Consider the following 133,052-nt stretch of genomic DNA (forward strand, 5'->3'; position numbering starts at 1 on the left):
TCTCTCTCTCTCTCTCCCTCTCTCTCTCTCCTTCTCTCTCCCTCTCTCTCTCTCTCTCTCTTTCCCTCTCTCTCTCTCCCTCTCTCTCTCTCTCTCTCTCTCTCTCTCCTTCCCTCCTTCCCATCTCCCTTTCTCCCTTGAATCAATAAAAGCATATTTAAAAAAAACTATTTTGAGGCCCCGTTGGCGTGGCTCAGGGGTTGAGCATCGACTTATGAACCAGGAGGTCAAGGTTTGATTCCCGGTCAGGGCACCTGTCCAGGTTGCAGCTTAATCCCCAATTGGGGGGGGGGGGGGTGTGCAGGCAAGAGCCGATCCATGATTCTCTCTCCTCATTGGTGTTTCTAGCTCTCCCTCCCTCTCCCAAATCAATTAAAAATATATATTAAAAACAATTTATTCTGAGGACTCTGCCGGTGTTATCAGATACTGAAGGGATCCGTCACAAGGTAAGAACCAGCAGGTGACCAAAACCGGTTTGGCTCAGTGGATAGAGTGTCCGCCTGCGGACTGAAAGGTCCCGGGTTCGATTCCGGTCAAGGGCATGTACCTTGGTTGTGGGCATGTTCCCAGTAGGGGGTGTGCAGGAGGCAGCTGATCGGTGTTTCTAATTCTCTATCCCTCTCTCTTTCTCTCTGTAGAAGATCAATAAAACATATTTTAAAAAAGAAAAGAAAAGAAAAGAAAAGACCAGCAGGTGCAGGAGGCAGGCTGAGGGCCGGGCGTGGGCACGGCCTGGGCACACCGGTGTCACCTGCCTCGATCCCGATGGGAGGGGAAGGAAGGATGTTGCAAAGGGCCCGGCCTGGGCCCAGGCGGAGGCCAGGAGGCAGGTCCCGGGATGGGACGGGTGTGCCAGCCAGGGGCCTGGAATGCAGGGAGTGGCGGGGGCAGAAGAGGCAGGAGGCAGGCTGAAACCAGATGGGGACTCTCGGTGTCCGCGGTCTCTCCCTGGTCACCAGGCTGTTATCGCCTCGGGCCGGCCATATATTCATTAATCATATACCTGCCTTATCTGCCCTCCAGGCCCGTGCTCTCTTCAGGGGAGCAGACGGCTCTGGAGGCCCGAGGGACACCAACCCCCATGCTGGGCTCTAAGGAACCGGAGGAGGACCGGCCCTGGTCCCTGCCCTTGAGGAGGTCTCCGGCCAGCAGGGGAGACACACAGGTGAGCAGGCAGTGCCCCGCCTGGGAGAGAGGCTACGGTGGAGGCCCCGGAGGCCAGCAGAGCTCCCTCCTGGAAATCCCGGAAGGCTTCCTGTGGGAGGAGGCACTGGAGAAGGCCTTTCCCAATGTCCCGAGGCCAATCTAAAAAAAATACAGGAACTCTGGCCGGTGTGGCTGAGTGGACAGAGCGTCAGCCTGTGGACTGAAGGGTCCCAGGTTCGATTCTGGTCGAGGGCACCTGCTTGGGTTGCCAGCTCAATCCCCGGTAGGGGGTGTGCAGGAGGCAGGTAATCGATGATTCTCTCTCATCACTGATGTTTCTATTTCTCTCTCCCTCTCCCTTCCTCTCTGAAATATATAAAAATCTATTTAAAACCCTACCCGGTGTGGCTCAGTGGACAGAGCCTCGGCCTGCAGACTGAAAGGTCCCGGGTTCGATTCCGGTCAAGGGCATGTACCTTGGTTGCAGGCACATCCCCAGTAGGAGGTGTGCAGGAGGCAGCTGGTCGATGTTTCTCTCTCATCGATGTTTCTAACTCTCTATCCCTCTCTCTTCCTCTCTGTAAAAAGTCAATAAAAAATATATATATATTTTTAAAAAGCCACAATAATTTTGTCCCATCCTCTAAGGCAGATGTTGGGGTCCCAGCGGAGAAGGGCAGAGAGGGGTGGGGAGGGGGGGGAAGGGCATGGCCAGCCCAGAGGTGAGACAGTCCAGGGTGCGTCCTGTGAGGGCACACCTCCTCCAGGTGTGGCGCCTCCACTCGACAGCCGTGTCATAAATACTTGCTGGGTTGCTCTCTCTTTCTTTCTTCCTAAAAAGGAAGCTGGTATTGCTGTGGGTGGCGTCTGGCGAAATCTATTTAGATTCTTACCTGTATTACAGTCCTTGGCCAGCCCTCACGCTGTGTGTGCTCATGAGGAAGCGGGAGGAAGGTCACGGGGCTGTCACGGGAGGTGACAAATGGAAAGCTTCGTCACCTGGAGAGGGGTCCGTTAACTGCAGGCTGGGGCTGCGGAATACTACGCAGGCGTGAAAAAGGTTAGGGCGTGCTTAAAGGTAGGGGCACAGAGAGTTCCCCAGGATACATTGCTTAGTAAGAAAAGCCACTGCTCGCCGAAACTGGTTTGGCTCAGTGGATAGAGCGTTGGCCTTCGGACTGAAGGGTCCCGGGTTCGATTCCGGTCAAGGGCATGTACATTCGTTGTGGGCACATCCCTTTAACGGGTTGTGCAGGAGGCAGCTGGTTGATGATTCTCTCTCATCGATGTTTCTAGCTCTCTATCCCTTTCCATTCCTTTCTGTGAAAAATCAATAAAAATATATTTAACAAAATTTAACAAGATAATTAATAAAATTTTTAAAAAGTCACAGTTCAATAGCTTAGTATATTGAGTATTAGCCAATTCGCTAAGCACATAAAGCCATCAGGAACACTTTTCAGTTTTTTACTTCAGCAGCTCCTTGAATAGCTTTGTTTTGTTCCATGTTGGTTGTGACGTTGATGTGATGCCATAAAGTAAACTCTTGTTTCTACCCATGAGCCTCTGGTTTTTCTCATATGGTGTTTCCCTTATTGACTACATTAAGTGAGGACGTAGTGTCTATAAATCTGAGGCTGGTAAATTTTTTCCGTGAAGTCTCAAATAGTAAATATTGTTGGCTTTGAACTGAAAACCGTGTGGCCTCTATCATAACTCCTCAACGTGCTGGGCCCAGAGCCGTGTCCCCATCCTCTCTGGGGCTGACAGTCTGTGGCCCAAGAGAGAGAGACAATAAATAGCAAACACAGTAAATGAGTAGATGACATAGTAGGATGGCAGGTTCGATGTGCTATAGAAAACAGAAACAGGAGAGTCGGTGAAGGGCGTTGGGGGCGTGTCCTGGGGGCTGGTTGATATTCACCGGACCGGTGAGAGAACACCTCATTGCTAAGACCTGAATGAGTGGCGGGAGCGGGCCACAGGGATGTCTGGGAGGAAGAGCTTTGCAGAGGGAATAGCCTGTGCAAAGGTCCTGAGGTGGGAGCACGCCAGGGGTGTTCAAGGAACAAGGAGGAGCTGAAACCGGTTTGGCTCAGTGGATAGAGCATCGGCCTGTGGACTGAAGGGTCCCAGGTTCGATTCTGGTCAGGGGCATGTACCTTAGTTGCGGGCACATCCCCAGTAGGGGGTGTGCAAGAGGCAGCTGATGGATGATTCTCTCTCATCGATGTTTCTAACTCTCTATCCCTCTCCTTTCCTCTCTGTAAAAAATCAATAAGAATATATTTAAAAAGAAAGAAGAAGAAAAGGAAGAAAGAAAGAAAGAAAGAAAGGAAGGAAGGAAGAAAGAAAGAAAGAAAGAAAGGAAGGAAGAGGGAGTTGAATGGTGAGGATGGAGCAGAGTGAGTGAGCGGGGAGGGTGGGCAGTGAGGTCTGGGGGAGACTCAGGGGCCACATCCTGCTGGGTCTCATGGTGAGAACTTGGCTCTCACTCAGAAGGCGCTGGGAACCAGGGGAGAGTCTGAGCGGAGGGGGGACGTGAGTGATCTTGGGGGTGAGGCCGAGGAGGGGGGGAGTAGAAGCAGGGAGACCAGCGAGGAGGAGACGGCATGGCCGAGGCAGGAGACGAGGGAGGGCTGAGTCGAGCAGAGAGGCAACAAGGGGTCAACTTGGATCCTTTTTGAAGGTCAACTTGACCTTCCATCGGTTCCTTCCTGCATTAACTGAGTCTTCCGTCCCTCTGCCCACTGACTTATCCACTGTGTGCAGCCTCCATTTATTCAGTTATTCACCCACTCAGATGCCCCTGCTGGTCCTGAGGGTGCAGAAACAGCTCAGGAACTCGGAAATGGAGGTGGATGGAATATCAGGATGTGTATGTATGTGTGTGTGTGGGCGGGGGGGAGGTGCGGGGGAGGAACTGGGGATGTGGGGGAATTCAGAGCTCCCGGAGAAAGAGAGGGATTCCCACCAGCTGGCACAGCCCTCGTTATCCTAAAGTCATAAGATCCTCGTTATGTCAATCTGAGTAATGGGCAGCACAGGTGTGTGTGTGTGAGGGGGAAGCCAGTGGGGGGCCAAGTTCATGTATCAGAATAAAACTTTGGCCCTGGCTGGTTTGGCTCAGAGGCTAGAACGCCGGCCTGCAGACGGAAGGGTGCTGGGTTCTATTCTGGTCAACTGCACATGCCCAGGTTGTGGGCCTGATCCCCAGGAGGGGGCAGCCAGTCAATGATTCTCTCTCGCTGAAATTGGTTTGGCTCAGTGGATAGAGAATCAGTCTGTGGACTCAAGGGTCCCAGGTTCAATTCCGGTCAGGGGCATGTACATTGGTTGCGGGCACATCCCCCGTGGGAGGTGTGTAGGAGGCCGCTGGTTGATGTTTTTCTCTCATCGATGTTTCTAACTCTCTGTCCCTCTCCCTTCTTCTCTGTGGAAAATCAATTTTTAAAAATGATTCTCTTATCATTGATATTTCTCTCTCTCTCTCCCTCTCCCTTCCTCTCTGACATCAATAATATATATAAAACTTTGGAGCGTAGAGGGGAGGATGAGGGAGAGCCAGGAAGGGGCTGCACTGTGGAAGAGCTTTTGAGTGAGAAAACAATTGGAGGGAGCAGCTGAGGGGATGCTATGGGGACTCAGTCCTAACAGACGCAGACAGAGGGACCAAGACCGTGTCAGAGCTGCGTGGGTCCTGCCCCTGATCCCGCTCCGGCATTTCCTCTGTGGCAGCGGTCTGAATGGTCCCAGCGTCTTATTTCTGGTCCCTGGGCTTCTGTTCTCCTGAATGTGCCTCAGAGCCGAGCTGGCGGCAAGACAAGAGCCAGCTGGCACCTCGTGCGGGGCACACATGAGTGAGGGGCTCTGTCCCGCAACGACAAATATTTATGGAGTGCCTACTGTGCGCCAGGCCTTGTTCTAGACCGGGGGTCGGCAAAGATTTCCTGTAAAAGGCCAGACGGTAAATACTTCAGGGTCAAGAACCAGATGGTGGCTGAAACTGATTTGGCTCAGTGGATAGAGCATCGGCCTGCAGACTGAAAAGACCCAGGTTCGATTCCGGTCAGGGGCTTGTACCTTGGTTACGGGCACATCCCCAGTAAGGGGTGTGCAAGAGGCAGCTGATCAACGATTCTCTCTCATCGATATTTCTAACTCTCTATTCTTTTCTCTTCCTTTCTGTAAAAAAAAAATCAAAATATATTTTAAAAAATAATAATAAAGTGCTTGCATTTTACTAAAAAAAAAAAAAAAGAACCAGATGGTCTCTGTTGTAAATACTCGATCCCCCCCTAGTAGCAGGAACCAGCCATAGATAATATGTAAGTGAGTGGGTGTGGTTGTGTTTCAATAAAACTTTATTTGCACAAACAGGAGCTGGACCTTGCCTGGGTGAGGGTGGGGGTGATGTATGGTGAAGATGCCTTGACTATCAGGAGAATGAGGTGGGGGCTTTGTCCTTAAGGCCTTCTCCGGGGGACTTGGATGGAGGACAGAGAGGGCTCTGAGCGCAGAGCGCCCGCCTCCTTCCAACTTTGTTTCCCGGGTCTCAGCCGCGCTGGTGGTTTCCTAGAGCGACCCATGACCCGAGCTCTGATGGCCAACACCAGACTCTGATGCTTTCCAGCTGCACAACCGTGGGCAGCTTCCCTCGAGGTTCTTATCTGCACATTGGCCTCTAGAATAAGGTGATCAGACGTCCCGCTTTTGGCGGGACAGTCCCAATTTTTAACAAGTTGTCCCGCAGCCCACGGCGTTTTGAATTGGGACTTTCTTAAAATGCTGCGGGACACGGGGACAAATTGTTAAAAATCGGGATTGTCCCGCCAAAATCGGGACGTCTGGTCACCTTACTCTAGTACCTCCCAAGCTATTGGGCGGATTACGGAATTTAATACCTAGGATGGGCTTAGAACTGTGCCTGGCGCACACTAAGCACTCCAGCCCTGGCTGGTTTGGCTCAGTGAACAGAGCGTCGGCCTGCAGACTGAAGGGTCCCGGGTTCCATTCGGGTCAAGGTCACATGCTCGATCCCCAGTAGGGGGCGTGCAGGAGGCAGCCGATCAATGATTCTCATCATTTGTGTTTCTATCTCTCTCTCCTTTCCTCTCTGAAATCAATAATATATATATATATATATATATATATATATATATATATATATTATTGATTTATATATATAATGAGCATGAAAAACGTAGAAAAAAGGGAAAATAAATAAGTATCAGACATCAGTGAGTGATGACAGTAAGCTTCCGTTTGCTGAGGGTGTTCTATGAGCTGGACGCCTGTACAAAGCACTTTAATGGTTTCTGATATTTATTTACGTTCATCGAACACCCTCGGCGAACGGGAGCTTAATGCCATCATTCACTGATGTCATCAATGACCCAGAGACTGAGCAGAATTCCTGACATCTCCAGTTTAGGTCCCTGATGGAACGATGACATCCCTAGTTGCCAGGCAGAGTTAGCCCTAAATAGGGCTGATGACATCACCAGTTGCCAGGCAGATTATGGTTGGTAGACTGCAGGTGCCAGAGCTTGCTTTCCTGTCGAAATGCCCGTTGTGTCCCAGTCCACACTCTCCCCCGGTGCCCTCGGGCACAGGGGATTTTTATTGGCCTGAGCCTCAGTTTTCCATCAGTCGTATGGGGAGAATAAAAGCATCGCTCTCATAAGATTGTCCCAAGATTCCGTAGAGGGAGTTAATGCATACATAGGACACAGTGGCCAGCACACAGTCGGCACTCGCTAAACAGCAGCTCCTGTCACCCTCGGTGCGGGAGACTTCTAAGGAGGACACGCTGCCAGAGGAACAGGGGCCCTCAGCTCGGTCTTGGGTAAGAGCACACACTCTAGCCAAAACCGGTTTGGCTCAGTGGCTGCTTGCATGGAACCGGTTGGGGGCATGTACCTTGGTTGCGGGCACATCCCCAGTAGGGGGTGTGCAAGAGGCAGCTGATCGATGATTCTCTCTCATTGATGTTTCTATCTCTCTGTCTCTCTCTCTTCCTCTCTGTAAAAAATCAATAAAATATTAAAAAAAGAAAAAGAAAAAAAGAGGGCACACACTCTTGCCAAAACCAGTTTAGCTCAGTGGATAGAGCGTCAGCCTATGGACTGGAAGGTTCCAGGTTCGATTCCGGGCAAGGGCATGTACCTTGGATGTGGGCAGTAGGGGGTGTGCAGGAGGCAACTGATTGATGTTTCTCTCTCATTGATGTTTCTAACTCTATCCTTCTCTCTTCCTCTCTGTGAAAAATCAATAACATGTGTATATATATATATATATATATATATATATATATTTTTTTTTTTTTTTTTTTTTAAAAGAGTACACACTCTGGGGTCTGACCTAATGCCATCTGAGCCCAGATCCGCCACCGGTGGAGCCAGGAGACCCTGGGCACATGGCTGGCCTATAAGGTGTGGAGATGACAGCGCCACCCTCCTGGGCTGGCACGAGGGCCCGTTGAGATCATGACAGTCAGGCTCCCAGCACGTAATCAAGCTGCAAGACGCCCTCAGCAAGGTCCTCCCCTCCCTGGAGCTCAGTGTCCCCAAGTGCATAGACGTGGGCAGTGCCCTGGCTGTGTCCACGCTTCTTACCCCCAAGGACTTGCCAAGCCAGTGTGTTGGGGGCTGGATGCTCGCACCAGTATCTGCCCATCCTCCCCCCCAACGCCAGCCTCTCCTCCTGTCTCTTCGTTCCCCACCTCTTACCTCTCAACCTTTCCCCTTCGCTGGCTCTGTCCCTGGTTCTAGACTTTCTCCCTCTCATTCCTCTCCTGCCTGCCATCAGAAGCCTGTTTGTAGGGAAATAAATATCAATGGGATGGTAATACTCATCATTATCTGTTTATTTATTTATTTTTAAAAATATGTTTTATTGTGCCGAGACCGGTTTGGCTCAATGGATAGAGCGTCGGCTTGGGGACTGAGGGGTCCTGGGTTCGATTCCGGTCAAGGGCATGTACCTTGGTTGCGGGCATATCCCCAGTGGGGGGTGTGCAAGAGGCAGCTGATCGATGACTCTCTCTCATTGATGTTTCTGGCTCTATGTCTCTCTCCCTTCCTCTCTGTACAAAATCAATAAAATATATTAAAAAAAATATATGTTTTATTGTGTTTTTTTACAGAGAGGAAGGGAGAGGGATAGAGAGAGAAACATCGACCAGCTGCCTCCTGCACACCCCCTACTGGGGATGTGCCCGCAACCAAGGTACATGCCCTTGATCGGAATCGAACCCGGGACCCTTCAGTTTGCAGGCCGATGCTGTATCCACTGAGCCAAACCGGTTAAGTCTATTTTCTGTTTATTTAGTCTTTTCCCAATGCTCCAGCTCTTCGCACACATCGACTCTTCTCTCTGCATGCACTGACTCATTGAATTCACACAATGCAAAGACTTACTGGTGACTGCTCGACCCTTACTGAGTGCCTACTGTGTGCCAGGCCCTGAAGAGCCGTCACTGAACAAAACAAAGATACTTGCCCTCGTGGGACTTGCATTCTAGTGGGGAGACAGAGGATAACGAAATAAACTCTGGCCGAAACCGGTTTGGCTCAGTGGATGGAGCGTCGGTCTGCGGACTGAAAGGTCCCAGGTCCAATTCCAGTCAAGAGCATGTACCTTGGTTGTGGGCACATCCCCAGTGGTGGTGGGGGGGTGGTGGTGCAGGAGGCAGCTGATCAATGTTTCTCTCTTATCGATGTTTCTAACTCTCTATTCCTCTCTGTAAAAAATCAAGAAAAATATATTTAAAAAAAGAGAAATAAACTCTGCCAGAGCTAGGAGCTAAAATAAAGCAGGTCATGGGGAGGGAGTGAGGAAGGGCACGGCTCTATATAGAATGGTCTGGAAAGGGCTCCGGAGGGAGGTGGCAGTGGAGCAGACGTGAGGCCGGGAGAGGAGGCAGCAGGAGGAGCATTCCTGCGGAAGGAAAAGTAGATGTGAAGGCCCTGGGGCAGGACCGGGCCTGGGAAGCACTTGAGGAATTGAGGAAGGGCCAGAGGCCAGTGTGGCTGGAATCCGAGGAAAGGACATGAGCCCTGGCCCATGTGACTCAGTGGTTAGACCTTGGGCCTGGGCACCGAAGGGTCTCAGCTGAGATTCCTGATCAGGGCAAGGGCGTGTGGGAAGCAACCAATTGATGTGTCCCTCTCACTTCTCTCTCTCTTTCTCTCCCTCCTTCCTTCCGCTCTCTCTAAAAATCCATAGAAAAAATAACCTCAGGTGAGGATTAACAAACAAAGAAAAGGAGGTGAGATCAGACAGGGAAGGGCAGGGGGTGAGGGGTAGGTGCCGTGCAGGATGTTGTGGGCCATGGTGTGAACACTGGCTTTTCCTCTGAGATGGAGCCATGGAAGGTTCTAAACAGAGGAGGGGAGCTGGCAGGAAAAACATTTCACAGGACCCCACTGGCAGACAGCCTCTGTGTTTGGGGGGGGTGTGTTTGTGTGTCAGAGTGGAGGCAGAGAGCCATCATCCCCATTCTACCGGTGCAGGAATAAATGGAACCTCGAAAGAGGCAAGCAGCCCTGACGGGTTTGGCTCAGTGGATAGAGCATCAGCCTGCGGACTGAAGGGTCCCGGGTTCGATTCCGGTCGGGGGCATGCACCTTGGTTGTGGGCACATCCCCCGTGGGGAGTGTGCAAGAGGCAGCTGATCGATGTTTCTCTCTCATCGACGATTCTAACTCTCTATCCCTCTCCCTTCCTCTCTGTAAAAAAATCAATAAAATATATATTATATATATATATATATATATATATATATATATATATATATATATATATATATATATATATAAAGGCGGCCAGCAGCTGGCTCACGCCCACACAGCTGTGGAACAGCAGAGTCAGGCGGGCAGCTCCAGCTCCTGCCCCATCCTGGAGCCTCAGGAACCACCTGTGAGATGGGCACACAGCCCGGAGCCCAGTGGTGCAGGGCTCCCCAGCAGCAGGTGAGCTGTAAGAATCATTGATCAGCTGCCTCTTGCACACCCCCACCGCCTCGGGGGTCAGCAGAGCCTTTTCTCTGTGACTCTGAGCAGTCGCCTGACTCTCTTGAGCTTGTTTTCCCACCTGTAAATTGGGAAGCATTAACCAACGTTTGGTGCAGCAGGGCGGTTCCGGGCAGAAGTCCTGGCCTTTGCTGGTTTGGCTCAGTGGGTAGAGCGTGGGCTGGAGGAGGTTCAACTCCGGGATCCTCCAGTGAAGATTAACCATAAACAAACCAACAAATAAATAAATAACTTCCCGAAACAGGTTTGGCTCAGTGGATAGAGCGTCAGTCTGCGGACTGAAGGGTCTGGGTTGGATTTCAGTCAAGGGCATGTACCTTGGTTGCGGGCACATCCCCAGTAGGGGGCGTGCAAGAGGCAGCTGATCGATGATTCTTATCGATGTTTCTAACTCTCTATCCCTCTCTGAAAAAAAAAATCAATAAAATATATTTAAAAAATAAAATAAATAACTTCCTGCTGAGACGAGAGAGAGAGAGAGAGAGAGAGAGAGAGAGAGAGAGAGAGAGAGAGAGAGAGGCAGGATTTCTGGAGTCAGGTTTAGTGGGATCCGAGTTCTTGCTTTGCCACCTGCCAGCTCTATCGCGTTTACCTCATCTGCAAGATGAAGATCTTAATAGCATCCATCCCAAAGGGTGGTTGTGAGGCATACATGAGATCAGTCAGGTAAGGCGCTTAGCACAGCTCCTGGCATCGACACCGTGAAGGATCGTTGTTAAGGGCGGCGCTGCCCACACCTCCCTGGCGGGTACGAGCCTGGGAGAGCGCCTGGTACGCTGTCGGCGGCGTTCGACAAAAGTGAATTTTCTCTCCGGTCTCTGCCGCCCGCCAGTTCCCCGGGGACCCAGGCATTCCGGCCTCCAGCCGGCCCCCCCAGCGCGGGCGCTCACAAAGGCTCCCATTCATCGTCCCTTACAAAGCGACCCATTCACCCGGGTCCCCAGGGCCTGCCACCCTCTCAGCCGCCCCCCGTGCCTCGCCATTGGCCTAGCGCGCTGTCCGTCAGGCCTCGGTGTCCCGCCCACCGCCGCGCCGCCAGACTCCCAACTCCGGCGCGGGCCCTTTCCCACGGCTGGCACGCCGCGACAACTTCTGATTGGCCTCGCCCGCCAGCTGCTTCTCTCGATTGGGCGGCGAGTCGCCCCCGTGGGCGGGGCCGCAGCCTGCCGCAGCGGGCTCCGATTGGTGGCTTCTGTGCTCGTGTGGGCGGGGCTTCCCGGCCGGGCCCGCCCCTCTTTCTCCTCAGGCCGAAGCCTCGGGGCGGCCCTGGACGCCGGTGAGTGGCCGGGGTCCAGTGCCCGCGGCGGCGGCCCGGGCCCGCGAGGCTGGGCCTCGGGGCTGCGGGCGGGCCCCGGAGGCCTGGGCGGGTGGCGGGCAGGAGCGGGGCCGGGGACACTCACCTTGTGCGCTGCGGGACTGCGGCGAGGGGGGTGAGGTGAGGGGGGGACGGCGCGGGGCGACTCTCTCCGCCCCCCAACGCGAGCTCCTACTGTGTGCGCGGCCGGGTCGGGGTCCATGCCGGCGGGCCCCGGGCCTGGTCCGTAGCCGGGGAAACTGAGGCTCGCTTTGGGACCTGGAACCCTCTAATACCTGAGTCATCGCCTCCCGTGCCCGCCCCCAGCAGACGGTGTCTCTGTTTCCACTTGTGGAAACGGGGGACCCGAAACCTGGGGTCGGGACCGGCGGAGGCGGAGCCGTGGGGAAAGACGTATGGAAGCACCTACTATGCGCTTTTTGCAACTAAACAATGTCCCTTAATTATAACCCCAAAGCGGGCCGTGTTGTACCCATTTCACAGAGGGGAAAACGGAGGCTGGGCAGAGGTGGGGTCTGCAAGGGGCCGGAGTGGAGGGTAACACTTGGGAGACTGACTGTGTGCGGGGTTCCTTAGCCTTTTCCGTCCACAGGAGTCCACGAGGAAGGCGGCGGGCCCCGTGGCCCAGAGGGGGAAGCTGGTGGGAAGGGGTTACCAAACGAGAGGAGAAAATGGACATCTTTGAGGACCTCAAGCTACACGTTTCCCCCCCCCAAAAAAAACCTTGAAAACGACCCGGGCTTGAACCCAACACTCCCTCCCTCTTCCTGACTGTCTGACCTTGAGCGCCTTACCTCGCCTTTCCGTGCCTCGGTTTCCCCATCGGAGAAGCAGAGATGGCCATCCACCCCATCCCATTGTGTTTTTGTTTTGTTTTGTTTTGATATCATTCTATGGCTTGGAACTCCGGAGAGAGCTGTTCTGAGAGCAGAAGGCGCCAGGCACACAGTAGGTGCGCTTTGCCACTCTTTGGCCCCCGTGTCACCCCTGAGGGAGCAGCCCCGCTGGACGGAGAGCAGCGTTCTGCCGGCTCCCTGGGCGCGCGGACCCTCTGCGGACAGCGTGTGCGGCCCCATTTCCAGGGCGGGGGACACTGAGGCTCAGAGAGGTTAAGTGAGGGCCTGGGGCATTGCTTATGGAAGCCCCCGGTGGGCTCTTTCCTCCCCTATCGTTTTATTTCTTTCGTTGGCCGTTTTTATTTCGTGCGAGGCCCCCAAAAAGCTGGAGCGGGATTCGAACCCTGGAGTGCCAGCCAGTCCTCTCCGCAGCGGGCGCCTGACCTTTACCCGCTGGAAGGAGGGGCCCCTGGCGCCGCGGCCGCCCACCTGGCTCCCGCTCCCCCGCCTCCCCCACCCGTGCCCGGGGCCTGGCTCCAGGACCCGCCCCTTCCCCAGCCGGGCAGGTGCCGGGTGACATCAGAGCCCGGCTCCCTCCCGGTGACGCGCCGTGGCCCCGCCCCGCGCTGGACCGCGGAGGCAGCCTCACCTGGGAGCTCCGAGAGGGACTGGGATCCCCGCGCCCCCTCCCCACTGCCCGCTGCCCGCACCGCACCGCACCGCCTGTGCCCCAGGGAGTGCCCAGGATCTGCGTGGTAAGGGGGGCGGCGATCGCGCGCCTGGGGCTCCGGGAAATAAATGTGGGTTGGGTGCCGGAATCCTGGTTCCGAGGAGGCGGGGGGTGGGGGCCTGGAATCCCAGTCTGAGTAAGGACTTCGCTGGGAGCCGGGGCTCCTAGGTCTGGAGGGAGAAAGGCGGTCCGGCCAGAACTCCGGGTCTGGAGGGAGGACCCCTGGGTCTGAGGGAGGAGGGGCTGGGGGCCTGGACCCCTGGGTCTGAGGGAGGAGGGCTGCGGTCCTGGACCCCTGGGTCTGAGGGAGGAGAGGCTGGGGGTCTGGACCCCTGGGTCTGAGGGAGGAGGGACTGGGGGCCTGGACCACTGGGTCTGAGGGAGGAGGGGCTGGGGGCCTGGACCCCTGGGTCTGAGGGAGGAGGGGCTGGGGGTCTGGACCCCTGGGTCTGAGGGAGGAGGGGCTGGGGCCTGGACCTCTGGGTCTGAGGGAGGAGGGGCTGGGCTAGACCCCTGGGTCTGAGGGAGGAGGGCTGGGGCCTGGACCCCTGGGTCTGAGGGAGGAGGGCCGGGGGCCTGGACCCCTGGGTCTGAGGGAGGAGAGGCCGGGGGCCCGGATTTCTGGGTCTGAGGGAGGAGGGCTGGGGCCTGGACCCCTGGGTCTGAGGGAGGAGGGGCCGGGGGCCCGGATTTCTGGGTCTGAGGGAGGAGGGCTGGGGCCCGGATTTCTGGGTGTGGGGGGAGCGGGCTCCTGAGTACTAGCATTCTGCTGAGGTCAGAGGGCTGGATGCCAGGGGCCCCAACCCTTGCCCGAGGGGCGGATCCCTGGCTCCTTTTCCTTTCCTACCCAGCCGTCCCTGCCCCTCCCTGGGCAGGTGCTTTCACCTGCCCTGGTGACAGTAATGAGCCGGGCAGAGGCGGGCAGAGGCGTTCCTGCCGCCAAAGAGGGTGCAGAGGGTGGGGCTGCCGCGGGGCTCAGGCTGAGGCCTGCAGCCTCGAGGCCTGGGCCGTTGTCAATCCTCAGAATCAGCCCCCAGGCTCCCTCACCTCCATCCCCAGCCTCCGCCGTGAGGTGAGGGGCCTGGACTCCTGGGGCTGAGGGAGGAGGAGGCTGAGGGTTTAGATTTCTTGGTCCTGGGTGATGAGGGTGCTGGGAGCCGGACTCCTGGCTCCAGGGAGGGAAAACACAGACCCGGGTCATTGCAAAAACTCCAAACCTTTCCTGGTCAAAGGCCAGGGCCGGAGAGGAAGTGGGAGAGGCGGGGCAGGGTGAAGCGGGGGTAAAGTCCCCGCGATGGGCTGGGCTCCGGTGGAACGGGGCCATCCTGGAGGCCTTGGTGAGCCGTGGCCGTTCAGGGCCTGGGAGGTGGCGAACGCCATCCGCTGGTGAGGGGACCCTATTTGAGTGCAGGGGCCGGGGTTTGAGACCCCGGAGCATGGCTGCGGGTGGGGACTGCCCCTGCCCGGCGGGCAGGAGAGGCGAGGGCCTGGGCGGCGGGAGCCAGGGGCAGACCCTCTGCAGGAAAGAGGAGAGCCAGGCGGGACCAGATCTGGGGTGCCTCAGGAGGCACCGGTGTTTGAGGGTAGGTTGGAGGGGGGTGCCCCGGAGGGCAGAGGCAGAAGCACTAAATGCTCCTGTGACTGGGTGGCAGGGCGATGCGGCTGTCGGAGGCAGCGGGAGAGAATAGAAGCGCCGTGGAGTGACGGGAGCATGTTTTTCCTGACGGTGCTTAGACCGTCCCGGAATCGCTGTGGTCTGTTCCCTCCCCGTCTGTGGCCCCGTTGGGGGCGCCGAGGGTCCTTGCTCATCCTGGCTCACCCAGTGCCGCCCTGCTTGCTCAGTTGGGTTGTGACGGTCTGAGACTAGAACTGGATCACCGCCGAAACTGGTGTGGCTCAGTGGATAGAGCGTTGGTCTGCGGACTGACGGGTCCCACGTTCAATTCCGGTCCAGGCCATGTATTATACCTTGGTTGCGGGCACATCCCCAGTAGGGGGTGTGCAAGAGGCAGCTGATCGATGTTTCTCTCTCATCGATGTTTCTAACTTTCTATTCCTCTCTCTAAAAAATAAATAAAATATATTAAAAAAAATAAGAAAGAAAGAAAGAAAGAAAGAAAAGAACTGGATCGCCAGGAGCTCCTGAAGGCTGGGAGCCGGCAGGTCTCCGGCCCCAGCCGCCTTGGCCTCAGGGAAGATTGCCTGAATGGCAGAGTGAATGAGTGGGGGCAGAATGAATGAATGGGGGCGGTCACCCCCTTATACAGAGAAGGGAGCCAGCCCCACGGAAGGAAGGCACTGTTAACGGAGGTGGAGTTTCCAGTCTGTTCTGCAGGCTCGGGGCACAGACCAGAGGTAGTCCGGGTACCTGAGAGACAGACATCAGACTGACACCCTTCTAAGATAAGGTGACCAGACGTCCCGCTTTTGGCGGGACTGTCCCTCCAAAAGCGGGACGTCTGGTCACTTTATTCTAAGGCTCCCAGCTAAGAGGTCAAGTTCTCCATCATGATCTAGCCTGGCCTGCTTCTCCCCCAGTCTTACCTCTCCTACTGCCCTCTCCCCCTCCATCCCTAGACCCCAGCCGCCCTGGTCTCTTGCAAGGCCGGACACACAGGTCTGCGCCCGCCTCCGGGCCTGTGCTGTGCACGGGGGCTGTTCTCCCAGCCCGGATTGCTCTCCTCCTCACGTTCCCAGGGCTCGGTCCCTTTGTTTCCCTGAGGTCTGTTTCCAAATGCCACATCAGAGAGGCCTTCCCCGGCCTCTGCAATTAAAACCTGCAACACCTCTCAACCCCGGCTCCCACCGTTCCCCGCCTTCTCTCCCCCCGGGCCTTTCTCATTATTTAACACACTGTATAATTATTTATCTTTTTATCTGTCTCCCGGGATTACAGCAGCACCATTCAGTAGAAACATAATGCAAGCCAAATGTATAATTTAGAACTTTCTAGTAGCATTGTTAAACTTTTTTTAAAACCGAAAATGAATGTGAGCCCTGACCGGGTGGTTCAGTGGGTGGAAGCGCTCTCCTGTCCACTGAGAAGTGGCAGGTTCTAGTCCCAGTCAGAGCCCATACCCAGGTTTTGGGTTGAATCGATCGATGTTTCTCTCTCTCTCTCTCTCTCTCCTCCTCTCCCCCTATCTCTCTCTCTCCCCTTTTCCCCCTATCTCCCTTCCTCTCTCTAAAATCAATAAACATATCTTGGGGGAGGATTCCCCCCCCCCAATTGATTTTTAGAGAGAGTGGAAGGGAGCGGAGAGGGGGAGAGAGAGGGAGAGAGAAGCATCAATGTGACTGAGACACACCAATTGGTTGCCTCCCAATCCCACCTCGACTGGGAGCAGGAATCGGACCTGCAACCCAAGTGTGTGCCCTTGACTGGGAATCGAACCCAGGACCCTCTGGTAACCACTGAGTCACATGGGCCAGGGCTTGGGTGAGGAATTAAAAAAAAAAAAATTAATGTTCAAGATATATTTATTTTTTTAAATATATTTTATTGATTTTTTTAAAATATATTTTATTGATTTTGTACAGAGAGGAAGGGAGAGAGATAGAGAGCTAGAAACATCGGTGAGAGAGAGTCATCGATCAGCTGCCTCCTGCACACCCCCCACTGGGGATACACCCGCAGCCAAGGTACATGCCCTTGACCGGAATCGAACCCGGGTCCCTCAGTCCCCAAGCCGACTCTCTATCCACTGAGCCAAACCGGTCTCGGCAATTGATTTTTTTTTTACAGAGAGGAAGGGAGAGAGAGATAGGGAGTTAGAAACATCCATGAGAGAGAAACATCGATCAGTTGCCTCCTGCACACCTCCTACTGGGGATGTGCCCGCAACCAAGGTACATGCCCTTGACCGGAATCGAACCTGGGACCTTTCAGTCCGCAGGCTGACGCTCTATCCACTGAGCCAAACCGGTTAGGGCTAAAGATATATTTTTTAAAACTCAATATGTCCAAAATATTATTGCAGTATGTCAGCAGCTAGGAATCTGGTGTACATGCTACAGTTAGAACGCCGTCTCCCTTTGGATTCTCCATGTCAAATGCCCCGTAGCCACATGGGGCTAGTTATACTTAAAATTAATTAACGTTGAATACAATTAAAATTTATTTCCTCAGTCCCACTTGTCACATTTTTAAAAAATATATATTTTATTGATTTTTTTACAGAGAGGAAGGGAGAGGGATAGAGAGTGAGAAACATCGATGAGAGTCATCGATCAGCTGCCTCTTGCACACCCCCTACTGGGGATGTGCCCGCAACCAAGGTACATGCCCTTGACCGGAATCGAACCCGGGACCCTTCAGTCCGCAGGCCAATGCTCTGTCCACTGAGCCAAACGGGTTTTGGCTGCCACATTTCTGGTGCCCGGTGGTCACATGGTGCAGTGACTTCGTATTGACAGCGCGGGGCTAGACTGTAAAGGCTTTACGAAGTCGGGCTCTTTTCCTGGCATGTTCATCGAATGTGCCTGGAGCCTTGAACAGTGAGTGCCTGGCTCCCAGGCTGGCATATTCCATAATTACTGAATGAATGAAGGAATGAATGAATGAATGAATGGGTGAATGAATGAACTAAGAGGTCTGTGGACCCATTTTTCAGAAGTGTAAAAAGAGGTCCGGTGAAGAAAGACAGTGGGGACTGCCTGGGGGGGCATTGGGGGGTTCGTGCCCCACTTGACCTCCATCCTCTCCTCTTCCCTCGCAGACCATGGCAGCAGCGACCATGACGGTGCCCGGGCGGAAGGCGCCCCCCAGGACGGGCCCGGTGCCCGAGGCGGCCCAGCCCTACCTGTTCACAGCCCGCGTGCCCAGCATGGGCGCCGGGTCTGGGGGCGCGGGCACCTCCCCGCAGGTGGAGTGGACCGCGCGGCGCCTGGTGTGGGTGCCTTCGGAGCTGCACGGGTTCGAGGCGGCGGCGCTGCGAGATGAGGGCGAGGAGGAGGCGGAGGTGGAGCTGGCGGAGAGCGGCCGGCGGCTGCGGCTGCCCCGCGACCAGGTCCAGCGCATGAACCCGCCCAAGTTCAGCAAAGCCGAGGACATGGCCGAGCTGACCTGCCTCAACGAGGCCTCGGTGCTGCACAACCTCCGGGAGCGCTACTACTCCGGCCTCATCTACGTGAGTGCCCCTCCCCCTCTGCCCCCGGCCCCCTGAGTGCCCCTCCCCCTCTGCCCCCGGCCCCCTGAGTGCCCCTGCCCCCTGCCCCCGGCCCCCTGAGTGTCCCTGGCCCCCTGAGTGCCCCCTGCCCCCGGCCCCCTGCGCCCTGCCTGGCGGGCATTGCTCCGGGTGGGAGCTGGTGGCAGCATCTGCCTTAAATGCACGTGGAGCTGTTCACCATTTTTATGCCACGCCCTGAGGCCGTGGCCATGCCCACACGTAGTTGCCAAGTGATAAATTATTGGGGTTACCAGGACTGCCTCAGACCCCAGTGGGGTGCCCCATGATATTGTATGGTAGCCGTACCTTATTATGTTCCTAAAGTAGAAAGATTTCTTTTTTTATTTTATTTTATTGATTTTTTTACAGAGAGGAAGGGAGAGGGATAGAGAGTTAGAAACATCGATGAGAGAGAATCATCGATCAGCTGCCTCTTGCACACCCCCCACCGGGGATGTGCCCGCAACCAAGGTACATGCCCTTGACCAGAATTGAACCCGGGACCTTTCAGTGCGCAGGCCGACGCTCTATCCACTGAGCCACACCGGTTTCGGCTAGAAAGAATTCTGAATTCTCTCCGGGATGCACCCAGCTGCTCCGGAAAAGTGAAGTGGGTCCGTAGTGACAACTAGAACCACTGAGTATGGAAAAGCCAGGGCCGGCTCTGTGCTAAGTGCCTGCCATGTACGAATCCATCTCCTCCTCCGTATGCGGGTAGAGTCTATTAATGTCCCCACTGTATCTAAAAGGAAATCAGGCTCTAACCGGTGTGGCTCAGTGGATAGAGCATCGGCCTGTGGACTCAAGGGTCCCAGGTTCTGTTCCGGTCAAGGGCATGTGCCTTGGTTGCGGGCACATGCCCAGTAGGGGGTGCGCAGGGGGCAGCTGATCGATGTTTCTAACTCTCTATCCTTCTCCCTTCTTCTCTGTAAAAATATATATTAAAAAATAAAATAAATAAATAAATATAAATAAAAGGAAACCTAGGCCCAGAGAAATATAAGACAATACAAGCTAACATACATTTATTTATTTATAGAGGAAGAGAGAGGGAGGGAGAGAAATATCAATGATGAGAGAGAATCATCGATTGGCTGCCTCCTGCACGCCCATGCTGGGGAATGGAACCAGGATCTGCAGGTTTATGGGGTCGACACTCAACCACTGAGCAACACCGGCTGGGCCTAAACTAACATTTATTAAGCATATACTGGGCCCTCTAAAATATATTATCGCATGAGGGTGGGTGAAAAAAAATGATGGTGGCAGATTGTAATGAAATAATGCATTACTTTGAGGAGATTTAAAAAGCCTGAGCACACATAGCTTACATAAAAGTTTACATATTGTATACTGAGCATGTCTTCACAATTATAAGACATTTTACAGATAAAGAAACGGAGGCACAGAAAGGTCAAATTCCTTGACCAAGGTCACCCAGTTGGACGTGGTGGACCTGAGTGGTCCAGCTCCAGGCTCTACCTTTATTGCCCTGGTGCTTCTGAGATTAAGTCGGGATTGACGAGCCTTGGCCGGTGTGGTTCAGTGGTTAGAGCCTCCGGAAAGGCTCGAAAGGCCCAGGGTTTGATTCCCTGTCAAGGTTGCGTACCTGGGTTGTAGATTTGATCCCCTGTCGGGGTGCGTGCAAGAAGCAACCAATTGATGTGTGTCTCTCACATCGATGTTTCTCTCTCTCCCCATCTCTCCCTTCAACTCTGTCTAAAAATCAATGGAGCCCAACTGGTGTGGCTCAGTGGTTGAGTGTCAACCTATGAACCAAGAGGTCAGGGTTCGATTCCCAGTCAGGGCACATGCCCAGGGTGGCGGGCTCGATCCCCAACAGGGGGCATGTGGGAGGCAGCCGATCAACGATGCTCTCTCATCATTGAAGTTTCTAGCTCTCTCTGCCTCTCTGAAATAAATAAAAATATATTATTTAAAAAAATTAATGGAGCCCTAGCTGGTTTGGCTCAGTGGATAGAGCGTTGGCCTGCAGACTAAAGGGTCCTGGGTTCGATTCCAGTCAAGGGCATGTTCCTTGGTTGCGGGCACATCCCCAGTGGGGGGTGTGCAGGAGGCAGCTGATTGACGTTTCTCTCTCATTGATGTTTCTAGCTCTCTGTCCCTCTCTCTTCCTCTCTGTAAAAAAAATCAATAAAATATATTTAAAAAAAATAAAATATATATTTTTAAAAGTCAGTGGAAAAGATATCCTCAGGTGAGGATTAGCAAACAAACAGACAAAAAGACGGGAATGACCCTAGTGAGGTTGTCCGAGGCTCAGTCTCTGATAAGCCTTTCCTGTCTCACGTTATGTAATCTTTACAGCAAACAGACGAACTAGGACAGCGGTTCCTAACCCTGCCTTCCCATTCGGATCACGTGGGGATTTTTTTTTTTTTTTTTTTTTTAAATACTAACACCCAACTCCCACTCCAGCCCATTAAACCCAGGCGCTCGGGGCAGGGGGAGGGTGTGTGACAGGGTATTTGGCATTTTTAATAAGCTTCCAGGGCAGTTTTAAAGGGCAGCCAGAGCGTTAAGAGCAAACAGGATTAGAGAGACTGACAAGGAATGTCGAGAAGAATAGTGAAGAATAATAATGGTGGGTGGCTGGCAAATATTGACTGAGCACTTAACGCTGTGCCAAGACTGTTCTGAGTGCTGTGGGGGGGGTTCTCGGCTCACCTCCGTCGCCTCATGTTCAGGAATGTTAAGTGACTTGGGTCCCGGGTCACACAGACATGATGGAGTCCTGCCGGGATTTGAACCCGGGCAGCTGGCCCCGGAGTTATTCTCCAAACACCAGCTTGAAGGGCTGGGGTCTCACTGCTCTGCTCATTTATTATTATTATTTTTAATTTTTTTAAAAAAATTTTTGCTGTGCTCATTTAAAGTGACCACACCTGCCCTAGCTGGTGTGGCTCAGTGGATAGAGCTTCAGCCTGCAGACTGAAGGGTCCCAGGTTCGATTCCAGCCAAGGGCACATGCCCAGGTTTCGGGCTTTAGTGCAGGAGGCAGCCAATCAATGATTCTTTCACATCGTTGATGTTTCTGTCTCTCTTTCCCTCTCCCTTCCTCTCTGAAATCAATAAAGATATATTTCTAAAAATAAAATAAAGTGGGCACACCGAAAAAAATCATAAAAATGCCTAGCTAAAAGCCTAAAAGGCAAACTGCTGGTTTTAGGTTTTAAAAAGCTACAAAAACTCAATGAGGGATATTTTTTTATTTTATTTTATTGATTTTGTACAGAGAGGAAGAGAGAGAGATAGAGAATTAGAAACATCGATGAGAGAGTCATCAATCAGCTGCCTCTTGCACACCCCCTACCGGGGATGTGCCCGCAACCAAGGTACATGCCCTTCACCGGAATCGAACCTGGGACCTTTCAGTCTGCAGGCCGACGCTCTATCCACTGAGCCAAACCGGTCCCGGCGAGAGCCAAATTTTTTAAACTTCAACTTCTTCTAACGCCACTTCTTCAACATAGACTCGCCCAGCCCGTGGTATTTTGTGGAAGAGCCACACTCAAGAGACCAAAGAGCCGCCTGTGGCTTGTGAGCCGTAGTTTGCCGACCGCGGTTCTAACCACTTAGGAGGACCGGCCTGGGCCACCCTTTGCCTCTTACTAAAAACTCCGAACCCTCTCAGTAGCCTGGTAAGGTCCCTGCTGTCACCCCCATTCTTCCGGTGGGGAAATTGAGCCTTAGGGAGGGGCAGGATCTGGACGAAGCCCCAGAGCTAGTAACGGGCTAAACTGAGACTTGAACCCAGGACACCTGACTCCAAACACCACGTCCTGCCTGCCGCAGTAGGACGGTCAGTGGGAAAGTCCAGGGGGAAACAAATGGTGAGGCCTGAGCAAAGATTGTGGCCCAGGAACCAGAGAACTGGGGCCTGACAAGTGGGAGTGAAGTGGAAGATTCCAGAAGCCCAGCTGGGGAGGGATCGGGGCCTTAAGTGAGCGCCTGATTTCCCATCGGATGCTATTGTCGACCTCCTCCCCATACGACCTTGTGGGCCCCTCTCTGCATACCGCTGTGAGGTGCGGGTTCTCCCTCCTCTCACGGCGGCGTGGCGGGAGCTAACAGCTAACGTATCACGCACATTTTGGTGTTCCGGGGCCCGTGCTCGGCTCTGTACGTGCAACGTGAATCTGTGGGTGGCTCCCAGCACCCCTGGATGGGAGCACGGTGCCCGGCCCCACTCAGGGAGAAAAGGGCAAGGTGCCTGCTGAGCATTCGTAGTGTTCCCTGCTCTGCGGGGCACCAGGAGGTGCATTGTGGGCCTTCCCTTTTATTTTTATTTATTGTATGTCTTTATTTATTGAATACGTTTCTATTGATTTCAGAGAGGAAAGGAGAGGGAGAGAGAGAGCGATAGAAACATCAATAATGAGAATCATTGATCGGCTGCCTCCTGCATGCCCTTTCCTGGGGATCCAGCCCGCAACCTGGGCACACGCCCTTGGCTGGAATGGAACCCGGGACCCTTCAGTCCGCAGGCCAATGATGCTCTATCCACGGAGCCAAACCAGCTAGGGCTGGGCCTTCACTCTTGTAGGTAATGGTGGTGGGAAAAGCCCCATTTTCCCGGAGTGCAGACTGAGGCTCAGGCAGGGCACAGCCCTTGTGTGAAGTCACCAGCTAGACTCCCGGGCGGGCGGGTGGAGCGAGCTGCTGGCTCCCAGGTGACGGTGAGAGCGTCCTGGGTGATTGTGCCTTTCTGGGCCCCGCCTGGGGCCGGCTGGTTTGTATTCATTATCTCCCCTAATCCCCGCAGACTCTGTGATGAAGTGGGGAGTGGCATCCCAGGTTTCTCAAGGAGGAAACCGAGACTCAGTCTGGGGGGAGGGGGGCTGAGAAGAGGTGGAGGCGGGGGTTGGACCCTGAGGGTGTGCCTTCAGGGTCCCCCCCACCCCAGCTTTGTCTGCGTGCGCCAGCCTCTGCCCTTTGCCCCTGGCCTTGGCAGCTGGCTCGGGTTCCTGTTGAGGTGTCACCCAGGCGACAAGGTGTGGCTGGCAGGATGGGGCTGGGTGGGAGGGTGGCATGGGGAGTGGGTTCGTCCGCCAGCCGGGAGTGGGGGCCGGGGCGCCAGCAGCCATGAGATACCCTCCCAGGGAATGTGGTCCGGCCGCCCCGCCCTCGGAGCCCGGAGCTCCCAGAGCTCCCAGCAAACACCCAGCAAGCACCCAGCAAACACCCAGCAAACCGGTTGCTCTGCTCCCGGCTGGCCACCCACCCACCGCTGTGAAAAGCCTGGCACCTGGGAGCCAGGCAGCTTGGGCCACACCCTGCGCTGCTGGGGAGGCACAAGCTGTCAGGGAGCTTAAAGCGGCCCTGCCGCTAACCAGCTAGCTAGCTAACTCGCTGGCTAAGTGGCTAAACTGGTTTAATAGTTAACTGGCTAAGCCATTAAGCAGCTAATTTTCTGGTTAGCTCAGTTCGTTAGCTCTCTGGGTTGGTGTAGCCAGGTAACCAGCTAACTAGCTGGCTAAGTGGCTAAACTGGTTTAATAGTTAACTAGCTAAGCCACTAAACAGCTAATTTTCTAGTTAGCTCAGCTAGTTAGCTCTCTGGGTTGGTGTAGCCAGGTAACCAGCTGAAAGGGCAGGGCGGGGCGAGGATGAGCTCCCAACTCCGCCCCGTAGGGCGGAGTTATCCCTAGCCCTCAAAACGGCTGGACCGGGAGAAATTCGCTCTTCCGCCATGCTGCCGGCATGAGTGGGGGAGCACATGCTAGCATGGTGAAGGCTCTCTTGCTTATTGCATCGGACTTGGCTCCCTGGTGGTCCTTGGGGATCACGAAGTCTGGGCATAACACCAGCTAGCTCTCTAGTTGTCTAACTACCTCTGCCAGTCCTGAGTGCCTGTTGTCTACCCGGTGCCCAGAGTGAGCTGGAGCACCACCCCAAAGTCCCGAATCCAGGCCCAGTGGGCGTGCGCACAAATTCAGAAAGGCTGTGGAGGCGAATGCCATAAAAATATATAAATAAATAATACATAATGATAATAAATTCTATCTTAATTTCCATGCTGTATAGTAGGGGTGTCGAACTCAATCAGAGAAGGGGCCAAAATCTAAAATCCAGCCTAAATCGCGGGCCGAATGGTTTACTGAACAGTCATAAACTGTCATTGTGATGGAAACCCAGCGGAGTGCAGTGATGACAGCGCGGTGTGGGCCACATTGCAAGGCCTGGCGGGACGGATTTGGCCCGCGGGCCTTGTGTTTGACACATGTGCTGTATAGCATTAATAAGAGTGGTCCCCAAGTTTGAGTAGAATAGACAATTTACACTATACCTGTTTTATGCAGCAATATACTTATTTGAAAAAATATATATTTTTATTGATTTTAGAGAGGAAGGGAGAGGGAGAGAGAGAGAAACATCAATGATGAGAGAGAATCATTGATCCGCCGCCTCCTGCATGCTCCACATTGGGGATCAAGTCCTTACCCCGGGCCTGTGCCCTGACCGGAAATTGAACCATGACCTCCTAGTTCCTAGGTCGATGCTGACCCACTGAGCCACACTGGCCGGGCTGTGCAGCAACATATTGGGATGTCACGTTTTTATGTTCCCATTATAAATTTGCACTTAATCACAGGTAACCCTTATTGGGTTAGAAATAATCGAATACGTGTAAGCAAGACCCGTGAGTCTGTATTAATAGAAACCACAAAATAGGTTGCTGCTGAGATTGTGAGCAACCTTCTCCAGATATTGTGTGTGAATTCAAGCATGTACACAAAGCCTCCCGCCTCCCTCCCCCCACTCCCGCCCTGTTTCCTGTCCCTTGAAAATGTTTCCGAGATCATCCATCCCATCACGGGAGCGTCCCTGGCCGTGTACGGACGTGTGTGAGGAATGCTGGCCGGATGGGTGTGCACAGGGCCCTTCCAGGTGTGCATCCAGGCAGCGATGGGCTGGGACCCCCGTCCGGCCGCCTGCGAAGTCCACCTTCTCCCTCAAACACAGCACCTCCGTGCAGTTTGGAAAGATCCTTTTCCTCCAGCAGCCTGACCGTGTTTGTAACATGTTCAAAATGGACATGCCCGGCGGGTGTGGCTCAGGAGTTGAGCACCAGCTCACGCACCAAGAGGCCACTGGTTCGATGCCCCGTCAGGGCATATGCCAGGGTGGTGGGCTCGGTCCCCAGTAAGGGGCGTGCAAGAGGCAGCTGATGGATGGTTTTCTCTCTCATTGATGTTTCTCACTCTCTCCCTCTCCTTCCTTCTCTCTCTCAAAAAAATAAACAGATCAATAAAAACATATATTTAAAAAATATATATTTGCCCTAACTGGTTTGGCCTGCCGACTCAAGGGTCCCAGGTTCAATTCCAGTCAAGGGCATGTACCTTGGTTGCAGGCACATCCCCAGTAGGGACTGTGCAAGAGGCAGCTGGTCAATGTTTCTCTCTCATCAGTGTTTCTAACTCTATCCCTCTCCCTTCCTCTCTGTTAAAAATCAATAAAATATATTTAAAAAAATAAAAAGATAAATATTTTATTGATTTTTTTACAGAGAGGAAGGGAGAGGGATAGAGAGAAACGTTGATGAGAGAGAAACATCTATCAGCTACCTCCTACACTCCCCCCTGCACTGGGCGATGTGCCCACAACCAAGCCCCACACCCTTGACTGGAATCAAACCTGGGACCCCACTATCCACTGAGCCAAACCGTTTTGGCAATAAAAACGTATTTTTTTTAAAAAAATTTGACATTGTGCCGAAACCGGTTTGGATCAGTGGATAGAGCTTCGGCTTGGGGACTGAAGGGCCCCGGGTTCGATTCCGGTCAAGGGTGTGGGGCTTGGCTGCGGGCACATCCCCAGCGGGGGGTGTGCAGGAGGCAGCTGATCGATGACTCTCTCTCATCGATGTTCCTAACTCGCTATCTCTCTCCCTTCCTCTCTGTACAAAATCAATAACATATATTTTTTTAAAAAAATTGGACGTTGTCCCTGTGGATGGCAGCCCCTTTGGCGGGTGTCCTGGTGCGGGGTGCTGCCCTCCGGGCCGGGCGGCGGGCAGGAGCTGAGCCCTCTTCCCTCTCGCCCGTCGCAGACGTACTCTGGCCTTTTCTGTGTGGTCATCAACCCGTACAAGCAGCTGCCCATCTACACGGAGGCCATCGTGGAGATGTATCGTGGCAAGAAGCGCCACGAAGTGCCGCCCCACGTGTACGCGGTGACCGAGGGGGCGTACCGCAGCATGCTCCAGGGTGAGTGTGGGCAGGGGCCAGGATTTCAGACTCCGCGGCTTCTCTGTGGAGCACGGGGGGGGGACACGGTGGTGGGCGGGGCTCTGAGTGTGCCCCACAGGCCCTTCTTCGCCGGCCTCTGTGGCCGCCCCTTCTCTCCACCAGCTCCGTGTGGGAGTCACGTGGGCCAGGGTTCTGGCAAAATCTCTCTTGAGACCGTGACTCTCAGAGCGCCCATTCACTCTCCGTGTCTGGCTGTCGGTGGTGTGATCCGCCTGGACGTGGGTGGATGGCAGCCCCTTACGTGATGGGCGGATGGAGCTGTACCGCTGGGCAGCTGTGCCCTGCACAGGGGTGTCTGTTAAAGGGGCCGTGACCTTGTAAGTCAGTCCTGGCCAAATGGTGCGGCCCGCACACAATGTGCTCATCACTTATTTAGCTTACATCACCTGTTTTACTTTATTTTTTGTTAATCCTCAGCATAGGATACTCTTTCCATTGATTTTTAGAAAGTGGAAGGAGGGAGAGAGGGAGAGGGAGAAGGAGAGGGAGAGAGAGAGAGAAACATTGATAAAGGGCCTTGATCAGGAATCGAACCTACAACACTTTGGGGTGTGGGCGGGCGCTCTAACCACTGAGCACACCAGCCAGCGCTATCATCTACCAGTATTTTGTTTGTTTGTTTATTTATTTTAAATATATTTTATTGATTTTTTAAAAATAGATTTTATTGATTTTTTACAGAGAGGAAGGGAGAGAGATAGAGAGCTAGAAACGTCAATGAGAGAGAAACATCGACCAGCTGCCTCTTGCACACCCCCTACCGGGGATGTGCCCGCAACCAATGTACATGCCCTTGCCCGGAATCGAACCTGGGACCTTTCAGTCCGCAGTCCGACGCTCTACCACTGAGCCAAACCGGCTTCAGCTATTGGTTTTTTTTTTACAGAGAGGAAGAGAGAGGGATAGAGAGAAACATCGATGATAGGTAAACATCGATCAGCTGCCTCCTGCACACCTCCCACTGGGGATGTGTCCGCAACCAAGGTACATGCCCTTGACCGGAACCGAACCTGGGACCCTTCAGTCCGCAGGCCGATGCTCTGTCCACTGAGCCAAACCGGTCAGGGCTGTAATGAAATATTTATATCGTAGCATGCAGTGCCCTCACCACTACCACCAGCAGCAGCAGCATCTGCTGAGCCAGAAACTGGGGGGAGGCTCAGCAGACAGTGGTTAGTGAGACCCCAGGCCTCTGCAGACCCTATGCCGGCACCCGGGTGTAATGGACGGTCTAAAATGCACCTGTTTCAGACAATACAACGTGTTTAGATGTCACGTTTTTATATTCACATCATACATCTATACTTCCTCATTGGTGACACTTATTTGGTTCCACAATCTAATTTGTTATACACTTATTTGTATAATTTTCAGCTCTTATTATATCCCACTTATTCTTATGCCTTCGGGATACGTGTACAATAAAGTGAGGGTGAGTGCCTCCTTCGTGCCAGGCACTTTTCATGGCTTAACACCAACCTCAGAGCAACCCTGTGGAGCCCCTTTCCCGTCCCGCGTGGTTCGGGGTTCCTGTCCAGGGTTTGGTTTCTGGAGAAGGCCACACGCAAATGAAAAGAGGCTAGAAAAGAATTAATTTGGGAAATGGAGGGCCAGGCGGGAGTCCACCTCTAGAGGGAGGATTACCCCTGCTCTGGCTTTGGTATCCCTTTTATTGAGGTTATGAGATACACGATATGCTTTAGGCAGGAAATTCCAATAACAGACAATCAGCAAGAATTCACATACGGTTAACAGGTGGAGGCTGCTTTAGCTACCAATGTCTCAAACAGTGAGTGATTAGCTCCGACCATTCAGAGCCATTAAGGGTGGCCAGCCTTCCGGATTCCCTTTTCACATTCTCTCTGAGTGACAATGATCTGTTTCTGGCACAACCCCATTAAGCAGGTGAGCTCATCTCCCTGGCTTCCAGATGGGGAAACTGAGGCACGGTCCTTGCCCCCACTGGTGGCTGAGGTAGGATTTGAACCCAGGGTCCCCGACTGTTGCCTCCCTGGGGCCCAGGATCTCTCTCATGTCTTTGAATCTCACAGGGCACCCGGTAGGGGCTCACTTTGAAGTTTGCTGAATGAATGACATGCTGTTCCGTTGGAGTTTATTGCCTAAATGCACCTGCAGTATATACACTGAGTGGCCAGATTATTATGACCTCTGAACACACACACACACACACACACACACACAATAACCTGGCCACTCTGTGTGTGTGTGTGTGTGTGTGTGTGTGTGTGTGTGTGTGAGAGAGAGAAACGTTGTATTGTCTGAAACAGGTGCTGTTCAGTTACAGTCCCCTCAGGTGAGGAAGCTGAGGCTCAGAGAGGGACAGCTGCTTTTCCAGGGACACACAGAAAGCAAGAGGCTGTGTCGGGTGTGGTATTAGGATCCAGGGTGTCACACATCAAAACCCAAGCTTCCCCTTGTCCCCCGGGAATTATTTTGAATAGGCAGTGGCCAGCATAAGGGCCGGGGTCCTGTAGGAGGGACGCTTCCAGGTGACATGTTCTCTCTCCCCTACAGATCGAGAGGATCAGTCCATTCTCTGCACGTGAGTAGTCCTGAGGGCTTCCTGGTGGAGGTGATCCCAGGTGGGTATGGATCTCCTTGGAGTGGAGTCATTGCTGACCCCCCCTTGCTTCTCCTTGTTTCCCCCCCAGTGGGGAGTCCGGAGCCGGGAAGACAGAAAACACCAAGAAGGTCATCCAGTACCTCGCCCACGTGGCATCCTCACCGAAGGGCAGGAAGGAGACGGGCGTACCGGTAAGTGACCTGCTCTAGAGCCTGCCACCTGCAATGCCCCCTCCATCTCAGGCTCTGCTTCCCCCATAATTCCCTATCTTCCTCAAGGGGGGCCATAGTGTGGGTCTTCTCTTGGATTCCCATGCTGCTTGAGCACCTACTGTCAGCCTGATTCATTGCTGGGAGCCGTGGCAGGTGGAAAAGAAATGCAAGGGCCAGTTCTTGGCCTCGTTGGCCTTTGGAACGGTATCAGGCACATAGTAGGTGCTTACATTCCTGAGCACCTACTATGTGCCAGGCCTAATTTAGGTACCTGCAGTGCCTTGTTGGCTTTACAAGTGGGCATTTATATAGCGCTTATCCCTGTGCTCCCATTAATTTGATGCTCCAGTGAGGTGGGTGGGGTGTTGTTTTCCTGTGTCAAAATGAGAAAGTGAAGGCACAACTGGGGGAGTCGGTTTCGGAGGTCACGCACCCAGCAAGGGCTAGCGTGGATTCAGACCCGGGCATGTGGTCCCCTGGCCACCCCGCTCCACACGCCCAGTTTCCCCCCGTCTCTCCCCCGCCCGGCCCGCCACCCGAGACCACCAGTTCACTTGTGTGTCTGTCCACGTTTCATGTGCCGTGTCCTGATCCATGTCCCGGTCCGTGTCTCGTGTCCCGTGACTTCCTCAGGCCTCCACCAGCGCCATGTCTTATGTGAGTAGCAGGGAATCACCTCGAGTCATAATGCTACCCAGGTCACCCCCAACTACAGTCTTCCTCACAGCCAGGGCCCAAGGCATTGACGGTTATACCTGCCAGGGAGTCACACTGCTGCTTATGGTGGTTATGGTGGTTTTACTAGGTGCACACCAGGCCCTGCGCTGTCACTGAATGCAACCCTGCTATGTACACACAGCGCCGCCCCCCTCCACTGGGTACACACTCCTAGGGCCCGAGCTGTCCTTTAGTGTGGTCCTACTGTGTGTACAAGCCCAATCTGAATTGCTACTTATGTTAGCTCTGTGGTCGGCAAACTGCGGCTCGCGAGCCACATGCAGCTCTTTGGCTCCTTGAGTGTGGCTCTTCCACAAAATACCACGGCCTGGGCCAGTCTATTCTGAAGAAGTGGTGTTAGAAGAAGTTGAAGTTTAAAAAATGTGGCTCTCCAAAGAAATTCCAATCGTTGTCCTGTTGATATTCGGCTCTGTTGACTCATGAGTTTGCTGACCATTATGTTAGCTCTACGGTGTATGCAGACTGGCCACAAATAGCAACGTGAAATAACTCAGAGACCAAAAAGTGCCGTTTATTGCTGACCTGCTGTTCGTAGGTGGGGCCCACAGACACCATGACTTCACACAACCCAGGGACACACACGGCCACGTATGACGGGCCCTGGGCTCAGGCTAGTCTCCGAGGGCCCTCAAGGAAATTAAAGAAATGGTCCAGGGCCAGGTGTCTTCAAACTACGGCCCGCGGGCCACATGCGGCCCGCAGAGGAGTCTGATCCGGCCCGCCAGGTTTTTTGGGCAGTGAGCGCAGCCGAGGTGTTACAGTAGGAATTAGTAGTTCATATAGTCCGGCCCTCCAGCTCTCTGAGGGACCGTGATCTGGCCCCTACTTTAAAAAGTTTGAGGACCCCTGGTCCAGGCCCTAGAGAGCCTGGCGAGGAAGGAGGAAAAGGGAATTGCCGTTTATTGAGCACCTACTATGTTCCTGGCTCTGACACCCAGCTGGCTGTGGGGAGTTCAGAGTAAGAGCCCCCCCCCCCCATAGGGAAGGGAACTGCCGATCTTTACATGCCTACAATGTGCCAGTTTGAAGCACTTTATGTACCGATGGTGCAGATATTTCCTTAATCATTTCACAAGTTACGCATGAGTACACGTTCCCGGTACCAACAACAAAATCAGATCAAGTGGAATTCCTTTCCGCCTCTCAGTGCCCCTTCCTTGGCGAGGCTCACACTGCTGACCGTTTGGTGTGTATCCTTGCAGGCCTAAATGTTTACGAACATGTATATATATATATATATACCTGCAGAAGCGCGAGTCTGGTTTTGGGTGGCGTTTTTTCCCCTCAATTTATTTTTTTATCCATGGGATCACTCTGTGGGTATCGTTCTGCAGGCTTTTCTTCTCGTTTGTTTGTTTTTTGCTTTGTTTCCACTTGGCAATTTCTCTTGGAGATGTTCGCTTGATCCCTGCGCAGTAGACTGACAGGCACCACCCGGGTGCAGGGAGGGAGGCACACACCCAGACACACAAAAGGTCCCCCCCAACCCCCCCCCCCCCCACACACACGTTCAGTCAGCGGTAGCTCAGACCCCAGTCTCCCGCCCCCTTCTCACTGCGGTGCCTCTCCCAGGGTGAACTGGAGCGGCAGCTTCTCCAGGCCAACCCCATCCTGGAGGCCTTCGGCAACGCCAAGACGGTGAAGAATGACAACTCCTCCCGATTTGTGAGTGTGGGGAGGGCGCCGAACAGCAGCTGGGCATGAAGCGGGGAGGGAAAGGGGGAGGAAAAGGGGGAGGAAAGATGTGTGAGTCAGCTGAGGGGGGCGGGGCCGGGGGGCCGGGGGCCTGAGTCCTGAGGAAAGAAGTCAAAGGGGCCTGGACCTTGGATTCCCCAGGAGCCCCCACGGAGACGCCATGACTGGGGCGGGGTTCAGGGCAGGGAGAGAGACAGACAAGAGGCAGGCCTGGCTCCGGGCGGGGTGAGTGTGGGTGAGGGCTGCTCTTCAGACCCTCGGGAGGGAGGGCACCGTCAGCTGAGCCCCCACGCGCTTACCTCCCAGGGCAAGTTCATCCGCATCAACTTCGACGTTGCCGGGTACATCGTGGGCGCCAACATCGAGACCTGTATCCTTCCGGGCCTGGGGGTTAGGGGGCCAGGGGGTCAGAGGGCCTGGGGATCTGGGGGCCTGGGGGCCGCGGGCGGCCGGAGAGGGAGGGAGGGAGGGAGAGAGGCGCTTGGGATCTCGGCGCTCCCAGGGGACAGGCGTCTACACGCACAGAAAGCCCTGGCTCCCCGCTGCGCAGACACCGTGCCTCAGTTTCCCCCTCAGTGGGAAAGGAAGGATCACAGAACCTCAGGAAAGGGTAGAGACCGCATCTCCACGTGGAGGGAGGAGGGCAGGGGCTGCGGCTGCTTTTAGAAGGCGGACACAGCCGTGCAGGGGGCCGGGAGGGCGGGGTCCCGAGGACCATCTCCGGGTTCGGTGATCCGCCCGGAGGACTTAGGGCCTCAGCACACAGTCACGCTCACGCCCTGGTTCCTCTGGGCGGAAGGACACGCACCGTTAGCCAGGGAGGCGCTGGCCAGGGAGGCGCGGGGCGGCGTCCGGGAATTTACAAACTAAAAAACAGCACCCACCCCTCAGGGAAACTGGCTGGGAGGGTAACGATGGCAGGAGATATTCTTTTTTATTTTTTTATTTTATTGATTTTTCACAGAGAGGAAGAGAGAGGGACAGAGAGCCAGAAACACCGATGAGAGAGATCATCCATCAGCTGCCTCCCGCACCGCCCCCCCCCAACCCGGGATGCGCCCGCAACCAAGGCACATGCCCTTGACCGGAATCGAACCCGGAACCTTTCAGTCTGCAAGCCAACGCTCTATCCGCTGAGCCAAACCGGTTTTGGCAGGAGATAGTCTTTTTAAAAATATATATATTTTATTGATTTTTTACAGAAAGGAAGAGAGGGATAGAGAGCTAGAAGCATCAACGAGAGAGAAACATCCATCAGCTGCCTCCTGCACAACCCGCACAGGGGATGTGCCCGCAACCAAGGTACATGCCCTTGACCGGAATCGAACCTGGGACCCTTCAGTCCACAGGCCGACGCTCTATCCACTGAGCCAAACCGGTTAGGGCTGGCAGGAGATATTCTCATTGTAACTCGTTTACCCTCCCAGCGACTCGTTGGTGGGTGTTGTGATCAAGCCCCTTTCACAGATGGGGAAACTGAGGCACGGGGCTTCAGTGACATGCTCAAGGCCGCTCATCCAGTCAGTGGCAGGGCCCCAGGTGGGGTGGGGCTGAGAAGGGCCCCACCGCCTTTCCGGACAGCAGGGGTCGGCTAGGGGATCGTGGGGGCCGGGCGGGGTCCCCTCCCCACTCCTCTGCGGCACCTTGACTCGCTGCGCCAGATCTGCTGGAGAAGTCGCGGGCCATCCGCCAGGCCAAGGACGAGTGCAGCTTCCACATCTTCTACCAGCTGCTGGGCGGCGCGGGCGAGCAGCTCAAGGGTCCGTCCTGCCGCTGGGCCCCGGGAGGAGGCGGTGGTGGTGGGGGAGGAAGCCCTGAGGCCTGTCCGGCTCCTGCCGGCCAGTGGATGCTGTCTCCTCCTGCATCCCTCGGCCCCTGGTTCCTGTCCCCTCATGACTTGTGCCCACAGAGTCCCGCCACCCGCCCCGGCCCACGCTGCCCTCCGGCCCTGCTGTCTCCCGGGTCTTGGTCGCGCTGGCCCCGTGGCCACGTGGCTCCTGCTCACGCTCACGTCTCTCTGCTCACTCCAGCTTTGCTGTGGCTCCCGTGGCCTCGCGGTCCCCGTGGTCCTGGTCCGGGCGGATCCCCGGCTCTCCTGGCTCTGCTGCTGCCTGAGGGTCTTCTGCTTCTCACTCCCGCTCCTCCTGCTCCTCCCGCTCCGACTCCTCCTGCCACGGTCCCCGCTGCCCGAGGCTCCCTCTCCTTCTGGCTCCCGCTCCCGGTGGCTCCTGAGCCACACGCCCTCTGCTGCTGCCCCTGCCACAGCTTCCGCTAACTGGGGACCCCCGGGCCCATTGCTTCTGCGGGCCAGCGGCTCCTGCTGCTCTGGGCAGCCCCAGCACGGGAGAATCCCTGCGGAAGGAGGGAAGATGAACGGTGTAAGACGTGCTAAGTACGCACCCCCTCCGCCCCCCGGTCCAAGCTGAGCTCGTTTATCCAAGGAGGAGACCGAGGGTTCCCGTGGGGAAGGGCCTGGCCTGGGGTGGCCTCCGAGGAAGCTGGGATTGACCTCGGCCTCTGCTGCTTCCCCTGCAGCTGACCTCCTCCTGGAGCCTTGCTCCAGCTACCGCTTCCTCACCAACGGGCCCGCGTCCTCCCCCGGTCAGGAGCGCGAGCTCTTCCAGGAGACGCTGGAGTCCCTGCGTGTCCTGGGGTTCACCCATGAGGAGATCACCTGTGAGTGTGCCCTGGGCCCGGGCAGGGTGGGGCTGGGCTCTGCATGGGCTGGTGGGGCCGGGGCCAGGAGGGGGGGAAGGGGGAAGGCTGGTCATTCATTCCTTGGATTATTTGCTCAAGAGTTTATTGAGCAAGTACTGTGTGCACACGCTGGGTAGGAGACTGATAAGCATTCCTGCCTCTGGGAGGCTGGTTGGATGAGAACTGCAATCCAGATAAACCAGGAATTCGGTGCTCTCCAAGGAGGCGGTGAATGCCAGGGAGGAAAATAGAACGAGGGATGGAGGGGGGGACGAGGGGACAGCTTTAAGCAGGGGATCACGAGATGGCGAGCAAAGGCCTGGGGGAGCTCGGAGTGAGCATGGGTGATATCAGGGAAGAGCACTTTAAGCTGGGGGTCAGCCTGTGCAAAGGCCCTGGGGCAGCGAAGGCATGGCCTGTTTCAAGGGTGAAACATCCGTCTAGTATGTGATAGAGGGGAGGGAGGGATGGCGCTGCAGAGGCAGGCGGGGCCTCAGATTCGGGGCTGAGGAGGGTCCGGGTCCGGGGGCTCTGAGAAGCCTGGGAGAGCTCCGAGCAGGCCAGGGGCAGCTCTGGGCCACGTGGAGGATGGACTGGAGGTCGGGAGGGGGCTGAGGCGAGGGAGCAGGGGAAATAGTGTTGTTCTGAATATGGAATACTCAGATCATCACAATTGTGTGACGCTAATTTGCCCCTGAATTTGTCACCAGACAGTTATGTCCTGACCCTCGTCCTGCGACAGGGCAATCTTCGCTCACGGGGGCCGCCCTAAGGGAGGACCCCGCACCGAGCCCCGAGCCCCTCACACGGCAGGAAGGGATTGTGCCCGTTGTGGGGGCCCAGAGGCCAGGCGTGGACGGGGTCGGCTGGTCCCGGGAGGATCTGTCCCTGCCCCTCTCCTCGCTGCTGGTGGTTTCCTGGCCAGCTGCCCAGGTGCTGGGCCTGCAGGAGCGTCACCTGATCCGCCTCTGTGTTCACACGGCCCTCTCCCCGCGCGACACCTGCGTGTGCCACTTCCGCCTGGTGTCAGGGCACCCGCCCCGTCCCACCAGATTAGGGGCCCCCTGCTGCCTCGTCTTAAAGGAAGCGATGGCGCCTGCACCCAACACCCAATCGCGGCCGCGTTCTGAGGGGCCCTGGGCTTACTAGCAGGGGTCCTCAAACTTTTTAAAGTGGGGGCCAGATCACGGTCCCTCAGAGAGCTGGAGGGCCGGACTATATGAACTACTAATTCCTACTGTAACACCTCGGCTGCGCTCACTGCCCAAAAAACCTGGCGGGCCGGATCAGACTCCTCTGCGGGCCGCATGTGGCCCGCGGGCCGTAGTTTGAAGACGCCTGGCTTAGGGTGTCCGCACACCTCTTGTGGGGAAGGCCTGGTTCCTCCCCTAACAGGAACCTAGAGCAGCGGCTCTCAGCCTCTCATACAGCTCCTCGTGTGGTGGTGACCCCCGGCCATGACACTGGTCTCGTGGCTACTTCACAGCTGTCATTTTGCTGCTGTTATGAATTGTAATGTAAATGTCTGTGTTTTCCGATGGCCTTAGGCCAGTGGTCGGCAAACTCATTCGTCCACAGAGCCAAATATCAACAGCACAACGATTGACATTTCTTTGGAGAGCCACGTTTTTTAAACTTCCAACTTCTTCCAACACCACTTCGTCAACATAGACTCGCCCAGGCCCGTGGTATTTTGTGCAAGAGCCACTCTCAAGGGGCCAGAGAGCCGCAGTTTGCCAACCACCGGTCTTGGGCGACCCACAGGTTGAGCATCACTAGCGGGGTCGCCTAAGACCGTCGGAAAACACAGATATTTGCATTACGATTCATGGCAGTGGCAAAAGGACAGTTATGAAGGGGCAACGAAACTAATTGCATGGCTGGGGGTCACCACAGCATGAGGAGCTGTATTAAAGGCTGCGGCATTTAGGAAGGTTGAGAACCGCTGATACAGAGGTTGACCTCCGCCATGTTTCGGCCGCAGCCTGAGGTCGTGTGGTTTGGGTGGCCTGTGGTTTTATCACCGAGGCCGGGAGAAAGATGCTCATTCCAGGGCAGGGCAGGGCCAGGCAGGCCTCCTCCTCCTCTGGTCCCTGGCGCTGCCGGAGGCCCCGGGAGCCGCTGTCGGTGGGAGGGCTGCAGACCAAGAGCCAGCGTGGCCGCCTCCCGGGCTGCAAACAGTCGGGGCACATGGACACAGGTCCCCGCCTCCCCTGGATGCACAACCCTCGCCTCCCCACCCGTCTCCGATCTCCTCCCTGGGCAGCCCGCAAACAGACTCAGATGGTGGGGCCTGGGCCTCCTGCCTGGCCCCTCAGGTCCCGCCTGACCCCCTGACACATGTCACCTCACATAACCCACAGGGAATGGCAGGCAGTGACAGGTGAACGAGGCCAAAGGTCGTCCCAGGAAAACCAAGTCTCCTGACCCCACCCCTCCCCCGCACCCCACCTGAATGTTGCACCACAAAGCTTCCGGCTTCTCCTTCTAGAAACAGTAACAGTTTAGGTGACTTAGAAGAGATGCACATATTTTCTCCACCACGACAGGCCTTCTGTAGCCCCAGGGCTGGGGCTCAGCGGACCTGGTGAGTCAAATGTTGAGATGTTTCTCTGCTGAGTTAAAAGGTCCCGCACGGCATCGCCCCAGGTGGGCCCGCCCCCTGACCTTCCTCCCAAGACGCCCGAGATGCCCGACCAGCAGGCGAAAACCATCTGGCACGTCAGCCCCACGTGGGGTCCCAGGGGTCAGCTCGCCGCCCAGGGCTCGGGGGCTTTGCTCCCCACTTTTCCCACCAAACGATACGTTTTGGCCATCGTTGTGTTTTAGTCCGTGTACTAGGGGTGTCGAACTCAATCAGAGAAGGGGCCAAAATCTAAAATGCAGCCTAAATCGCGGGCCGAATGGTTTACTGAACAGTCATAAACTGTCATTGTGATGGAAACGCAGCGGAGTGCAGTGATGACAGTGCGGTGCGGGCCACATTGCAAGGCCTGGCGGGACGGATTTGGCCCGCGGGCCTTGTGTTTGACACATGTGGTAGGTGAACTTCAGTCCTTTTTAGTGGCTGTGTACGTTTTCGTTGTTTGTAAAAGTACTAGAGGCTCAGTGCACAAAATTCGTGCACAGTGAGGGTCCCCAGGCCTGGCCAGCGATCCAGGGCCGTTCTGTGGGGTGACTGGCCAGGCAATCACTGGCACCAGCCTAGGCTGGCCTGGGGCATGCAGGCTGGAGGCAGCTCCTGCGTTGAGCGTCTGCCCCCTCGTGTTGAGTGTATGTCATAGCAATTTTATGATATAAGATTTTTTTAAATCCTCACCTGATTTCTGGAGAGAGAGAAAAACATTGATGTGAGAGAGAAACATTGATTAGTTGCCTCCCGTACCCCCCCTGACTGGGGATTGAACCGGCAACCTTTGCAGGCGTCTTCAAACTACGGCCCGCGGGCCACATGCGGCCCGCAGAGGAGTCTGATCCGGCCCGCCAGGTTTTTTGGGCAGTGAGCGCAGCCGAGGTGTTACAGTAGGAATGAGTAGTTCATATAGTCCGGCCCTCCAGCTCTCTGAGGGACCGTGATCTGGCCCCCACTTTAAAAAGTTTGAGGACCCCATATAATATGGGATGATGCTCCAACCAACCGAGCCGCTGGGCCAGAGCATGGTTTTCATTGTTTAGATCAGTGGTCGGCAAACTGAGGCTCGAGAGCCACATGCGGCTCTTTGGCCCCTTGAGTTTTTAGCAAAGGCCAGCTTAGGAGGACCCTAATTTAGTTCATAAACTACCTATATGGTTTAAGTTTTACAAATTTGGCGCTCAAAGGAAATTTCAGCTGTCGTGCTGTTGCTACTTGGCTCTGTTGATTAATGAGTTTGCTGACCACTGGGTTAGAGCAACTATGAGGCCTTTTCCCAAACCCTGTTCCTTGGAGGTGATTACATTGCACTGCTATTAAATGACCGAGAAAATAAACACCCTCGTCCCTTGGTCTTCCCGCTCATGTGTGGACACGTCTGTAGGCAGCAACAGTCTTTCCTCCGATTATACAGTGCCCTCCCCTTTTCCTTGGAAAATGCACTGTGCGTTCAAACCAAATGCTTATGTGTTGACACGTGAAACAGGAGGGATTCTCGTCAGGTCACTGCAGACCATCGCCTCACAGATGTGACTGCCCAGGGGGACAGTTAGGAGTTACCTGGGATGTGGGCAATTCTTTTCTTTATTTTTTTATCTTAAATATGTTTTTATTGATTTCAGAGAGGAAGGGAGAAGGAGAGAGAGATAGAAACATCCATGATGAGAGAGAATCACTGATTGGCTGCCTCCTGTACGCCCTCTACTGGGGATGGAGCTCACAACCCGGATATGTGCCCTTGACCGGGAATCGAACCGTGACCTCCTGGTTCATAGGTGGACGCTCCCCCACTGAGCCACGCCCGCTGGGCACTAAGGTGTCTTGAAACAGAAACACACGTAAAACAAGGTGATGTGTTGCCTGGTTGATGAACATGTGACGGGTCCCGGGACCCGAACCTGGTACTTCCCCCTCTTTCCGTGTTCTCAGTGACTCCATAGGACGTCACTGCAAACGACGAGAATCAGCTGTGCTTGCTATTTCCTGCCTTTCTTACACGGAGTGTGACCCCCACACCATCCTCACCTCGCAGCTTCTGCTCGATACTTTAAAAACCTTTGCTCATTCACCTCTCTGAGTCCTTTACAATCTTACACGCATTGCTTTATGAAACGGACAACGGTCCAGGCACCGAATGGCGATACAGCGGACCTTGGACACAAATGCATCTGTCCATCTGTGTGCTTTCAGGCCTGCCTGGTGTCATAGGTGGATTTTAAGCTCAAGGTGGGCCCTAACCAGTGTGGCTCAGTGGATAGAGCGTGGGCCTGCGGACTGAGGGGTCCCAGGTTCAATTCCGGTCAAGGGCATGTACCTTGGTTGCGGGCACATCCCCAGTAGGGGGTGTGCAGGAAGCAGCTGAAGGTGGTGATGTGATCTGACGTAGGGTTTTTTATTTTATTTTATTTTTAAAAATATATTTTATTGATTTTTTTACAGAGATGAAGGGAGAGGGATAGAGAGTTAGAAACATCGATCAGCTGCCTCCTGCACACCCCCCACTGGGGAGGAGCCTACAACCAAGGTACATGCTCTTGACTGGAATCGAACCCAGGACCCTTCAGTCTGCAGGCTGACACTCTATCCACTGAGCAAAATGCTCTATCCACTGAGCAAAACTGGTTTCAGTAGTTTTTTGTGTTTTTTTTTTTTTAATATGTTTTTATTGATTTTTAGAGAAAGAGGAAGGGAGAGGGATAGAGAGAGAAATACTGATGATTGATTGGCTGCCTCCTGCAGACCTTCTACTGGGGATCCAGTCCTCAACCCGCCTGTGCCCTGGACGGGAATCGAACCGGTGACCTCTTGGTTCCTGGGTGGACGCTCAGCCGCTGAGCCACGCTCCGCCCGGCCGGGCTGACAGGGTTTTGGAGCTCCGTGTCTGAGGGGTGTAGCTGAGGCCACCTCAGGGTCTGGGCCGTGGTGACCCCTCTCTCTGCCCCCAGCCATGCTGCGGATGGTCTCAGCCGTGCTCCAGTTCGGCAACATCGTCCTGAAGCGAGAACGCAACACCGACCAGGCCTCCATGCCCGACAACACAGGTGACGCCCCCGCCCGCTGCCCACCGGCGTGGCCGCATCCCCGTCCCGCCCACAGAGCACCCCCCTGCCCAGCCCGGTGCCCTCAGGTCCTGCCCAGCTGAGTCTTTTCCAGAACAGCCTTTGCCACCGCCTTCCTGGTCATGGAAGGTGCGGTCCCTGCTCAGAGTTTGACCAGCACCAGCGTGCCCACGGGGGCTGGGGGAGGGAAGAGGGCACGGGGGTGGCAGGGGAGGAGCAGGGTCCTGGGCATCCCAGCCCCTCCCCAGACACCTGCCTTTAGCATTGGGCCTGTCTCCTGCTGGCCTCCGGGCCTGATATATATTATTTTGCCTTTCAAAAGCAGAATTATAGTTGATGTTCTATTTTCTATCCAACTGGAAATAGCTCCGCTTTATTATTGTTTTTAACACATTTTTTATTGATTTCAGGGAGAGAGAGAGAGACATCAATGATGAGAATCATCCATCGGCTGCCTCCTGCACGCCCCCGAGTGGGGATCGAGCCCAGAACAGGGCCTGTGCCCTTGACCGGAATGGAACCCGGCACCCTTCTGTCCACAGGCCGATGCTCTACCCACTGAGCCATGCCGGCTGGGGCAAAGGGTGCTCCCTTTTAGGACCTGAGACGCCCGCAGTGGGAAAGGCGGGGCTTCTGTTCCCCACAGCGGGAGGGAGGGCGGGGGGGGGGGGGTACCCCTTCCGGTGCTGAAGGTCCGGGTGCCTGTCCGTCCTCAGCCGCCCAGAAGCTCTGCCGCCTGCTGGGAATCGGGGTGACGGACTTCTCCCGCGCCCTGCTCACCCCCCGCATCAAAGTTGGCCGGGACTACGTGCAGAAGGCGCAGACCAAGGAGCAGGTGGGGGTGCTAAGGGGGCCGTGCTGGGGGGACGGTGCTGGGGGGGCGGTGCTGGGGGGGGCGGTGCTGGGGGGGCGGTGCCGGGGGCGGTGCTAGGGGGGGCGGTGCTGGGGGGGGCGGTGCTGGGGGGGCGGTGCTGGGGGGGGCGGTGCTGGGGGGGCGGTGCTGGGGGGGGCGGTGCTGGGGGGGGCGGTGCTGGGGGGGCGGTGCTGGGGGGGCGGTGCTGGGGGGGCGGTGCTGGGGGGGCGGTGCTGGGGGGCGGCTGTGCTGGTGGGGCGGTGCTGGGGGGCGGTGCTGGGGGGGGGCGTGCGAGTGGGGAGAACTCCAGCCAAGGTCCTGGGTCTCAGTGGCTTATGCCTTTTTTCCTCGCTCACTCAACCAACTTTTGCCCAGTTATGGGGTGTTCGCCCAGTTACGGCCCTGGTCTGGGTGTGGGGACGGAGGCAGCGGTAGGAACACAGACAATGAAAGATACGCAGGATGCTTCCAGCCAGGGACGAAGGAGAGGGCCAGGCGGTCAGGAAGGTCCTCCCCGGGCGGTGATGCTCACGTTGAGACCGGGTCGGTTTCAGGCAGAGGGAAGAGCTGTGCAAAGGCCCTGGGGCGGGAACCAGCTGGCGAGTGGGGGACGTGAAGGAGGTCGGTGAGGCTGGAGAGTGGGGAAGAGGGTGGTTGAAGCTGCAGGCAGAGAGGTTGGGAGGGGACAGATCATACAGGGTCTTAGAGGCCACGGTAAGGAGGTGACTTTTATTAAAGGTGCAGCAGGGAGGCCAGCGAGGGTGTAAGCCAGGGAGCAAGCTGACTCAGTTTGTTTTTTGTAAAAATCTCCTTTCCTCATTTTTTTTTTTGTTAGTCTTTATTAGAGGATATTTTCCCATTGATTTTTATTTATTTATTTATTTATTTATTTAAAATATATATCTTATTGATTTTTTTTTACAGAGAGGAAAGGAGAGGGATAGAGAGTTAGAAACATCAGTGAAAGAGAATCATTGATCAGCTGCCTCTTGCACACCTCCTACTGGGGATGTGCCCGCAACTCAGGTACATGCCCTTGACCGGAATCGAACCTGGGACCTTTCAGTCCGCAGGCCGACGCTCTATTCACTGAGCCAACCTGGCTAGGGCTCCTCATCTTCTTATAAAAAAAATATTTTTATTGGTTTCAGAGAGAAAGGGAGAGGAGAGAGAGACTGAAACATCAATGATGCGAGAGAATCATTGCTCGGCTGCCTCCTGCAGGCCCCCGCCTGGGGATGGAGCCTGCCACCCGGGCCTGTGCCTGATGGGGAATCGAACCGTGACCTCCTGGTTCAGGGGTCGACATTCAACCACTGAGCCACGCCGGCCGGGCAGGCTCTCCTTCTCTCCCATGTGGAGAATGAGGGCAGGGGCCACGGCGGAAGCAGCCGGTCATGGCGAGGCTGCTGCCATAATCCGAGCCAGTGACACTGAGGCTGAGAGGGGCTCGCAGTGGTGGGAGAGGAGGGCAGTCAGTGAGCGTGAGCTGAGGTTTGCGGGTCCAGCTCTTGGGCAGAGGCCTCTGCCTGCCCCAGGCTGGGCACCCGAGGTGCTAGGATGAAGACAGAGGGGGAGACGGGACAGAGACTGCAGCTCACACTGAGCAGGAGGAGATTGAGGCACAGAGAGGTTTATCCACATGCCCGAGGTAACACAGCGCCTGATGGCAGAGCTGGGGTTCACACCCAGGTTGGCAGGGCCGGAGCCCACCGTCTTGCCTGTTACGCGGTCCAGCTGGTTCAGGGAGTCCGGGGAGGGCTGAGGGACGGATGAGCCCCGAGCAGGGCTCCGGTGACGGTCGGCCGTGGTTCCTGACCTCGATCGTGAACCGGGGAGTGGGGCCCCGGTGTGCAGGCCGGGCCTCACTGGCGCCCTGTCCCCCTGCAGGCTGACTTCGCGCTGGAGGCCCTGGCCAAGGCCACCTACGAGCGCCTCTTCCGCTGGCTGGTCCTGCGCCTCAACCGGGCGCTGGACCGCAGCCCCCGCCAGGGCGCCTCCTTCCTGGGCATCCTGGACATCGCCGGCTTCGAGATCTTCCAGGTCCGCCGTGCGCAGCGCAGCCTGAGGCCGCCTCCCCTCCCTCTGGGTCCGCCTCCCCTCCCTCTGGGTCCGCCTCCCCTCCCTCTGGGTCCCCGGCCCTCCCTCTGGGCTCCCGTCCCCTCCCTCTGGGCCCCCGTCCCCTCCCTCTGGGCCCCCGTCCCCTCCCTCTGGGCTCCCGTCCCCTCCCTCTGGGCCCCCGTCCCCTCCCTCTGGGCCCCCGTCCCCTCCCTCCCCTCTGGGCTCCCCTCCCCCTCCCTCTGAGCCCCCTCCCCCTCCCTCTGGGGTCCCCGCCCTCCCCTCTGGTCCCATCCCCCTCCCTCTGGGTCCCTTCCCCCCCCCTCTGGCCCCCTCCCCCTCCCTCTGGGTCCCCATCCCCCTCCCTCTGGGTCCCCGGCCCTCCCTCTGGGTCCGCCTCCCCTCCCTCTGGGTCCGCCTCCCCGTCCCTCTGGGCCCCGTCCCCTCCCTCTGGGCTCCCGTCCCCTCCCTCTGGGCCCCCGTCCCCTCCCTCTGGGCCCCCGTCCCCTCCCTCTGGATCCTTTTCCCCCTACCCCTCCCTCTGGATCCTCCTCCCCTTCCCTCTGGGTCCCCCTCCCCCTCCCTCTGGGCTCCCGTCCCCTCCCCTCTGGTCCGCCGTCCCCTCCCTCTGGGTCCGCCTCCCCTCCCTCTGGGCCCCGTCCCCTCCCTCTGGGCCCCCCGTCCCCTCCCTCTGGATCCTTTCCCCTACCCTCCCTCTGGATCCCCGCCTCCCTCCCTCTGGGCCCCGTCCCCTCCCTCTGGGCCCCCGTCCCCTCCCTCTGGGCCCCCGTCCCCTCCCTCTGGGCCCCCCTCCCCCTCCCTCTGGGCCCCCGTCCCCTCCCTCTGGGCCCCCGTCCCCTCCCTCTGGGCCCCGTCCCCTCCCTCTGGGCTCCTTTCCCTATCCCTCTGGGGTCCCTTCCCCCCCTCTGGGCCCTCTGTCCCCTCCCTCTGGGCCCTCCCGTCCCCTCCCCTCCTCTGGCCCCCCTCCCCTCCCCCTGGGCCCCCGTCCCCTCCCTCTGGGCTCCCGTCCCCCTCCCTCTGGGTCCCCCTCCCCCTCCCTCTGGGCCCCTGTCCCCTCCCTCTGGGCTCCCGTCCCCTCCCTCTGGGTCCGCTTCCCCGTCCCTCTGGGCTCCCGTCCCCTCCCTCTGGGCTCCCGTCCCCTCCCTCTGGGTCCGCCTCCCCTCCCTCTGGGCCCCGTCCCCTCCCTCTGGGCTCCCGTCCCCTCCCTCTGGGCCCCCGTCCCTTCCCCCTGGCCCCCGTCCCTCCCTCTGGATCCTGCGCTCCCCTTCCTCTGGGGTCCCGTCCCCCTCCCTCTGGGCCCCTGTCCCCTCCCTCTGGGCTCCCGTCCCCTCCCTCTGGGTCCGCTTCCCCGTCCCTCTGGGCTCCCGTCCCCTCCCTCTGGGCCCCCGTCCCCTCCCTCTGGATCCTTTTCCCCCTACCCCTCCCTCTGGGTCCCCCTCCCCCTCCCTCTGGGCCCCCGTCCCCCTCCCTCTGGGTCCCCGTCCCCTCCCTCTGGGCCCCCGTCCCCCTCCCTCTGGGCCCCCCTCCCCCTCCCTCTGGGTCCCCATCCCCCTCCCTCTGTGTCCCCGCCCCCCGCCCTCTGGGTCCCCGTCCCCCTCCCTCTGGGTCCCCATCCCCCTCCCTCTGGGCCCCCGTCCCCCTCCCTCTGGGTCCCCCTCCCCCTCCCTCCGGGCCCCCGTCCCCCTCGCTCTGGCCCCCGCTCCTTCTCACGCTCCCCTCCTCCCCGCAGCTGAACTCCTTCGAGCAGCTGTGCATCAACTACACCAACGAGAAGCTGCAGCAGCTGTTCAACCACACCATGTTCGTGCTGGAGCAGGAGGAGTACCAGCGCGAGGGCATCCCCTGGACCTTCCTGGACTTCGGCCTCGACCTGCAGCCCTGCATCGACCTCATCGAGCGGCCGGTGAGCCCGCCCCGCTCCGCCCGCCGTCCCGGGGCCGGGGTCCAGGCCCGCCCGCCCGCCTCGGCCTCCCCGTCCTCACAGGGGGGCAGCCCGGGTCTGCGTGACGCCGGGACGTGCGGCCGCAGCGCCGGCTCCAGCCCCGGGCCCGTCCGTGGCTGTCCCTGTCCCTGTCCCTGTGCCTGTCCCTGTCCCTGTGCCTGTCCCTGTCCCTGTGCCTGTCCCTGTCCCTGTCCCTGTCCCTGTGCCTGTCCCTGTCCCTGTGCCTGTGCCTGTCCCTGTGCCTGTCCCTGTCCCTGTGCCTGTGCCTGTCCCTGTCCCTGTGCCTGTCCCTGTGCCTGTGCCTGTCCCTGTCCCTGTCCCTGTCCCTGTGCCTGTCCCTGTCCCTGTCCCTGTCCCTGTCCCTGTCCCTGTCCCTGTGGGCCTCGTGTTCCGCCCACCGTGTCCGCGATGAGAACTAACAACTGGCCGCCGCCCACCCGCCCGTCTCTGGGGGCCTGACCGCCTCTCCCTCCTGCCCGTGGCCAGGCCAACCCGCCCGGACTGCTGGCCCTGCTGGACGAGGAGTGCTGGTTCCCCAAGGCCACGGACAAGTCCTTCGTGGAGAAGGTGGCGCAGGAGCAGGGCGGCCACCCCAAGTTCCAGCGGCCGCGGCACCTGCGGGACCAGGCCGACTTCAGCGTCCTGCACTACGCCGGCAAGGTAGGGGGTCGGGCCGGCCTCGGGCACGTGGGGGGGAGGAGAAACCACGTGGCTACAGATGGGGGAGGGTGCAGACGGAAGGCAGGGGCCCCCGGAGGTCCACGGGGACCGCACACAGCCAGGGCAGGGGCCAGGAAAGCCCCGGAAGGAGTGAGGACTCTGTCTGATGAAGTCAACAACGGCTTCCTCGAGGAGGGGATTTTTTACAGTGGGTTTTGAGGGATGGGTAGGAGTTCGCCACGAGGAGAATCACGTGCATTTTTAGTTACTCAATCAGCAAACATGTGTCTTTGTGCACTCAGCCCTGCACTGAGCAAAGCTGGGGACCCAAGTGAGTCACGGTTTCTGTCCTCACTGAGTTCCTTATCTGGAAGGAAGACAGAGGCGAACTATTGGAATGTAAGGTGGCAGGTGCTTTGGTTGGGGCAGCGAAGGGCAGTGTCACAGTCCCAGCCCAGAGGGGGCACCCCAGGGGTGATTTCAAAACTGAGAGCCAGTGAACGTCTCCTGTAAATACTTTCAGCTTCGTGGGCCAGACACTCTCTGCCAGACACACTCACAGACCCTCGATTAGGCCACCGTAGTGTGAAGGAAGCCACGGGTGATTCATAAGTGAATACATAAACGAAGGCTGCATTCCAGTAAAACGTCATTTACAAAAAGAGGTGGCAGGCCCGATGTGGCCTGTGGTCTAAATCGGTGGTCGGCAAACTGCGGCTCGCGAGCCACTGGCGGCTCTTTGGCCCCTTGGGTGTGGCTCTTCCACAAAATACCACGGCCTGGGCGAGTCTATGTTGAAGAAGTGGCGTTAGAAGAAGTTTAAGTTTAAAAAATGTGGCTCTCCAAAGAAATTCCAAGCGCTGTCCTGTTGATATGTGGCTCTGTGGACGAATGAGTTTGCCGACCACTGGGCTAAATGGTGTGTGACAGGTGAAGTGCGGGAAGGGCAGGCAGAGGGAACAGCATGCGCAGTGGCTGGGAGGCAGGACCCCGTGTGTCCTGTGTTTGGCAGTAAGTTTACCAAGCATGGAAGCCCATGTTGTCTGGAGTGGAATGAATAAGGTGCAGTTCAAGATATGGACACTAGGTGGCACCAATGCTCTCTGGTGGCGAGCCCCAGAGTCGGAGCCTCAGAACTTCAGGGGGGGGGGGGGTCCTGGAAAACTCAGGGGAGCCCCCCAACCTGCAAGTTCACCCCCTCCCTTGCCCGACCCCACGCAGGTGGACTACAAGGCCAACGAGTGGCTGATGAAAAACATGGACCCTCTGAACGACAACGTGGCGGCCCTGCTGCACCAGAGCACAGACCGGCTGACAGCGGAGATCTGGAAAGACGGTGAGGACCCCCTTCCCGCCCCGAGCTTCTGGGCGTCCCCCCTCCCCGCCCACAGCGTGGGCACCGTGCTTCCGGGGCTGAGTCGTCTGCTCAGGCGCAGAACCCACACAGGCAGGCCGGACGGGACGGTCTCAGCGTGGTGTTCTCAATGAGAGCTTGGTTGATGTCTCAAGCCAGCATCCTATCTATGCTAATAAAAGGGTGACACGCTAATTAGACCGGGAGACCTTCCAGGAGACCTGGATGTACTTCCGGCCAAAGCCATGTGGTGGGGCTGAGGCAGGCTGTTAGGGGCGATCAGGCCAGCAGCGGAGGGCAGTTGGGGGTGATCAGGTCTGAAGGGGGAGAGCAGTGGGGAAGGGGTGGTGGTGATCAGGCCTGATCGCCCATAACTGCCTCTGCCTCAGCCCCGCCACATGGGCTGACACTAACAAAACAGACACAGAAGGAACCTCCGGGGAGAGAGGCCTTCTCTCCCCGCCCGAGTTCCTCAGAGAGCCTCGCTGACGCCCTCCGCGGGTGGACACCCTGGCCGTAAAAGTCTGTGGTCAGGACTCAGTTTCCCCTCCTGCTCCGCCTCGTGCTGTTGACTAATAATCCTCTCCTCTCTTTTTCTCTGTGCCACCTTCTCTCCGTCTTCCCCTCTCGTACCGCTCCCTTGGCATCCCCGTCTCTCTGCCATCTGCCCTCTCCCCGCCATCTGCCCCCTCCGCCGTGTGTCCCCTCCCCCCATCCGTCTCCTCCCCCAGAGCAGGGGGGCTTCCAGCAATTCTCTTTCCCCGGCTCCTTCCCGCCTCTGCTGCCTCCAGGATCGCCAGGGAGGCACGGCTCTGCCGTCCCTCCGCCCGGGGGTGGGTGCTGCTCCGCTCCGATGGGTGAGATGTGCCGGCCGGGGAGGGCGGGCCTGTGGGGCCGGGAACCTGGTGTTGAGCATCCGTCCCCTTTTCTCCCCTCAAGGAGGTCTCTCGTGCTTCCTCTTCCTCCTTGTCAGCTCCCTCGGCGGGCGACGGCCAGACTCAGTGCCTGCCTCTCACCCAGCGGTCGGCAAACTCATTAGTCAACAGAGCCAGATAGCAACAGTACAATGACTGAAATTTCTCTGGAGAGCCACATTTTTTAAACATAAACTTCTTCTAACGCCACTTCTTCAAAATAGACTCGCCCAGGCCGTGGTGTTTTGTGGAAGAGCCACACTCAAGGGGCCAAAGAGCCGCCTGTGGCTCTCGAGCCGCAGCTTGCCGACCACGGCTCTAACCAGATTGCTACCGTCAGCTGGCGTTAAGTGAGCACTTACTACGTGCCTCGCTTTGTGCAAAGCCCTTCTACGACGAGTAACACACAGAGTCCTCTGAGTGGCCCACGGAGGCAGGTGTTGGTACTGTGACCCGCCCCTTTACACAGATGAGGACATCAAGCACAGAGAGGTTAAGTCACTAGCCTGAGATCACACAGCCAGTACGTGGCAGAGCTGGGCTTTGAACCCAGGATAGGGAGTCCCAGAGCCTCGGCTCTTAGCTGTGCTGTAAGAGCTTAATAAGTGACCGTTATCATTTTTATGATATCTGTAAGCGTGGCGGTGGGAGGAGCGTTGAGACCTGGGTGGAAAAACGCTACGTCTGAGCCCTCGCCACACACCGGGTCCCGCCCGAGGCAGATGGTCTGGTTGGCCCCTGTGACCCTCCTCCGGGGACAGCGGGACAGCAGGCTCAGGCCCAGCTGCAGGGTCCTGAGGGCCGGGCGTGATTCGGTCACCAAAGCTGAGTGGGTGCTTCTCACTTGCTGAAGGGACACCATCAAGTGACAACAGAGAAACAGTTACCATGAAATCAGGCCTTTAAAAAAAAATGCTTAATGTGAAGGCAGCTTGCCTTATTTCACACATTGCACAGAAAAGCCAGACTCTATCCCATTTTTCACAAATGTTTTATTGCCTTCTTTTTTTTTTTTTTTTTTTTTTTTTTTTGAGAGAGAGAGAGAGGAAGGAAGAGAGAGAAAGAGAGAAACAATGGTTAACTGCCGCCCACATATCCCCACTGGAGATCAAGCTTGCAATCGAACCAGCAACCTCTCGGTGCCTAGGACAACGCTAAAACGACTGCCACACCCACCAGCACTCTATTCCATTTTTTAAAAAATATATATTTTTATTGATTTCAGAGAGGAAAGAAGAGGGAGAGAGAGATAGAAACATCAACGATGAGAGAGAATCATTGATCGGCTGCCTCCTGCACGCCCCCTGCTGGGGATCAAGCCCCCAACGCAAGCATGTGCCCTTGACTGGAATCGAACCCGGGGCCCTTCAGTCCACAGGTTGATGCTCTATCCATTGGGCCAAACCAGCCAGGGCTCTATTCCATCTTTAATGTGATGTTTGGTGTTCCTAAAAATGCAGCGGTGCTGTGATTACCCTTTCCCTTCTCTGTGACTTGGTTTCCTCATCTGTAAAATGGGTGCAACTCTCACCGTCCTGTGAATAAGCCAGAGGAGGTAAAGTGCTTTTGAACAGTGCCCGGCAGAGAATACGTGCCACGTGAGCATTTGCTGTCCTTGTCATGTCAGCCCATAAGGCAAACGGAGAGCTTATTCCTTGAGGAGGAGAGGGGTCAGAGGTCAGGGTTAGAGAGGGGTCAGAGGTCAGGGTCAGAGAGGACTCCCGCTGCCTGGGTTTAAATCTTGGACCCGCAGTTTCTGAGCTGTGTGGCCTTTTTCTGAGCCTCAGTGTGCCCGCCAGTCCGACGGGGCTGGGACTGCCTGCCTCACCAGGCTGTGCGAGGTGTTTCCTAGGTAAAGTGCCAAGCCCTACGCATAGTAAGACCCTTCACCTTTGGGGGCAGCCCCGTGCCCCCAAACTGACCCCGGGCCCCCTTCTCACGCTACATCCGGTTTCCTCTGCACACAGTGGAGGGCATCGTGGGGCTGGAGCAGGTGAGCAGCCTGGGGGACGGCCCCCCGGGCGGCCGCCCCCGCCGTGGCATGTTCCGGACGGTGGGACAGCTCTACAAGGAGTCCCTGAGCCGCCTCATGGCCACCCTCAGCAACACCAACCCCAGCTTCGTCCGCTGCATCGTCCCCAACCACGAGAAGCGGGTGAGCGGCCGGGGCCGGGCGGGGAGGGGGGCCCAGCGGCTGGAGCCACACCGGCCCCAGGCTCACCTCTGCCCAGCGGAGTGGCCTGAGGGCCTTGCTCCCCTCCCAGAATGAGTGCCCTGTTCGGAGAATTCATTGGTTCACGGGGCTCACATTTTATCGAGCTCCGCGGGGGGCTGTTTCTCCGTTTTCCGGGGCCATCACGGAGAACGACAAGTTCCTGAGTGGAGGAGCTGGGGATTGAGAAATCAGAGAGAGAAAAAGACAAGAAACATGGAGGCAGAAATGGATTCATCAAGCTGGGCGCTAGGTGGGCGCCACCTCTCGGATGGAGAGACCGCAAAGGGCGACCCCCCAGGCCACGCAGCAGGTTTATTTATAGGGTCAAAGGAGCTTATTTGCATTTTTAAAAAAATATTTTTATTGATTTTTAACAGAGAGGAAAGGAGAGGGATAGAGAGCTAGAAACGTCGATGAGAGAGAAACATCGACCAGTTGCCTCTTGCACACCCCCTACCGGGGATGTGCCCGCACCAAGGTACATGCCCTTGACCGGAATCGAACCCGGGACCTTTCAGTCCGCAGACCGACGCTCTACCACTGAGCAAACCGGCTTCGGCTTATTTGCATTCTTAACAAGGCTCTAGCATTACTGGATTTACATATCTAGACCTGCCTCTGCTGACACCTGGACAAAGGTACTCTGCCAGTGCCTCGGGCTCAGCTGACAATTTAAAGCACATGTGTCAAACACAAGGCCCGCGGGCCAAATCCGTCCCGCCAGGCCTTGCAATGTGGCCCGCACCGCGCTGTCATCACTGCACTCCGCTGCGTTTCCATCACAATGACAGTTTATGACTGTTCAGTAAACCATTCGGCCCACGATTCAGGCTGGATTTTAGATTTTGGCCCTTCTCTGATTGAGTTCGACACCCCTAATTTAAAGAATGTCCATGTACCTTCCACAAGCTCTACAAGCACCTATCAAGTGCCAGGTACTAAGGATACACCGGAGAGAAGCACAGTCAACCCCTGTTCTCGCAGCCTCATGCAGAACACAGCTGTGCAACTAGCCACCCACAGGGAGCGTCTGGTTGCATTTGTGAGGGTGGTCAGCACCGCGTAAGGCTTGTTCCGCTCGGTGAATTCCGGGAAGGCTCCCTGGAGGAGGTGACAAGTGAGTTTTGAAGGATGAGTGGTATTCTGAGCAGAGACCAGCGTGTGCAAAGGTCCAGTGGTAGGTCAGAGCATGGGAGGTACAAGGGATGGAAAGATGGCCATTGGGGGTGACATGCAGGTTTGGGGAGTTCGTCTCTGGCCTCCCGGGGTCACTGAACATTTTTGTTGTTGTCCTTGGGAAAATCAAACAGCAGGCCCCTAGCAAAGGGAAAACGGGGCCACGACGTTAGGTGCTTGGGGCTTACTCTGTCCTAGAGAGGCCCCTGCTGACCCCGTGTCCGCCTTGTGCTCCGCAGGCCGGGAAGCTGGAGCCCCGGCTGGTGCTGGACCAGCTGCGCTGTAACGGCGTCCTGGAGGGCATCCGCATCTGCCGCCAGGGCTTCCCCAACCGCATCCTCTTCCAGGAGTTCCGGCAGCGGTGAGCGGGGCAGGGGTGGGAGGAGGAGGGGAAGAGTCTGGAAGCCACCATCCCTGCATCCAAAACCTGCCGCCGCCGCCCCCCCCCGCTGCTGCTGCTGCTGCTGCTGCTGCTGCTGCTCCTCCTCCTCCTCCTCCTCCTCCTCCTCCTTCCTCCCCCTCTTTTCTCTCCTCCTCCTCCCCCTTTTTCTCCTCCCCCTCCTCCTCCCCCTCCTTCTCCTCCTCCTCCTTCTCCCCCTCCTCCTTTTCCTCCTCCCCTCCTCCTCCTCTTCTTCCTCCTCCTCCTCCTCCTCCTCCTCCTCCTCCTCCTCCTCCTTTTTCTTCTTCTTCTTCTTCAGATACACACCAAATGGCCAGATTATTATGATCTCTGAATGCATAATAATCTGGCCACTCAGTGTGTGTGTGTGTGTGTGTGTGTGTGTGTATTAGAGGCCCGGTGCATGAATTCATGCATGAGTGGGGTCCAGCCAGCCTGGCCAGGGGGAAGGGACATGGGCGGTTGGCCGGCCTGCCTGCTGGTTGAACTCCTGGTCGAGGGGACAATTTGCAAATTAGCCTTTTATTATATAGGATAGACACTGAGTGGCCAGATTATTATGCGTTCAAAGATCATCATAATCTGGCCACTCAGTGTATATTGATTTCAGAGAGGAAGGGAGAGGGAGATAGAGATGAAGAAACATCAATAATGAGAATCATTGATCTGCTGCCTCCTGCACGCCCCCTACTGGGGATCGAGCCCACAACCCTTGATCAGAATGGAATCCAGGATCCTTCAGTCCACCGCCAAATGCTCTATCCACTGAGCACACTGCTACTTCTGAGTCTGGACCCCAGGGGAGTTCCTCAGGTTTGCTGGGCATCAGTCTTCTCTGTGGTATGGGCAAGCAGTGCCCACTCAGTGTGCTCCCGGAGGGAAAGGGCATAGAACGTCGCATGGCAACCAATGTGTTGTCGTTGGCATTTCTTTCTTTTTCTTTGTTTGTTTTGTTAATCCTCACCCGAGGATATTTTTCCATTGATCTTTTAGAGAGAGGGAAAGACAGAGAGAAATATCAGTGTGAGAGAAACACATTGATTGGTTGCCTCCTGCACACGCCCTGACCAGGACCTGGGCCAGGGAAGATCCTGCAGCCGAGGTACATGCCCATGACCCTTCAATCTGCCAGCTGATGCTCTGTCTGCTGAGCCAAACCAGCTAGGGCTATTATTTATTTTTTTAAATATATTTTTATTGATTTCAGAGAAGAAGGGAGAGGAGAGAGATAGAAACATCAATAATGAAAAGAATCATTGGTCAGCTGCCTCCTGCATGTCCCACCTGGGGATCGAGCCCACAACCGGGCCTGGCCCTGACCGGGAATGCAACTGTGACCTCCTGGCTCATAGGATGATGCTCAACCACTGAGCCACGCCTGTCGGGCTGCTTTAGTTTTTAAATTAAAATTTCAGGGGAGGTTAGAGAGCGACCAAAGGACTTGTATGCATGCATATTAGCATAACCAATGGACACAGACACTGGGGCGGTGGGGGCTTGCCCTGGGTGGGGATGGCTGGGGAGGGAGGGGTCGATTAGGGTAAAAGAAGACATATGTAAAACTTTAGACAATAAAAAAAGAATTAAATTTCAGTTAGTGAAAATTAAATACAGTCAGTCTTGGGTCAAAATGGCGAGCCAGCATCAAGCCGGTGGCTGGAGGGCCGGGATCCCATACACCGAGGTCAATGAGAGAGACAGCACACGGGTCTGAGGATGTAAAGAAGCCATAAGCAGGCTTCCTGAGAGCCTGAGTGACGACAGGGTATTTTTATATATATATATATTTTATTGATTTTTCACAGAGAGGAAGGGAGAGAGATAGAGAGCTAGAAACATCGATGAGAGAGAATCATCGACCAGCTGCCTCCTGCACACCCCACAGCGGGGATATGCCCACAACCAATGAACATGCCCTTGACCGGAATCGAACCTGGGACCCTTCAGTCTGCAGACCAACACTCTATCCACTGAGCCACACCGGTCTCAGCACGACAGGGTATTTTGTATGAAGCGAGCACTGGGCCCGCCCACAGGCGGCAGATCTGCCTAAGAGCAGTGGACAGGACACCAGGAGGGCACATCGCCTCGTGCCGGACCTGAAAGAGATTATTCCGGAAGCGAAGGAAAGAGGAGAATGAGCAAAGAAGTAGTCATGCAGTCGAAATCTGTGGGTGCATCTGTCGTCAAAATTTTAATTATGTTGGTTAAACCTGAAACGTACAATTTAGAACCATCTGGGTTTCCAATATATTACTTTAAATAAATGTCTATTATAACAAAACAAAAAAAGGAAGTTAAACGCAGTTAAAAATCGAGTTCAGTTGGCTCAGCTGGTTGAAGCTTCGTCCCGTACACCAAAAGGTTGTGGGTTTGGTTCCCACCAGGGCAAATGCCTAGGCACACACATACACGTTTCTCAATCACCTCCATAAAATAATGTATATAGTTATTTTTAAAGGATTCTTTTTAAAAATATATATATATGCTGCCAAAACCAGTTTTGCTCAGTGGATAGAGCATCGGACTGCGGACTGAAACGTCCCGGGTTCGATTCCGGTCAAGGGCATGTACCTTGGTTGCGGCCACATCCTCAGTAGGGGGTGTGCAAGAGGCAGCTGATCGATGATTCTCTCTCACCAATGTTTCTAACTCTCTATCCCTCTCCCTTCCTCTCTGTAAAAAAATCAATAAAATATATTAAATATATATATATGTGTGTGTGTGTGTGTGTGTGTGTGTGTGTTTTTAAAATTGATTTTAAAGAGAGAGAAATAGAGTGAGAGAGAAACATCGATGGGCTGCCTCCTGCACTCCTCCTATCAGGAATCAAGCCCACAAACCAGGCATGTGCCCTAACTAGGAATCGAACCAGCGACTTCTCAGTGCACAGGATGGCACTCAATCAACTGAACCACACTGGCCAGAGCAAAATAATGTACATTATATATGACATATGAATGTGTACATACTTGTATACATATCTACACTAATAAAAGAGAAAGATGCAAATTGACCGTACCTTTGCAACCCCCACCAGCCAATCAGGAGTGAATATGCAAATTCACCAACAAAGCCGTTGGGTTGATTTGCACATGCAGGCGGCTGGGGGCGAGGCAGGAAGGTGGTGCTGGCGGTCAGGGGAAGGAAGGCCCATTGCACCAACCTTTGTGCATCGGGCCTCTAGTGGTATATATAATATACATTATTTTATAGGAAATGCTGTGCTTATCTGTTTATAAAATGTGTTTTTAAAATTCAGAGTTCCACTCAGAAATTTGGAAGAAATGGCTGTAAATCACATAGCCCAGGGCCCGACACATAAAAAGTTTAAAAACATCATCTGTGCCCGGCCGGTGTGGCTCAGCGGTTGAGCATTGACCAGTAGATCGCTGTTCCATTCCCAGCCGGGCCACTTGCCCGGGTTCCAGGCTCGATCCCCAGTGGGGGGTGCAGGAGGCAGTCAATCAATGGTTCTCTCTCATCACGGATGTGTCTATCTCTTTCTCCCTCTCCCGTCCTCTCTGAAGTCAAAATAAACGCGTTTTGAAAGCACCAGCCGCTGCTTTTTGTGATTCTCATGTTCCCGCTCTGAGACCCGCCGCTGTTTGCGTCTCAGTGAACTACATGGCGATGTGATAAATGCTCCCGGTCCCCATGGGGCAGCTGTCCATGGACTGGGGGCTTTTACTGTTGCTGCCGGCGGCGGCAGCAGCAGCAGCAGCGGCATCAACGCCCGGCTCAGGGTGTGGCTGAGATCGAACGTCCATTTTTCTTTCTGTTCTTGCTGTCGTTGGTTTTTGCTATTTGTCACTCTGAGCCCAAGGCCCTCCATGGTGACAGTTGCTGTAACAACCCCCCCCCCCCCTTGCCGTCCCTGCAGGTATGAGATCCTGACGCCCAACGCCATCCCCAAGGGCTTCATGGATGGGAAGCAGGCCTGTGAGAAGATGGTGAGTGAGGGAAGATGGGAGGGGGGTGTGCACACAGTCTGGGGGGTGGGGGGTGGGGCCAGGACCTCCCCTGTCATTGCATCTTCTCCGTATCACCCCCACCCCTCACAGATCCAAGCCCTGGAACTGGACCCCAACCTCTACCGCGTGGGACAGAGTAAGATTTTCTTCCGGGCGGGGGTCCTGGCCCAGCTGGAGGAGGAGCGGGACCTGAAGGTCACGGACATCATCGTGTCCTTCCAGGCGGCCGCCCGAGGATACCTGGCTCGCAGGTGGGGCGCCACGCCGTCTTCCGCGGTCCCATTGGCTCAGGCTGGTGGGGAGGGGTTGACCAGACGGCCCAGGCGTCAAGGCCTCGGAGAGGGGAGAGGGGGTGACAGACAGAGGGAGGGGGCCACCGGGTCCTGCGGCCCCCGAGGCCCCTGAGGGCCAGGCCGGTGCTGAGCGATGCTGAGACACTGAGAAGAGGCGACTGCCATCGGTGACGAGCTGGTGCTGGGTGCTAACACTGAGAGCCCCCGGGAAACTAGGTCAAGGTGGTCGCCCGATGGTCTGCAGCCTGGAGGGCAGACAGCGCAGGCCCAGAGCGCATGGCTGTGCTTTGATGGGGTCCTACGAGTGCAGGGGGAGGTCCTGACCACCAGGGGGCCCGTCAGGCTGGATGACCGGTAGGCCCAGGGGGTGGGAAAGATGCTCCAGGCTCAGGACCGAGTAGGGCATCTGCAGGAGCGTCTCCTTCCCTTCAGAACGGGCCCAGAGGAGGGATCAGCAAATACTGGGCCCCAAACCCAGGCTGAGGGGCGGGGACCCTGCTTAGGGTGCTGGGAGTCAGAGGGCTGTGAGAAAGGGAGGAGGTGTGGAAAGACCCTCTGGAGGCGCATTGGGATGGGCTGGAGGCCGGGAGGCTGGGGAGGAGGCTGGGTGAGGGTGAGGCCTGCATTGGGGAGGGGGCGGGGCCAGGAGGACTGATGGACTGTGCACAACAAGATTTGCCAATGACAGAATGGTGCTTGCACACAGTAGGCATTTAGTCATGGTTGGTGAGTGGAAGGGGTTTCTTGGGGCCTGGCAGGGCCAAGCCCGCCTTCCATGCATCCGTCCGTCCGTCCATCCATCCATCCATCCATCCGTCCCCCCGCGCAGGGCCTTCCAGAAGCGGCAGCAGCAGCAGAGCGCGCTGCGGGTGATGCAGCGGAACTGCGCGGCCTACCTCAAGCTGCGGCACTGGCAGTGGTGGCGGCTCTTCACCAAGGTGAGGGGCCGCCTGGGGAGGGGGCCTGAGCGGCCAGGAGACGGGACTGTGATAAATGCTGTGGAGAAACAAACAAACAAACAAAAAATAGACTAGAAAAGACTCGAGCACAGAAGAGCCCAGGACAGCTAAGAACCGAGTGGAAGGCGAGAGGACAGATGGTCAGAGCGTGTTCCCTGGGCAAGGGGAGGGCGGGTTGTGAAACGTCGTTTCGGTGATGGTGGCACGTGCACCTGTCGCCTAATCGCACCGTGTAAGGGCCCCGGGGCTGAGGACTCTGAGAAACGCGTTACCGAGTTTCCTTGTGTGAAAGGGTTCACTGAGCCAAAGGGAAACACGGAGGGGGCTGCCCGCCCTGCTCCCGGACCCGGAACCCCGCTGTATAGATCCCCCGCTGGCTGCCGCTGCCGGGAGGAGCTGGCCTTGCAGCCAGGAGTCCGGCCCTCTTCGGAGCGTGAGCTCTTGGCTCCGGGGCCTTGGCTCCCAGCCACTGCGCCCCCTTGACCTCCCCGCAGGTGAAGCCGCTGCTGCAGGTGACCCGGCAGGACGAGGTGCTGCAGGCGCGGGCGCAGGAGCTGCAGAAGGTGCAGGAGCTCCAGCAGCAGAGCGCCCGCGAGGTGGGCGAGCTCCAGAGCCGGCTGGCGCAGGTGAGGGGGCGGGGCTCTGCGTGGGCGGGGCTTTGTCGGAGGGGCGTGGTTGTGGGTGGAGCCAAGTTCCCAAGGGGGCGGAGCTTGTGGCTGAGTGGGACGGGCGGGGGCGGGGCTGTGGGGCGAAGGGATAGGACGGGTCAGAGCCAAGGTGTATTGGGGCCCAATAGAGGTCGAGAAACTGGTGTGGCTTGAGCCGTGCTGTGCAGGATCCTGGGGTGTAGCCAGGGTTCCTGCCGAGCTAAGATGCTCAGGGGGCGGGGCTCCAGGGCGGGGCGGGGCCGGGCAGGGCCAGGGACCAGCCATGTAGCAGGGTTCTGGTAGGCAGGCGATGGATGGACTTCTCCTCTCCAGTATTTTGGGGATCTTAAAATAACGCTGAAGCAAACCTCTGGGGCGTTTGTCCGTTTGCTTTTGCTGCATGACTTCCCGTGGCTAAGTCGCTGGGCGTAGGAGTGTGAAATGCAATGTGAGACTGTAGAAAGGCTTTCCTGGGGCTGTCTCCAGGGTGGACTGGAGGCGGGGAGGCCGGGGAAGAGGCTGGGGAGAATGTCCATTGGGAGAGGATGAGGCCTGAGTGTGTTGGGGCGACAGGGATAGAGAGGGAGCCAGGGGCGGGAGGGACAGGGCTGGAGGCCCTGGGGTCATCCTGAGATGAGGGGCCTGGGGGAGGAATGGGATTGGGGGCTGTACCTCAAAGAACAAATCAGGAGCAGGAGGAACCTGGTGCTCCACTGAGGGCCGTCCTGGGGGCGCTGCCTGCTGACCTCTGACCTCCCACCCCACCCCCCAGGTGGAAGAGGAGCGCACCCGCCTGGCAGAGCAGCTCCGAGCGGAGGCAGAGCTGTGCGCTGAGGCCGAGGAGACCCGGGGGCGGCTGGCGGCCCGCAAGCAGGAGCTGGAGCTGGTGGTGTCGGAGCTGGAGGCCCGCGTGGGGGAGGAGGAGGAGTGCAGCCGGCAGCTGCAGCATGAAAAGAAGAGACTGCAGCAACACATACAGGTCCGGCCCCCCGGCCCCACAGGCCCCCTCCCCCTCCCCCCTCCTGCTCTCCCCTCCGTCTGTCCACCCTGCCTCCCTTTGCTTTTGCAAACAGTGTGTCTATTGGCCATAAATATGCAGAAAAAAAACTCAAAGTGGATCAAGCAGAAAGAACTCTTTTTTGGTTTAAATATTGGGAGGCTCCAGAAGGGATAAGCTTCAGGCATGGCTGGATCCAGGTGCTGAAGTCAGAGCGTCGGTACTTGGCCTCAGTGCCACTGCATTCGCAGGCAGGCGCCCTCCCGTGGTGGGCCTGCAAAGCCCAGCGAGTATTTTACATTTAAGGCACGTCTCAATGCAGATGCCAAGTTTCCATCTGCATTTATATCTCATATTTCTCCCGTTGAAAAAGTCGATTTACATACCCACGTTGTTCCAAACGTACTTAAAAGTTTTCCAGGGATTGATTGGGTGTCTGACTTTAAATTTAAAATAAATACAATGAAACGAAAAGGGAGATTCTGTTGCTCGTTCACACTGGCCACGCTAAGAGCTCGGGTTTGCTTTTAAAATATATTTTTGCGGGTTTTATTTTTCAATTGATTTTCAAAGGGAGAGGGAGAATCATTGATTAGCTGTCTCCGGCAGGCCCCCCACTGGGAATCAAGCACACAGGCAGGGAATGGTGACATCCTGGTCTTTGGTCAACACTTAACCACTGAGCCATGAGGGTGGGGCAAACTCTGGAGTGTTTTTTGTTTTTTAATATATTTTTATTGATTTCAGAGAGGAAGGGAGAGGTAGAGAGAGAGACATCAGTGATGAGAGATAATCATTGATCAGCTGCCTCTTGCACACCCCCTGCTGGGGAGTGAGCCCGGAACCCAGGCACGTGCCCTTATCCAGCATCAAACCCTGGACCCTTCAGTCCGCAGGCTGACACTCTTTCTGAGCCAAACCTGCTAGGGCCGGAGTGTTTAAATTGCCTCCTCTTTACCTGGTGAGGGCGGATCCTGCCCTTTGGTCACCGAGATGGCCTACCAGGTGAGGCATACGGCGGTTTATTAGCGCAGAATGCTCACAGCTGAGCGAGCAGAGGCCATGCCACAGAGAGCCACGAGGGGGCGCACTCTGGAAGCGTGAATGAGCCATCGCTGTGGGAGGCAGGCGAGGTGGCCCGGTTCCTGCAGGAAGCAGCGACTGGTTTGTTTGACTAATTCCACCTGGCAGGCGCCGGAGACCCACTCCGCGGGGATCCGCAGGCCTGTGCCTGGCCCTGTGAAACAGAAAGTCCCTGATCGCAGGAGCAGAGCGGGCAGGAGGTTGGGCCACTGAAGGTCCCCCCAATTTTACCAGGTGTCAGGGCAGCTCATAATATTGCATCGTAGTTTCTGGTGTCACACCAAGGTCTCCACGTGTGTCAGTCACCGCCATAGGGGATGGTGTCCATCAACATGATATGTTTATTTATTATTTATTGATCAAAATCTTCACACACAAGGATGCATTTTCCACAAGGGTTTTTTAAAACATATTTTATTAATTTCTTACAGAGAGGAAGGGAGAGGGATAGTTAGAAACATTGATGAGAATCATTGATCAGCTGCCTCTTGCACGCCCCCTACTGGGGATGTGCCCGCAACCAAGGTACATGCCCTTGACGGGAATCAAACCGGGACCCATCAGTCGGCAAGCCGACGCTCTATCCACTGAGCCAAACCAATTAGGGCAGGACAAAGATGGTTTTTGTTTTGTTTTGTTTTGTTAATTCTCACCCTAGGATAATTTTCTCATCGGTTTTTTTTAGAGAGAGTGGAAGGGAGGAGGAGAGACACACAGAGAAACATTTATGTGAGAGAGACACATCGATTGGTTGGCTCCAGCACGTGCCCCAACCTGGGGTCTGGGGAATGAATCCACAACCCAGGTACCCACTCTTGGCTGGGAATCGAACCCTTGACCCTCGACCCTCCGGTCCATGGGCTGATGATCTACCACTGAGCAACACTGGCCTGGGTCAAAATCTTTTTTATTATTACCGTATTTTTCGGACCATAAGATGCTCCGGACCATAAGACGCACCAGTTTTTAGAGAAGGGAAATGAAGAAAAAAAGATTCTGAAACAAATAGTGTCCTAAAATATTTTATGTGCATTAAAACCCAACATCACAGTCATAAACACATGTAATCAACCCTGTAAAGTAAACAGCAGCATTTAGAACCATTTTAGAGCCGGGCAAGCACACAGAGACCACACAGAGCCGGGCAAGTAAAAAAACTTTTTTTTTAAAGTATATATGTAGGCTATATTTGGACCATAAAATGCAGGGACTTTTCCCCCCCACTTCTGGGTGGGGAAAAGTGCGTCTTATGGTCTGAAAAATACGGTATTCAATTGAGAAGTTTTTCTTTATTTAGCTATGTATAATCAATGTTTACTCCTGGACCTTGAGAGAATGTTTGGGACTGTACAGAAGTAAGGAACAGTCAGGGAAGACAGGAAGTTTTTAGGTGTGAAGCCAAGAGTTAGAACAGAGACTTCTTTCTTCGGGGCCAAATGTTTTTGTAGAGAGAGTAAAGGCGAGAGCAAAAGCAATAGAGGGACATAGGTCAGTTGCCTTCTGGACCCTCTTCAACCGGGAATCGAACCCACAACCTTTTGGTGCATGGGGTGATGCTCCAACCAGCTGAGCCACCCGGCCAGGGCAAGGACTAAGGCTTCCATCTGTCCTCGGTGCCTAGAACAGTGCGTGGCACACACGGGGCCAGAGGTCGGCAAACTCATTAGTCCGCAGAGCCAAATATCAACAGGATAACTATTGAAATTTCTTTGGAGAGCCACATTGTTTAAACTTAAACTCCTTCTAACGCCACTTCTTCAACATAGACTCGCCCAGGCCGTGGTATTTTGTGGAAGAGCCACACTCAAGGGGCCAAAGCGCCGCCTCTGGCTCGCGAGCCGCAGTTTGCCGACCGCGGCACTGGGCACTCGGCAAATGCTTGTCGAGCTGATGAAGGAAACAGACCAGGAAGGGTTTTATCCCTCCCAGCCTCGTGCAGAGTGGGGACCTGTCTGAGCCACCTGCCTGGGGTCCAAGGACCGCCCCCTCTCCGCCCTCCCCATCACCAGCCCCCGGCCCCTCGGTCCTCACCGCCCCTCCCCCCCAGGAGCTGGAGACCCACCTGGAGGCGGAGGAGGGGGCCCGGCAGAAGCTGCAGCTGGAGAAGGTGACGACGGAGGCGAAGCTGAAGAAATTTGAGGAGGACCTGCTGCTCCTGGAGGACCAGAACGCCAAGCTGAGCAAGGTGGGTGGCTGGAGCCCCCGGGGGTGGGGGCTGGGCCCCTCTCTGCCCCTGCCTCCAGCGCCTTCGTCACTCTCCGTCTGGGCTGAGTTTCCTTGAGCCCTTTCTCTCTCCTCGTCTGCCCTTGGTCACACGGTCACCCAAGCAGCCATGACTGAGCTACGGCTGTGTCATCCCCTGTCGCTGTATCACCAGGCACCCCAAAGCCACACCGCCATTGCATGGCGGCCCATCGTCCTGGGGGTCGGCTGCACAGGGTCCTCGCAGGCGGTGACCGTCCCAGGGGGGCTGGCTGGCTGGCTGGTGTCTCCGTGCTCCTGTGTGGCCTCTGGCCCCCCTCGGCAGAGCCTGAGTGTCTGACACAGCAGCTCGGGCTCCAGGAGAGGGAAACAGAGGCAGTGGTCTCCCTTCCAGTGAATTCTGTCGCTCAGGTGTGGGCGGACGTTTCCAGATCATGGACATCGGTGGGCCATTCTGCTTCTGCCACAACCACTCAGTTATTCATTTTATAAAAATGTTTTTTTTTATTGACTTCAGAGAGAAGGGAGAAGGAGAGAGAGAAATGCCAATGAGAGAGAATCACTGATCCACTGCTTCCTGCACACCCCGCACTGGGGACCAAGCCTGCAACCCGGGCCTGTGCCCTGACTGGGAATCGAACTGTGACCTCCTCGTTCACAGGTCAATACTCAACCCCTGAGCCACGCCAGCCCAGCCAATTCTTTTTTATTTTATTTACAAATTAGAGGCCTGATGCACAAAGATTCATGCAAGAATAGGCCTTCCTTCCCTGGCTGCCAGCACCGCCTTTGCTCTGGCCAGATGTGTCAATTTGCATAGTCCCTCCTTATTGGCTGTGGGTGCTGCCATCTTTGTCTCAGTGTTATGGTCAATTTGCATATTCTCTCTTTATTAGATAGGCTTTATTGATTTGAGAGAGAGAGACACACACACACACATTGATTTGTTGTGCTACTTACTTGTGCATCCATTGGTTGATTCCTGTATGTGCCCTGTGGGATCCCTTAACACGACCCGCGTGGTTCAGGGCCCACTCAGGGTCCGGTTTCTGGAGAAGGCCGCACACTAAAATGAAGAGAGAGACTGGAAAAGAGTTAATTTGGGAAAATGGGGGCCAGGCGGGAAGTCTACCTCTAGTGGGAAGACTAACCGCTCTTTGGCCTTTTACCATTCCTTTTATTGAGATTCTGAAACAAAGATATCTCTTAAGGAGGAAGTTCTAACAGCAGAAAATCAACTTACATTTACATATGATTAACAGATTAAAGTTGCCTCAAGCACCACTATCTCAACTATACAAAGAGTTAATGCCTCTGACCATTTAGAGCCATCAAGGTCGCATAGCTCTTTTTACATTTTATCTCCAATGACAATGCTAGGTTTTGGTTCCCTGTTCCTGGTTCCTGGTTCCAGGTTCCCGGCATCTCCCCCCAATTCCTTCCTTTAAAAAAATCTTGCATTTATGTACCAGGAATAAAACATATAAGAACAAAAAATGTTTATGAGTCCCAATTTCAAAGTTCAAGAGTTCTAAGTCTAAGTTTCAATGTCTAAAAGTTTTGAGTCCAAAAGTTCTTCACGTGTACATGTCACCAATGGTATCTGCATGGTGGACAAATGGTGGTGATACAGGTCTGATCGTCTCTAGTTTGGTCCTGGACATCCTGCAGGACACACAGCTGCTGACTGCTGGCATGGCAAGGTGTAGTCAGCATCTTCCATGTCTGGACTGTTTCTCCTCCTGTCTTCATGGCTGGAGCATTCCTGCTAATTACTCTGTTGCAGGAATCCACATGGTCTTGGAGTTTTCTGAAAATATACAAACATATCTCGACCAAAATTAATAAAGGAATCTTTTCTATAAATTTTACTTGGGATCCTTTTAATTTTTTGCCCAAACAATTTTTCTTTGACTTATTTTGATACTATGTGTATTTTTCATGGCTGTCTTACTGTTATCATTACAAATGAAAATTGGTTTTCAAAAGAAGAAAAATTTTTCTAGATGTAATTTACTTACAGGACATTTTTTCTTACATGGTATTTTCCACTATCCCCCTTTTTTCTATTTAATTGTTAGGAGGCTTTTGAAAAAATTTTTATAATGCTGTTTTGATAACTTTTAAATTTTAATTCTTTGTACAAAAACTATGACTGCTTTAGGGTTTATTGTATGTTAAACAATTTTACCATGAAATGGACTACCAATAGAAATTTTGGTTAATACTTTAGGAACAGCCTGTTGTACAATTAAATTTTCTTGAATATTAACTCATTTCATTTAACCAATTTAAATTAATCTGAAAACTTGACTATTTTACTGTAACAACAATTTTAGTAATTACTCTGTAAATATTAATGGAAAAGATTATATGCATCCTTGAGGAAGCCCTGAGCACTCATAGATTTAGGCTGGATTTAGATGTAGGACAGTCGCCATCAGCCACTTCTCTGTTGCTTGGGTCTCAATATGAGCTGTGCCAAGTCTCTTGTTTGTAGCTGGGTCTCAATCTGAGCTGGACCAAATCTGTTTGTTGCCTGGGTTCCAATCTGAGCTGGGTATGGGAAGCGTGAAGCAGCCATGGGGCAGGAGACATCCCTCAAAAGGGCAAGTGTTCAGCGTTGGGGGGGTGAGGATCTGTGCCCCACCTCTGTTGGCCCCCAAGTCCTCTCCTGATGGCCCTCTGCGGCTGTGCCTGTCTTAGGTTGTCCCTCCCTTGAGGAATCTTACCCGTCATTGGCTAACCAGCCATCCTCCGGGGCCAAGCAGGGTGATGTGAGGTTCAATTCTGTCTCCTTGGTAGCCTATGCCCTTATGGCCTCCATGCCCAGTACCTGCCTTGGGATCCCCTCACCTGCTGGCGGGGCCCCGGCATTGATCACATATCTTGGGGAACCCAGGTTTCTTCTCCAGGGAGGTCCCAGCTCACGCCATTGTGCGAGAGACGGATCCATGGTACCAGCCACCACGAGGCTTTAACCTCAGCATGAACTGAAAAACTCAAGCAACAGCTGTGGGCGACTGGATTGTGACAAGAGGGTCCCTCCTTGCAAATAAGGCAAGAAAGGCCAATATAGAATCCTCAAGTGCCTTCCCAGTGAGGCTTTCCACACAGTGGAAGGGATTAAATCTTTTCATGTCCTTTTAAATTGCTGCCAAACATTCAAAAATTAGATTTTTAATTTTGTTTGGAATAATTGTACAATATGCTGTTGTAAAATATCAAAAATTATAAATGACATTGTAGAATAATACCATGCAAGGATATTCTTTGCTCGAAGCCAATGGCAATTCAAATTCAAACTGGCTGTCAATTTCTTTTTGTATAGACAAGGTCTTAGTTACATTCTCTGCACCTCTCCCAGGAGCAAGTACTGATATTCCTCTACTTTGGTGCAAGCCAGAAACCTCTCTTTAATTTTACACACAAAGGAGCATTGGTTTGATTTTGTGTCATACAAAAAGAGAAGCTGGGTGGCAACACCTGTGTAATTATACTTCCTTGCCCCACCCATTTTCTTCCTGGATGACCAACGTGCTTAGTATTATTGGTGACTACATTGGCAAGGGATCAGCCCACATAAGGGCTTTTACCCATGAAGGATCAGGAACATAAGTCCTAAACACTTCCACATTTGTCCCAGGTAATATTACTGTACAGATGATTACCGCTAACATGGCAAGAAAGACATTCTCAGGGGTCAGGCATCTATACCGTCTTCTTTACCATGCCCCAGGTGTTCTCCGGGCTGTTTGCTGTCCGGCTCGTCCTCCTGCTCATCTTCAGTGGACTGCTTGGAGTCACTGCCCTCTGTAGCTGGAGTAGTTGATTGTCTGCAGCTGCATGGTGTGGCTCCAGACGCAAGGTCCTTATTAGTCTGGCTAGTTTCTCTCCTGGATCCCTGTTGCAGTTTAATATTTCTAGCAGGAATCCACACTGGTTTGGAAAAATTTTCTGGGAATATACAAGCATACCCTCTGCCAAACGTTAACAATGGATCAGGTCCCTTCCATAAACCAGATTCGGGATCCTTCCATTTAACTAGACCATTTTCTTTTGTTTTACTCTGATGCCAATGTATTTCCATAGGCGTCCTTCCTTCATCATCACAAGTGAAAAAGTTTAAAGTAATTAAGGCTTGGTGCAGCCTACCTGCAGGTGATTTCTCCATCATCCCACCTTTTTGTTTTTCAAGTTGGGATTTTAGCCGCTGATGCTGTCGTTCAATAATGGCCTGTCCTTGGGAATTATATGGTATTCCTGTAATATGCTGAATTTTCCACCTTTTACAAAATTCCTGGAATTGACAGCTTGTGTAAGCAGGCCCATTATCAGTTTTAATAATTTTTGGAATTCCCATGACGGCAAAAGCAGCTAGGCAATGATTAATAACCTGTTTTGCCGTTTCTCCTGTAGCTGCAGTAGCCCATAGGACTTTTGAAAAGGTATCTACGGAGACATGTAATGCCCCAAGGCGTCCAAAGGAATTATAATGTGTTACATCCATTTGCCAGATATGGTCTTTTAGCAAACCTCTGGGGTTGACTCCTGTGTTAGGTCCTTGAGGTAGATGTAACATGCAAGTTGGACACTCCTTAATAATCTGTTTTGCCTGTTGTCGAGTGATTGAGAATTGTTTAGACAACATTTTGGCAGGCTGATGTAAAAGTTGATGAGATTCTAAAGCTTCTTTCAATAAAGCAACCAGTTGATCAGCCTGTGCATTTCCTTTTGTTAAAGGACCAGGTAAGACACTATGAGCCCTGATATGAGTGATATAAAAAGGATATTGTCTCTGTTGTACAATCTGCTGAACTTGTTTGAATAGTAAAAATAAACTTTGGTTACTAAGCCATTTCAATCTGGCAGTTTCAATTCTATTCACTAAGTTTGCAGCATAAAAGGAATCAGAGACAATATTAAGAGGTTCTTGGAAATCCTGCAATGCAGCCTTAATAGCTTCTAGTTCAATTCTTTGTACAGAAGTATGACTGGTCAGTATGACTCGGTCTGAATCTATTGTATGATAGGCAGCTTTCCCATTTGATGATCCATCAGTAAAAACAGTTAAAGCTCCAGGAATAGGTTCCTGCCTAGTATTTTTTGGTATAATGATGGAGGTATTATATAAAAATTGTAATAATTTATCTTTTAATAGATGACAACTAAGTTCCCCTGAATATCCACTTAACCCAATTTGCCAATTTATATCAGTCTGAAATAACATTTCTAATTGCTTCCCAGAGAGGGGGAGGTAGATACACTGGGGCTCATCTCCTCTAAACTGTTTACAACATTTCCTAATTTGAAATAATAATTGGGACAATAATTCTACATATGTAACTGCAGTTTTAGAGGATTGATGTCCTAGGTGGACCCATTCAATAATGGCAGGAGAATTTTTATTTTGAAAGATGACTCCAGTGGGACTATTTGCAGTGGGGTTAATTTGTCCCAATAAAGGCAATTCGGGCTGTACCCGTGCTACTTGAGCTGAGGAAATTGCCTGCTCAACCCTTAGCAATTCATTCCTAGCTTCATCAGTTAAAGTTCGGGGAGAAGAAAGATTAGAATCACCTCTGAGTAAACTAAATAAATTTGTCATTTCTCCTGTAGATATCTTCAGATAAGGTCTTAACCAGTTAATGTCTCCTAATAATTTCTGAAAGTCATTTAAAGTTTTAAGACAATCTTTTCTTATCTCCACCTTCTGAGGCCTAATGCTTTGGTTTTCAATTATGGTTCCCAGATATTGGAAAGGCACTTCTTTTTGTACCTTCTCTGGAGCGATTCTTAAGCCCCATTTAGGGAGCTCCTCTTCTAACTGGGAGAACATGGCCAAGGTCTGTTCCTCCTGTGGGCTTGCTAAGAGCAAGTCATCCATGTAATGAATAATGTAACACTGGGAATATTTGTCTCTTAAAGGCTGAACAGCTTGAGCCACATATTTTTGACACAAAGTAGGGCTATTGGCCATTCCTTGAGGTAAAACCTTCCATTGATATCTTTTCATAGTCTCTATATTATTAATAGATGGCACTGAAAATGCAAATCTCTTTTTATCTTGAGGTGCCAAGGGAATTGTGAAAAAACAATCCTTAAGATCTACTACTATGAGGGACCAATTTAAAGGGATTTGTGAAGGCGCTGGAAGTCCAGGTTGTAAGGCTCCCATGGTATGCATAGTAGCATTAACAGCTCTAAGATCATGTAACAATCGCCATTTTCCTGTTGCCTTTTTAGGGATTGTAAATATAGGCGTATTCCAGGGACTATTGGAAGGTTCTATGTGGCCAGCCTCTATTTGTTCTTGTATTAATTCCTGAATTTTACTTAATTTCTCCTTGGTTAATGGCCACTGATCCACCCATACAGGTCTATCATCTTTCCACTGTATAGGATCAGCATGAGGGTGAGGAGACTGAGCAGTGACCACTCCTAAAAAGGTTGATATCCTATTTGAGTTACGAGCTTCTTTCCTTTGCCAGTAACAATACATGCTTGTAAACCTTCTAAAATATTTATATTTATTAATTTTTATTTGATAAACTCCTTATTAAATCTGTTTTAAATCATTTAAGAAGAGAATAAATTTCTTGTATTTCTCCGGGCCCTTGGAGCTTTCCAAGAATCATCTCTGTTAAGGCCTTGAAATTTTAACATGGAAAAAACCATCAAACAAATATCTATATCCATATGTGATTTAAATATTTTAATACCTTTTATTATTATCTTAAGATATCAATTAAATTTAGACTAGTTTTTGCATAAAAAATATTTGGTTGAGATCACAGAATTAATCCTCTTTTTTTTTTTTAATTAGACCAATAATCAACTTATTTTTAATTCCTAATTATTAGAGAAAACACACTTTTTATTTTCTCAAAAACAAGTTATACTTTAGATATTTTAATTACCACAACTATATAATTTCTCCCAATTTAATTTGCACTTTGAACTTTTAAAGCTGGCAAAATCAAATATATATTGCATGTCCTAGATTAATGACACTTTACATTTCTAAGAAAAATACAAGACATAATCAATTAAGAGCTTCCATTCTGTCCTCTAGATTTTTTATGAGGCAAATTTAAACTTTACTTTTTTATTTTTATAATTAAGCAAACTTCCACAAAAATTTTGCCACAGGAATTTGGAGGAAGTTTGTAGCCATTCAAATGCAAGTTACCACATTCCTTAGCTTACTGGGAGAGTGGTCTTCCTTATAGGATTGCCTGGTCTCTCCCTTCCCCCACATCAAGCTTACTTTGGGAGAAGTTTCAACAGATCTGGCCACACATTTTTTCATGCTTAATAAAGACAGGTCTTAAATTTTTTCTTTCTTTTTTGCTTTCTGAAGTAATAACTAGCACCCAATTTGGCCAAGATCAGCATTTCCCTGCGAATTCTTTTATAATTTTTAAAGAAAACTTTAAGTAATCTCATTGCAGGAGAGCAGATAGCTTTGCCCCCTCCTGCCACCTTTGAATTTCTCCGCACCAGAGGCGGTTTCAGCAGTGGAGTCTCATTTCTTATTACAGATTTTAAATTCCAAATACAAACTAAGATTTTAATTTGAACAAGAAACCACATTCTTTAAGTTTACAAATCAAAATTTTATAATAAAACTTACTTTAAATTTATAACCTAATTCTTCCCCATTAGCCTGGTTAAAAAGGACGTTCCCACCCTACTTACAGTTCGCGACTCTGCAGCTGGCCGTGGGCTTTTGAGTGCGGTGAATTTCCCTCACCTTTTTCTGGTGAATTTCCCTCACCTTTCCTCGGTGAATTTTCCACACCTTTTCTCGGTGTATTTTTCCTTCTTCGCTCTAGGCGAAAAATACCTTCTCCTCCAGAAGTCCCGCGTTGAAGGCGCCAGATGTGGGATCCCTTAACACGACCCGCGTGGTTCAGGGCCCACTCAGGGTCCGGTTTCTGGAGAAGGCCGCACACTAAAATGAAGAGAGAGACTGGAAAAGAGTTAATTTGGGAAAATGGGGGCCAGGCGGGAAGTCTACCTCTAGTGGGAAGACTAACCGCTCTTTGGCCTTTTACCATTCCTTTTATTGAGATTCTGAAACAAAGATATCTCTTAAGGAGGAAGTTCTAACAGCAGAAAATCAACTTACATTTACATATGATTAACAGATTAAAGTTGCCTCAAGCACCACTATCTCAACTATACAAAGAGTTAATGCCTCTGACCATTTAGAGCCATCAAGGTCGCATAGCTCTTTTTACATTTTATCTCCAATGACAATGCTAGGTTTTGGTTCCCTGTTCCTGGTTCCTGGTTCCAGGTTCCCGGCAGTGCCCCGACTGGGGTTCAAACCCAGCACCTTGGTGTACCAGGACGACACTGTAACCAACTGAGCTACCCACCCGGCCGGGGCACAGCCACGTAATTCCATTATTGTAGCGAGAGAGCAGCCGCAGGCTGTCCATCATCGCGTGGGGGTGGCTGTGTCCCAGGGGAACTGTAGGTCTAAGAGCGGCGCCGGGCTGCACACTGGATTGCAGACCCCTGAGCTTAAGGCATCGCAGATTCAAGAGATGGGGAATTAGACTCCATCCCCGATGGGCACTCGGAGGATAATCTGCCGCCGCCTTTTTTTTTTAAATATATTTTATTGATTTTGTAAAGAGAGGAAGGGAGAGAGAGAGAGAGCCAGAAACATCGATGAGAGAGAATCATCAATCAGCTGCCTCCCGCAGCCCCCCACTGGGGATGTGCCCGCAACCAAGGTACATGCCCCCGACCGGAATCGAACCCGGGACCCCTCAGTCCCCAAGCCGACGCTCTGTCCACTGAGCCACACCGGTCTCGGCCTGCCGCCGTCTTTAACCAGCCACAGCCAGCGCTGCGCAGGGCACGGGGGAGACGGCACGGAGCTAACTGGAAAGCCATCGCGCCCTCTCAGGGGGATGGGGGCCGCGGCCCCAGAGGAAATCAATGTGACCGCACTTTGTGACTTACTCGTGATTATAAGCTGTGTCAGATCAGAACAGAAAACCGGGGAGCGGGGTGTGGTCTGTCCCCGGCCGTCAGGGTGACCTCTGTGTTTTCCGACAGTCTCAGGCTCTACGGTAGGGGTGTCGAACTCAATCAGAGAAGGGGCCAAAATCTAAAATCCAGCCTAAGTTGCAGGCCGAATGGTTTACTGAACAGTCATAAACTGTCATTGTGATGGAAACGCAGCGGAGTGCAGTGATGACAGCGCGGTGCGGGCCACATTGCAAGGCCTGGCAGGACGGATTTGGCCCGCGGGCCTTGTGTTTGACACATGTGCTCTACGGCAGCGGTTCTCAACCTGTGGCAACCCACAGGGTGAGAACCACTAGCAGGGTCGCCTAAGACCATCGGAAAACACAGATATTCACATTACGATTCATAAGATGACAGTTATGAAGTAGCAATGAAAGTAATGTTATGGCTGGGGGTCATCACAGCATGAGGAGCTGAATTAAAGGGCCGCGGCATTAGGAAGGGTGAGAACCGCTGCGTGAGAGACTGGAAGGGGGGACGGGGCTGGGGCAGGAGGGCAGGGCAGGGTGGAGGCCGCAGACACGCCGACGCCCCACCTCTGGCCCTCAGGAGCGGAGGCTGCTGGAGGAGCGGCTGGCCGAGTTCTCGTCCCAGGCCGCTGAGGAGGAGGAGAAGGTCAAGAGCCTCAATAAGCTGCGGCTGAAATACGAGGCGACGATTGCGGACATGGAGGGTGAGCACCCGCCCGCCCTCCCGCAGCGGGAGCCTCAGGCCGGCCGGCCGTGCTGCGGGGCCTCGGTGGTTGCACCTGCTAAATGGGGGCAGGAAGGAAGACTGGAGACAGGCTGGGTGTCTCCTCACTCTGAGGTTCTGTCTCGCTCAGGGCCATTCTCTTTGGTGTCCTGGGTCTGTCCTCTCTCTCTCTCTCTCTCTCTCTCTCTCTCTCTCTCTCTCCCACCCACTGTTTCAGACATTTTTTTGTCTCTGTCCCTTGCTCTGCACTCGGAATCAGAAGCCAAAGGGATCAGGCGCAGGAGGTGGCTGGGGAGATGGGGGAGAGGGCAGGGCAGAGAGGGGCAGTGAGCAGGAGCAGGGACTGTCCTTGCTGGGGGCCGGGGAGGGGGGGGACAGAGTCTGGGGTCTGGCTCAGGGTCTGGGGCGCTCCCCAAGATGGGGAAGCTGGAAAGAGAAGGCACAGAGGGAAGTGCTGAGCTGAGCCTCACACCTGGCAAGTGAGGGTGGGCCTGTGGGTCTCCGTGGGAGCTGTGGCTGTGGCTGTGGGTGCGGGTGTGGAGCCCTCGTACATGGTCCCCTCCCGCCCCCAGACCGCCTGCGGAAGGAGGAGAAGGGCCGCCAGGAGCTGGAGAAGCTGAAGCGGCGGCTGGACGGCGAGAGCTCGGAGCTGCAGGAGCAGATGGTGGAGCAGCAGCAGCGGGTGGAGGAGCTGCGGGCCCAGCTGGGCCGCAAGGAGGAGGAGCTGCAGGCCGCCCTGGCCAGGTGCCCGGGGAGGCGGGAGGAGGGCTGGGCTTGGCGGGGCACCGAGCACAGAGCACAGCGGCCGGTGAGATCCTCCCGGTGAGAGCCCAGCGGAGGGTCACTCACCGGAGAGCCACTCACCCACTCACCGGCGTGCACACGCCACGCCCCTCTGCCCCTCCGTGTGTGTGTGTGTGTGTGTGTGTGTGTGTGTGTGTCCCCGGTGTAAAAGGCCCCGGGGGAGGTCCACGCCACCCGCTGAAGGGAGAAGTGAACCGAGGCCTGGTGTCTAGTCACTTGCATGGTTCCGGGTCAGAATAGAGGCGAGAAAACGCTGCTTCTCCCCTCCTCACCTCCCAACCGGAGCAGCCCGGAGTCAGTGGTTTGATAAGCGGCCTGGCCATCTTAGGAATCACAGTCATTACGACAGCCATTACGATTATTGAGTGGCTACTGTGTGCCAGAGAGGGCCGTGAGTTTTGCAGATGCTTTTGACCCACTGTGCTTCATGCAAACTGAGACGCCTTGATGTTAGGGAAGATGTGCTTCTTAGAATCGCTGGTACACAGTGTGTGTGTGTGTGTGTGTGTGTGTGTGTGTGTGTCTGTGGTTAAGAACACACACCTGGAGTCTGACTACTGGGCTCCATTCCTGGCATGTGACCTCGCCCAAGTGACATCACCTCTGTGGCCTCAGTTTCCTCATCTGTGAAATGGGGGGTTAGTGTGGAATTAAATAAGAAGGTGCTCATGGAATGCTTGGCACAGCCTGGGCCCTCGGTAAATGCTGGTGTGTCTGTTACCACTTCTCATTATTTTATTCCTGTGGTCTTGTTTTCTTTAATACTGAGATGAAATTCACATAACAAAATTAACCATTTTAAAGTGGACAATTCAGTGGCATCTGGCACATTCACGGTGTTGTACAAACACCGCCTCTTGTCTAGTTCCAGAATTTTTCTTTTTTTTAATATATATTTTTATTGATTTCAGAGAGGAAGGGAGAGGGAGAGAGAGAGACAAACATCAATGATGAGAGAGAATCCTTGATTGGCTGCCTCCTGCAAGCTCCTCACTGGGGATCGAGCCCACAACCTGGGCATGTGCCCTTGACCGGAATCGAACCTGGGACCCTTCAGTTCGCAGGCCGGCGCTCTATCCACTGAGCCATCCGGCTAGGGCTCCAGAATGTTTTCATCACCCCTAAAAGGAGGCCCGGTGCCCACATCACTCCCATTCCCCCTCCCCCAGCCCCTGGCACCACCAACCCGCTTTCTGTCCACATAGGACTTTCCTATTCTTTTATTATTATTATTATTATTATTATTATTATTATTATTATTTATTTTTAGGGAGAGAAGGAAGAGGGAGAGAAAGACAGAGAGGGAGAACATTGATGTGAGAGAGAAACATGGATCCGTTGCCTCCAGTACACACCCTGACCAGGGACGGAACCCGAGACCCAGGCATGTGCCCTGACCCACAATCGAATCCAGCCAGCCACTATTCGGTGCACAGGCGATGCCCAACCCACTGAGCCACACCGGCCAGCGCAGACTTTCCTGTTCTTGGCAACCGGGGTTGTACAGCAGGTCGCCTTTTGCACTCCCGGCGTTTTCGTTGCCATTTCCGCAGCAACCCGGGGCCCCGGGGGTTCAGTCCTCTCCCAGACCCGGGCCTGCCGTGCAGAGAGGCTGCCACCAGCCAGGCAGATGGCGGCCCAGCGGGGGGTGCAAACCCATCTGCGCAGCCCGGCCTGCGCGGGCACGCCAGTCAGCTCCTCTGTGCAAGAGGCTGTGTCCCTTAGGGCTCAGGAGGTGGGTCTGCGCGGTCGGCTCTGCCACGCATTGACCGCGTGACCTGGGCAAATGCTTTCTTTCCCTGCCCCGTGCCTCAGTTTCCTCATTTGTCATAAGCATTGAACGAGACCATGGAGCAAAAGAGCTTGCGTGTGGTAGGAGCTTCATAAATTACTATCAGCGTCATCCCCATTTTACAGCTAAGTAAACTGAGGCCGAGTCCTGGAGGCACATGCCCAGGGCAGAGCGGAATTTGAACCCAAGACGGTTCACCCCAAAGTCCTCCTCTGGCCTCTTCGCCCCCAGAAGTCATCCTGCTCCCCCCCCCACCCCCTCCCCACTCCCCGCCTGCTCCTGTGGCTAACTCCCTGGTCCTCATCTGCCCCCAGGGTGGAGGAAGAGGGCGGGGCCCGGGCCCTGCTGCTCAAATCCCTGCGGGAGGCGCAAGCTGGGCTGTCCGAGGCCCAGGAGGACCTGGAGGCCGAGCGCGTGGCCAGGGCCAAGGCGGAGAAGCAGCGGCGGGACCTGGGCGAGGAGCTGGAGGCCCTGCGTGGTGAGCTGGAGGACACGCTGGACTCCACCAATGCCCAGCAGGAGCTCCGGTGAGGCGGGCTGCCCGCGGCTGGCACAGCCTGGGCACGGGTGGGGCGGGGGGCGGGAGAAGGACTCGGTGAGAATTCTCCATCTGCACAGAGATTCAGTAATTCAGCGATTGGTTATGGAGCACCAGCTCTGGCCAACCTGGGGTTAGAGATGAGTCACACCCAGGCATTGCCCCCAGGAACTTCCAGTTTTTGGGGGGAGGCAGATTTGGGCACAGAACAGACCCAATCCAGGACAAAGGGAGCTTTAATGGAATAGAGTTGCATGATAAGTGAAGGCCCCTAAGGCACATCTATGGGAGGGAGTTCAGAAAGACTTCCCTGAGAAGGGGCTTTTTGAACAGGGTTTTGAAGGATGCATAGGAGTTCACCCTTAAAGCCACATTCCTTGCACAGCATCAATATCTAGAATCTTTAAGGTATGTAGAGTGAGTTCCTCATCGTTGGAGAGAAAGAATTAAAAAAACAACAACAACAACAAAAAAAACCCAACTAGCTGTCAGGGGCTCCCCCAAAGTCCTTGCTTTCCTCTGTTCTGAAATTCTGTCCCCTCCCCCTGCCCCAAAGGTCCAAGAGGGAGCAGGAGGTGACGGAGTTGAAGAAGGCTCTGGAGGAGGAGACGCGCGTTCACGAGATGGCAGTGCAGGAGCTGAGGCAGCGCCACGGCCAGGCGCTGGGAGAGCTGGCGGAGCAGCTGGAGCAGGCCCGGAGGGTGGATCAGGGCAGGAGTGAGGGATGGGGGGAGGGCAGTTCCGGGGGCCTTGGGGAGGGAGGGCAGGATGCTGGGTTGGAGGAGGTACCGCTGGCCCATCTGTCTGGGGTTCTTTCCTTACGCATTCATGCGCTCGCTTCCCCTTCACTCAGCATTACCTGAGTGCACACTGTGTTCTAGGGACGGTGCTAGGCACCAGCAGTGAACAGACAACCAGTGGGTGCAGGAGAGGCAGAGAGCAGACAGTATAAACATCCGTAACAGCTGTTGGGGTACTAAGTGCTTTGGGAAAATGATGACCCGGAAAGGGGGATCTGGTGCGAGGGGGGCGGTTTGTGATGTTAAATAGCACCCTGGAGGGACTGGGTGAGGAGGGGACATCTGAGTTCAGGGACCGAGGGAGGTGCCTGGCCACGGTAGCTCAGTGGTTGAGCGTCAACCTATGACCCAGGAGGTCAGGGCACAGGCCCAGGTTGTGGGCTCGATCCCCAGGGTGGGGCTTGCAGGAGGCAGCCAATCCATGCATCTCTCTCATCATTCGTCTTCTTTTTTTAAAAAAATACATTTTTATTGATTTTCTACAGAGAGGAAGGGAGAGAGATAGAGAGCTAGAAACGTCTTTGAGAGAGTAACATCCACCAGCTGCCTCTTGCACACCCCCTACCCGCAACCAAGGTACATGCCATTGACCGGAATCGAACCCGGGACCTTTCAGTCCGCAGACCGACAGACACTCTACCACTGAGCCAAACTGGTTTCGGCTCATTTTCTTTTTTTAAAAAAATACATTTTTATTGATTTAAGAGAGGAAGGTAGAAGGGGAGAGATAGAAACATCAGTGATGAGAGAGAACCATGGGTCAGCTGACTCCTGCAAGTCCCACCCTGGGGATTGAGCCCGCAACCTGGGCATGTGCCCTTGACCGGGAATTGACCTTGGGACCTTCTTGTTCATAGGTCGATGCTCAACCACGGAGCCACACCAGCTGAGCTCATCATTGATGCTTCTCTCTCTCTCCCTCTCCCTTCCTCTCTGAAATCAATAAAAATATTATATATATATATTTTTTTTTTTTAAACTGAGGGAGGTGAGAGTTGAGCCATCCTGGCATCAGGGGGGAGTGAGTTCCAGCTAGAGGGAAGAGCCAGTGCAAAGACCCTGAGGCAGGAATGTGCCGGGCCTGGCTGGTGGGGGAACCGTAACCCTTTGCTCGTCTCTCTCCCCTGCCAGGGCAAAGGTGTCTGGGACAAGGCCCGGCTGGCTCTGGAGACCGAGGTGTCTGAGCTGCGGGCGGAGCTGAGTAACCTGCAGGCCTCGCGCCAGGAGGGCGAGCAGCGGAGGCGCCGCCTGGAGGCCCAGCTGCAGGAGCTGCAGGGCCGCGCGGGCGACGGGGAGCGGGCCCGCGCAGAGGCCGCCGAGAAGCTGCAGCGAGCCCAGGTGAGCGGGCAGCGGGGCTCTGCTCCGGGGCCGTGAGTGAGGCCTCCTCTCTCGGGGCTTCCGTTTGCTCCAAGCATCCTGCGTGTTTCACGTGCTCATACTGTTCCCACTGCCAGAGGCTCCCCCAAAGGTGGTGAGAATTCTCCATCTACACGGAGATTTCAGCAACTGGTTATGGAGCACCAGCCCTGGCCAACCTGGGGTTAGAGACGAGTCACACCCTGGCGTTGCCCCCAGGAACTTCCAGTCTGGGGGGTAGACAGATTTGGGCACGGAATAGACCCAATCCAGGACAAAGAGTGCTTTAATGGAATAGAGTTGCATGATAAGCGAAGGCCCCTAAGGCACATCTATGGGAGGGAATTCAGGAAGACTTCCCTGAGAAGGGGCCTTTTGGACAGGGTTTTGAAGGATGAATAGGAGTTCACCCTTAAAGCCACATTCCTTGCACAGCACCAATGTAGAATGAGGAAACTGAAGCTCAGGGAGGTGAGGTTGATTGTCTAAAGTCATTCAGAGCTAGAACTCGAACCCAGGCCTGCCTGACCCCGTAGCTCTGACCCCTGCCACACCCCCAACCTCCTCTCTTCTTAATCTCCAGATGAAAAGTGTGTATTCATTGGAGTAAAGGTTAGGCTTCTATAACAAAGAGACCCCAGAAAGCATTTGAGGCTGGCGGGACCCACTGCTTCCTGTTTCCCAGGGCGTTGACCTCATCTTCAGGAGTGGAATCTGGGTTGTGGGCCTGTGCTCCAGCTTAGGAAGGGACAGAATTTGCATCCATCACTTGCTTGCATTTCATTGGTCATACCATAATCACATGACCACAGCTCACTGCAAAGAAGGCTGGGAAATGTAGTTTCTAGCCGACAGTCATGGGTCTAGTTAACAGCCTGTTACAGTGGGACCACGAGGGTCTCTCCCAAATGGAACCATGCTATGCAGCCACCACTGTGCTAAGCACTTGGCACATTGCAAGAGTAACAGTGGCACCAAGTCCAAGAGTACATTTTGCTGGCTGATAGCGGAAGTCTAGGCAGCACTATCCAGAAGTTTCTCTAGTGGTGGGAATGTTCTGTATCTGTGCTCTCCGCTTGGCTAGCGAGCACTTGACATGTGGCCAAGTGCAAGCGAGGACCTGAGTCTTTGCCTTTTATGTCATTTTCGTTTAAATGGCCACATCTGGCTGCCATCTCGGATAGCACAGCTGCAGAGCCATTCTGCCTGGGCTCAGATCTCCGTTCCACCAGCTGTAGCTGTGGGCTCCCAGGCTCCTTTCCTGACCGCTCTGTGCCTCAGCTTTCCTTGTGTGAACTGGCAATAACAGTGGCATCTGCCTCTGGGGGTTGGTGTGTGACTCCAGGGAGCCGAAAGGTGCAGGTCCTGGGCACGTTCTGTTTATCCACTCACCAGCTGATGGACATCTGAGCTGTCTTCTGTCCTTCTCTGTTGTGATGTGGTGACCAATGCTGCTGTGAACATGCCCATACATGCTTTTGCTTGGACATACGTTTTCATTTCTCTTGGGTCCACAACTAGGAGCGGAATTGCTAGGCAATATGGAAACTCCATGTGTAACCGTTTTCCGCAGGGCTGTGCCATTCACATTCCCACCAGCCGTGTGGTAGGGGGTGGAGGTGGAGGAGCCGCTGGGTCGGCTGGGTGGAAGCCGACATTGGAAGGTGCTCCTTTTCCACAGGCTGAACTCGAGAATGTGTCCGGGGCCCTGAGTGAGGCCGAGTCCAGAGCCATCCGGCTGAGCAAGGAGCTGAGCAGCACGGAGGCCCAGCTGCATGATGCTCAGGTAACCTGTCCCCACTCCCCCGCCCCCGCCCCTGGACCCAGCCCCTCCCGCCCCTCTGCCCACACCTGACCTCCATGCTCCCCTCCATCCACAGGAGCTGCTGCAGGAGGAGACCAGGGCAAAGCTGGCCTTGGGGTCCCGGGTGCGAGCCTTGGAGGCTGACGCGGCCGGCCTGCGGGAGCAGCTGGAGGAGGAGGCGGCTGCCAGGGAGCGGGCCGGCCGGGAGCTACAGGCGGCCCAGGTCCAGGTGAGACGTCCTGGGGAGAGACCGGGGGACACTGAGTCCCCCAACCTGCTCCCCCTGGTTCCCTGGCTCAGACGACCCCATTATCCGATCGGTCAGAGCCCAGACTTCCGGGTGGGAGTCCCCTGGCTCCCATACCTTAGCCTCCGTCACCCTGGCTACAACACTCAGTTCTCTCCATCAGACTGGGGGTTCCCCAGGGCAGAGCCGGGGTCTGATTCTCCATCTGGGCCCCAGGAGGAATCATTTTAATCCCCTGGGAAAGCTGAGGGTCGTAGACCTCACAGCCTCATCCCTCCTCCAGTGCAGTGAGCCATTTCCCTCTTCAGGCCTCAGTCTCCTCATCTGGGAAATGGGACACTTCCAGCTCACACCTCAGTCCCAGCCGTGACCGCCACCACCCTCTCTCCCCAGCTCTCAGAGTGGCGGCGGCGCCAGGAGGAGGAGGCAGGGGCGCTGGAGGCCGGGGAGGAGGCTCGGCGCCGGGCGGCCCGTGAGGCTGAGGCCCTGATGCAGCGCCTGACGGAGAAGACGGAGGCGGCGGAGCGGCTGGAGCGGGGCCGCCGGCGGCTGCAGCAGGAGCTGGACGACGCCACCATGGGCCTGGAGCAGCAGCGGCAGCTCGTCAGCACGCTGGAGAAGAAGCAGCGCAAGTTCGACCAGGTGGGCCCCTCGGCGCCTTGGACCCCGTTCCTGATCCTGCCTCCCATGGTCACTGTGGGCCGTGAGGAACATGTGATGTCACAGCCCCACCGTGAACTTGGGCGGGTGGGGAGGGGCGTGGAGGAGGGGAGAATCCTAAGGCAAGATGCCTCTTCGCTCTGAGTCTGTAAAATAAGACCCCATCCAACCTGGCGGATGTTCCTTGTCCCGGAACACCCATTGGCAGCACCTCCTTCTCCTCCCAAACCAGTGGGTCCTGAAGGGGCACCAGGGGTGCTGGTGAGGAGTAAACGGAACAACACATCTCCCTGCTCCTGCTGGCTCTCCGCGGGCCTCGGGGAAGCTGCTTCCCTGTTCTAGCCTCAGTGTGCCCATCTGGGAAATGGGGACAATATTGAGCATCAGGCAATCTGAAGATGAAACAAAGATCACACAACCCCAGAGCATTAAGATAAAGGTGATCAGACGTCCCGCTTTTGGCAGGACAGTCCCGATTTTTAACCATTTGTCCCATGTCCCACGGTATTTTTAAAAAGTCCCAAATTGTTAAAAAGAAAAAAAAAAAAAAATCGGGACATCTAGTCACCTTAATTAAGATGAGCCAACCTGGAGTTTGGAATCTCCGCTCAGTCCCTTTCAGGCTGTGTCCCTATCTGTCCCTGGCTGCTCGCTACTCCCTGCCCCCTCGTATACTCCTTTCAGCTAATCTATTCCCCGCCCTGTCTCCCTCCACCCCCAAGCTCCTGGCAGAGGAGAAGGCAGCGGTGCTGCGGGCGGTGGAGGAGCGTGAGCGGGTGGAGGCCGAGGGCCGGGAGCGTGAGGCCCGGACCCTGTCGCTGACGCGGGCGCTGGAGGAGGAGCAGGAGGCGCGCGAGGAGCTGGAGCGGCAGAACCGGGCCCTCCGGGCGGAGCTGGAGGCGCTGCTGAGCAGCAAGGACGACGTGGGCAAGAGCGTGAGTGGGGGCCCTCTCCATGGGACAACTGCATGCACGCGTGTGCTGTCACATGCAGAACATGAAGAGACCCGGTCATCCGTGTCATGTGTTCATCCATGCACGCAACAGGAGCAGAGCTGCAAACCAAAACCATGTGCTCACATACATATAGATGCATGTTCACACACAAAATGTGAGACCTGCACACAAAACATACCTGTTCATGTGTGTGTCCATGGCATGTGAGGAGAGTCTTCCGTTAAGCACAGATGATTACATGTACACATGGAGCATGAAAATCACTCATTACACACGTGTGTGTGTGTGTGTGTGTGTGAATACTCTGAGACAGAAAACATGAAGAGGTTTTACTATAACACACACAGGCTCTGAATCACTCCCTAGACATGAGTATGTGCACACGCGCACACACACACACACACACACACACACACACAGTGTGAGGAGACCCCACCTCGTCACCACGAAGCCCACACAGGCCTTCCCCACCAGCCAGTGCCCCAGCCTCTGAAAGGTCCACTTCCTCCAAGAAATACATGTGTGCGGCGCCAGCCAGGCCAGGCCAGGCGGGGGACAGAGCCACCCAGTTGATGACAGAGGCCCTGACTGTGTGTTTAGTTGAGCCCTGGGCTTTGGCGTCCAGACCATGGAGCTTTCAGCCAGGCCTGGAGCGAACCCCCCAAACCCAAAATGTACCCTTGGCCGGCACCCCCAGTGACTGGAGCCCAAATCCAACTCGTTTTCCAACTTGGGGAAATGCCGAGTGCAGTGCCCTGGATGTGACGATGTGTGTTCCCTCATGCAAACCAAGTTGAGGGGCGGGTGCCAAACGAGGGGAGACCAGTGCCCCCGTCTGAGGGCTAAACGCAGGCACGGTCACTGACACGTGTCCGGGGGGGCATTGAGCGGTGGTCACACCAGACGGAGCCTCTGCCCGCAGAACCACAGTGCAGCTGGGGAGGTGGGTGTCGCAAAAGGACAGTGAAGCACGTGTTTGATGACCACGTGATGAGGGTTGAGTTGGAGAGGGGCTCAGCGCCAGGAGAGTGGGTAACAGGGAGGCCTGACAGGTCAAGGGCCACTTCTCTGAGAAGGTGACAGAGAGAGATGGGGCGGGAGAGGGTGGGTCTCTAAGAATCCACAAGCCCAGATCTGCTTCACAGTGTATTTGTTTGTTTGTTTTAATAATTTACGCTTCCAGGAAAGGTCTGAGAGCCCCCCCCAACCTCCCCCAAAGCTGAGATGTCCTGGGGAGTCTGAAGTTACGCACCTTCACCCCATTTCCACACAAGATTCCCGAAGATGAAGTCCCAGTGAAATGAACTCACAATCCCGTGAGAAAATAATCCTCCATGAGGGAGAGGCAGCTGACCTGACAGACACTTGAATTGGACTCTCGAGAGCTTTCAGATAATAGAATGATTATACTTAGGCTCTTCCAAAAAAAATTTTTTTAAATAGATTTTATTGATTTTTCACAGAGAGGAAGGGAGAGGGATAGAGAGTTAGAAACAGCGATGAGAGAGAAACATGGATCAGCTGCCTCCTGCACACCCCCTACTGGGGATGTGCCCGCAACCAAGGTACATGCCCTTGACCGGAATCGAACCTGGGACCCTTGAGTCCACAGGCCAACACTCTATCCACTGAACCAAACCGTTTGGAGCCCTAAAATGGTTTTGAATGGCTCAGAATGAGACCTCGGAAGTCGGTACCCAGGAGATGCTGGAGGAGTGGATGAATGAACGAACTAGGACGGGCACATGGGTTTGGGGTCCCCTCACTCCCCCAGGGTCTCGGTGCCCCATGCCCACTCTCCCTCCCCACCAGGTACACGAGCTGGAGCGAGCCCGCCGGGCGGCGGAGCAGGCGGCCAGCGACCTGCGGACGCAGGTGACGGAGCTGGAGGACGAGCTGACGGCCGCCGAGGACGCCAAGCTGCGCCTGGAAGTGACGGTGCAGGCTCTCAAGGCCCAGCACGAGCGCGACCTGCAGGGCCGGGACGAGGCCGGCGAGGAGAGGCGGCGGCAGCTGGCCAAGCAGGTGCCCGCGGGGGGAGCGGCCGGTGCCACCCAGCTGGCTGTGCCTCGGGGCTGACAGGGGGCGAGAGGCTGGAAGTTCCACCCTCCCCCCTACCCACCCGCCCTCTAGTGTTTCTACCCAAGTCCCATCTGCTAGCTCACCAACTCACTGCCCACCACAGCCCTAGCCCGCAGCACCCACCCTCCCCTCCCACACATCCACGCCCCTTCACCCACACCCTCACGCCCTCCTTCACTTCCTCTTCCACCTGCTTCCTCCTGGGTCCCGCCCATTCACCCCACACCATTCATTCATCGCTCTTCAGTCCTGTGGTCTGGCAGCCCCCTGGCCCAGGGTCTCTACTAGGTGCTGAGCACTGAGCATGGGAGCGGGGCAGCTCTGAGTGTCAGAAAGACCCCTCGGAGCCACGTGGGCAGTAGACTGGAGTGGGAGAAACTGGAGCTGGGAGAATTGGAGACTGGGACATATATATATTTTTTTTATCGGTTTCAGAGGGGAAAGGAGAAGGAGAAAGAGATAGAAACATCCATGATGAGAGAGAATCACAGATCAGCTGCCTCCTGCACGCCCCTGCTGGGGATTGAGCTGCAATAACTGGGAATCAAACCAGTGGCTTGGTTCCTGGATCATGCTCATCTGCCGGGCTCTCTGGGTATTTTTTATCTCCCCTGATCCAGGGCACTGGGCTCCCAGGGCACTGGGGAGCTCATGAGGGGAAGGGGCAGGGTCAACCTCGAGTGCAGAGACACCCTCTGGAGCCCTGCAGGACGGGGCGGGAGGAAGGGATGGGCGCAGAGGGGAGGACTTGGGTGGGAGAGGCAGGGGCAGGAGGAAGAGGGCTGCAGGCCTGGGCAGGAGCTAGGGGCTGCACGTCTATGTCACTGGCATGTAGAGGGAGCCTGGGCCTCCCGTGCCCTGAGCCCCTCCCTCGCGCCCCCACCCCCAGCTGCGGGATGCAGAGGTGGAGCGGGATGAGGAGCGCAAGCAGCGCGCCCTGGCGGTGGCCGCGCGCAAGAAGCTGGAGGCGGAGCTGGAGGAGCTGAAGGCGCAGACCTCGGCCGCGGGGCAGGGCAAGGAGGAAGCGGTGAAGCAGCTGCGCCGGATGCAGGTGAGGGGCGGGGTCTAGACCGGCGAGGGCGGGGCCTAAACTGACGAGGGCGGGGCCAAAGCCCGGGACGGATGGCTCCACCTCCGCTCCTGCGAGACCAGCTTGGACCCCTCCCTCACCCCACCAGCAGCACCCAGCTTACCCACCCCCACCGGCCTTACAAACATCCATGCCCCGAAGGCTCACTTGGTTTTTTCATATTTTTATTGCCTTTATTTAAAATGCTTAATTTTTTTTAAAAAAATAAATCTTTATTGTTCAGGTTATTACAAATGTGATCCTCTTCCCCCCCTCAATTGCTCCCCTCCACCAGGTTCCCACCCCACCCTCTGACCTTTCCCCGTCCCCCATTGTCCTCATCCATAGGTGCACAGTTTTTGTTCAAAAATGCTTAATTTTAAAGTCCAATTCACCCATTTAATTTCTGAAATGGGAATAACATTGGGAAAGTTATATTTGGTTGTTTAGGGGGCAATTTGTTTTTTTATAATGATGTATCAAGGTGGGTTCATCGGTTGTGGCAATGTCCCGCTCTGGGGGGGTGTCAATGATGGGGGGGCGGTGCCTGGGGCAGAGGTCTGGGGAATACCTCCGTGCCTTCTGCCCTGAACTTAAAACTGCTCTAAAAAGCCAAGTCTATATTTCATTCTTTAAAAAAATTTAATCCGCCTAATTTTAATCTGAGACATCTAAAAATATATATATATTTTATTGATTTCTGAGAGAAGGGAGATGGAGAGAGGGATAGACACATCAGGGATGAGAGAGAATCATCGATGGGCCGCCTCCTGCACTCCTCCCACTGGGGACTGAGCCTACACCCCGGGCATGTGCCCTGACCGGGAATTGAACCGTGACCTCCTGGTTCATCAGTCAACCCAACACTGAGCCACACCGGCCGGGCTGTGTTGAATTTCCCTCTGTTTTAAGCATCCTTGAAGAGAAAACCCTCAAAGCCATGTAACCATGTAGCAAAGCAGCTGGAAGTGTAAGCCCCAACACCGCATGGCCTGGGTTCAAGTCCCGGCCCCGCCACTTGCCACCCTGGCCAGGGACAGACCTGCCCTCTGTCCTGCGCAGGCCCAGATGAAGGAGCTGTGGCGGGAGGTGGAGGAGACACGCACCGCCCGCGATGACATCTTTGCCGTCAACCGGGAGAGCGACAAGCGCCTCAGAGGGCTGGAGGCGGAGGTGCTCCGGCTGCAGGAGGTGAGGCCGGATGGACGGGGTCTGGGGTATGAAGTGGGCGTGAGGGTGGGCTAAGGTGGGAAGTGGGGGGTGGTACCAACTGCACTGGGCCTGGGGGTGTTGGGGAGCCCTGGGGAGGGTTCTGAGCATGAGGGTGGCGGCCTGGTCTGGGGCCTTTAGGGTAGGGTGACTAGACGTCCCGCTTTTTAACGATTTGTCCCGCGTCCCACGGCATTTTAAAAAAGTCCCAATAGAGTGTCTGCCTGCGGACTGAAGGGTCCCGGGTTCGATTCTGGTCAGGGGCATGTACCTTGGTTGCGGGCACATCCCCAGTAGGGGGTGTGCAAGAGGCAGCTGATCGATGACTCTCATCGATGTTTCTAACTCTCTATCCTTCTCTCTTCCTCTCTGTAAAAAAATCAATAAAATATAAATTTTTTTAAATGTCCTGATTTTTCTCCTGATTTTTAACAATTTGTCCTGCGTCCCGCGGCGTTTCGGGACGCAGGACAAATTGTCAAAACTCGGGACGTCTGGTCACCTTACCTTCGGGCGAATGAACAGGAGTGAGAGGGGCTGGCGGCGGGGAGGTGGGGAGAGAGGATGAGCCCTGAGCCCGGCTCTGGGGACCCGGAGGAAGGAGCCAGGCAGAGAGGAAGGGCAGGAGGGGCATGGCTGTGGGTGGAAGGGGGAACCTGGAGGCGGGGTGGGCAGGTTTGAAAGAGACGCTTGAGCTCAGTGAGGAGGTGATGAGGGTGAGGGGCCGGGGGCCAGACAGCAAGAGATGGACAGCGGTCAGGGGCCCGGAGAATTCTGTGCGTGGATTGCAGCTCACACCAAAGTCCCCCACGTTCATGTGCCATGAAAAAAGGCCACGGGACTTGAGGCGTGAGAGGCAGCGAGGCTGGTGCCCAGGTGGGGTCCCCCCTCAACCCCGCTGACCACCCCTCCCCGGTCATCGCAGGAACTGGCGGCTTCCGACCGCGCCCGGCGGCAGGCCCAGCAGGAACGGGACGAGATGGCAGACGAGGTGGCCAACGGCAGCCTTAGCAAGTGAGTGGCCCCCGGGAACGGGACGTGGGGCGCGGGGCCCCCTCTGGCCGTCCCGCCCTCTCACCCGCCTGGCCTGTTGTGTTCTAGGGCAGCCATCCTGGACGAGAAGCGGCAGCTGGAGGGGCGCCTGGGGCAGCTGGAGGAGGAGCTGGAGGAGGAGCAGAGCAACGCGGAGCTGCTGGGTGACCGCTACCGCAAGCTGCTGCTGCAGGTGAGCACGCCCGCCCGCCGACCGGACCGAGCCTCAGGCCTCCTCCAACGGGCATAGGAAAGGGAACGCTCGGGTTGGGTTTTGCAGGGTGAATAGGAGTTCTCAGGGAAGGGAGGTGGTGATGTTTTCATTCATTTGCATTTCTGAGGCCTCCCCAGGGCTGAGCCCGGAGATGAATGACACTGTCACGTTACAGGTGGCATGTGCGGCAATCCAGTATCCTGGGTCCAGGGAGGAGGTCATGGGAATTGGTCTCTGCAAGAGTCACAAGGAGAGAGAGGGAGAGAGAGAGAGAACAAGAGACCATGGACTTGTTACTTTATTTATGCATCCCTTGGTTGCCCTATCACCAGTATCCCTAAGATAAGGTGACCAGATGTCCCACTTTTGGCAGGACAGTCCCGATTTTTAACAATTTGTCCCGATTTTTAACAATTTTAACAAATTGTTAAAAATCGCCAAAAGCAGGATGTCTGGTCACCTTACCCTAAGAGGAAGGGAGGGAGGGAGGGAGGGAGGGAGGGAAGGAGGGGAGAAAGAGAAAAAGGAGAGAGAGAAAAGAGGAAGGAAGGAAGGAAAGGAAGGAAGGAAGGAAGGAAAGAAGGAAGGAAGGAAGGAAGGCCAAAACCGGTGTGGCTCAGTGGATAGAGCATTGGCCTGCGGACTGAAGGGTCCCAATTCCGGTCGGGGGCATGTGCCTTGGTTGCGGGCACGTCCCCAGTGGGGGGTGTGCAGGGGGCAGCTGATTGGTGATTCTCTCTCATCGATGTTTCTAACTCTCTCTTCCTCTCTGTAAAAAATTTTTAAAAAATAATAATAAAAGAAGAGAGAGAGAGAGAGAGAAAGGAACCAGTAATCCTGAATTGGACTTGGATGTGTTCACTCTTGTGTGTATGAGTTATTTTATGTAGACCCATCCTCTGTCCATCCAAAAGGCCAAGAAACAATAATCAATCTAGCAGCATTGAGCACCCCCACTATCTAAATTGTGGTCTAGGCCCAGCTGGTCTGGCTCCTGGATAGAGCGTCGGCCATGCGGACGGAAGGGTTCCGGACTCTGTTCCGGTCAGGGAACATGCCCAGGTGGCAGGTTCGACCCCCGATGTGGAGCAGTGGGGGGCATGCAGGAGGCAGCTGATCAGTGATTCTCTCTCATCATGGATGTTTCTACCTTTCTTCCTCTCTCAATCAATTAATTAAAACATTTTGTTTTTAAGTAGCCACTTCCCCTTTAAAAAAAAAGAAGAAAAAAAAAGGAAAAAAAAGCTCATCCATGGAGGCCACTCAGACCTGCTGTGTCACAGTCTCTGGACACATTTTCAGTTTTGGTTTTTTTTTTCATAAGTTTCCCAGATGATCCTGTTGCAAAAAAAAAAGTGTGATAATTCTTGGAATAGGCTCATTCACGGTCAGAGGTAGAATTTATAGCATTTAAGCAAGTTTGTGATAGTCTTGTGGGCTTATCAAAATAGCAAAAACCTGTCCTGGTTTTGGTTGGTTCAGTCAGTGTTTCCCAAACTTCTCTCATGATGAGAACCACCTGGTGGAGTTGTTAAACTACAGATTCCTGAATCCCAACTAAGAAGTGCTAAACTAGAATTTTTGGGAACATAGTATAGGTAAAATTATATATTTAACTAGTATATATTTAATTGAATATGTAAACATATAGGTAAAACTGTATATTTAACTAATGCTTTAAGCTTAGAGCACTAGTTAATTATACAATTTTACCTATATGTTCCCAAAAATTCTAGTTTGTCACTTCTTAGTTGGGATCCAGGAATCCGTATTTTAACAACTCCACCAGGTGGTTCTCATCATGAGAGAAGGTTGGGAAACACTGGGTTAGAGCATCGTCCTGCTACGCCAAGGTTGTGGTTCGATGCCCGGTCAGGGCACTTACCAGAAGCAACCAGTGAATGCATAAATGAGTGGAAATACAAATTGCTGTTTTCTCTCGCTCCCATTCCCTCTCTCTCTAAAATCAAGCAATAATATTTTTGTTTCTAAAATAGCACCAATCTATCCAAAAGGTAATGCTGTTGGCTGATAGGTGGATCCGGAAAGACACACGTTTGCGTGTGTTGAGTCCTTAGTGTGTGTGTGTCAGCTTCGTGCTCTGCACGTGACAATCATCCACCCACCTCGTTGTGGAAGGAGCCTGGACCACCCCCTCTCCTCTGAGCCTCCGCCGTGACAGCCTTCCCCTCCCCCCACCAGGTGGAATCGCTGACCACAGAGCTGTCCGCTGAGCGCAGCTTCTCGGCCAAGGCGGAGAGCGGGCGGCAGCAGCTGGAGCGCCAGATCCAGGAGCTGCGGGAGCGCCTGGGCGAGGAGGACGCGGGGGCCCGGGCCCGCCAGAAGATGACCATCGCCGCCCTCGAGTCCAAGCTGGCCCAGACCGAGGAGCAGCTGGAGCAGGAAAACAGGTAGGCGGGAGAGGCGGGCATGGCTGGGGGGCGACCCCCACGTTCTGGTCAGTGAGATGAAGGGGAGTTGTATTACAAACACCTGGTTTGAAACCTCTCAAAGGCATCCTAATGCTAATGGCTGCCGACTTCCTGTATCATTTAAGAGGCTTTGAGCTGCAGGAACCTGTACTTCCAATACATGTATGATTTCAGCAGTAATGTAGCAGGTAGCTACAGCTGCGTAACAAATATCCTCAAACTTAGTGGCTTAAAACAACAGCCATTTCCCCTGAAAACCAAATAATTTTTATTAACCAGTGTCACCCCCAAGAAATCTAATTAAAAATTAGCATTTGCCACACGCATAATAAGATGGAACACATTTTCATTTGCTTGCTGGCATTTTGGATAGCCTCTTTTGTGAAATAAATGCCTGTTTAAGTCTTTTGCCCATTAAACAATGACAACCACCACCATTTATTCTTGCTCATGAGTCCTTGGACGGGCTGGTAGGGTCAACTGTTCTGAGCCTACGAGGTCTCACTCATGCACTTTTGCTCACCTGAGGGTAGCTAGATAGGTTTGCTGATCTTGGCTAGCTCTCCTATGTCTAAGGTCTCACCTGGGACAACTAGGCTGGCCCAGGATTGCTCACGTGGCAGATGCAAGGTTCCAAGAGTGAGGGAAAGGGTTGAAGGCTTGCTGGGCACTAGACTGGAAACGGGGCTCTCTCCTGACTGTCCCCTTCCCGCCTCTCTCCAGGGAGCGCATCCTCTCCGGCAAGCTGGTGCGCAGAGCCGAGAAGCGGCTTAAAGAGGTGGTGTTGCAGGTGGAGGAGGAGCGGAGGGTGGCCGACCAGCTCAGGGACCAGGTGAGCGGCTGACCTCACGCGGGAGCGGTGGGGGTGGGGACCGCCCACAGGGAAATAGCAGCGGGTTCCCGTCACAGGAGGCCAAGTGTGGGTGCTGCCGGCCTGGAACTAACGCAGACACCACCCGGGGCGTGGTGCCATCGCACAGAGCTGGAGTCAGTGACTTTGTGACCCACAAATGTTGAACCTAGGAGGGCTGAGCATTCTGGGAGCTGAGACAGCCAAGGAGAGGCTAGGCCAGGGCTAAAACAACACATACTGTTTATTTGTTTATTTTTTAAATACTTTTTTATTGATTTTTTTACAGAGAGAAAGAGAGAGGGATAGAGAATTAGAAACATCGATGAGAGAGAATCATCGATCAGCTGCCTCTTGCACACCCCCTACTGGGGATGTGCCCGCAACCAAGGTACATGCCCTTGACCGGAATCGAACCTGGGACCTTTCAGTCTGCAGGCCGACGCTCTATCCACTGAGCCAAGCCGGTTTCGGCAACACATACTATTTATTTCGATGAGCTGGGCACTCTGCTAAACCCATACGAGGAGTCCACTTATTTCTTATGAGAACACTGTGGTGGTATAGTTATTCCCCTTGTGTCATATGAGGAAACAGAGGCACAGGAAGGTGAAACAGCTTGCTCGGAAATGTTTTGCTTGAAAGAGCTTGAGTGAGGGTTCACATCCCCAGCACCGTGGCCGCAGAGCCTGTGCTCTTAATTACTGAGCAGTTACTGAGTCCCACGCTCTGTGCTGCCTGCTTTTTCTCTTTAAGTTCTTTTTTAAAAAGATGTTTTTATTGATTTTAGAGAGAGGAAGGGAGAGAGGGGGAGAGCTAGAAGCATTGATGAGAGAGAATCATCAATCAGCTATCTCCTGCACTCCCTCCACTGGGGATCCAGCCCACAACCAAGGCATGTGCCCTGACTGGTAATCAAACCAGTAACCAAGAGGTTCATGAGCCGACGCTCAACCACTGAACCACTTGCTTTATTTTTTTTATTTTTATTTATTTTGCTTTATTTTTTATGTATTTTTTAAATTATTGATAGTATTACAGATATCTCCTATATTCCCCTTTCTTCCTCTTCTCAGCCCTTACCCTCCCCCCCAGGTCTTCATAACCACTACTTAAATTCCACTTTTTAAAAAAATACATGCTTGTGTTCTCTCATTAGTCTGATTTCCCAGGTGAATATATCCCCTTTAAAAGTTATCCCAACTTTTAAAGGGGATATATAATTTGCATCAAAGTCACAGTCAGTAAAGACAGATCCTGGATCAGATTCCAGGTGTCAGACTCTATACAGCAGTCGCCAACCAGTGGCCCCAGAGGTCTGAAAGATTGGCAACTATTGGTTTAAAGGGAAACCTTTGGAGCAGCAGTTGCCAGCTGGTGGTTCGCGCACCACTGGAGGTTCATGAGGTCCGAAAGGTTGGCGACCGCTGCTCTATATGGTATCACTGCGCCCTTAAAAGCTCAGCTGTATTCACCATTCATTCTGCAATTATTTTGTATCCAATATATGCTGGGCATTGGAGATATGGCTGTGAATGAGACAGAGAAGGTCCCTGCCCTCACAGAACTCACATTTTCAGAATAGAAAAAGAAATACACAAGAAACCAATAAACAAGCGAAGATAATTATAGATTGTGACAAAGGCTATATAGAAAAAAGAATGAAGAACAAGGGAGACACAGAGGATTGAGAAATCCTCTCCTAGGAGGTGTCATTTGAATTGATACCTGAAGCTTGAGGAAGAGGCAGGCAGAGCGAACGCCAGGTGAAAGGGCCTTGGGGTGTGGAAATAAGCTTGGTGGATTCGGAGCAAAAAGGTTACCAGTGTGGCTCCAGAGAATTGGTTGGTGGGACAGATAGAGTGAGAAGACTTAGGGCTGAGGACAAGGACGACACCCAGAGACATGACCTGGCCTCCTTGCTCCCGCCAAGCTGGAGAAGGGGAACCTTCGGGTGAAGCAGCTGAAGCGGCAGCTGGAGGAGGCTGAGGAAGAGGCATCCCGGGCTCAGGCCGGCCGGCGAAGGCTGCAGCGGGAGCTGGAGGACGTCACAGAGTCTGCCGAGTCCATGAACCGCGAGGTGACCACGCTGAGGAACCGGCTCCGGTATGGCCACCTGCACACACACCCCCTCACCCCATAAACACCTGTCCCCCCTCTCTGTCCCCCATTTCTGGCCCTCCCATTACTCTCTTTTCTCTTTTGTCTTCTGTCCCCATCATTCTCAGTCCCTCTGTCCTCACCTCTCTGTCCCTGGATTCCCCCCTTTCTCTCTGCACCCACCCTTGCCCTCTGCCCATCTCTCTCCATCCCTCCCCATCTCATCTCTCCCCTCATTGTATTATGTCTCTCTCCTATCGCTCACTTTTCCTCTGCTCCCTTCATGTAACCCACATGTGTCAAACACAAGGCCCGCGGGCCAAATCCGTCCCGCCAGGCCTTGTAATGTGGCCCGCACCGCGCTGTCATCACTGCACTCCGCTGCATTCCCATCACAATGACAGTTTATGACTGTTCAGTAAACCATTCGGCCCGCGATTTAGGCTGGATTTTAGATTTTGGCCCCTTCTCTGATTGAGTTCGACACCCCTAATTGTAACCTGTCTGCCTGTCTCTCCCTTCGCCCACAGACGCGCGCCCCTCACCTTCACCACCCGCACTGTGCGCCAGGTGTTCCGCTTGGAGGAGGGCGTGGCCTCGGACGAGGAGGCTGAGGTGGCAGAGCCAGGTTCTGGCCCGCAGCCCCAGGAGTCCGACGGGCCCCAGGAAGTGCAGCCCCAGTGACCCCTCCCCGCTCCGAGCCACCAGCCCCTCCCTCCCTGGCCCTGGAGGGTCCCCCGAACCCACCCTGTGGCTTCTTGCACTTTGGAAATGGTGCCCCCTGCTGGCACCACCCACTCATCAGCCCCACCCCAGAGGGCCCCCTGAGGCCTCCACAAACGCAGAACACCAAAGAGCCCAGGTGGGGAGCAGGAGGCAAGGACTGGGGCTCTCTCACTGGAGTGGAAATTCGGGTGTCGTTCGAACGCTGTGGACCCATACAGCTCCCATACTTACTTCAGATGTTGATGGTCTTTATTAGGAAGTGAGCGTGCCTTCCCCCTCCCTGCCCTCCTCAGGCAGGGCTGGCCATGGCCTCCTCTTCTCCCCCCGCCCCCGACCCCCCCGGCCCGGCCCCCTGTCTCTCAGCCTTTAATTCCTGCAGAGGAGCAGGATCAGGGGGCCTGTCTCACCCCCTCCCTTCTGTCGCTCTCGTGTGATCACAGTCTGGTTAGAGTCCCCGTGGGGGCTGGAGGGGTCACCCTGACTTTCCGGCCTCCAGCTCTGGTGGAAATAAACTCCAGCCCCAACTGGCCCCCGCGGGGTGGTGTGTGTTTCTGCGGGGGGGAGGGGGGGTCTCTGGTGGGTCCAGGCGGGCACTGGCTTCTTGCACCTGCTGGGGCTGCAGGTGGGCAGCCTGCTGATTCTGATCACAGCTGGTCGGTGTTGGGGGACCTCCTGGTACCTGACGTCACCCCACGCCCACATCCCCGCCTCCCTTCAAAGCATTGCGTCCATTATCCAGAGGAGGCGGCTGCGGCTCTAAACCAGGAGTGGCAGTGGGGTGCTTGCTGTGCTCTGGCCTCTGGCTGGCCGCCTAGTCTTTGCAAAACAATGGAGGCCCAGGCCGTGGCCGAGGCCGTGGCTGTCTATTTAGCTGTGCTGAACACAAGACGTTTGCCTCAATTCCCAGCACATCTAGAGGCGAAGATCTCATTGCTTCCCAGCACCTTGGACAGTGCCTGGCACCCAGTTGGCTTTCATAATATATTTGCTGAATGACTAGATCATGCTGTCCTGGCCTTTTATTTTTTTAAAAAACATTAAAAAATTTTAAATATATTTTATTGATTTTTACAGAGAGGAAGGGAGAAGGATAGAGCTAGAAACATCGATGAGAGAGAAACATCCATCAGCTGCCTCTTGCACACCTCCTACTAGGGATGTGCCCGCAACCAAGGTACATGCCCTTGATGGGAATCGAACCTGGGACCCTTCAGTCCGCAGGCCGAAGCTCTATTCACTGAGCCACACCGGTTAGGGCTAAACATATTTTTACCGATCTCAGAGAGGAAAGAAGAGGGAGAGACATAAAGATCAATGATGAGAGACTCATGGATCGGCTGCCTCTTGCATGCCCCCCACTGGGGAATCAAGCCCACAACGCAGGCAGAAGCCCTTGAACGGAATGGAACCTGGGACCCTTCAGTCCTCAGGCCACTGCTCTAACCACTGAGCCAAACCGGCCACGGTCCCTCCTGGCCTTTTAGAGTGGCAGAAGCCCAGAGAGGTCGAGACTTGCCCAAGCCACGAAGTTGAACCCAGGCAGACTGTCTTCGTAGTTAGCAATAGGGAGCGGGCTGCCCTGAGCCCCTGAGCACACGCTGGGGACCCAGGTCCCTCCTCTCCTGGGGACCAGTCACTCTCAGGAGCTCCCATCATCCAGGTGCCCTCAGACTTCCCAGCTAGGGGTGTAGGCAGGCACTCACCTCAAATCACCAAGTGAGAGCAGGTGTTCACGGGCATGCCTGGGCCCCCAGAATGCACACCCATGCCTGCCACTTTATTTTTTATTATTATTATTTTTTAATATATTTTATTGATTTTGTACAGAGAGGAAGGGAGAGAGATAGAGAGCTAGAAACATCGATGAGTGTCATCGATCAGCTGCCTCTTGCACACCCCCTACTGGGAATATGCCCGCAACCAAGGTACATGCCCTTGACCGGAATCGAACCCGGGACCTTTCAGTCCCCAAGCTGACGCTCTATCCATTGAGCCAAACCGGTCTCGCATGCCTGCCACTTTAACCCAACCCCTGGTCTTGAAGACCCAGTACCCCTCTGTGGACCCCCAAAAGCTCCCCAGCCCTCCCCGGGAGGCTCCCCAACACACGGACAGGACGCAGCTTTTAAATGAAAAGGAAACTTTAATTTCGGTGGGGAATGAGAAGGGTGAGTGGAAGGGGGGCATGACACTTTTTCTTTTTTGGGGGGTGACATGCGGCAGCTTCTGCATCGGGCGGTTCATGCACCCAGGGTGGGCGTGGGGAGGCCTGGGGGAGGGGCCTGCCGACCCCTCCCTCCCTGCCCTGGGGGCGGGCTTGAGAAGACCCGCCGTTAGCACCAGAGTTGGACGATTTGCAGACCTCCCCTCCCCACACTGACTGACTCCGGACACCCGCCCCCATCCCTGAGAGCGCCCCCTGGCCGCCACCCCCTCCCCCTCCCCCCGGACAGGCCAGGCTCGCCCCGCCCACGTCGGAGGGAGAGAAACTTATTGCTGTGTGTGCCGGGGAGGGGAGCCGCTGAGCCCGGGAGGACCCCGCCGTCCGTCCCTCTCCCCCGCCCCGCCCCCCGCCCCGTGCCCGTGCGTGCCGAGCGCAGGAGGGCGCCACATGCGAGTGGGGAGCGTCATGCAGCGCATGCGTGCAGTTGCGGGCGCCCTGGCGGCGGGGCGGGGCGTGGGAAAGGGGCGGGGCGGGGCGTGGGAAAGTGAGCGGGAGCGGAAGTCGTCCCTTTAGCTCGCTCCCCTCCCCCCCCCCCCCGAATCCCACGTTGTTTATTGACTTGGGGGGATGAGAATCACGTTTTGTGGAGGCTTATCATGATCGTGGTTACTTTTAAAAGCTGAACTAAAAAGCTGGGTACGGTGGCAGGTGGGGGGCGGGGGGAGACGGAGGGAAGAGGTCTGTACCCTTTGGAAAAGATCTCGCCCCCCTTTCCCCGTCTCCCGTGAGGGTCTGGGGAATGGGGACGGGGGGGGGGGGCTTTTTTTTTTTTTTAAGAAGTTAAACCCTTTGGCAATAGAATCAGTCCCCACCCCCATACCCTGGTGTCTGGGGCCCCTAGCCCTTTGCCCCGCCCCGCTCCCCGCAGAACCTGCCCCTCCCCTCGCCCCAGATTCGCCAGGGTTTAGGGTCCGAGGGGAAGGATGGGGGGGACTCGAAGTGCCCCTTGCATAGGAATCGTTGCATCAAGAATCGTGCTCAGTGACACCCCACCCCCCACCCCTCGGGTGGGGTTCCTGAGGCTGTGGGAGCACAGGGAGGAGGAAGGCTGCTAATTCTGTGGGCCCCCGGCTCCAAAAGCGGGGGGGGGGGGGGGGTTCCTCTAAGGATTCTGGGACCGGGGTGGTCTCCAGGCTTGGGGGAGGTAGCGCATCCTTGAGCCAGGATGGGATGTGAGGAGGGATTTTCCTACCCGCGGGCATGGGGGGCGGGGAACACGGGAACCGCGGGCTGGGGTCCCCGCCCAGGTGGGTGGGTGGTTGCCTAAGCCTCCATGTCCCAGTGTCCGTCCGTCCGTTCGGCCGTCTCTAGATGGAGATACGTGACCTCAATAACCGGCGCCTCACAACCTGGACTCACTGGCAGCCTCTGAGCAAAGCGCCCTAAAAGGCAGAACCCCAGCAAAGACACGAGCTCCCGGGTGCTCGTCCTCGCACTGCCTGGACCTCAGCAGGTCAGAGGCACGAACACACGCTCTGGGGAGCACTGGTGTCCGTGAAGAGGGTGTCATTTAAGGGAAGGCATGTTGGGGGGGGCGGGTTGGGCCTAAGAAATGGGGTGCCCTGGGAAGATCAGGTTCCCTGGAAGGGCAGGCAGATCTGAGCCCGCCTTGGAAATCCTAGGGGCCAGGGGAGCCTGAGGTGGGTGTCTGGTGGGGTTGAGGCCTGAGGATTCGGGGTGTCCAGGAAGTGTCTGAGACCGGGAAGGGTCTGGAGCATCCCAAAGGCAGAGAGAAGCTGCAGGCTGGGCGCCTCTTGGAGGGCGGAGGCACCGGGATGCACTCCAGGGAGTGGCTGGCCGTGGGGCTGGGTTGGGGGCGGCATCTGTGTGCAGGGACTAAGTTGGGGGGGGGGGGGTTTGGAGGATGCGGGGTGCCAGGGCCAGTGTCAGGAATTCTGGGTGCAGGGCTCATGTCCCGGGAACCTGGAGGGGCACTGGGGGATGTGTGTGTGCTGGGGCCAGACTTCTCAGGAGGTCCGAGTCCATGCAGCAAGCACAGAGGCGAGCAGATCCTGTGGGGGTGGGGCTGGGGGTGGGGGTGAACGGGTGCAATCCACCAGAGGGACCCTCCTCAAGGCTGAGGGAGCAGCTGGCCGCAGCGCCCTGCTTCTGCCATCTGAGCTCAGCTCGGGTGTTTGGCTGGATGGCTGTCCCTCCTCCCCCAGTGTGGTCGCTAATTTTTATTTGTAATCCATGCAGGATGGGCCGCCCTCCAGGAGGGGGGGAGGGGAGGGGGCAAGGAGACCCCCCTGCACCCCACCCAACCCCCTCGAGGCTCCACGCCCCCTCCCCAGAGTGCCCCTCCCCTCAACCGCGCGGCATGCAGCCCTGGGCTCATTGCTGAGGTGGAGCTGGGGTCGGGGTCTGGGTTGGAGCATGCACAGTGGCGGGGAGGTGCCCCTATGTAATTGGCATAATTTGGACGTATTTACACGAGCTGATGGGAGAGGGTGTCCTATGGCTCATGGAGACCTGAGAAGGCTTTATTTGGGGGGGGGGAGGGGAGAGCTGGAGGGCGTAGGGCTTGGCCCCTCCCCCTCCATCCTGCGGCCCGGGTGGGGGTGAGGGGCCCGGGGGTGTCTGCTGGCGTGATGGTCGTCTCCGTTGCATATTATTGACTTTTTGATTGTTTTATATATATAAAATAAAGCCTTTCCCCGAACCCCAGCTCCTTTGACCTTCCCTGTCACCCCCGAGTCCCCCCACAGGGGGGAGGGGAGCGCTAGAGGATGGAGGGCAAGGTTGGGGGAGCCCGGCGGGCGGCCCTGGGGGAGCCGGGGGGAGTGGCTAGGGGCGCGAGGCGCAGAGACACGCCGCTCAGGCCCGCGATGCTGCTCAGGCTGCGGGATTTCTCGTAACCTGGGGGGTGGGGGGTGAGGCGGAAACACGGGGAGGAAGCGTGGAGTCAGGGTGCAGGGGAGGGTCCCAGAGACAGAGAGACCCCAAGACGGAGAGAGCGAGGGAGGGAGGGAGGCAGGAGAGAGACAGCCAGAAAGGACGCCAGCCAGCCGGAGAGAGGCAGGGGCAGGGAAAGCCAGAGACAGAGAAGGCGAGAGGAGAGACACGCGGGAGAGACAGAGCCATCGGGCCCCGGACACGGCCAGACGGGGCGGGCGAGGCGGACACGGACAGGCGGGCCGAGGAGACGGGGAGAGAGAGAGAAGTGAACAAATCGCACAGTCAGTGGCGTCGAGGAGAAAGGGTCAGACACGGGGAGGGGGGAGAGACTCAGGGTTAGGAGGCAGGTGGCGCCCACGGAGCCCCCCCCACCCATCCCATCCCATCCCCACGCAGCCCGCCCCCCACAGGCCCCCTCATCTGAGCATAAGGGGGGGGCAGCAAGGCGGATGGTGGCAGCAGGGGCATGGGCGGGAGCTCAGGTGGAAGGCAGGGGTGCAGCCGGGAGGGCGAGGGCAGGCCTGCAGGGGGAGCTAACCTACTTGTGGAGGGAAGGGGCTGTGAGGGGCCGAGCAGACGGGGTCACGGCCGGCGGCGCCCCCATCCACAGCTGCAGAGCAGTCGGAGGGGCCAGGCTGGCTCACCTGAAGGCGGGCAGGGGCCAGGGAGTGCCCATGGGAACCTTCTGGCCGGAAGGGGATCTAAGATGGGGCCTAAGGTCACGGAGCATGGGGATGGGGGGTGTCTCTGGGAAGCCTGGGGCCTGTCTGAGACCACAGGAGGGAGAGCCTGAGGGGTCGGGAGCCCACTCCCTAGGGGACGCCCCTTCCCAGCCATTCCCGTTGCTAACCTGGGGGGAAGGGGCAGGGGGGGACCGAGGGTCTCTGGAGGCCTCAGGCGGTGACAAGAGCTGGGGACAGAAATGCACAGAGTCATGGCGGGGGAGGGCGCCACGGGAGCCCCCCAGCATGGCCTCGCGGTTGGGGGTCGGAGAAAAGCCGGATCTCTTCCTCCTCTCTAGTGTTTTCCGGGGAGGGGAGCAGTGAAATGGGGCGGCCGGAGACATCAAATATGGGAGGAGCGTCCGGGGTGGCTGGGGTTGGGGGGGATGGGAGGAGGGAGGAGAAGGCTGGGGAGGAGGGGGAGCACGTGTCCAGGGTTGGACTCAGGTGGCTGGTGAGGGGAGATGAGGGAGGGAGCGGTCCTGGGTGGGGGACACACACCAGGAGGAAGGGTCTTGGGAGGAGGGGAGGGAGCAGCAGAGGAGGGCGGGCCATGGGGGGCGGGTGGGGGGGGGAGGGGAAAGTGAGGGAGGGGGATCCAGGGTCCAGTCAGCCCCATCAGCTCCAGCCATTATTTGAGTTCAATGAATGGATTTTGGCATCAGAGGCAAGAGAAGCAGAGACCTCCCCCCCCCGCCCCGCTCCCCCGGCCCAGCCCAGCCCTCCCTCACCCCCCCCGTTCCCCTCCCCCCACTCCCCCGGCCCCCCTCCGTTCCAAGGGGCCCATCCAGACCTGAAGGAGGGGGACAGAGTGGGAAGGGGACTGGGTGCAAGCGGGGAGGGTGAGATGGGAGGGGGGAGGGGCTGGTGATGAGATGACAATGAAGAGGGCGTGAGGGGAGGGCAACAAGGAGGGGGAGGGAGGGAACAAGAGCCTGACAGCCCCCCCCCCCCCCCGTGGTTCTGTCTGAACCGGAAGCCTGGGCTGTCCTCCCCCTGCCGGTGGCCTGGGGCAGTCACGGCCCTCCCTGAACTTCTGAGACACAGGGGCTGGGACAAGGCCGCCCGGAGGCTCCCTGAGAGCCCCAAGCCGCACGCCCCATGCCAGCCTCTCCGGAGGCTGCGGCAGAGATGTGGGATGTACCCCTGTTTCTAAGGCAGCGTCCGCAGGTGTTTGTGGAAGGGAGAAAGCGATGGGTCACATTCCTCCTCCTCACTCTCCGGACCAGGGCAGCCCCCGTGGCCAGCGCCCTCCTGCTCTTTGGGCACAGGCTGTCCGCCCCGTCGCCCCCTCTCCCCCTCTCCCTGCGGCTGCTCAGCTCTGGCCTCACCCCCTCCTGGCAGTTCCTTCCGGCACCAAGCTCGCCCACCTGGGACCCCAGGGCCTTTGCACCTGCTGTTCCCTCTTCCCCTGCCGGCCTTTCCACCTTTAGGTTTCGTGTCACCTCCAAAAGCCCTTCCACAGCCCTAATCGTGGCCAGAGACTTTTTGTTTTGTTTTTTTATTTGTTTAATTTCTGCTGCCTCCCATCAGGGGGCATCAGACTTTTCCTTAAAGGGCCAGGGAGTGAACATGTTCGGCTCTGCACGGTCTCTGTCCTCACTATTCCTCTGGGAGCATAACAGGGATATGTTCCAATAAAGTTTTATTGACAAAACCGCTGGCTGACAGAGCTGGCCTGCGGGCTGCAGCATGCCCACCTAAGCTATAAACTCTGAGGGCAGACCCTGGCTCTGTGCAGGCCTAGGTGACGGTGGCCTCCTCGGGAGTCCGTAGTTAAATGAATGACTGGGTGGGGGGTGGAGCTGGGGGCTCGCAGGGCGGTGTGAGGGTTACAAAGGCATGTTAAATTCCTGGCGTGTGGGAAGTGCTTGGTTGTGTTTGCCGAATGACTCACTAACAACTCTCTCTTCACCGTGTCCCCCGACCTCCCAGGCCAGTCCCCAGCCCTTTTCCTCCTGTGCCTCTCTCCTTCCTTCCTTCCTTCCTTCCTTCCTTCCTTCCTTCCTTCCTTCTCTCTCTCCTTCCTTCCTTCCTTCCTTCTGTCTCTCCTTCCTTCCTTCCTTCCTTCCTTCCGCCTCTCTCTCCTTCCTTCTTTCCTATCTTTCCTATCCTCCCTCCTTTCCCCCCTCCCTCCCTCCCTCCCTCCCTCCCTTCCTTCCCTCACAGCCCTGACCCCATGGACCCTGTCCGGGTCTCCCAGGCCTGCCCTCCGGTCCATCCCAAGGACCCAGAGGGACCTGCTCTCCCCGGCCCCGGCCCCGGCCCCGGTCCCGGCCCCGGTCCCGGCCTCAGCCAGCCCTGCTTCCTGCCTCGTGGCTGCCGCCTCGGCCGGGCTCTGGCTTGGCTCTGCCTGGTCACTGCTGTCTAACGGGACCCCTTCCCCATCAGTGCCCGATTCCTCCCGAAGCCTTCGCTGGGGCTTGCTCCTACCCGGGGCCCTGCCGCCTCCACGTGCACACGTCACCGCAAACAGCGACCTTCCGACTGCGTCTGCCCCTCCCAGCTGCTCCGGGGAGGGGGCCCGTTTTGCTGGCTGACGTCCGGGGCGGGACTGTGGGTGCTAAGCTGCCAGTCCACAAGGCACTGACTGGGTGGCCCAGACTTTCTCACCCCATCTCGCATCCTGGGAGTGTACCCCGTTTTCTCGGTGGGATGTTGAACACCCAGACGGAGTGAGGATGGGTCAGGTGGGAGGGCCGGGGGGCAGGCACATGGTGGGAGGTGGGGTGAGTGAGGAGCCGGCGGGTCCGGGCGGGGGGGCAGTGTGGGGTCGGCGACGGGACCGAAGGTTAATCAGATGGAGCTCTTCATGGCGGGCGGGGGTCTTGGTCAGTGGGGGCTGCATGTTCTCGGGGGGGGGGGGGGTGTTAGTCGAGAGGAGGGGGGCCAGAGGTCAGGAGCTACTTACCCCGGGGGAGGGGGTTCGTCCGCTAGGGGGATATCCAGGCTGCAGCGTTGGCGTTGAGGTCGGGCAAGAAGCTGGGGGGGCCTGGCTTACGCCAGTCGGGGGGGGGCAGTGGGGGAGCACCGGTGGCTGGGGGTGGGGAAGAGGCCAGAGGGTCGGGGCGGGGGAAATGGAGATGCAATAAAGACAGGTGAAGGGTCAGTGGCGAGGACACTCGGGGAGGGGGTGGGGGGGGGTCTGGGAAGGAGGAGATTTGGGGCCAGGGAGCGGGAAAGGGAGTCCATCACCCCTCCCCCTCCCCCTCTCCCCCCTCCCCGAGGGGAGGCGAGAGAGGGAGGGTCCCGGCCAGCGGAGGGCGCCTCACCTTTCCGGATGGAGCCGTCAGGGGAGGGGGCGTAGTCCGTGAGCAGGAAGCAGGCCCGGTCCCGGCTGTAGCGGCCGCGGCTCCCGGGGGTGATGGGGCTCCTGTCCTCCGGGGACATGGCGGGCTGGTCGATGGCCGGGCAGTCCTCGTGGGCCAGCGCGGCCGCGGCCGGGTCTCCATTGGGGCGGGGATCTGTGTGCGGGCCGGACGGAGACAGAGGCAGGAGTGAGTGTGGGGACGCAGGGACAGGGTGCTGGCGGGCCGGGGTCAGGAGATGACAGGAGGGGCTCAGCTGGGAGCAGGGTGTGGGGGGCATGGCTGGTGGATTTGGGGAGCGGGTCACGGGGGAAGGAGGTTGAGTTTTGGGCAGTATTTTTTGGTAACCCTCACCTGAGGATACTTTTCCATTGATTTTTAGAGAGAGTGGAAGAGAAAGGGGGAGCGGGAGAGACAGAGAGAGAAACATCGACGTGAGAGAGACATACCAATCGCTTGCCTCCTGCACCCAGGGGATCAAGCTGCAACCCAGGTGCGTGCCCTGGACTGAGAACTGAACCCAAGAACAGGCTGGCACTCTAACCACTGGGCAACACCGGCCAAGGTGGAAGGGTGTTGCCTTTTGAGGACAACGGGGTAGGCAGAGGTGGTTAGGGGACAGGGTTGGATGAAGGTGATGAAGGAAGGTGTGGAGTGCTAGTCAGGCCAGGTGCCAGGGCTTGGAATGGCAGGCTGGGGCTGGGTGTTGGGCATTTGGAGGGATGGGTGGGGGAGGACATGGGCAAGAGGGGGCTGGGAAGCAAGCTGGATGCTGGAAAGGGGGCTGGGACAGAGTGTTGGGGGGTCATTGGGTCAAGTGAACTGTCAGGCAGGACTGGGTAGGGTGTTGGGTGGGTAGAGTGTTGGGTGGGCAGGGTGTTGAGTGGGTAAGGAGTTGGGTGGGTGGGGTGTTGGGTGGGTGGGTGGGGTGGTGGGTGGTGGGGTGTTGGTTGGATGGGATGTTGGGTGGGTGGGTGGGGTGGTGGGTGGCAGGGTGTTGGGTGGATAGTTGGGTGGGTGGTTAGTTGGGTGGGCGGGGTGGTGGGTGGGGGTAGATGGCTGGGGCGCTGGGAAGGACACAGTGGAAGGGTTAAGAGGGTGCCAGATGAGGGAGGGAGAGTGGGGGTCCCCAGGCTCTGACTTGGGCTATTTTTAATTGGTGCGAAACTGGGTCAGTGGCTGAGGGAGCAAGATGGGGGCCGGGCGGCCCAGCTCCCTTTCTTGACCTACTTAAGACATGGGGGTGGGGCCCACCGGCCTCTCCATCCTCCCAGGCTGACACCCCAGTCCCTGCCTCCGGGGCAGCTCCCCTGGGGGAGGCACAGGCACAGGCCACTCCGGTCTCCCTGTCTCCCCTCCTCGGGGCGGCATCTCGGACCCTCAGACCCTCTACAGAGCCTGGGCCCCGGGTCCCAGGTCACTGTCCTGTCACGTGGCCTCCCCACCCTCCGGCCGGTCTCCCCTAGACGCTCTCGGACCCTTCGATTTCAGTTTGAAGTCTTACCTCCTCTCTTGGCCTGACTGTTACTCAGCCTGAACTCTCTGCTGCCAACCCCTCACAGCTCTCTCTGTCTCTGCCCCCCGCCCCCGTTCCCAGAGACAATCTCGTAGTTCCAGACGCTGTGGCCGGTGGGCCATCCTCTCGGGCTGTCCCCCGGGGAGCTCAGATGCTGAAACCACCTCTTGGTCTCCTCTCCGGCCAGCCCAGGTTCACGTGTGCGACCCTCGCCCCTGGGTCCCTCTGAACGCTCCGGCTGCAAGTCTGTTTCTCCCCAAAACTGGCTTTCACGCAAAATCTCTCTCCGTCACTGCCTATGTCTGTGCCGCTTCTCCGACCTCGGCAACTGCTATTCCCTCTCCTCTCCCCTCTCTGTTGCTGACCATCCCGTCTCTGAACCTCGGCACCCCTCTCCTGCCCCCCCCTCCTCCCACGCATCTGGGCCGGCGCCCCCTCCTCACCTGCCCGGTTGATCTCAATCACTTCCTCCTGAGCCAGCGGGCAAGGCTCCCCGGGGGCCGGCAGAGGGGGCAGCCCCATGATCCCGAGCCCGCCCGCTCCCCCCCTGAGCAGCCCCGGGTGCGAGTGGGGCCCCGGAGGGTAGGCCCCGGCCATAGTCACCCCCATGGAGGGCGGGGTGATGGGGGGCGGGGGGCTGATGCCGCCGCTGCTGCCGTGGTGAGGGGGGGGCAGGGGCGGCAGGGGCGGCTCGGGTTTGCAGTAGTTGGGCGAGCCGGGCAGCGGGGGCCGGGGGATGTGTTTGTTCTTCTTCTTGGGCAGCTTCTGCTTGGCCATGGCCAGCGAGTAGTACATGCCGAAGTTGTTGACGATGACGGGCACGGGCATGGCGATGGTCAGCACCCCGGCCAGCGCGCACAGCGCCCCGACCAGCATCCCCGACCACGTCTTGGGGTACATGTCTCCGTAGCCCAGGGTCGTCATGGTGACCACGGCCCACCAGAAGCCGATGGGGATGTTCTTGAAGTAGGTGTGGTTGGAGCCCAGGATGTCGTCCGGGTCGGCGCCGATGCGCTCGGCGTAGTAGATCATGGTGGCGAAGATGAGCACGCCCAGCGCCAGGAAGATGATGAGCAGCAGGAACTCGTTGGTGCTGGCGCGCAGCGTGTGGCCCAGCACCCGCAGCCCCACGAAGTGGCGCGTGAGCTTGAAGATGCGCAGGATGCGCACGAAGCGCACCACGCGCAGGAAGCCCAGCACGTCCTTGGCGGCCTTGGAGCTCAGGCCCGACAGCCCCACCTCCAGGTAGAAGGGCAGGATGGCCACGCAGTCGATGATGTTGAGGCTGCTCTTGAGGAACTCCACCTTGTCCGGGCAGAAGGTGATGCGCATGAGGAACTCGAAGGTGAACCAGACCACGCACACGCCCTCCACGTAGGTCAGGAAGGGCTCCGTCTCCACCTCGAAGTTGGTGACGTTCTCTGGCGGGGCCCCGGGGATCGGGGAGGCCTGAGTCACCGTCTTGTTGATGATGTGGATGAAGCCCTCGTGGGTCTCCAGGCAGAAGGTGGTGATGGAAATGAGGATGAAGAAGAGGGAGGCGAAGGCCACGTACTGCGGGCAGGGCAGGTGGGAGAGAGAGAGAGAAGGCAAAGGGTGACCCGGGCATCTGGTCGCCTCGCCGCCATCTCCACAGGACCCTCCCGGGGGCTCCTTTCCCAGCCCAGATGCCCCCCTCTCCGCAGTGAAGCTGCAGAAGGGAAGGCAGAGGGCCAGGCCCCTGTCCCCCGGCTCGGGAGAGGAGCTGGCCCCGTAGCCGCAGCCCATGGGCAACTTCTGTCCTGAAAACAGCAATTGCTGGCCTCAGGCTCTGTGGCCTAGACCCGCGGTCGGCAAACTGCGGCTCGCGAGCCGCATGTGGCTCTTTGGCCCCTTGAGTGTGGCTCTTCCGCAAAATACCACGGCCTGGGCAAGTCTGTTTTGACAAAGTGGCATTGGAAGTTTAAAAAACGGGGCTCTCAAGAGAAATTTCAATCGTTGTACTGTTGGTATTTGGCTCTGTTGACTGATGAGTTTGCCGACCACTGGCCTAGACCACCCCCCCTCCCTACCCCCCCCCCACCCCCCCCCACCGCCCTCTGATTCCCCGTGTCAATCTCTGGGCTCAGGTGAGACAGAGATTGCTCACCCTCTGTATCTCAGAAGGTTTGAAGGGGGCTTGGAGCGGAGGGTTGGGGAAGGGGGGAAGGTGAAATCATGAGGTGCTAACAGTAAAATCTTGGGTTTGAATCCAGCCTTCCCTCTGCCTAGCTTGGGCAAAGCAATTAGGCTTCCCAAACCTCAAGTTTTTGCAGGATTATTACGAGGATGACATTAGATGAGTGGACAAAAAGCCTCGCCGCAGAAAAACAGTGCTTGGCCCAGTGTCTGGAACTCAGTGAGGTCTGAGCTCTGTGAGGCCATGGGGGCATCAGTTAGTGGGGGGCAAGGAGCCAGGGTGTAAGGACCCTGGTGCCAATGTCTGTGCCCCAGAAAAGTGAGAGGGCTGGGTGAGGCCCTTCCCCAAGAGGACAGGACAGGGGCGGAACCACAAAGTGGAGGGAGCTTTTAGGGCCCTGAAGGTGGGAGGAAGTGAAGTGTCAAATCTGCAAAAGGGGAGGGGGTACAGGCGCAGGTTAAGAGAGGTGGGGTAAGGCCCTCAAAGGGGAGGGAGGGTCGGGGCCTGGCCGTTGCGGAAAGGGCAGGACTAGGGCCAAAGAAAGGTGAGCGGCCTCTCAGAGGTGCAGAGAAGCGCGAGTGGAGGCGAGCCTCGCCATTTCAGTTGGGGGGAGGACTAGAACCCTGCCGAACAAGGTTGTGGGATTTGATGAAAGCCCTGAGTTAGGGAGAGGGCAGGTCAAGATCTGGGAGAAGGGGATGGAGGAGGCCCCTGGAGAGGAGAGTGGGCTATGAGGCTAGTCCTCGGAGAGGGAAGGGGATGAGTGTTGGGGCAAAGAGGAGGCTTTCATCACATGGAGAGACGAGGCGGAGGGGCAGAGAAAAGAGGGGGGCCAGGGTCAGGCTGCAGAGACCCTAAACCTTGGGCTGAGGGTCAGCGGGTGCCCTCTCCGCCCCGCCCCCTCTCCGTTTCTCCGCAGTGGTTTAAGAGGCCACGGGCCGCCGCAGAGCGCATGCCCGGAGCGGCTGCGGCACCGCAGTGGGGGCGGGCCGGCCGGGCCGGGCCGGGGGGCGGGCGCGGCGGCCAGCACCGCGGACAGCTCCCCCGCCGCAGTGCGCAGCCGCAGCAGCTGGGAGCCGCCTTAACCCCTTCGGCGCCGCGGCGGAGCGGGCGGTGCGCAGCCGCAGTGCCGCCGCTTCCCAGCGGGAGGCCGCGGGCCCGGAGCAAGTTTAACTCCTTCCCGCCCGGGACACAGACAGGAAGGGGGGCTCCCGCAGGGCACAGCGTGGGGACTGGTTTAACCCTTTGCCCCCAGACGGTTCAAAAGCAGCGTAGGACCTGAAGTCCCTGTAAGGGAAGGAGAGATTACGAAGAAGGGAGTGTGTGTGTGTGTGTGTGTGTGTGTGTGTGTTGGGGGAGGGGAATAGTAGACACCCTCCACTTTCCATTGGCCTCCGCTCCTACCTCTGCTAAGCTATCTACTTGGGAGGCTGGAAAGGGACCGGCATGCTGAGGGCGCTCAAAATATATTTGCGGAGTAAATGAGTGACCCCCCTCCCCCCAAAGCTGTCCCGGACATCCAGCCTCACCTCGGGACCCTCCAATGGGGTGGCAAGAGGGAAGGGCACCCCAGGCCAGGGGGGGAAAAGAGCCCTCGGAAGCTTGAGGGGGCATGTAGGGCCACGTCCCTTCTGTACCTCATCCTCCTCACCTATCCCCACCCAACCCCAAATCTCGCCAACTCAGCGCTTCCCGGGGACCAAACTTTATGCGGTGCCTCCGGGCCCCCCTCCCCCTCGTGCCCTCCCCCAGCGTGAATGCGGCACTGCGGCTCCGTGTCCTTCCCGGCTCAGGACGCGGCACGGAGGGGGGAGGGGGCGGAACCGGCTCCTCTGGGTGTCTGTGTCCCCAGGAGGCTACGAGGGGTCCCTGAAGTCGCCCCTCTTTCCCTGTAACCCGCCCCCCCCCCCAAGTTTTGAACTGCTCTCCTCTCTTCCAGCACCGGGAGGAAGTTAGGATGAGAAAGGCAGAACTGGGGGGAAGGGTAGCTATTGAGCCTAGGAAGTTAGGAATGTTTAAAGTTATAAAAGTTTTTGGGGGAAGTAAAGGGAGCTGCGGGGAGGGGGGGTGGAATTTGGAATTTGTTCACCTTGGGGATGGGGGAGAAGCTGAGGCGCTCAGTCCAGGGCTTTGACTGTGTGTGTGTGTGTGTGTGTGTGTGTGTGTGTGTGTGTGTGTTGGGGGGGGTCATCTTGGGAAAGGGGAAGCGAGCAGGGCTGGGGTCACAAGGATACCAAGGCAGGGAAGAAGTGGAAACTGTTTTGAGAAGAAAGTTGTGGGGCTGATCACTTGAGGGAGGTCCCAAGGATTAAGCTTAAAGTTCTGCAGCAGAAGAAAAAGTCATTCATCTACTAGGAAAGCGGCTGGGAGTTGGGGGGCAGGGGGTTGTCCCGGAGAGAGGGATGGGCTGTGCAGTAAGTGAGGGAAGGGAGAAGCTGGGGGTGAAGAGGAGGCATTCTGGAGAGCATATGGGAGGCTCTGAAGGGGACACGCATATGGGGGGGGGGGGGTGTCAGGAGAAACTGAGGAATGGGAAAGAGGCTCTGGGGAGGTCTCGAGCTTTATGGGAAAGTCCTTGGGATGCGAACTGGCGTGGAGGATGCAGGAAGGGACTTGAACAGAGGGGTCCCGAAGGCCCCAGGAGAAAAAATGTCCCAGGATTGACTGTTGCAGTGATGGGGAGGAGGAGGGGGAGGTGCCCTAGCCAGAGCAAGTGGTTTGGAGGTTCAGAGGGGTCCAGGGGCCCTGAAGCTGGGGTGGGGGAGTCTCCTGAGACAGGGGATTCAAAAATAGCCAGGAGGGGGTCAGGGAGAGGGGCAAAGGGAAAAGGCACGGGGAGCTGCTGGGAAGAGTCTGAGGAAGTGAGGGCTGGAGAGGAGGCTGGGGAGGGGGTGCAGGAGGCAGAGGAAGGGGGCAGTTTGCACAGAGCTTGGGACACTTTGAGGGGGAGCAAAGGATGTCTTCTGAGGGTCTGGAGAAGGTCCAAGAACCTGAGGGCTGGGGAAGGGTCTTCGAAGGGGCTGGGGGTGCCCAAGAGAAGTGAGAAGGGGCTTAGGGGGGTTCCGGTGACTGAGGGCCCGGAAAAGGTCTTCTGAAGGTCTAGGGGGTCCTTCAGAGGGTGAGGTTGTTCAGAGGGGCCCAGGAGGGAGTTCCTAAGGGTCGAGGCGGGGTGATGCAGAGAAGCGGGGTGAGGGTTGAAAGGGAATGGGGGATTCAGAAGTTTGGAGAAACGTCTGATGATCTGAGGATGCCCAGGAGCAGGGGGTGTGTGCTAAGGAGTGCCCATGGGAATCTGAGGCTGTATGGGGCGCTCCTGAGGGTCTGGAAGCGCGTGGGGAGGGGCGGGGAGCGGAGGGGAGAGGGGCGGGGGCTCCGACAGCGCGCTCACCCTGGCTGCCCGCGACGAGTAGGGGTCCTCGAAGAGCGCCCACACGCGAGGTTGCCAGCGGCGCCACCACGTGCCGCCCGCGCCGCCCGCGCCCCCTGGCGGTCCCCCGGCGCCGCCGCCCGCCTCCTGGAAGCAGAGGCGCTTGAGCTCGCCGCCCGCGCCGTCCAGGCCGCCGCCGCCCACGCCCGCCTCGTCGTCCAGGCCCCCGTCGTGGGCGCCCGCGGCGTTGGAGGCGTTGGCGCCGCCCGCGGAGTCGGGCGCCTCGAAGGAGTCGAGCGCCTCCTCGGCATCGCGGTGCTGCCGGTAGGTCATCCAGCAGCAGGCCTCCACGTCGGTCTCGTCGATGCCCCAGAAGCCGAGCTCCTCCTCGAACAGCGGCCCGCACACGTCGGACGGGCAGTGCAGCTTGCCGGTGCGGTAGTAGTTGAGCACGTAGGCGAAGACGCCCGGGTGCCGGTCGAAGAAGAACTCGTCGGTGCCGGGGTCGTAGTCGAAGCGCGCCGCCGCCTCGGGCTCCGTCAGGCAGGCCAGCCGCGTCCCCGGGAGGGTGCGCAGCGTCGAGCGGTACGTCTCATGGCGCACGCCGCCCACGTTGATCACGATCTTGTCGCTGTCGCCACCGCCGCCGCTGTGCCGCCCCATGGCCGCCGCCGGCAGCCCGGGGCATGGCTCGGCGCGCCGGTGCCCGGGCCCGCGGGATGCCGGGGCGCCCGCCGGGGACGCGGCGGGGCCGGGCTGCGCAGGCTGCGGCTGCTGCTGCTGCTGCAGCGGCGGCGGCGGCGGCGGGGAGTCGGGAGGCTGCGGCGGCGGTGCGGGCTGCTGCTTGCCGGCCCCCTGGCGCCCGCGGAAGGACGAGACGCAGACTGAGCTCAGCATTGGACGGGGGGCGGGGCCGGAGGGGCGGGGCAGAGGGCGGGGCCTATGGGGAACGGCAGACGTGATTGGGTGGGGAAACTATACACGGAGGGGCGGGGCCTAAAGAGGGAAGCAACGAACGTGATTGGCCGGAAGGATGGTGGGGCGGAGTTTGAAGCAGAGAGAAAAGGATTGGGACTCTAACCCGGCCAAGCTGAATGGGGCGGGGCAGCCAATGAGACACACCGATTGGCGGCGAGGTGTTAAAGAAGGCGGTCATGTAGGCTGGCTTGGCAGCGCAGAGAACGAAGGAGGCGGGATTAGATATAATTGAAAAAAAAAAAGGATGGGGCGGAGCAGAGAAAAGGGACCAAGTCCAAACTATTTAAAGAGGCAGGACTGGCCGGGACAGACTGAGCTAGGGGGCGGGGCCACAACCGGAGAGACCATTCTGATTGGACAGAGAAGGGGGCCCGAACCTAAAGAGGTGGATAAGCAGAATCTGGTGGAGGAGGAGGGGAGGACAGATGGAGACTGTGAGGTTGGGCTCCTAACTTTGCTGGGACTAGAAAGGGCGGATCTTAAAAAGAGGCGGGGTCGGAAAACATATAGTAGAAACTTCTTGATTGGTCTGGAGAGTGAGGAGACGGGACGAAAGGAAGGCGGGGAGCTGGAAATGGAGAGTGGAGGGTACAGTCTCGAGAAATGGCACTAGGCTGCTGGACTGACAGGGGACAGGACAGGGGTTCCAGGAACCGAGACCCAGTGAGCGAGCCCTGTAAACCTGAAAGCGGCTGGCTAGGAATTCCCGTCGGGGCAGGGTAAAGAAGGGGCGGGGCCGGGGCTGCAAACTTGGCCTAATTAGATGGGGCTGGACCGGGATAATTAGTGTCAGGATTGAAGAAGGTGGACGGGGTCTCAGAATGGTAGAAAGCCTCTTGAATGAGCTGAGGGAAGACGAGACTAAGGGAGGCGCGAGGCTTTGAGGGGCTAGAAAGCAACTAGACTAGTCTGGGGCGAGGCGAGGCCAAGAGAGGATAAAGAACGGGAGAAGGGAGGAGGGGGAAGAACGGAAGGTGGGAGGAGGGGGATGCTAAGGGACCTGGAACGAGTACAAAACTACCAGGCTGCAAGGGGGCGGGGAGGGGGGCCTGCAAAGGGGAGAAAGTCCTAAGGGTCAATAGGGACTTAGAGGGCGGGGCGAAAACTTCCAACTGCTGAGGGAAAGACAAGGTCTCGATAACGGCCGGCTGCAGAGAAGAGGTCCACAGGATGGATGAGGAGTGGTGAAGAAGGAGCCCTGAGGCAGGAAGAGGGAGAAACCCAAGCGCCAGCAAGCACAGCGGCGGAAGCAATAGGCGGGGCCAATAGGAAAGAGGGCGGGGTGAGGTGCGAGCCCTGGTTGGAGGCGAGAGATGCAAGTGGGCGGGGCCTGTGGTGGGCGGGGCCAGAGCCAGGTCTGCGGTCCTAGGGGCGGGCGGCGGGGCGGGGGCGGGGCCAGCGGCTGCGGCGCGGCTGCGGCGCGAGGAGGCGGTGCCTGCGGGAGCGGAGGGGGCCGGTCAGGGCTGTGGGGGTCCCTCCCGCTGCCGCGTCCCTGGCCCGCCGCCTCCTTCTGCAGGCTGGTTCGTATCGCCCCCCCCCCCCACCTGCGCCCGCTCCCATTCCTGTGTTTCTTTTTAGCTCTTTTCTCTAAACATGTGTGCTCCCGTCTCTGCGCTCACACTGCTGGGTCTCCCTCCCGCTGGGTCGTTGTCCCATTGCTTTCTGAATGTGTCCCCCCTCCTTCTTCAGAGTCTTTGCCCCTCCCTCTTCTGAGCCTCAGGATCCGCTCCCACCGCCGTGCCTCGGTATTCCCACCCCCAGTCTCTTTCTGTTGGTCTTTATGCCTTTTTCCTTTGGACTTTCCTTTCTCTCTGGGCCTTTGCTTTTACCCCCCCCCCCTTACCCCCCAATTTCCCGGGCCTCTATCCCTCCTCTTTGTTTCTCTGTCCTACACTGTCCCCCGCCCCCAGGCTTTCTCTCCCACTCTCTGGATCTCTGCCCATCCATCTGGGTCTGTCCCCATCACCCTTGTCATCTGGCCTCCCTCCCTCCCTGTGCCCTTTCCCCCTCCTTTGATCCGCACTCCCCCACTGCCTTTTCTCTCTCTGCCCTTTCTCTTCCTGTCTGTCCCCATCCACTGGTCTCTATTACCCCCTCCCAGGTCTTTTCACACACCCTCTGAGTCTCTGTCCCCCACTCTTTGCCCCCACTTCTCTGGGACTGGGTCCCGCTGTCCTTCCCTGTCTCCGGACCTCTGGGCATTTTTTTTCAGGCTCCCCCCACCCCCACCGCATCGTCCCCTCTAACCCCATCCTGGCCAGGACACCGGGCTGCGTCACTGCAGGGAGTTGCAGAAGTGGAGCTCATCCTGCAGACCAGAGAGGTAGTTCCCATCACCACTCAGACCCTGTGCCCCCCACAGCCCCTGATTCCATACCCTCCAGTCCTGGAGACCCCGACAGGACCCGGGAGAGCAGAGAAGAGACATCGGGGCTCCCCAAACTCTGGTGCATCCCCAGGCAAAAGCAGTGACTCCTGAGGTGAGGGATTGGGCTTGGGGTGAATGAACGAGGCTCTGGGCAAATCATGGGGTTTGGTAGGCGCTAGGGGCTGGGGTAGGGGCTAGAGTAAGAACTTTAGTCAGCTATCACCCTTATCCTTCACCCCCACCATGCTACTTTTATTTTCTGCTTTTGACAGCAGCTAGGCAGGGAATCAAGTTACCAAATCAGCATTTTTTTTTTTTGCAAAGGTCAGGTGTGTGAGCAGGTGCGGGTTGGGGTGGGGGGGTGGGGGGCCGGATGGATAGGGGGGAGTATGGCAGGAGACCCTGGAATAGAGACCGTGAGAGGCGGGAGGCGGCCTGGGGCCAGGAGTAGTAACAGGATGGCCCAGGCTCCATCAGGCCCTGAAACTGGATGCCGTCACTCCCTCATGGCCGTCCCCAGGCCGCAGCAGAGTATGCGGGGGATTCTCCCCCATGCAGGGACGGGAGGGGGGAGGAGAAGGGGGGAGGTGTGCTTCTGAAGGCACAATGAGGACTCCGTTAAGAGACACTAACCTCGTAAACAGACCAGTGCAAGCGGACTTGATTTCTGGCCATCGGCATCAGTTTGGGGCAGGCCGATGCCTGCCTGCCTCTTTAGATCAGTTCCCCACCCCTTCTCCCTCCCAAACCATCCTTCCCCCATTCCTCAAGGCGCAACATTCCTGAAAGCTCCAAACCCCCACCTGTCATCCTCTGCGCCCCTTCCTAACTCTCCCTTCCCGGCTCCCCGAAGCCCTGGAATTGGGGGACTTCTAGGATATTGTTCCTTCTCCCCACTCCCATAGGTTCCAAATCCAGGAAAGAAGGTCTCCCGGATACTAAGCTGACCACAATCCTCGGTCCCCCGAGGACCTTCAAACACCTTGCTCCCCCGGCCCCCCCCCCCCCCCAAAAAAAAGATCGTTACTGAGGGGGAATCCCTCCGCTGTAATTTTTGAGTCCCCGACTCCCAAGTCTCCCGCCTCCACAACTAGGATTTGGGCTGCCTCACCGCCCCGTTCCCTGAGCCTTCTACCGCTCTCTGTACTCACCCCAAGTCGAGGCGGGGCGGGGATGGGGGAATCCGGGGCGGCGGTGTGGGGAGGGGTGACCCAGCTCCGGGCAGCAAAAGGCTGCGTAGGGGGAGTGACATCATCGCCGGAGGAGGGGCAGCGCAGCGCCCCCAACCCAGGGGCTTCATGCCCAGCCTTTGTGGGGTGCCAGAACCCCAGAGAGAGGAGGAGGAGATGAATTCTGCGGGGACAACATCCCCTCCCCTTAGAATAAGAATCGGAAAACTACAATTTCATCCGATCCCCCCATTGCCACCTGTCGCTGCCGCCGCGACCTGTCGCCTCCCTGTCGCCTCCCACGCGTGTTGTGTCTGCGCCCGCCCCCAAGGCCGCGAACACAGCCTGAACTACAACGTCCGTGATGCTCCGCGACGTCGGGAGCCTTTGGCAAGCGGCAGTGTAGGCGCAGGGCTTCATGGGATTCGTAGTACAAGGCACCCACACCAGGGTGAGCCCCGACGAAAAGGAGCGATACTTTTATTATCCTTCCTTTTCCTCAACTACAGACAGCCAGGCACTCGTGTTTACCTCCAAAAACAACACACTTAAATGAAAGTAAGTAGTTTCATGGAAATAGCGAATTTTTATTGAGTAGTGGGACCTCGGCTGGCGCCCAGTGCGCATGCGTCTAACTCGGACGCCTTCGGGAGAACTGCGCCTGCGTGAGCGCACCGCCTGGCGGCCCGGCGCCGCGAGGCCGGGCGCGCGCCAGCCCCACGCGGGCGCCGTTCCTCACGCTCCCGCGGTCGAAGACGGCCACGTAGCTGCGCAGGAAGACGTCGCCGAGGATCCAGAAGGGCCCGACCGGCGGGGGCACGTCCAGGCCCTGGAAGCCGAGCAAGCAGAGGCGGGCGCCACCGCGAGCAACCTGCAAGGTGACCAGCCGGGCCGCGGGGCGTCACGCCCTCCGAGCCCGCTTCTCCCCCGGAAGCCGAAGCTTCGCCCCGGCCTCTTCCCCCGCTCCCCTCCTCCCCCCGTCCCCCGGGCTCGGCCAAGATTCCTCCGGCCCCTCCGAGCCCCTGGGAGGGCGAGGGCTCACTCCCAGCTCCACCTTCTGAGCCCCCCCCCGGGCCCCCCTTACACGTCACCCTGACGTCACTCTGGCCGCTGCCTACCTGGATGACGTAGTCCTGGGCGGTGAGGTTGAACCAGACGCCCCCGAGGTTGAAGGACACGGGAGGGAGCTCCGAGATGATCGCGCACTCGATGATGTACTGCGGGGGAAGGGGGGCAAGCGGGGATGAGGGCTTCCTGCTCTGCTCCAGTTCCTCCCGTGGCTCCCCAGCGCCAGACTAGGTGTCTGAACGTGTGAGGCGGACCCTGCCGCCGCCTCTAGCCTCCACACCTCTCCTTTCACCCTGTGTGATGGTCGCCACATCCCCTGGCCTCCTGTGTGATCAGACCTTCTTTTCCTCTAATTGTCGATCAGAAACTGGTGGCCCTTACCCGGCCGGTGTGGCTCAATGGTTGAGCGCCAACCCATTCACCCTCTCTTCCGGGTCAGGGCACATGCCTGGGTTGCGCGCTTGATCCCCAGTAGGGGGCGTGGAGGAGGCAGTCGATCTTGCCCTCTCATCAATGTTTCTATCTCTCCCTCAACCTTCCACTCTCTCTAAAGTCCATAAAAAGACATTTAAGAAAAAACCTGGTAGCCCGTTTTGGAGTGCCCAGGTGTATTTATTTCGTCTTACACTGGGTCTAAAATGTTTTTTTGAAAGATTTAAAAAAATATTCGTTTCAGAGAGGAAATGAGAGAGAGAGAGAGAGAGAGAAAGAGAAAGAGAGCGAAACATCAATGATGAGAGAGAATCACTGATTGGCTGCCTCCTGCATGCCCCCTGCTGAGGATCCAGCCCTCACCCTGACCAGGAATGGAACTGTGGTCTTTGCTCAACCACTGAGCCACATGGGCCAGGCTAAAAAAAATTCATTACCACCTGTATGCCATGGCGGTCCAGGTTGTGTCCTGTGGAGCCTTTTGCTGTGCAACCTTATACAAGTTACTTACCCTCTCTGTGCTCAGTTCCCAATCTGAACATATAGATGGTGAGAATACTCACTTTGTGTGCCAGAGAAATGAGTTAGCTGGGAAAGTGCCTGACACGTAGTAAGTGCTATTATTATTTACAAACCATTGACTTTCCAAAAAAAAACAAACCACCCACGATTTCTGGTTTCTCCAACAAGCCAGCGCTCTGGCTTTCCCCAAACAGCAAACTAGGCTGGAGCTGAGTCGCCGAGAACTATCCTTTTAGATTGATGGGGTGTGCCTTCTCCAGTTTACCTCCATTTCCACCACTCCCAGGGTCCTAACAATACAATATCAGACTATTATTAGCAACCCAAGGAGTTTATCTTCTTGAAAAACCAATAGGAATGACCTCTTTGGGAAGACAGGAAATGAGAATAAATAAGGTTGATAAAAACATCGACAGACAGGCATCAAAGCATCTTTCCAAGCACCTGAAGTGGATGTATGATTCAGTCCTCACAACACACCTGAGAAGTGGGTATTAGTAACCCCTTTTAAAAATATACTTATTGATTGGTTTCAGAGAGGAAGGGAGAAGGAGAGAGAGAAAGAAACATCTATGATGAGAATCACTGGTCAGCTGCCTCCTGCACACCCCCCACTGGGCATGGAGCCCCCAACCCAAGCATGTGCCCTTGGCTGGAATCGAACCTGGGACCCTTCCGTCCACAGGCCGACGCTCTATCCACTGAGCCAAGCCCGCTAGGGCAGTGACCCCATTTTAAAGATTGGTAAACTGAGGCCAGGGACTGTCCAAGATCTTGCATCCAGCCAGAAAGCAGCAGAGCTGGATTCCCCCCTGGGCAACGCACAGTCACAACCTCTGGGACCCCCCGGCTCCGTTAGCTCATTCCCGGCCGGCAGACGTCCTAAGCATTGACGGTGAACCTCAGCAGCTGAGTTTTCTCCAAAAGCACCAGAGAGCACAGGGACGGAGACACAGAAATTCAGACCTGGGAGGACCGGGCCCTGCAGGGCCGGAGGTGGAAATGGGGTCGAACCCCTCGATGCTGGAAACACCCTTTGTGTGTCTTCTGGGAGCCTACCCCCTCCAGGCGCTCCTTCCTGCCTCCGGCTGCTCCTGTCCTGTCCCCACTTCCACTCCATGGGCTTGTTCCCCGAGCATGTTCCTGGGACCCTTCCTGTCCCCGGGAGGGCTGGCCTTTCCATGGCTGTGATTACTGTCGGAGGGCTGGTGGCCCCCACTGTGACGCCTGAGCTTCTTCCTGCCCCCCACCCCCTGACATCCCCGGTCCCCAGCCTTCTCCCTCCATCCAGTCCTCAGCAGACCTCTGTCGTCATCCCCATCCACTGAGTCACTCTGCAGACACGTGGGCGGTGTCCTTGCTTCCCCCCACGTCCCCCGCCTGTCTGTCACAGAGCCTCCGGACCCCCAATCCTCACCTCTGGGCACCAGCATCCTGCTCAGCTTCTGCCAGGAAACCCCTCTCAGCCCCCCAGCCTGCCCCTTACCACACTCCCGTCCTCACCTTCCCCAGCAGGGGGAATCCCCCGATGGCTCTGTGCAGGGCCTGGATCTCCTCCGTGGGCCCCGTGATGAGAGATGTGCCCGTGTCCAGAATGGCAGGACAGCCCTGGGCACACAGCGTCAGCCCTTCGCCCACCTTCACACTGTGATTTAGAAGGGGCAGTCATTAGAGCCAGTGTTGGAGAACACTCCCAGCCCCTCCTCCCTCAGACCCAGGAGTCCCTGCCTCAGCCCTCCTCCCTCAGACCCAGGAGTCCCTGCCTCAGCCCTCCTCCCTCAGACCCAGGAGCCCAGGCCCCAGCCCCTCCTCCCTCAGACCCAGGGGTCCAGGCTCAGCCCCTCCTCCCTCAGACCCAGGAGTCCCTGCCCCCAGCCCCTCCTCCCTCTGACCCAAGAGTCCAGGCCCCCAGCCCCTCCTCCCTCAGACCCAGGGCTCCAGGCCCCCAGCCCCTCCTCCCTCAGACCCAGGGGTCCAGGCCCCCAGCCCCTCCTCCCTCAGACCCAGGGGTCCAGGCCCCCAGCCCCTCCTCCCTCGGACCCAGGGGTCCAGGCCCCCACCTCTCCTCCCTCAGACCCAGGAGTCCAGGCCCCCAGCCCCTCCTCCCTCAGACCCAGGGGTCCAGCCACCAGCCCCTCCTCCCTCTGACCCAGGGCTCCAGCCACCAGCTCCCCTCCTGCCAGGACACTGGAGAGCAATCTCAGCACCCTCTCCACACACACACAACACCCACCCCTGCCAACCAGAAGGCCAGGCCCCTCACCCCTCCATGTGGACCTGCCAGTAGGCAGGGACGGTGACGGGCACGTAGGTGAGGGGTGGGACGTAGTGTGCCGGGTCCGAGCCGCCCAGAACCAGCTCGCCTCCCTCAGCCGCCTCCGGGTCCCTGCAGAGACAAGAAAGCTGCAGTGCCACCAGCGTTTGCCCCCGGGGTGTCCGAGGAAGGGACTTCCTGCCAGCTCAGGCTGGGGCAGTGCGAGGCAGGCAGGGCCCATGTGGAACTGGCGATGAGGATTCTGGTCTTGCAGGCTGCCTGGGTGGGAGCGGGGCTTCCTGGTTTGGCTGTGGGAGGTAGAACTTTTGGGGTAAATTTTAATGAGTTTAGTTGAGCTAAAACCTCCAATGTCCCTTTGGGGGGAGGGGGTTAAGAGGAGCATTCTGGAAGGCGTATGTGACTGCGTCAGAGTGGGGTGCCTCTAGTCACTAGAGCACATGTGTCAAACACAAGGCCCGAGGGCCAAATCCGTCCCGCCAGGCCTTGCAATGTGGCCCGCACCGCGCTGTCATCACTGCACTCCGCTGCGTTTCCATCACAATGACAGTTTATGACTGTTCAGTAAACCATTCGGCCCGCACTTTAGGCTGGATTTTAGATTTTGGCCCCTTCTCTGATTGAGTTCGACACCCCTACACTAGAGTCTAGTGGATGGGGAGCTATTTGAATTCCATGTCTTGCAATTCAGAGGCCATAGCTTTCCTGAGGCGGCTGGGCGTGATGGCGGTGGGGGGTGGGACTTCCTGGAGGTGTGGGAGGGCAGGATCCACTAAGAGGTGGGCGACTCCTGAGTGGGTTGGGGTCGGGATCACTGAAAGGGCGTAGGAGGCTCTGAGATGGGCCCGGGCAAGAAGGTGGAGACCCCCTGGGCCCTCTGAGCATAAAGCTGAGCTTCCTAAAAGGTGCGTGGCCCTGGCCGGTGTGGCTCAGTGGATAGTGTCGGCCTGCGGACTGAAGGGTCCCGGGTTCAATTCCGGTCAAGGGCACACGCCCAGGTTGCGGGCTCCATCCCCAGTGGGGACTGTGCAGGAGGCAGCCAGTCAGTGATTCTCATTGTGGATGTTTCTGTCTCTCCCTCTTCCTTTCTCTCTCAAGAAAAACTTATTTTAGAGAATGGACAATCCCTGGCTTCCGGTGTGTGGTCTCCAATGGAAGGCAGGCTTTTAAAATATATCTATACTTTATTGATTTTTTACAGAGAGGAAGAGAGAGGGGATAGTTAGAAACATCAATCAGCTGCCTCCTGCACACCCCCTATTGGGGATGTGCCTGCAACCAAGGCACCCGCCCTGGACCGGAATCGAACCTGGGACCTTTCAGTCCGCAGGCCGACGCTCTATCCACTGAGCCCCACCGGTTTGGCTGAAGAGGGATTCTTGAGTATTTGTCTGGGTGGGGCATGGAATTTTCCCAGTCGGAAGGAGCTTTTTAACTGATGGCGCGTTTCTCTAGTGCATTTTTGGGTATCGCCTCTTGAGTGGGACTTATCGGCAGGGGTCCGGTGTGTCTTCCTGTGTTGGGTGGAGAGGAGCTCAGTGACTTCCTGAGTGAGGGATGGGGCTTCCTGAAGGCGGCAGGGCTGCCTCCGTGGGGCCGGCCTCGGGGAAGGCAGACCCGCCCGCCTTACCTGTTGAGGTAGAAGGAGAAGACGGGCTTGTCCAGCAGACCTTCGTCCACCAGCGCATCCAGCGGGGGCCGGACTCCCCCGATGGACAGAACGGGGAAACCGAGGCCCAGGATCCCGTCGAAGCGGGCGAACACGAAGACCAGGCTGGGCTCCCACAGCGCCTCCCCGAAAACCACGGACGCGTTCCCGATCCCCCCGATCTGGGGGAGAGCCAGACGGGGGCGTTATTTCCGGGAGGCATTTCCCACAGGGTCCCGAGTGGCCCCCAGCTGAGGCCTGGATCCGGGGAACGTCTGGAAACTCCAGCTGCCAGGGAAGCTTCATCCTCCCCCCATGCCCCCCCCCCGTTCTCTCCTGTACCCCCTCCTAAGGACCCCCAGCCCTTTACACAGGAAGCCCTGCCATCTCCCCAGGAAGCTCCTCCCTCTCAAGCCCCTCCCTAAGCCAGATCATCTTCGACATTGGGGTTCTCCCAGGTTCAAGGCCAAGGTCTTCCTGGGGTCAAGGTCACCTACAGTCAGCTTGTCCTCGCTCAGAATGCCACTGAGCCGCCCAGACCCGTACTGGATGGCGAACGTGGTCCCGTTTGGCCTGAAGGAGCTGGAGGCATTGGGGTTGAAGCGGTGGTGGAACCCTGGGTCAGGAGGGGGGGTGGGGGGGTGTCTGTCACGGGGGAGCAGAGTCTCCCCTGCCAGGGCAGGTCAGGAGAGAAGGGGCCTCAAACCCCGTGGGAAGCTAAGGCCCAGCCCCCTTCTCCCCCGGACCCCACTCAGCCTTATCCTCCCCCCACGAAGGCTCACAGCAGGGCAGACTGAAGAAGCTGCATCTCCTGGACGGCACCCAGAGGTTGGAGGAGCCGGTGTCAAAGACGACAGAGAAGTTCTGTGGGGGCGTCCCCAGCCCGATCTTCCCGTAATACTGGGCCTGAGGGCGAAGGAGAAGAAGGAGGGAGAGAGGGTGGGCGGAGACCTTGGCCTTGGGGCCGGAGAGCGGGGCTGTGTGTGGGGCGGGCACTCACGTTCATGTAATTGGAGAGAGGCACAAAGGCGGACCTGCCCCCCGGGGCTGGGGCCCCCAGCCCGACGGGCTCTCCTGGGCTCCCCCATTCCCTCAGTGGGCTCGGGGTCCCACTTCCAGTGTAGACTCGGCGAAGGGGGATCCTGTGGGGAGGAGGGTACGGACCATCGATCAGTCTTTCCCAGATCCTCTGTAATAAAAGCCTCCTATGCTAAGTGTCCGGTTGTCTGGTTGCTCATTCAACCAATCAAAGCATCATATGCTAATGATATGCGAAGGCCATTCAACTGCTTGCTGTGAGTGCATTGACCACCAGGGACAGACAATCGCACCAGTAGGTTAGCTTGCTGCTGGGGTCCAACCCATTAGGTCTGAGCAGGATGGGCCGGACACACCCTGGAGCCCTCCCACAGTCCCTTCCTGGGTGGCCAACCTCCCGTGTCCCTCCCCAGTCCTGATGGTGCACCAGTGGGGTCCCTCGGCCTGGCCTGCACCCTCACAATCCGGGACCCCTCGGGACATCCCTCTCACAATCCGGGACTGCTGGCTCCTAACTGCTTGCCTGCCTGCTGGCCTGGCCGCCCCCAACTGCCCCTCCCTGCCCACCTGGTTGCCCTTTGCTGTTCCCCCTCCCCCCCCGGCAGCCTGGTTGCCCCCAACTGCCCTCCTTGCCGGCCTGGTTGCTCCTCACAGCCCCCCCTGCTATCCTGGTCACCCCTCGCTGCCCCCCTCTGCCAGCCTGGTTGCCCCCTAGTGCCCCCACACCAGCCTGGTTGCCCCACGCAGCCTGCTGTTCAGTCATTACGGTGAGGGCGTCCTGATCAATTTGCACATTACCCAGGTATATCCAACAACTTGATGTGAAATGTAAAATTGTCAGAGCTCTAGAAAGAAGTAAAGTGTTTAACTAGCCCGGCCGGTGTGGCTCAGTTGGTTGATCATCGTACCATGCACCAGAAAGTTGCTGGTTCGATTCCCGCAGGCTTGATCCCTGGGAGGGGGTGTGCAGGAGGCAGCAGATGGATGTCCTGCTCTCACATCCATGTTTCTCTCTCTTCCTCTCTCCCCTCCCGTCCTCTCTCTCTCAAATCAGTACAAGTACGTTTAAAAGTTCCGAGCACTCAGCTTCTGATGGAGCAGACCTGGGAGGGAGCGGAGAAGTTCCCAGCAGGGGCTGCTGTCCGCGGACTTGGGGGATGACGGCCATGATCTCTTAGGCAGCACAGGCAGGTAAGCCAACGCCGGGTGCAGGGATAGTTCTTTCTTTGTCTTTTTAATATATTTTATTGAGTTTTTTACAGAGAGGAGGGGAGAGAGATAAAGAGCCAGAAACATCGATGAGAGAGAAACGTTGACCAGCTGCCTCCTGCACACCCCCCACTGGGGATGTGCCCACAACCAAGGCACATGCCCTTGACCGGAATCGAACCGGGGACCTTTCAGGCCGCAGGCCGACCCTCTGTCCACTGAGCCGAACCGGTTTCGGCAGGGATAGTTCTTGTACCTGCCTGGCGTCACTCCTGGAGCCCTGCCCCCACTCACTGCTTTGACCCCCTCCACCCCCACCCAGCCCACCCCGTCGCTGTGACCGCCTGACCTGGACCTTGAGAGGCTCGGGGATGTGAAGTGGGGGAAAGGGCTCCTGGAACAGTGTTCCCCTCCTCTCTGTCCGGAGTTTCAGCGGGTGGAGAGGAAGGGAGAGATTGGGGTGGCGCTGGCCCAATGCGGGGATCATTGGGGTCCCCCAAACCGGACTTACTGAGACCTAAACAGTCTGGAAGATGCGAATCGGAGGGGGAGCCGTTTACATGCCCCGGACCTGGGTCCCTGTCCCTGTGAGGAGGAGACCCCGGGACCAGCTCAGCAGATGCTCCCAAACCCAGGAAGGGAGGGGAGGCGAGGGCCCCAGTCAAGGGTTTCGGGGCTGGAGGATCTTGGATTAAAAGTGCTGGGGGAGCCAAAACTGGTTTGGCTCCATGGATAGAGCGTCAGCCTTTGGACTGAAAGGTCCCGGGTTCGATTCCGGTCAAGGGCATGGACCTTGGTTGTGGGCACATCCCTAGTAGGAGGTGTGTGCAGGAGGCAGCTGATCAATGTTTCTCATAGATGTTTCTACCTCTCTATCTCTTGAAATATGGTAGCCATCATTCTTGGGTAAAAACTGCTGTTTGAATTTTAACCCTACTATTCTGACTTCGACCTTCACTTACTTGCTTTGTTCATCGCGCTATGGGCTTCGGGAGGATGAGTTCAAATTCTAAGCAAGGTTACAGGCAGAACTTCCTTTTTTTATTTATTTTTTATTACAGAGCCAGCCCTATGTGCACTTAGTGGTTATCTCGATGCTGGCCTTGAAAACAATACAGTTCTATCCAATTGAAAAAGTGCACCTGGCATGGGATTGAGATTGTGGGCATATCTGGTCTCTGGCCTGCAAGGTCAGACAGCTAAGTTTATCTTCATCATTCTTCACACGGGCTAAAGCAAACTAGAAAGTAACATTTTATCTGGGAAGAACAGCAGAAAGTTCCAAACAACAGTTTGTTGCAGAATGGGGGTTTTCCTTCTCAGAACCTTTAAAAAGAACTATCTGCCCCGGAAGCAGGGCAGTCGTGTAGGGTCCGCCTGCGTGTGGTGCTCTTGCAGCTGTCCTGGCCAGATATTTCAATAAATCCTTGCCTGCTTTTTTTTTTTTTTTTTTTTTAATTAATCATCAGCCTCCGGTGGTCTTATTTTGAACCCAGGATTCCACCCCACAACATCTCTCTCCCTTCCTCTCTGTAAAAAAAAATCAATAAATATATTTTTAAAAAGGACTGGGGTCTGTCCTGGTGGGTGTGGCTCAGTGGTTAGGGCGTGGGCCTGCGCACTGCGGGGTCCTGGGTTTCATTGCCGGTCAAGGGCAGTACCTGGGTCACAGGTTCATCCTGGTTCCCAGTCAGGGCGCCTGCAGGAGGCACCCCATGGGTGTGTCTCTCTCCCTCCCCCCCTTCCATTCTCTCTAAAAAAAAAAAAAAAAAAAAATCAGTGGGGTCTTAGGACATGGCAGGGTGGAGCCGCTGGGTGAGAACCCAGTTTGGAGCCCCTGGAAGTGGTCAGAGTCTGGGGCGCCTGGGTGGACAGTCCCTTGGAGGTGAAGGAGGGGAGAGTCTGTCCCAGGTTTGGGGGTGGGGGTCCCCAGTACCGGATCAGCGCGGCGCCGGCGGGCCCAGCGGGCAGCAGGGGCGGCGGCAGCAGCAGCAGCAGCAGCAGCAGCAGCAGCGGAGGCGGCGGCAGTGACATCTCTGGGTTCCGGGTGTGGCCCGGACCGCCAGCTCCCTTTTCTCTCCCCCGAGGCCCCGCCCTGCAAACCACCCCCCGCGGGTTTGGGTGACCGCGGCCTGCGCCCCCGGGGAAGGGGGGGCCGGCTCGGGAGAAGCGGGGTGTTTGGGGGCGGATGTGCGGAGTATGTGGGGAGTCTGCAGAAGCATTATCCGGGGTCACTGTCGCTCCTCACTCCCAGCTCCGGGGGCGGTGATGGCGGGTCCTGGGCGCCCCCAGCCCCGTCTGTTAGCCACTCTGGCTTTAACATGTAATTCCACTTCCTCCTCCTTAGACTCATTAACCACAAGGGTGTTCTTGAGCAAGCGAAGGGGTGGGTGAGGTGCTGATGGAAGGGCTGGGGGAAAGGAGAGAGGACCAGACCAGGCATCCTCCTTACCCTGTCAGGTGGGACCTCGAGAGGGTCAGAACCGGCCCCCCCCCCACACACACACGCACTCTGTGTTTTATTGGGAAAATAACTGAAACACAAGTAAAAATCGCCCATAGCCGCACCACCAAACAAAAAACAAACAAACAAACAAAAAAAGCATAGTCCTGGCCGGGTAGCTCATTGGTTAGAGCAGTGGTCAGCATATTTATTAGTCCACAGAGCCAAATATCCACGGGACAATGGCTGAAATTTCTTTGGAGAGCCAGATTTTTTAAACTTCAACTTCTTCTCACACCACTTCTTCAAAATAAACTTGCCCAGGCCGTGGTATTTTGTGGAAGAGCCACACTCAAGGGGCCAAAGAGCTGCATGTGGCTCAAGAGCCGTAGTTTGCCGGCCACGGGGTTAGAGCACCCCCCCGCCCCACTGAGAGTTCAGTTCCTGGTCAGGGCACATACACGAAGCAACCCGCCCTGGCCAGTGTGGCCCCATGCTCTGGAAGGTTGTGGGTTCGATTCCTGGTCCAGGTACATGCCCGGGTTTCGGGCTCGATCCCCAGGACAGAGGCATGCAAGAGGCAGCTGATACATGTTTTGCTCTCAAGTGGATATTTCTCTCTTACTCTCCCTTCCTCTCTCTCTAGAAATCAATTTTTTTTAAATATTGATTTAAAAAATATATATTTTATTGATTTTTTACAGAGAGGAAGGGAGAGATACAGAGAGCTAGAAACGTTGATGAGAGAGAAACATCGACCAGCTGCCTCCTGCACACCCCCTCTCGGAGATGTGCCCGCAACCAATGTACATGCCCTTGCCCGGAATCGAACCTGGGACCTTTCAGTTCGCAGACCGATGCTCTACCACTGAGTCAAACCGGCTTCGGCCAGAAAAAAAAGTTTTATAAAAAGACAGAGATGATGGCCAGAAAAACAATAGAATGTACATTATTACAACTCTGTAAATGCTTTTTTTCATGTACAAGAATTGGAAAACCCTAAAGGAAAGCAGAGGTGGGTGGGCCGGGAACCAGGAACGGAACCGGGAACAGGGAACCAAAACCTAGCATTGTCACTGGAGATAAAATGTAAAAAGAGCTATGCGACCTTGATGGCTCCGAATGGTCAGAGGCATTAACTCTTTGTCTAGTTGAGATAGTGGTGCTTGAGGCAACTTTAATCTGTTAATCATATGTAAATGTAAGTTGATTTTCTGCTGTTGGAACTTCCTCCTTAAGAGATGTCTTTGTTTCAGAATCTCAATAAAAGGAATGGTAAAAGGCTAGAGAGCGGTTAGTCTTCCCACTAGAGGTAGACTTCCCGCCTGGCCCCCATTTTCCCAAATTAACTCTTTCCCAGTCTCTTCATTTTAGTGTGCGGCCTTCTCCAGAAACCGGACCCTGAGTGGGCCCTGAACCACGCGGGTCGTGTTAAGGGATCCGACATGGGTGGGTGTACTAGTCAGCTAATGCTGTGTAACAAATGACCTCAAAACGGAGTGGTGTAAGACAGAAAGAACCACGTTATCTTTTGTGACCTTCCTGAGTTAGAAATGTGAGAGCAGCTTGGCTGCGGGGTTGCAGACACATGTCAGCCGAGGCTGCCATCATCCTACGGCTAGAGGATCTGCTTTCGGGATGGTGGGGGCCCCAACTCTTGAACTTGGGTTTTTCTGTGTGTGTGTGTGTGTGTGCACGCGCGTGCGCTTAGGTAGCAGCAAAGTCCCTTAAGTGGACCCTGGAGGAAAGGGATCGCCAAGGATGGAGTTACAACGGTGGGGGTGTCCCAGGCAAAGAGGAGGGTTTAAGATCCCCCCCCCCCCCAAGTTTCAGAAAGCTCCCTCATCGCAGCGCCCTGAGGAAGGCGGGGCCGTTCGGGGAGATCCTAAAGGAACAGAGGCTTAAGGGCTGTACAAATAATGATGCAAGAGAGAGGAGGAAACATCGCAAGGCGGAAAGTTTTGAGTGGGGACAGGGGGAGGGAGTCGGGGCCAGAGGGGAGGGTAGGCCTCTTCTTACAGCTTGTCCAAATGGGGCCAGGGGTGGGGCAGCCGTGCGGGTCCCTCTGCAGACGGGCTGGGGGCATCCCTGGGGTCCCCTCTATTTTGTTTTTGCAGCAAAAGAAGAAGTGAGGACGAAGAGAGGAAGGGGTACGGGAGGTGGAGAGAGAGAAAGTGAGAAAATGGTTTCTCTGAGACGGGAGAGTGAAACCCGTGGGCTGCTGCTGAGTGCCCACTTGACTTCTGCTGTCACACCTCTCAAGTGCCATCACGAGCTCAGCTGGCAGCAAAGGGGCACAGAGAAGGCAGGGAGTTCGTTTGCCCCAGACAAGGATGATCCAGGGGGAAAGAGCAATACTGGATTGTGGTGGTTCACCGTAGAATCTATGCTTTTGAAGAAGGAAGTGGGGGTGAAGGAAACCGAGAGAAACGATGGGGGGGGGGGGGGGTCGGAGGTACCAGTGGCATTACAGAAGAGAAAGGCCCTATATGATTTGGTCCCACTTCCTCTCTCGTCATCTCTTCCCTCTCTGCCTCACTCACTCCACTTCAGCCACATGGGCCTCCGTGCTGTTCCTCGGACATGCTCCTGCCTCAGGACCTTTGCACAGGCTGATCTGCCTGAGTGTTTTCCCTCCAGAAAACCTTGCTCCCTTGCCAGAAGCCAATCCCAGCATGCGAGCCGGGCAGGATCATCTGGAGATGGCTGAGGGCATTTCCCAAACCTGAGAAGGATGCATCACTGATTGCTTGCTGCCAGACAGCTGAGGGCCTTTCAATCTACATGTTATTGCCTCCTGCTGGCCAAACCCCTGAACCGCGGGAGGTAGTTCCTCCAATCTGACAATGGATTCTGTATACCAAACCTTACCCTTTGATATGTATATCTACCTTGCCATAGGACCGTGGTCGGCAAACTGCGGCTCAAGAGCCTCATGTGGCTCTTTGGCCCCTTGAGTGTGGTTCTTCCACAAAATACCACGGCCTGGGCGAGTCTATTTTGAAAAAGTGACGTGAGAAGGAGTTTTCTTTTTAAAAAAATTTGGCTCTCAAAAGAAATTCCAATGGTACTGTTGATATTTGGCTCTGTTGACTAATGAGTTTGCCGACCGCTGGCTTAGGACAATTTGTGTTAATAAAAAGCAAGGGGTCCTGAGACAAGAGAGAACTTAAGTTTCTTTAGCCTAGGGGTGTCGAACTCAATCAGAGAAGGGGCCAAAATCTAAAATCCAGCCTAAATCTCGGGCCGAATGGTTTACTGAACAGTCATAAACTGTCATTGTGATGGAAACGCAGCGGAGTGCAGTGATGACAGTGAGGTGCGGGCCACATTGCAAGGCCTGGCGGGACGGATTTGGCCCGCGGGCCTTGGGTTTGACACATGTGCTTTAGCCAAACCCCTCTGCCTCCCCAAATGCCTTCCAAAATTATGGACTCTTGATTCAATTACACACAGCACCTTCTCCAGATTCCTGAACTTTCTGGATGCTGCATTAAGACCACCGGCACCCCCTCTCCTCCTTCAAATTTTTGCTTAAATGTCCCCTTCTCAGTGAAGTCAACCCTGGCCACCCTGCTGAACGTGGCAGCCATTCTCCCTCATTGTGCACCCTGATCTGTATTTTTCATAGACTCAGGGCTTTCTAACATGTCTCTGATTCTAAGATGCCATTGATGGTGCGTCCTGTACATGTTAGCATCAGTGATAGTGTCTAAATTGGTAATTTACTTATTACCTTAATGCCTGTTTTCCTTAGAATCTTACCTTCACCGGGGTATGCACTGGGTCAGTTTCATTTGCCGGTGTCCCCAGCACCTAGACAGTGCCTGGAATCTAGCCAATGCTCAATACATTTTTTTTTTAATATATATTTTTAATTGATTTTTTACAGAGATTTACAGAGAGGGAGGGAGAGGGATAGAGAATTAGAAACATCGATGAGCCCAGCTGGGTGTAGCTCAGTGGTTGAGTGTCGACCCAGGATCCAAGAGGTCACCGGTTAGATCCCTGTCAGGGCATATACCCAGGTTGTGGGCTCGGTCCCCAGTGGGGGACATTCAGGAGGCAGCCAATCAATGATTCCCTTTCATCATGGATGTTTCTATCTCTCTCTCCCTCTCCCTTCTTCTCTGAAATCAATAAAAATATATTTAAAAAAGAAACATTGCCGGGACTGGTTTGGCTCAATGGATAGAGCGTCGGCTTGGGGACTGAAGGGTCCCGGGTTCGATTCCGGTCAAGGGCATGTACCTTGGTTGCGGGCATATCCCCAGTAGGGGGTGTGCAAGAGGCAGCTGATCAATGACTCTCTATCATCGATGTTTCTAGCTCTCTATCTCTCTCCCTTCCTCTCTGAAATCAATAAAAATATATTTAAAAAAGAAACATTGATGAGATATCAATAAGCTGCCTCCTGCACACCTCCTACTGGGGATGTGCTCACAACCAAGGTACATGCCCTTGACCGGAATCGAACCCGGGACCCTTGAGTCCACAGGCTGATGTTCTATCCACTGAGCCAACCTGGTTAGGGCTTAATCCATTTCTTTAACAACCCACTTTGAACATCAGTGGGTTTTCCCTGGCACAGCAGGCAGAGTCAGTTTCTCTAGTAACTTTCACCACATCTCCCCTCCTCTGTCTCAACAGTTCGAATACTTTATCATTTTTTTGTCATTCCTCATTAGAAGATATTCATTGATTTTTTTGAGAGAGAGAGAGAGAGAGAGAGAAAAACATTAATTGGTTTCAATTGGCTGCCTCCCACATGGTCCCAACCAGACCAGGGGATCAAACCTGCAACCTAGGTACATGCTCTTGACCGGAATTGAACCCAAGACCCTTCAGTCCATAGGCCAATGCTCTATCCACTGAGCAAAACTAGGGCAGAATATTTTATTTTAAAATATATATATTTTATTGATTTTTTACAGAGAGGAAGGGAGAGGGATAGAGAGCTAGAAACATTGATGAGAGAGAAACATCGACCAGCTGCCTCCTGCACACTCCCCACTGGGGATGTGCCCGCAACTAAGGTACAACTAAGGTTCCTTGACCGGAATCAAACCTGGGACCTTTCAGTCCGCAGGTCAACGCTCTATCCACTGAGCAAAACCGGGTAGGGCAGAATATTTTATCTTGATTCTTCAGGATCATCCCACCTGGATTCTGCACTATTCCAACCCCAGCCTGCATTTTCCCAAATGGCCACATGGTGGCAGTGTGGTCCTATTTTTACACACACACACACACACACACACACACACACACACACACGTTTTGTGTTTTTCTTTTCTTTTTCTTTTTTTAATATATTTTATTGATTTTTTACAGAGAGGAAAGGAGAGGGATAGAGAGTTAGAAACATCAATGAGAAAGAACCATCGATCAGCTGCCTCCTGCACACCCCCCACCGGGGATGTGCCTGCAACCAACGTACATGCCCTTGACCGGAATCGAACCCAGGACCTTTCAGACCGCAGGCTGGCACTCTATCCACTGAGCCAAACCGGTTTCGGCACGTTTTATGTTTTTCTTTTCTTTTAAGAAAGTCCTAGTTTATGACTTCTTCAAACTTTATGAAGCATATTCCCAACAGCTAGATATGTAAAGATTTGTGATTATTCCTTAATCAGTACGAGGAAAATATTTTCTGATAGACTATTTTTACATGAATTCCAGTAATACAGTTACATTTATTTTTCACGTAAATTTCAACACATTTTTTTGAAAGTCCATTAAAAATTAGTATGCTCGCTATAAAACTGGTTGACTTGGCACGCAACATTTTTACATTGGCACTGATATCTGTGAGCTTTCTTCCAACAATGAAGAACCAGTCTCTTAATTCAACTGAATTCTCTGCCATCCAACAAGAGTTTTTTGTAAAATATATTTTTATTGATTTCAGAGAGGAAGGGAGAGGGAGAGAGAGAAACATCAATGATGAGAGAGAATCACCAATCGCTGCCTCTCACTCCCCCCCTCCCCCGCCCTGGGATTGAGCCCACAATCCAGGCATGTGCCCCTAACTGGAATCGAACCCAGGACCCTTCAGTCCGCAAGCTGACGTTCTATCCACTGAGCCAAAACAGCCAGGGCCCAACAAGTATTTTTTAAGCATCTTCCCCAAGGTAGTAATTTTTCCTTTTAAAAAAATTAATTTTTATTGTTTTGTTTTGTTTTAAATGTATTTTATTATTGATTTTTCACAGAGAGGAAGGGAGAGAGATAGAGAGCAAGAAACATCGATGGGAGAGATACATCAACTAGCTGCCTCCTGCACACTCCCTAATGGGGATGTGCCCGCAACCAAGGTACATGCCCTTGACCGGAATCGAACCTGGGACCCCTCAGTCTGCAGACCGATGCTCCATCCACTGAGCCAAACCGGTTTCGGCTTAATAATTAATTTTTAAATGTTACCTTCCCAGGTTCCTGAGCTGCAATCCTGGAACACATCCGGCTTTTAAAAAATATATATATATATATTTTATTGATCTCAGAGAGGAACGGAAAGGGAGAAAGAGAAACATCAATGATGAGAGAGAATCATCGATTGGCTGGCTGTCTTCTGCACTGCCACCCCCCCACCCCACCCTGGGGATCAAGCTCGCAACCCGGGAATGTGCTCCTGATGGAATGAAACCAGGGATCCTTCAGCTCACAGGCCGATACTCTAGCCACTGAACAAACCCAGCCAGGGCACATCCAGCTTTGTAAAGCTTCCCTGCTTTGCCCCCGCCCTTCTCACTGCCCACTTCACGGGAAAAGGGCCCCCATCGCCGCTGCCGGAGGAATCTGGGCGATGTCTTCTGAACACACTCAGGAGGAGACCTGGGTCGCCCGTGTTGTCACACGATGGTGTGTGGCCAGGGCGACCTCCACCAGCAGATGAGGTGAGCCTTGAGGTGAGGGTCAGACCTGACTCCTTTCTGAGTCATCGGACTTGCTCAGCACGATCCCAAAATTGGATAAGGAATTACTACATTTTTCAATCCACCATTTTATTTAATGGCCCAAAAACCTTGTAAAAGAGGGATTATTCTGTACATTTAAAACATATATTTTATTGATTTTTTTATAGAGAGGAAGAGAGAGGGATAAAGAGTTAGAAACAGCCGAAGCCGGTGTGGCTCAGTGGATAAAGCATAGGTCTGCGGACTGAAAGGTCCCGGGTTCGATTCCAGTGAAGGGCATGTACCTTGGTTTCGGGCACATCCCCGGTGGGGAGTGTGCAGGAGGCAGCTGGTCGATGTATCTCTCTCATCGATGTTTCTAGCTCTCTATCCCTCTCCTTTCCTCTCTGTAAAAAATCAATAAAATATATTTTTTTTTTAAAAAAGAGAAACGTCAAACAGGTTAGGGTATATGATTATTTATTTATTTTATTGATTTCAGAGAGGAAGGGAGAGGGAGAGAGAGAGAAAAACATCCATGATGAGGGAGGATCATTGATCAGCTGCCTCCTGCCCGCCACCACTGGGGACTGAGCGGGATAGAACCGGAGGCTCTTCATTCCGCCCGGCTAGGGCTCCCGCGTATTGTTTCAGGGTCACGGTCTCCGCTGATGGGTCAGTGTCAGGGGTGATTAGTACCTGGCTGGTCCTGGGGCTGCTGGCCTGGTTTTGCCGCTTTTTGCTTTTCAGGGGCTTGGAGCTGAGTTACAACTGAGGCCTACATGTTATCTCCAGGAAGAAAAGCTCAGGGGGGGTCAAAACTGCATGGCCAAGCCGAAACCGGTGTGGCTCAGTGGATAGAGCGTCAGCCTGTGGACTGAAGGGTCCCGGGTTCGATTCTCGTCAAGGGCAGGTACCTTGGTTGCGGGCACATCCCCAGTGGGGGGTGTGCAAGAGGCAGCTGATAGATGGTTCTCTCTCATCGATGTTTCTAACTCTCTATCCCTCTCTCTTCCTCTCTGTAAAAAATCAATAAAATACATTAAAAAACAACAACAAAAAACTGCCTGGCCAAGGATGTGTCAGGGGAGGAGACGCCACCCTGGAGCCGGGTTCGGCACCAGCTTTGCCCATTGCTAAGCACCCAGGCTTCTGGCCCTGATGATCTGTTTCTGGCTGTAATTTGTTCCACCAGCTGGTTCAGTGTCTGTCTCAGTTTCCTCATCCCACTTGCACGGAATTTCCCTAGCTTCTTGCTATCCTGCCTCAAAAAGAAATACAGCTAAAACCGGTTTGGCTCAGTGGGTAGAGCGTCGACCTGTGGACTGAAAGGTCCCGGGTTTGATTCCGGTCAAGCGCATGTACCTTGGTTGCGGGCACATCCCCAGCAAGGGGTGCAGGGCGCAGCTGAGCGATGTTTCTCTCTCATCGATGTTTCTAACTCTCTATCCCTATCTCTTCCTCTCTGTAAAATATCAATAAAATATATTATTAAAAAGGAAGAAATACAAATAATTTCTCCCGAGACCGAGAGCAATGTGACTTGCTCCAAAACTGCTGCAATTCTGTCTTGGGATTGTCTTATTCCTGTTGTTCTGTGCAGTCTATTGTGTCCTACATTTTGCAATAAAGTTGTTTTCATTTTGAATGTCAAAAACAACAATAACAAACCAAAACTGTTGCAGTTCCCCTCGGGTCTATTCCAGGGAGAGCTCCTGACTGGAGCCTGGCCCAGTTCCTGCCTGTTACTTCACTGAGTCATCATGACGATGCGATGAGGTCTCCTTCCCAATTTACAGATGAAGAAACTGAGGCACAAAGAGGGCAAACAGCTTGGCTTAACATTACACAGGGAGAAAGAAGGCATTGGTTCAGCCATCCCCTTTAGCCACCTTTTTGGGTGTTTTTAAAAAATTTTATTTTTTATTATTGAGTTTAGAGAGGGAGAGATAGAAACATCGATGAGAGAGAATCATTGATTGGCTGCCTCCTGCATGCCCCCCACTGGGGATCCATCTGGCAATCTGGCATGTGGCCTGACTGGACAGGAACCCTGATCTCCTGGTTCATAGGTCCATGTTCAACCACTGAGCCACACCAGCTGGGTTTAACCACTCATTTTAATGGTCACATCCTCAGATGAAAAACTTCACAGCTTCGAGGCCATGCCAAATGGACCAAACAAGCTACAAAAATCATGGGTCAAGACATTTTCATTAAAAAAAAATGTATACATGCGCAATATAGAACTGATTGTCATGGGGGGGAAAGACTTTGGAACAACTTCCATCTCTTACCTGTTCAAGTATTCTGAGTCTTCTTTAAGAGATATTAGTTGTATCTTTTTTAGTAGGAGAAGGCTATAGTATTTTACTTCTATCACTAAGTTATTTAAAAAATGATTTTAGCCGAGACCGGTTTGGCTCAATGGATAGAGTTTCGGCCTTCGGACTGAAAGTTCCCAGGTTCAATTCCGGTCAAGGGCATGTACCTTGGTTGTGGGCACCTCCCCAATAGGGGGTGTG

The 133,052-nt window shown here is 55.6% G+C and overlaps 3 protein-coding genes and 1 long non-coding RNA gene across 11 annotated transcripts; 2 read left to right on the plus strand and 2 right to left on the minus strand.

Annotated features, from left to right (window-relative positions):
- Positions 1-1,012: 1,012 nt before the first annotated feature.
- Positions 1,013-92,816, plus strand: MYH14 (myosin heavy chain 14). Of its 8 annotated transcripts, none has more exons than XM_045581646.1 (43): positions 1,013-1,168; positions 17,784-18,194; positions 26,310-26,466; positions 29,044-29,071; positions 29,181-29,283; positions 29,938-29,961; positions 31,615-31,707; positions 32,044-32,107; positions 33,399-33,497; positions 34,273-34,413; positions 40,012-40,107; positions 40,842-40,960; positions 42,869-43,021; positions 44,787-44,960; positions 45,486-45,659; positions 46,881-46,995; positions 47,745-47,870; positions 49,895-50,082; positions 51,558-51,679; positions 55,602-55,671; positions 55,783-55,943; positions 56,815-56,923; positions 57,439-57,570; positions 58,364-58,570; positions 61,719-61,856; positions 71,474-71,597; positions 72,190-72,361; positions 74,528-74,740; positions 75,308-75,452; positions 76,683-76,889; positions 78,589-78,693; positions 78,788-78,940; positions 79,352-79,600; positions 80,341-80,553; positions 82,387-82,599; positions 83,546-83,707; positions 84,788-84,916; positions 85,860-85,948; positions 86,036-86,159; positions 88,383-88,591; positions 89,336-89,444; positions 91,396-91,568; positions 92,093-92,816. In XM_045581646.1, the coding sequence occupies exons 1-43, from the start codon at positions 1,085-1,087 to the stop codon at positions 92,244-92,246; spliced, it is 6,231 nt and encodes a 2,076-aa protein (XP_045437602.1). In that variant the 5' UTR covers positions 1,013-1,084; the 3' UTR covers positions 92,247-92,816. The 8 variants fall into 8 exon arrangements, with proteins under 8 accessions (XP_045437602.1, XP_036293541.1, XP_036293540.1 ...); XM_045581644.1 differs by lacking the exon at positions 1,013-1,168 and adding an exon at positions 11,440-11,460; XM_045581647.1 differs by lacking the exon at positions 1,013-1,168 and adding an exon at positions 12,931-13,067 and having other exon boundaries at positions 17,781-18,194.
- Positions 92,817-94,301: 1,485 nt separating this feature from the next.
- On the plus strand, positions 94,302-107,329 carry LOC123652355. The gene is made up of 3 exons (XR_006741650.1): positions 94,302-94,996; positions 98,987-98,999; positions 107,316-107,329. It is a non-coding gene; the product is annotated as an uncharacterized LOC123652355 (long non-coding RNA).
- Positions 96,966-109,472, minus strand: KCNC3 (potassium voltage-gated channel subfamily C member 3). Its single transcript, XM_045581651.1, is given in 8 exon segments — positions 96,966-97,371; positions 98,261-98,320; positions 101,044-101,148; positions 101,150-101,169; positions 101,405-101,596; positions 101,795-101,803; positions 103,400-104,510; positions 108,503-109,472. Coding segments are annotated over 8 exon segments (2,397 nt in total). The 5' UTR covers positions 109,379-109,472; the 3' UTR covers positions 96,966-97,347.
- Positions 109,473-113,561: 4,089 nt separating this feature from the next.
- On the minus strand, positions 113,562-123,274 carry NAPSA (napsin A aspartic peptidase). The gene is made up of 9 exons (XM_036437654.2): positions 123,122-123,274; positions 119,939-120,080; positions 119,721-119,844; positions 119,436-119,554; positions 118,921-119,120; positions 117,282-117,404; positions 116,522-116,663; positions 114,115-114,213; positions 113,562-113,867 (listed from the first exon to the last, which is right to left on the minus strand). The coding sequence occupies exons 1-9, from the start codon at positions 123,217-123,219 to the stop codon at positions 113,628-113,630; spliced, it is 1,287 nt and encodes a 428-aa protein (XP_036293547.1). The 5' UTR covers positions 123,220-123,274; the 3' UTR covers positions 113,562-113,627.
- Positions 123,275-133,052: the final 9,778 nt, after the last annotated feature.

Source organism: Pipistrellus kuhlii, unplaced genomic scaffold, assembly GCF_014108245.1.
Source record: "Pipistrellus kuhlii isolate mPipKuh1 unplaced genomic scaffold, mPipKuh1.p scaffold_m20_p_147, whole genome shotgun sequence".
Classification (NCBI taxonomy): domain Eukaryota; kingdom Metazoa; phylum Chordata; class Mammalia; order Chiroptera; family Vespertilionidae; genus Pipistrellus; species Pipistrellus kuhlii.

Bases quoted from the DNA above. Each gene is read 5' to 3' on its own strand.
- MYH14 (XM_045581646.1), top strand. From the start codon at position 1,085: ATGCTGGGCTCTAAGGAACCGGAGGAGGACCGGCCCTGGTCCCTGCCC. The intron at 58,571-61,718 runs GTCCGGCCCCCC...CCTCCCCCCCAG, and splicing joins GACTGCAGCAACACATACAG to GAGCTGGAGACCCACCTGGA. The intron at 88,592-89,335 runs GTAGGCGGGAGA...GCCTCTCTCCAG, and splicing joins CAGCTGGAGCAGGAAAACAG to GGAGCGCATCCTCTCCGGCA.
- NAPSA (XM_036437654.2), bottom strand. From the start codon at position 123,219: ATGTCACTGCCGCCGCCTCCGCTGCTGCTGCTGCTGCTGCTGCTGCTG. The intron at 117,405-118,920 runs GTAAGGCGGGCG...TTGTCTCTGCAG, and splicing joins TTCTCCTTCTACCTCAACAG to GGACCCGGAGGCGGCTGAGG. The intron at 116,664-117,281 runs GTGAGGGGCCTG...TCTAAATCACAG, and splicing joins TGGCAGGTCCACATGGAGGG to TGTGAAGGTGGGCGAAGGGC.